The following is a 141,696-nucleotide window of genomic DNA, read 5'->3' as shown; positions in this document are numbered from 1 at the left end:
TATAAATAAACAAGAATTGCTCGTTTAAAGGTATTAGATTCATAACCCTTCCCATAGTGTGGATAAAATAAAATGCTCAACTAATTAATGTTTTCTGATTGTACTCGTTAATACTATGGAAATTTATAGCTAAATTATAATAATACAAAACTCAGCCACGTTAGTACTTTTCCTGTTCCATGAATGAATAAATGTTATTATAGGTACTCGCCATTTTTTCTTTAGCTTTATTATTATATTTTTTTGTGTTCATGGTTTTAAGTTTATAACTACTCGTACATACCTAATATATGTGGAAGGTAGAACCGTCTCGGGTATGATACCTACCTTAAATATTTTTATTAATGAGTGCTATAATATTGTTTAAGATATAAATTATTATTAAACGTATAATTATTAAGTTTACAAAACGGTAAAATCAATGCAAAATGTTTTATTTTTTTCAGATAAAAAGATTACTTAAGAATCTGAAGCAGAATTGATTCCCTGATTGAGGATTAAGTTGTTTATATCGGCAGAATGAGTTGTTAATTTTTGAATTGAGTGAGGATATCAAACGATTGTATGTGCCGAGTCCATATTATGGTAACATTTTAATTTGGGTACCATTCAATTTTCATACCAATAAAATGCATACTTCATTTCAACTAGCAGAACATTCGGAATAACATAATGCACGTATTTATTGGTCATAATTTTAGAATAAAACCTTACTTATCTATTATAACAACATTTACTGCAACGTTACGGTTTTAAAAACTCATAGCTAGTTTTTGGAGTTATGACATGACTATAATACCGATTGTTCACTATGAAATAAAATTTATACTAATTGATAAATATAGGTACATTATGAAACATTGGAACAAGTCTTCTTATACATTTTTGTATTAATGCAAATTGTTTACTTTGAAAATGTGCAACCCGTTTTAATGCATAATAAAATTATGTGTTGTAAAATGCATCACACAGCCAGATTTTATTTAAAAGTAATAATGTAAACAAATATTTTTAATGGATTTGTATTTTTTTGCTGATTGAATAAATTCTTGTAAGAAATACCACCTCTAACTTTTTAATCTTTATAGAACCGGTGCCTGCCAGCCTATTATGGATAGCTTTATCCATCTTTATCCACGTGATAAAATAACTGTCACTGTTTAACACCGTGGGAAAGAAAGTGACGGACACCGTTTTATCACGCTGTCACGTAGACAAGAACGACCATCATATCCGTACTGATTCCCAAGCCATCTGTGATAGTGATAACATTTCATAAACTGCATTTATTTTAGTTTCGGTAGCTAGGGAAACTAAATACTAAATTGCAAGTTACAATATTTGATCGCATTTACAATGGCACTTGTAAAGTTCCTTTGAAATTCGTCGTATGTTTGCCATTGTAAGAAGTATTAAAGGAACACGTTTCATATATTAAATGAAAATTTTAGTTATATTTAAGAACTTAGCGAAAGAAAATGTCAAATAATAATAACTTTTGCAATACCTACTGTAAATGTTTGTTTAGGTGTGGTATGATTGAACACAATTGACAAAACCAATATATTTTATAATTACAATACAGCTACTTTTATTATGGTTACAAGGACATTTTATTACCTACGTTATGTACCTACGATTATTATTAAAATACAAAAATATTAAATAATCGTATACCTTATGGTAGCAAGTTTCGCAAAACACCTTTTTTTTCACCCCTTCACCCTGTGTGCAAAACGACGTTATTTTTATGTCACCCGCACTAAAAGTTCCCTGGATTGATAATTCGCATTTAAAAACATGGAATTGAACTGAACTTACCTAAGTTATAATAATATGTCTCAAAATTACATATTTATTGAAAATTTTATTATTTTACACAGCATACAATTAAAATAAATATATTAAGATTTAAAATATTTTTTCTACTCCCGTACTTTTATTTGTCATTTAAAGGGTCGTGCACACACCTTTAAACCCTTATCTTATAGTTGTCAAGACAAGTCCTTAGTCTATTCCCCAAAAAAGTATTTGTGCATACACGCAGTATCTTTTTGGCACTTTTACGATACTTCGTGTAATCACCACTTAAAAAATATTGTATGAAATACATTGTTGCCAACCTAATCTTAACTGTCATCTCTGACAGATGAGTGAACCATAGACTTGTTTTTTTTTTATTTCATTCATTCTTTTCCCGCCCGTACGGCATTCTTTGCTACTTCTTGAATGAAAAATATTTGATAATGTACAACTTTATTTCAAAGTAAGTGCTTGGTCGTAGAAAAAGTATTGTATGCAACGTTGTTTAACTGAGTCAAAAAATACTCGTGGCGTCTTTATTAACAATTTTCGGCTTCGCCTCAAATTGTTACTCACGCCACTCGCCTTTTTTGACCTCTTTTAAACAACGATTTCATAAAATACTATTATGGGTTAAAACAGGGCCCTGTAGCGCCCCCCCCCCCGCAGGTTGCTCACCTTGTCGTGGTGGAGGAGCTTAGTAACCTTGGCTTGGACACCCACGGTGAAGCGAAGACGTAACCAGGGCCGGCCTGTTTGAGGTGCGGGTTGGCCCGAGGAGGACGCTCCAAGTGGACTTGTTAAGCCCGCTTGTGACGCGTTGGAGGTGGACCGTCGAGGAAGAGGAGTGTCGGTATTGCGGTGAGCCGTTCTCCCTATCTTCGGCGGCCGAGGTGGGATCGCAGGGGAAGAGGCGTGATGGTATTACGATACGCCACTCTCCCTATCCCCTGCGAACTTGGCGGGGCCGTTCCGCTGTAGCGGCGTTGGTGGGGCTGCAGAGGAAGAGGAGTGTCGGTGTTACGATGTGCCGTTCTCCCTATCCTCTGCAGCCGAGTTGTGGTTTTGTGGCAGAACCATAGACCTGATCAGTCGCCGAGCGCCGGGGAATTTTCTGGCGTCCGTGGCTTCCTTGTGGCGGGCTCGGGGGGATCCGCTACAGTGCAGAACGGAGGCCGAGGAGGAAGGCGCGTCGAACCATCTGGCGTACCTAACGTGAAGGGACTTCGGGCATTCGCGAAGAAGCCGCTCGTAGGCGGCTGCCACCGGTGGAGTCGCGGATGAGTACGCAAGCGTTCCCGTAACCCCACCAACAGGGCGGCGAGGCGGCATATGGGGGGTTTTTAGTGGGTATACCGTGGGCCTCATTAGCCTAGACGGGAGTCCCACATAACCACTCGGGTCACCCCTTGCACCCGTGTGGTATGCGGAATGCATTTTCCCCCCTAAAAAAAAGGGCCCTGTAGCGCATTAAAAACGTTGGATGTGTTTTTTTTTTGTGTAACATAGGTAATAAACAGGGGAACCGTAATGAACACACGGTGCGACCTAATACGCATACACGTTCAGTTCCGTGTGTCTTACGCTTTTCAAAACTGTTATCGTCGAAACGTTTTTCAACAAACAAAAGAACAATCGAAGCCAGAGTTTTGCCAGTCTATTTATTAGACACACAACGACGAGTCCACTATTACGGCTATAATGAACATCTTCGGAGGTACAACGGTAGTTCTACTAATCATAATTGAAGCAGGGGCTCAAAAAACATATATTGCTGAGTTTCCGCCACAACCTAAGAGAGATTATAGACCTCACAAATGGTTAACATCCACTGCAACGGATATGTGGTTTGGAAAGCACACTTTGGCAGATATTCTGGGAAGAGATTTTAAGGAACTGGTCAAACGGACTGTTAGAATAGGTACTTATTATTAATTAAAATAAGTAAAATATGTTAAATTAAGTAGTTTATATTTCTGTATATTTTATTCTGTATAAATTATTACAGGTCGGTCAACTACCAACCACATCTTGAAATATAAGCAGCTCAACAGTACCATTAATTCAGCGCCAAAGGAGCTTATAAGTCAGATTTTGCAAAAAATGCGAGTGAATAATACGCAATTTTAAAACATTCTGATTTTACAGTTTTTTTTTCTTGTACGTCCGAGTATTGTAAAATGATTTCGATTGAAGCTATTGAACGTATTTTGTATACATTTATTTAGGTCCAATTACAATAAAGTTATTTATCCTAAAAAAACATTATTTTTATTTGTAAACCTTTGCTTTGCATCTAAGGTAAGGTACTAAATTACCATCATACTGCGACAATTCTCCTTTTAATGCTTTATTCATTCATTTCTGATACTCACTTTGTCAGAGTCCTCAGTTTCACTTAAGATTCAGTATTGAATGAATGTTTAATCTTCAATATTTCGACTTCAAATCTTCAAAGGGATTACAATGAGCTAGGACTTGATGAGAATTCTTTAGTTCCCTTTTTGGTAACTAATAAATAATTTTCGGATCCCTCTCGAGAACGTCCCCTATATTGCAGCCCTGGGTGTCCCGTTTGATGTTTTAAAAGCTACTTCATAAGTGTTTGCTCCAACCGCATGATTAGAAGGCAGTTAGGGGGTGACGTGACAGCAATCTAATAGGAGATGAATTTTAAATGACGTTATTGGACCTAATGACGTCTGGGATTTGCAAAATGAAATTTTTGCGCATTTTGGTGGTGTACCTTTTGGCATAAAATTGTACGATTACCTACATTATAAAAAGTTTTCACCACGTACTGTCTGGCGTGGGTATTGTGTATTAGTGTGAATTTTATGAGATGATTTATTTGACTCGGGCCCTAATTTGTTAAACAAAAGCCTTCGTTTCTTTTATGGAGAGATATTTTAGGCGCGGACCAATGCAACCATAATGTTAATAAGCAACTGCCGTGATAGTATTAAATTTATGTAACAGCCCATTCTGAGACAACTCATTGGGTAATGTAGGACGATCGGTCGACTGCGCGTGGCCTGAGCTGTTACATCAATTTGAACCATAATATATAAGAGGGTAAAATTGTTTTTTAAACGAGTTTGTTCCCGTTCAGTCAGTTGCGGTATAGCGGTGCGGTATAGCGGTGGTAATAGCAGTGGATATAGCAGTGGTCACTGCTGTATAATAGAACCGAAAAGATTATTTCATTACATCATGTAGTAGGAAAAATACCTAATACTTCAATCTCAAAAATACATACAATTATGTTTTATATGTAATAATAACATCTCCTACAAAATCGTACAATTCTACTATGACTGAATAATTACGTGCGCCATGCCAAATTACCTTTGAAATAAACTTCATTTTGACCGGAGCCTGAGTGGGGCGGCGCTTTGAGAATTTTTCGTGCAAAGCGAGGGTAGTCCTTAATGAGCGCACTTGAAAACAAAGCTTCAGGTACCTACAGCAGTTTGGTTCATATGGTAGGGTGACAGTAATTTAACAAACTCAGGAAACGACTTCAAACGGTTACGAAGTAAAATTTATTTCCTATGATTATGAAATATACTAGCTGTTGCCCGCGACTTCGTACGCGTGGATTTGTATATTGGTGGTGCAGCAAAAGATAGCAGTAGGGACGGTTAATCATTTGTGAATTATTATACAACGAATGAGATTTGTCTTTCACAACTTGGCCACGAAGTTTCAAGCCCCAAACTGAATAAAATTGTTCTCGATATAATCCAACCTCTCAACCCCCAGAAGATTTTCAAGTCCACTATTTAATATAACCTACTACCTAACTACCTATTTACGAAGTTTGATGTTTCTAGCTTTAAATAAAATTGGAACCCTCTACCAACTTTCAACCCCTTTTTAAACCTTTTAGGGGATGAATTATTAAAAACGCTGAAATTACTTTTCTTGTATGCTAATAATATGGCTTTAAACAAATATTCAAGTCCCGCACTCTCAAAAATATTTGATCTCCAATTCTTCATACAAACTTTCAACCCCTTTTTCACCACCTCGGGGGATTAATTATCAAAAACTCGGAAATTAGGTTTCTTTTCTTTTAATAAAATACCTTTTTACGAAGTTTCAAGTTCTAGCTTTAAATAAAATTTGACCCTATACAAACTTACAACCCCTTTTTAACCCTTTTAATTGATAAATTTTTAAAAACGCTGAATTTACTTTTTTTCTTGAAGCGCTGGTGGCCTAGCGGTAAGAGCGTGCGACTTGCAATCCGGAGGTCGCGGGTTCGAACCCCGGCTCGTACCAATGAGTTTTTCTGAACTTATGTACGAAATATCATTTGATATTTACCAGTCGCTTTTCGGTGAAGGAAAACATCGTGAGGAAACCGGACTAATCCCAATACGGGCCTAGTTTACCCTCTGGGTTGGAAGGTCAGATGGCAGTCGCTTTCGTAAAAACTAGTGTCCACGCCAATTACTGGGATTAGTTGCCAAGCGGACCCCAGGCTCCAATGAGCCGTGGCAAAATGCCGGGACAACGCGAGGAAGATGATGATGATGCTGAATTTACTTTTCTTGTATTCTAATATTATGTCATTATACAAAGATTCGAGTCCCGCACTTAAAAAAAGTTTGACCTCCATACAAATTTTCAACCCCTTTTTCACCACCTTTAAGGATGAATTTTGAAAGACGCTGAAATCAGTTTTCTTCTCTTTTAATGAAATAACTTTATACGAAGTTACAAATTCCTAGCTTAATATAAAATTAATACCCTCTACAATCACAACACCATCTCTACAATCTTTCAATCCCTTTTTAACCCTTTTAAGGGATGAATTTTTAAAAACGCTGAAATTACTTTTCTTAGGTTCTGATAATATGACTTTATACAAAGATTTAAGTCCCGGATTTTCAAAAATATTTTATCTCCGTACAAACTTTCAACCCCTTTTTCACTACCACGGGAGATGAATTTTTAAAAACGCTGAAATTAGTTTTCTTGTTTTTTAATTTAATACCTTCTGCGAAGTTTCAAGGTCCTAGCTTAAAATAAAATTTTCACCTCAAGACAAACTTTCATCCCTCTTTTAAGCCCCTTAGGGGTTGAATTTCCTAAAACGTTGCAATTACTTTTTTTTGTAATCGGCTATTATGCCTTTTTAAGAAGTTTCAAAGCATTTGTAATGGATTCAAAGTTTCAACCCCTTTGTAACCCTGTTAGGGGATGAAATTTCTAAAACGCTGAAATTACTTTTCTTTTCGTCTAATAATATCCCCATAGGCCCATATACAAAGTTTCAAGTCCCGCGCTCGAATTTTTTTTTAATTTTTATACAAACTTTCATCCCCTTTTTAACCCCCTTAGGGGTTGAATTTTACAAAAAGTGCTTCTTAGTGTGCAAATATCAACTTTCTAGCTTTTGTAGTTTCGGCTCTGCGTTGATGAATCAGTCAGTCAGTCAGGACACGTGCATTTATATATATAGATTCATACATTTTTAATTTAGTAGCTCAAAAAATTTACTTTAAGGGATTGCATTCTCAAAAGTCTGGATCACGTGTGGCTGTAAATCAGCGTGTATGTTACAACCATCTACGCTATCTTCGTATTTAGCATTCCCCACCAGGGGCCAAAGTTATCGTCGCCTACGTTATATTTTAATTTTGATCCCATTTTTGTAATTAGCGTCCCACAAAACCATGGAAACGATACCCATATTGATATTTTGAGATTTCAACCCCATTGCACCCCCACCAGGGGGATGATTGTTCACTTCGTCTACGTTATATTTTAATTTTGATGCCATTTTTGTAATTAGTGTCTCAAAATACTATGAAAACGATACCCATATTGATATTTTGAGATATCAACCCCATTTGGGGACTTTTCTCCCTCTTAGGGGTTGAATTTTCAAAAAACCTAAAACACGTGTTTACTCATTTATATTTAGGAATACTCCTGTGAAACTTGGAATAAAATAGTCTAACTAATCTTATTTATCCATACAAACTTTGGACTCCCATTTCACCCCTTTAGGGGATGAATTTTGAAAAATCCTTTCTTACGCTACGGCTTACGTAGGCGGACAACGCGCGAACGCGGCGCGGCGCGGCGCGGCGAGGTTGAAACAAACCGTTGATACTTGATACGTATAGGTATGTCCTACTCGTACATGAGCGATTAAGACGCGAAGCGGCGCGGCGGCCGCGCGGCGTTCGCGCGTTGTTCGCCTACGTAAGACGTAGCGTTAGTGGACCTCTAGACCTTATAAGGAACCTACTTGCCAAATTTGGACTTTCTAGTCCCATCGGTTTGGGCTGTGCGTTGATTTAAGTCAGTCAGTCAGTCAGTCAGTCAGGTCTTTCACGTTTATATATATAGAAGAATATCTGGAATATCGGGCAGATTATCGATTCGCCGACGATTCGCCGAACATCGTTTCACAGAGTAATTTATTTGTAAATGTAACTTTTGGTCGACTAACGTTACGTAGACTCTTGGTTCACATACCGTTCAGTTCGCTTCCGTGTAAATTGGCAGAACCATTATTGGACGATTTCCATTTGGCAGAGTAATCGTTTCGTTTAAGCAATGTTTAGTCGAATAACGTTTCACATTTTACATATACAATATCTGGGAAACCGAGCTTTGCTCGGAAAACATATATAAAAACTCAAAGCGTTTTCCCAGAGATAAGACTAGGTCTAGATCGATTTTTTGCCCCCGAAAACCCACATATACCAAATTTCATCAAAATCGTTAGAGCCGTTTCCGAGATCCCCGAAATATATATACATATAAATAAATAAATAAATAAACAAACAAGAATTGCTCGTTTAAAGGTATAAGATAAGATAAGTCGTTATTTTCGAAACAAAAGTATGAAATAAAATATTATTATCATTTTTTAAGTAAATGCGTTAAGTATATGTATATAAAGTAAGTTACGAAGAAGTTAGCGAATATGTAGTGTCAAACTCGTGGTAAGGCTACAATTCAATTCAACACCTTCCTATTCATTTTTAATGTATGTTTTTTGGGATAAACACTATCCTTTGTTCTTCCCCGGAATCCCCGGGACTCAAACTATCGTCTCTATACCAAATTTTATCTAAATCGATTCAGCGGTTATTGAATCCTCATACAAATGTTCACCTCCCTTTTCACACCCTAAGGAGATGATTTTTGAGATTAAAAGTATCCTATGTTGTTCCCTGGGAGGCTGGGACTCGAACCACCTATATACCAAATTTTAACTAATTTGGTTCAGCGGTTTAAGCGTGTAGAGGAATTAAAAGATAAGATTTTTTATATTTTTTTTACGGTACCTATGGATCCTAAGGACCAATCCTGCCAACGGAAATCTCTTGTTCACGCAACGCCGTATTTTAGGCCCAGCACCTTCTGCTATGTAAGTTAGTCATGTCCTAGTCTCCTAAATAAGAGAGAAGTTCTGCTAGTCAATATTAATGCCAAATGAACATTCGACCTATTGTGTTTCGACCAATGGTTTCTCGGGCAATTATGACAGTTACTAAATGATTATTCTACGAATAGTAAATATGCGTATCAATGTTCTGCTTATTGACTACTCTCGCAAACAACTATTATGCGTAATGAGATTCGGCCAATCGTTACTCTGCCAAACAACCCGTCGGCGAATCGTTGTCGGCGAAACAAAAATCGGCGTAATTTTTCTCGGAATATCAATAGGGCACCATCTGGGAGACCGAGCTTTGCTCGGTAAACATATAAAAACTCAAAAATGAGCGTTTTCCCAGAGATAAGACCTAGCTAGATCGATTTTTTGCCCCCGAAAACCCCCATATACCAAATTTTATCGAAATCGTTAGAGCCGTTTCTGAGATCGCCGAAATATATATATAAATAAATAAATAAATAAATAAACAAACAAGAATTGCTCGTTTAAAGGTATAAGATTTTCAAGGTTTCATTTGTTTTTAATGAACCGTAAAACTTTCGTTTGTTTTATTCGTGTTTTCTGTATTTGTATTAATATTACGTATCAGGAAAACGACGAACGAAACCCTATTACTAAGTCTTCTCGGGACTCTATCAAGAATCGTAATAAGAGAACAGTTGGAATTGTCCCAAAGTTTATTTTTTTATAGCCGCTACAAGTGCTTGAACTAGGTACAATAATAAAAATGGAACAAAAACTACAATTTAAGCCATGAAACGCGCTGTTCGTAAGCGAGCCTTATTTATAATAGTATATAAGTAGTTGCCATCTCGTAATACGGTAATTATACAAAATGTAACTAAAATTAAATAAAAAACGATGACTCTTAACGGTTAAACATATAAAAATACCTAAACCTCCAAATCAGTGTGATAAATACAATGAAAATTATACAGAGTATAACTAAAATTAAATAATAAACAGACTCATAACGGCTGAACATACCTAACCCTCCAAATCAGTGTGTTAAATAACTATAATTTAAGAACTACCTAATTTATATTGACAATAATTTCTGTTAAAACTCAGTCACATTTCAAGCGAATCTTACACAAGTAAAAAATAAGTACATACTTAAGTAAATAAATAAAGCTATATAAAGGTGGTCTCACTCTTTGGCTCTCTTCAACTAACCCCTAACATTAGTATTCAATTTGATTTCACTTGTTTAATTATTATATCCTTTATGTGATCATTATTACTCTTATTCCACGTGAAAGGTGACGAATCCCATATTTTTGTAAACGCATTTCTCACCACATTTGAAACAGTAATCTTTCCATGCCACAAATCGATGATACTATCCCAAACAGTCTGGTCTGAATGTTTTTTAGGATCAAGTACTTGAAATTGCTCTGTTCCAACGCCAAAAATTACTAGAAACACTATGATTGTTATTTCAATAAGTTTCATGATGTTTAGCTTGTTTTGTTATTTTTATTCAAGCAATCACAAAGCAGCGGTTGTTTCGTATTTTACGTTTATTTTAAGATCGCAATTACTATTTAGATCACTAGTAAACAGACCTTAGTATTTACTTATAGCCTTGAAATTTTCTCAAGAAAGTGCTCTAAATAATGCTGGAGTGACCAAATTACCAAGCTGTATGAACTGGCAAAATGCATGTTTTGGTGCCGAGTAAAATAGTTCCGTATTGAGGATGCTCAAGGCAAATATTATTGCGGAAACGTTATTTTGAAACAAGCAAGGAAATAATGCTTAAAACACAGTGACTATATTTAAGAACTACTCAAGTGTTGACCGAAGTGCTGGCTGAGTGTGTGTTGAAGCATTTATAAGCTAAGGTAAAATGAACCCAGTTGGAGTAAATGTCATTATTTTTCTTGTAGTAGTAACTCAAGTGAAAACTGGTTCTAGAGAACCATTACGGAAAATAATCACCAATGAAGCATTAGACATAATATACAAAGACAAATCTTTGACAGACATCATAATGTCAGAGTTCCAAGTATTGTGGAATGGATTTTTGAAAAGACGAGGTAAGCACCTACTTACACATCGCTTTACTTCAATAGGTACTTTATTTTAATTCAACATACCTACATTTACCTAACTAATATAATGTCGGTAAGATTTTGCTCAGTACATATGCAATAATATCGATAAAAAAATTAAGTTTACGTCATTACATATTTGACTATCTTTGATTAAAAAAATATTATAGTGCGATATTTTTTTTATATATATTTTTATTTACAGATCGATCGACATCTGAAAATGTAACTAAAAAAATACCAAACAGGTATATTATGCATGCAACTCCAAATAAACGTGTGACACAAAAAATAAATTGACATAAATAGAAAATGTACGCATTTCTGTCCCAAATGACCCAAATACAATCCCAAAATAAACTTATCAGTACCACAGCGCTACCCTCTCACCGTAAATCCAGGGCAACAACAAGACTCAGACCAAGTCAACTCTGCATAGCGTTTGGAATTACAAAGTGTGACACTGTTATTAATATTCCTTGTTGTACATATTCTTTTCGTAAAAATATGACGTTCATAATGACATTCCCTCGCTTTGGTATATTAAAGTCGGTGCAACGTTAGCAAAGACGGACTCTAGCCAGCCAGCCAGTTTAACAAGGCTAGTGACCTTGGAGGATACAACTAAACGGAGTAGCCATTAACAGGCTTTCCCCTCTGTCGAAAATAGGCGGCCAACGGTCATACACAATGTATGGACTGACGTTTATCTGACATGGCTATTTTTACGTTACGCATACATTTGACGTTCCCCTCCCCCGCAAAAATCGGCAGACTGTTTTGTACAGAAAATTACAGACATGGCGTCTCCGTTTGATTATATCCTCCAAGCTAGTGACTATTAAATATTAAATATATTCTACAAGGGCACCTATTAAAGGAAATATAGCAAAATGCTGCTCCCGGCAAGACTCGAACTTGCGACCATACGGCAACTGTTACGGTTGTTGATGTAATAAGAGACTGTCCTATCAGTAAGTAAACACATGGTCGACCTATACGCCGCTCTTGTTGTCTTTGATATTTGAAGCGCACTCTATGAGGCTCACAGAGATCTTGATGTACGATGCTTTAAACTCAGCGTTATTTTTACGGATAGACAATCTTTTAGCAATTAATCTATTCATAATATTTGCGACAAGTTAAAACGAAAACAAAATAAAAACTTTCAAATGATATGCAGGAGCTTCGAAATAAATTAAATTAAAAGTGGAAAAATTCACTGTCTTGGGTCTTCAATATGATTTGGAACTCTGGTAGCCGTTTAAGAAGTGTAGGACTCTTACGGTAGATGTCGCTAAGAGCTTCCGTAGGGCTCATATATGGTGGAAATATTCGCTGAATTGGGTACGGTCTTGGTAGCTCAAATGGCAGAGCACTGTACTAGTGATCCAGTGGTCGTCGGTTCAAGTCCCACCCAAGACAGTGAATTTTTCCACTTTTAATTTATTTCGAAGCTTAATAGCATCGTTCACAGACGTTTCTGCTTAATACAAAATTAATTTGATATGCAGGAGTATGCAGTTTAACATAATTAAACCTTTCAGTAACAAGAAGACCGACTTCAAATAAATATATAAAATAAAATATTGTCCCTTTTATATACGCCGGCGACTGATATGGTTTCAGAAGTCCGTGCCAAGGCCAAATCGGTTTTCTAGTCAGTACCGGGAGTGTCCACAGAACTCGATTTCCACCGACTTGCCTTAAAACCGTGTTAATGCGTGATAAAATCATAGTACGTTTCTAATGTAACACTGGCAATATTGTGATAATATTACATTTGAGATTCGTGCTACGCCAAAAACTTCACGGCAACGAGGAGTCTTCGTCTTATAGAGGTTACGGCTTAGGTTTTTATAGGAGTTTGTTCATTTTAAAGAGGTTCCGAGTTACAGAGGTAAACTAAAAGAAAACTTCGTATTAGAGAGGTAATTATACAAACGCGTAAAGCACAGTGTTATTGTTTTATTTTTGTTACAAAGGTTTTTTTAGGTTAATATTAAGACACATAAACTATTTCGAAAGAGGTTTATGTCTAATTTTCGAGTTATGGAGGTAAAAATCCCATAAAGATTCTTTGAAGGAAACCTGACGAGGTTCAAGTCATCGACATTCCACTGTGTAAAAATTGTCCTAGTAATCAATTCACTGTGACTCTCGTAATAATTATATACAGTGAAACTTCGATATGGCGAAATTCTCGTTAACACGACATAAAATGCTTATTCCCTTCCCTTCTAAGCCCGAACTTCCATAACTTGAAATATTTAACATCAAAATTACCAACGATTTCCTTCACGGTTATCCAGTAAATTTTATACCTCCATAACTCCAATAATGGAATTTGATCTCTATAACTCGTATAAATACATGCGTTATTTTATCACTCGCTATATTCGTAAAGTTATTTACCAAAGAATCTCTGTAACTCGAGTACTGTGCTTTATGCGTTTGTATATAATGGTCCTATACCTCTACCTCTGTAACTCGAAAGCTCTTTAAGGCGAACCAAAACCTCTCTTAAACTGATACCCTCTGTAAGACGAAAACTCGATAATACGAACTTTTTAACGATTCCCTTAAGATTCGTGCGAGGTTCTACTGTTTTTCTGCTTCTATCTCTTTTTGGTTCTTGTGGACATCCTTGAACCTTGAAAAGAGAAACAAGTAGGAAACATTATATCGTTATATATAAAGCGTAGAAAATACAATAAGAAACACGAGCGAACAACAGTGGGCGAACTAGGCGCAATGAAATCAGTGTCTGGTGTTGCAATAGCTTACTTTTATTTTAGTGTTATTGCGGTATCATCCGAGCTGCACGGCACCTGCTTCTGATAGGGTTAAATACACACGGCTTCTTATGGCAGCGAACATTATTTATTCAGTTTGTGGCAAAAACGGTACACACCTTTAACTTGAAGGCATTATGTTCACAAGGAGCAAGATGGTTGTGCAAGCGCTCCATATTACTTGTGCGTTACAAAAGGAGCGACAGAGATGAAATAATATGTATAATAGTTAAGTAAAGTTATGCAGGAGAGACCTGTATCTTATAGTAAACTGAAATTGACAACGACTGAGTTGATATATTATATTAAAAACTCAACCCATCTCTCTTGCACTAATATAAAATATGACTAGAACATTTACCACCTTTAGGTACCTAGATACTTAAAAGGCATGCATAGGCATGGATGAGAAATTTAAAAAAAAAATAGTTTTCTCCGTAGAGTGGAAATAACGATTTCCGACCGGGCGCGAAGAAAAAATTGTGACGAATAAATAGCAATAGATAGTATGGCTTACTCGTATATTACTAACATTTCATTCATTCCTTCATTTTCATTTTATTTTTCGTCTTAAGTTAGGTTATTTATAATATGAATATAAAAGTAAAATATAAAACACTTACAAAACAATAAAAAATACATATAAACACATTATAAAAAACCTAACCTAGTGTGCCGCCAGCAGCGGGGCAAGGCCCAAGCTACCGATGGTCAGGGCTGCAGAGAGAGGAATCCGCGGAAGACTATCCGCGCCATGTCCAATATCACCGCCTTCTGCATCTGACCCTTGATCCAACCGCCTAGCGAGAGTCTCTCAAGATGTTGGTCGAGACTCTTCGCTATTAGACCGTTCACTGAAACGACTATCGGGACAATGATCGTTGAATCAACATCCCACATGGCGGTTATCTCGTGAGCCAAGTCTAGGTACTTACTGGACTTGTCCTTCTCGGCCTTCACGAGATTCTCATCATGGGGGATGGTGATGTCAATGAGCACGGCCCGACGTTGCGATCGATCTATTATCACAATTACTATATATTATCACAATAATATCAACATTATAAATATAATTTTATTGGTAACCTGGTGAACTGGATTTTTCACCTGATATACCACCTACTCCACGTCCTGCGCTCGGAGCTTTCCATTTCGATCCCCTGTGTTTCCCGCAAAGCCGACTGTAGCATGTCCCATTGCAGCTTTGTCCTACGCACTGTAACATAAACCTACGATGAACCTGGATTTTTGCGGACTCTTGGTTGTAATGTTGTCGGTTTCAGATGCTTAGATATTCTTTATGTTCTACGTCTAAACTTACTTTCAAAATATATGGCGGTACACAGCACCTCCTAGATTTGTGTAAGAAACAGAATTCTACTCATAGGTTTCACATCACTCAAATTATTTACTTAGTGAGCGTAGCGACTAAATAATTTGGTTCGATTAACTAATGCGAGCATTCGAAGCAAAATGTGGCGGTCTGTTAAATTTCTAAGCATTCCTAGTCAACGTAATTTAATGATTACTTACTGATAACAATACATATGAATTGTAACTCAATATTATAATTCCTTTGATTTATACTTAGACAATTAAGTACTATTCAATTCAGACATAATTGGTGATACCTACGTAATGCTTCATATTATTTTAAGCGGAATCACGGTATGAGCAAACACAGACGATTATTTGCTCAACAATGGTATATTGTCTTTTACAATGTTTCAAGTCCTATTGTTGGGAATATTCGTACTTTAGAAAGCGACAATGATCTTTGTGATTCAATTTGTTAATTAAATGAATGCCTGTATGAAAACTAGCTTTAACTGGGAATTTTCAGGCATCTGACTATATTTCTTTTTTAACTAAGTATGTATATTTTTAAGAGCCTGATAAAAACTGCACGCTCAATTCTGTGGAGTTCTATCTAATGCTAAAAATTGCCTATTTTCGAGAAATCGATTAGTGCGTACTGAGGTTCGAACCTAAATCAGCGCATATCTATGTATGATAACCATTTTGTAAATTTAAATTTATGTATGTTTGTAAATTTATGTATTTTTGGGTTTTGTTTTATATGTGAATTTGTTCTTTTGTTTTATATCTGAGAAACAAAAACAATTTAGGAACTAACATTTCCTCGCTAAGCGAGAGTGGTCATACGGAGCGCCATATATTACGTGTAGGGAAGACGTAAAGGGTGCAATGCCGTAATATTTCTTCATTATCCGACCCAGAGACCAGAGACTCAGCACTCAGGCACTAAGAACTGCAATTACGGGAGTGCTTGAAGACACTATTTTCTAAGCTTAGTCAAATACGAAAATAGTAGCTAATATTTTACTGCTGACATTTTGCAGTGCAAGTTTGCAAGAACAAAGTGCAGATATTTTTAGCGCCATTATTTGGTCTTTTTATAAAAAAAATACATTAATGACAAAGAGTAAAGTAGGAATAAAACCGTCCAAGAGCATATCAGGCTATGCTCAGAGTAGGGTTCCTAGTTACTGATAAAATAGGCTGCGTAGGACAGGGTCTAATAATTAGTGTGTATGTCACGTTCGCTATAGTTTTCATTTCAATTATTTACTAAGGTTTACTTACATCCCGACAACGTGTGCTACCCTTAAAAATATTTTCTAGTTTTATTTATTTTTTCGGTGTGATTGATTTACTTATACCAAATTTCAGCTTTCTAGCACTACTAACGGTCAGTAACTAGATCGCAGACGGACAGACTGACAAACAAACAGAAAGACAGACGGAAATGGCGAAACTATCAGGGTTATTATTTGACTACGAAACCCTCAAAATAAGGACTAGCTACGGTTTGAGTAAAAATCTAGTTTTAAGGGTTCAGAGAATATTGGCGATTTTAATTTTTTTAGCTCCTTACTTAGTAGGGGAAGTACCTAAGTGCAGAAATGTACCGAACAGACCTATGCGCTTTTTTCTCACGCTCATACTAAGCTGATCGAATGCCTGAGCCACGATATTAACATCTGGCTACAACCCAAAAAGGGAGGAGGGAAAGGCGGCTCCGGCCGTCCAGTTTGCGCTCTGTTTCTATTTGTAACACTCAGGTCAAGTATGGTATCATTTTTGTATAAATTTAACGAAGAATAAATTTTTAGGAAACTTTTTTTCAAGCTTCAGTTCTGATGATCGGTTCTAAGAGGAATTGAGGGAACTCCGTACACCTGTCGTACCGTAAAAATATTTCTTAATCGTGTAGATTGATAAATTACTTACTAACAGTTCAGGCCTTCCAGTACGATCACTGAGTAATGCTGCGGACCGATAAAGGACAGACAAAGGATGAATCACGCTAGACCGGGCCGTAACCGGGCCGGAGCTTCGTTTTCTATGGAAAGCATCACGTGATCACCGGGGCCCGGGAGTGGCACGGTGCGGGCCCGGGCCGGTCATGTCTCGGAGCCTCCTGACAACCCGGAGAGTCAATTTTTCTCTTCGGGTGGTATTCTACTTGTTCTTCAAATTCAGACTTAAAAGACTCGAGTTCCTACAAACAGTAGAGACTCGGTCAGCAAACTCTGATAGCGCTAGTGTTAATGTACCTAATATACTAGAGTATGGGTGGCCCTGACGCCCCGGCCCCGGAACGGCCCGGTGAAGGTGGCGCTCCGGCCCGACCCGGTCCGGCCACGGCCCGATCTAGCGTGAGTCATCCTTAAAGGGATAATAATTATATGGCGAAACTTTAAAGCGTTTATAGTTGCCTATGAAACTCAAGGTAAGACACTTTAATATTTACTTTTTCCATTAGTTAGTACCTATATATATTAATAATAAGGTACCTACAAGTAATGCGTCAAATATAGCATTTGTCGTTTTTCTGAAAGCTCAGGCATCACTTGAAAACATTCACGTCCGTTTAAATCCGGGCTCGAAATGAAGTTTGCCATCGAAACTAGATGTCGAGCAAACATGAGAGACAAACAGGGCAGAATTGGACGGTCGAGATTGATAGTTCTGTCCCATGCCACCAGTTTACTTTTTTTAACTCTCATTTCACCCTATCACAAAGTTTTACAATGGACCTTGTTTTGTAATGTATAAAGTCCATATTTCAAGACATCATAAATGAATTATACAAGTCTTCGAATATTACGAGTCGATACGTTGAAGTCTAGACTGGAAAATTAAAAGTTCGGATGAAAGGATTGACATAAACCGTTTTGGTTATTTTGACCCAGATGTTATTTTTGACTACAAGTCCTAAATGAATGAAACGTAAGTTAGTTAAAAGTATGAACCTAACCCGTTTTAATTATAAATCTCCCGTGAGACTAGAACATATTAAGATATTACACACGTTGTGTACGATAAGGCTTCAAGATCTATAAAAGCGCCACGATTTTTCAATAAACTAAGTTACGAATACTATTACTATCCATGATATTATTTATTTGATGACTGGCGACTACCAAACTGCTTATAAAAAAAACGAAGTATATTATTATCAGTCGACAATTTGTTAGACCCGGCTTGCTTACGGATATTATGATTCGGCGCCACTGCTACATGTTATGTATAACATTTATAACTATTTAATGCTGCGGATGTATTGAGTTCAAGCCGGAAGGCTTGAAAATTAGTAATATACTATTATGTAATATATTTTTAGGGTTCCGTAGCCAAATGGCAAAAAACGGAACCCTTATAGATTCGTCATGTCTGTCTGTCTGTCTGTCTGTCTGTCTGTCCGTCTGTCCGTCTGTCCGTCTGTCTGTCCGTCCGTATGTCACAGCCACTTTTCTCCGAAACTATAAGAACTATACTGTTGAAACTTGGTAAGTAGATGTATTCTGTGAACCGCATTAAGATTTTCATACAAAAATAGAAAAAAAACAATAAATTTTTGGGGTTCCCCATACTTCGAACTGAAACTCAAAATTTTTTTTTTCATCAAACCCATACGTGTGGGGTATCTATGGATAGGTCTTTAAAAATGATATTGAGGTTTCTAATATCATTTTTTTCTAAACTGAATAGTTTGCGCGAGAGACACTTCCAAAGTGGTAAAATGTGTGTCCCCCCCCTGTAACTTCTAAAATAAGAGAATGATAAAACTAAAAAAAATATATGATGTACATTACCATGTAAACTTCCACCGAAAATTGGTTTGAACGAGATCTAGTAAGTAGTTTTTTTTTATACGTCATAAATCGCCTAAATACGGAACCCTTCATGGGCGAGTCCGACTCGCACTTGGCCGCTTTTTAATTACTGGTTGCTCTTTGGCAAAGGAAAAAATCAAGAAGTAACTAGACTTATCTAAATCAGGTTTAGTTTACACTCTCAGGAAGGTCAGAGGGCAGTCGCTTTCTCAATAACAAATGGGATTTGGATTGGTGAGATTATGTTGCCCAAAGCGTACGTAAAACTTTGAACCCTATACATAGGAGACCCTATACATCTCTAAGGATAATTTGATAAACTATGTTATTTTTTAGTTCTGACACTTAGAGACATTTACACCTCTAAATACGTTTAGATTTTTTTCCATGTATCTGTTTTGTTTTTATTTTAATATTATTATTATAGTTTTTTTATGTAATTCGACATTAAGAGACCTTATACATCTCTAAGTAATTGTATTACGTTAGTTTGATTTGGTAGTTGTAGTTGTATTTAATAATTGTTGATGTAAAAATTATTTTGCTTGTATGTAAATTCAATGTTGACGTGTAAAAGTGCCCTTGTGGCCTATTTGCTGAATAAATGTTGAAGTTGAAGTTGAAAATTTTAATAATATTATGTATCTATTTCTATCAATAAACCGAAATTTTAAGGCAGCACATTCGTGCCAACATTTGACAAGCCGACTTTCACTTTGCTTCACCAAACCCCTCACGCTGGAGACACTTTTGATAAATTATTCACACACAATGTATTAGGAACTTTCGTCCGAATTCCGCCGGCGAGCGGACGAGTTTATAGGACACCTTCTGTTTCAATTTGCAGCCGAGTGGATTGTTGGGGACCTAAACAAAAAAGGACGTAACTGTTCATCAACTACCTACATACATACTGACTAATCGTAAAACAAATCAAAGTTTTTAATATTAATCATTCAAGATAAAGATAAAGGTCAATTCTACCAGCCAACATGAAGAAACAACTTAAAATGATAGTGAAGCTCTGGACACAGCTCTTATTGAAATTTAAAACAAAACATTGACAAATACAGTGACCATATTTTTAATTAATGCTTTAAGTAATCTGCTAACAATGCGACTAAATAAATACTTACATTCAATCAATCAATCAATCAACATCATTTATTTGCAAGAATACTTAACAAAATTACAGGATGTTTTTGTTTTTGATGCATAACTTTGTTTGTTCAAAACATAAGAGTTTGATGCGCCAGGGCACTATTAGGGTTTCAGCACTATTATAGTAAATTATACTTTTTAGACTAGCTAAACTCTTTTTGAAATCATTGGTGTACCGAGATCCACGGAGTAAACAAATAAATACCGTACATCCAAGTTATCTTTTTAATTTTGCTAATGGAGGCTGAACGTTTCATAATTATTAACCAACTAACGCAAACTTTGTAGACGTTAATCATAGTTAACTGGCTCATAATTTCATATAACACCGTGTTAATAATCTCACACACATTATACGAAATGAATGACCTACCTACTATTCGTTTTAACTACCGTTGGACTGCGAATCTACCCATTATTCATAGAACTTACGCTTCCATATTTCACCAATTCTATCCGTAAGAAACATACTGATTCTTGCTACATTTATATTTCTTTCACTAAGGAATTTCAAGAAGAGAATGCTTAATTCCGCCTGGCATTGCGAATCGTTAGTCGTGCCAACAAATTGGATTAAATTTATTTAGTCCCCCCTCAAATTGAACTAATTGGTTAGTTGATGGTCGACGATTAATTTTAAATAACTGAAAGGGTCGATTTAACACTTTCAGCGATTCCTAATTAACTTGGAGCGTTAGTGTAACGGCTCTTTAAATGATTATTTACTTTCTAAAGTTTATCTCCTAAAATCTAGCAACGTCTTTTTGACTTTCATATATTAGTCTTAGCTATTGTTTAATAACCAATAAGTAGTACATTTGTTTATTATGACCATCCTAGCACATTTTTCAAAATCACCTAGTATTATTCATCGCAACATTTGATGCATTGTACCTACAAACCACCGTGCTTATCTATGGAGCACATTCTGCATTGTTAAAACACTGTATCTGAAAAATAAGGTTTTTTCTGATAGTGTCTTGACAAAAATATGTAGCTGTTTTTATAAGCTTAATACGTTATATAATCATGAATTTTGAATTGTTTAACATTGAATGAGTGAAAATTATTATATGAATTGCAAGACGTAATAGACACAAAAACATAATTATTGGTAGAGAATACAGTAAATGAATGAGAAATCGTATATTTTTTATGGCTCTGATGAATTCGAAATATTTTTTTCTGTTTTTTTTTTAACCTAATATGTATTTATTTTATTATTTTATAGGAGCCTTACAACAGGTAATTACATGGTCTTATTAATAGTTTCGATTCGGCTGGAATGTTGGTCTTGGTACCTATACCTACTTACATTGTAATTGACCAGATAATTAAAATAAGAAATAATTAAAAAATATCATATTTTTTTAAGAACGAAATTGATGGTAATTTTAATGCCTTTTATCATATTTTTCCGCCGATTTTAAATTATAATTTAAGCCGGATATTGTACATGATTTTTCTTTTTCAAATTATCTGAAAAAAAAATGTAGGGTTAACAGTATTTAGTGAAATAACAAGACAAATATTCCAGCAAAGGGAAAACCAGTTTTTAACACCGCGCCGAATGCAGTTTCACCGTGTAAGTAAGTATAGTTTTTGTAGGTTTCCCAACTTTTTTCGATGCTTTTTGTTTATTTAATTAACACGTTAACATGATATAACAAAGTATAACTGACTGATTAAAAACAGCTTTTTCTATAAATAATCATGAATCATATCGATTACGAATGCAAATTGGTGGCAATACTAAAATTACTAAAAACAGGAATAAGTATTAATTATATAAATATGAGCCTATACGATGAACTCTGAACTAAATATTGAGTTACAGTATTGGGCCATAGCGTGGCAGCATTAGCCGTCATATTTCACCACAGGCACCTAACGCGAAATCAAAGCGTACCTAACCCGGCCAGTGATAAATGTCGCGTATGAATGGCCGGCACGGTATAATAATTTATCGGACTATCTCACGAGTCCACTCCACCCGCTGATCCGGGTGACGTATCACTGGTGCGATACCGTATGACTCGTTTAGTAGTGGCTTTTCGACTTTTAGTGAAGGTTTGGTCAAAATACAATTAAGAAAACTTTTGTCATTTTTGAAGATAATGAAGAGGTCTGTCTTTAAATTGTTTTGTAATGATATTTTTCCACAATCAAGGATGAATGAAGAGTTTTATTTGTGAACACAGAAAATAGACGTAGGTAGGTCGGTAGGTAGGGAATTTAACACATAATTTTTTTATGTCTCACCTAATAGACACGCATTTTTACAATAAACAAGCAATATAATTTTTAAATGGCTTATCTAATCTCATTATTATAGTTAGCTTAAATTTTAACCAACTGCAAAGTGTTATATATAGTACTATATAACACTTTGCAGTTGTATAGTACTATATATAACTAGTAACTAGATTTTTTTAAATCTCTTGCAATCTACGTTGGTACTTGATGTGTATAATTGCTACGTAGCAATAGATACATATATGTTAGTACTATCAACGCGTTTTCCGCGAGAACGATCACCATTAATCTAATTTCCGGTGTCCAGGGAAGATTTATCGTCGCGCAAAGTTTGCACTTAGCGCCATTTGGTGCTAAAGTTATTATTAACAATTACTTTGATCACCGCGCGAATATAATAATGGTGGCGGCTTTGCTCCTGTTGTTTATGAAGCATGAGGGAAAATTTTATTAAAAGCAAAGTTAATTGCATACAGTCCGACAATAAATTGTAGAAATTTGTTGAGGCCGCCATTACCTCCAAACATTCATACCTACATCCATTTCCTTCGGCCGCCTAAGTGCGTATTTTAAGTTTATTAATTAACCGACTTCAAAAAGGAGGAGATTATCAGTTAGACCACCTAATTACCAAAAATTCATAAGCATTCTTTAGTTATAAAAGCTTTATATATCCCACAACTCAAACTATCTCCATAAACAATTCCAACTAAATCGGATTAACTGTTTAAGCGTGAAGTGGTAACAGACAGACACTCATTTTTGCATTTATAATATTAGAATTGATGTATAAGGTCAATATTAAGGTAAGGTATGGTTTTATCTTCGTGTAGTCGATGTAGGTTAGTTACGTGAACTTCATGTGAAAATCACAGCTTTTGTCAAAGGAATAAGTTATTCCAAGTTATAATTGGGACACCGGGTTTCATACAAATGATACTTCGTTACAAGACATGCATTATATATACATTGTTAATGTTTGCTTTGTTTTAGTTTTAATTTGATACCTATGTACTTAACTTAAGTACTTTACAATTCGGGTACTGCGTATTTTTTTCCGGGCAGGTACCTCCCCTACAGGTAAAGTGGTGTTGTTTTTTTCCACTTTAACCCTATGATGTGTAGTGTCGTTGTAGGTACATTATATGTCTTTTAAAACGAATAGGTACCTACTATTTGTGCCGGACAGGTAACTAAAGTTACGGATCCTATACTGGCAAGACATGCCCTTAGGCTTAGTCGGTTTTTCTTCTTTCAATATATCTTTTTAGGGTTCCGTAGCCAAATGGCAAAAAACGGAACCCTTATGGATTCGTCATGTCTGTCTGTCTGTCCGTCCGTCTGTCCGTCTGTCTGTCCGTCCGTATGTCACAGCCACTTTTTCCGAAACTATAAGAACTATACTATTGAAACTTGGTAAGTAGATGTATTCTGTGAACCGCATTAAGATTTTCACACAAAAAAAAAAAAAAAAACAATAAATTTTGGGGGTTCCCCATACTTAGATTAGAACTGAAACTCAAAAAAAATTTTTTCATCAAACCCATACGTGTGGGGTATCTATGGATAGGTGAAGACCCTATTTTGAAGAAAAATGATATTGAGGTTTCTAATATCATTTTTTTCTAAACTGAATAGTTTGCGCGAGAGACACTTCCAAAGTGGTAAAATGTGTGTCCCCCCCCCCCTGTAACTTCTAAAATAAGAGAATGATAAAACTAAATAAATATATGATGTACATTACCATGCAAACTTCCGTCATAAATCCCCTAAATACGGAACCCTTCATGGGCGAGTCCGACTCGCACTTGGCCGCTTTTTTTTATTATCAGTTGCCGCGTTTTATATTCTATAGGCGGCATTCTAAAATACCTATAACTTTGATTTCCACATTAATGCAGCATTATAATAATTGGCTTTGCTTATCACGTTTTCTATTATTTTCTAAATAAAATGGTTATTTGTAAAGCCATAGAGAAAAAATACATAGAGTGCTCACTCCATACATCAGTTTTAGTACCAAAAAGACTACTTATTAGCATCTAGCATCGAGTAGCGGAAGTATCAGTACTGCTACTTGACAATAGATGTAGCACCGACCGGAAAGTCTTATGCTGTTGAGATAAGACTTTCCGGTTGGTGCTAGATCTATAGTTAAGTAGCAGTACTGATAGTTCCGCTACTCGATGCTAGATGTAGACACTGAAATTAATAGTCTGAACTGATGTATGGAGTGAGCACTCTTGTCTTACTATATTTCTCTATGGTAAAGCTAAGTAGAACATGTCAGTATTTAGATTATGAACCCAACAAACGCGTACCTGTAATTCAACATAACCGAGGCTGAAGACTCTGAAGAGGCTTATGAATGAAAATATTTCATTCCGAGTGTGATACATCCTGGCCCGTAATTTGAGCAAGGAAGTCACTACTACGTGAGTGAAGTTTACACACTCACCTTGTTGCTAATGTAGAGAGCTGGAAGCGTCATCTTATTGCAAAAGTAAAGCTTACCATTTGACCGGGAAGACTTAGTTTGGGCACAGTATACTAAGAACAGTAGTGAATCTAAGGCCGCTCGGCAAGTTATTTACCTACTCTTGCGTTGGCGCTTAGGGTCGTCACTTTTATTTTTAGTTAAATATTATTTGCGTATTATGAGTAGCACTAGGTTTCTATTTATATAATATAATGAAATGTTCTATCAATTCATAAATGAGGTATAAATTAAGGCCGGTAAGAGCAGGTAAATGCGAGCGTACTCGAATGCGCGCGATCACAGTCGCGGTACGGCCCACACTGCCGCCACCGTATTCCCCCGTATATTATGCGAATGTGTGCGTGGCAGCGCGTGCGTACCTACACGGCGCCCGGCGCGCACGCACACATTCAAGCCGGCAGCGGCACATTTATATGAAGATTCACTACTGTTCTTGTACTGTGGTTTGGGGCTAATTTGACCTGTGTAAGATCGTCTTTGTATATTTATTTATATATTAATCTAATTTGCTTTATGAATAAACGACCTATTAAAAAAAGTATAGTCGGTAGTGTTCCTCCCTACGAAGCTGGAGGTCGTGCATGTTTAGCAAATCTTGTCAAAAGTTGCGATTCGACATGCTACAAACAGGGTTCGAATCCCAGGTGAAAAATAGTTATGTAGAAACATGTAAACATTAAACTTTCTGAACGCAAAAAAGTAACAAACTGGATAACATATTTAGGGAAGTGGGTATAAAATTTAAACGTCAACTGCTGTTTGATGTCTTTGTCCTATTTGACCTACCATAATTTCTACAGGCCAGTTGTAGCTCAAAACTGGGACGAGTGAAAGAAGAGGGGGGAGGCCTTTGCCCAGCTAGCAGTAGGACACAATAGGCTCGTAATAATATCCTACTGGTTACTTGTTTTACGACAATTACTGCAATGCTCACCGTCAGTTCAAACAGTGTGTTCGTGTTGAATAAATGCAATACTTACTTATTCCATTTCTTTTCATTTTTGAACCACGTACCTACTAATAATTGAGCCAATTTTTTATATCTTCGGCAATTTTATTTTTTTGGTAGATTTTGATACAATCAGCTCCTCATTCTGATCGGAACAAATACGAAATCCCAATTTGGGTAAAAAAAAAGATTTTATAGGATAAGGCTGAAATTGCGCGTATGTGGTGCGAAATAATCTATACACAAAATTATATCAAAATCTGACTAAAATTAAAAACCGCCCACAAAATAAAAATCAGCCCTATTAAGTATGATCGCCCCGTCATTGTAGGCGTTTAGTTAAACAAAACCTGAAACGTAAAAGTCACATCTAGCAATTATAATATGTCCATGTAAGGCCGTCTCATTTGTTTTGTACGACGCACGTAATAACACGATCAAACCTACGAGAATTTTGACATGCCTACGTGACGGGAAAGCTTAAAATGGAAAATAAATTTATTTGCTCGATAAAATTATGAGTATAACCTCAGTGTCTGGTGCTATTATTATATGTACTATAACTGTGTTTAAATACTATATATACCGTAAGGTCGGGGTATTTTAGCTCCACAAGGTTACTTTGTTCACCCATGAAGACCTATTTTATTGATATGATAAATTCTTAAAAACGACATTATGTACTTGGCTTCTTCCACGCCTTATATAAACCTTCGTTGAACTACCGTATCCAAATCGGCCAAATGATAAATGATAAAAATAATTTATGTAGGTACAAAAATGATTGAATTGATAGGTAATACAAAGTTTGTATTACAAACAAACGCACTAACTTATTACAACTTTAATATTCGGTCTATTCACTCTCATTGCCAACACACTGTTACATTAAATTCCAATAAACTAAAGCACTCGCACTCTCAGCAGCCAGTTAAATTACTATTAACCATTTAGTTATCGACATAAATGTTCGTTAAAACAGTGTTATAAGCTTTTATTGCCGAACGATTTATAGGCCGTTTCCATCGGATTATTACGCAATATACACCAAACGCGTTCGATTTTGTTAAGCCAGTAATTTCCGATTAAGTTGCCTTTTGAGTACGTTATAACGGCCAGTTTACGAGATTTAGAGAAAGAAAATTATAGCTTTAGAGTGGAAACACAAGGAAGCGTGTATTATTATACCTATACTAGTAGTTCACCTCAAGTGGTGAACTCGCGATTCGTTAAAGAAGTGTAATTGCAACAGATAATCTTTTTACTACGGATTAATATACATTTAGGATCCTCAGGTATCAATTTTCAACATGATCAGGTTTTTTCGAAGACGATGATGAAGAAGAAATTAATGATAGTGGCCGTTTTTTACAATATTGTCTTTGTAGCAACCTTTGAACCCTCCGATATAAATTTTCAACATAATCACTAAGAATAATAGTCTAATACTGAAGAAATTTAAAACGGCAAACTGTTTCTTAAGTTCTTAAGACTAAGACCCTAAGACTCTCGTTTTTTAAGTTCTTCCGCACCCTCAGATCTCAATTACCTAAAACGCCCAATTTCCTACGTACCCAGATAACGTTACGGTCCACCTACCCTACCTATGTACCTACGTTATGACCACCTTTTAATTAAATATAAATACTTTTAAATATACAAATAACTTTCCAAAACGGTTAAGAAATGTGCTGAATTAACAAATATACACAATAGGACCGAATTGATAACCTGCTCCTTTTCCTGAAGTCGGATAGAAATTACATTTAAAGTCAAGTAATGTCAGAAACCATAAAATTATTTAAATTCAAATTTTGATATGGTGCCCATTATTCTACTCGTACTAGGTAATTAAGAAGATCAACTTCTAATAATCATACATGGTTACAACCATTTATTACAATATATAAATATATAAAGGCCACTTATTGTTTAGCGCAAATGGACGAAAAACGGGAAAAGAATACTCAAGTACCTAACAGCTCAATCGTTTCTCGGAGTTCCCTTCTTGCTTCGTAGCTAACAAGTCAAATAAGGAGTGCGATTTATTTCCAACACCGGCGGTCAGAGGTGCTCAATAATTTAGCTCAGTAATTCGTTCAAGAGCGTATCCAGAACATCTATTATTCAGTACTAATGCCGAAATTTTCTAGAGCTGGGAAGCTTCAGGGAGTAAATACTAGGTAAAATATACGAACGAAAGTGTGCGTGCGCCTGTCTTAAGGCCAGCATAAAAATAAAGTTAAACATAATTATTTTGAAATATTTATAAAACTGGTTAATTATTCCCATTATCAGTATCGGGTCGAGAAAAATAAATATTTATAACTAAAAAAAAACAATACGTTTTTTTTAAGATTTGTCTCAATCAAATAACTGAGGAGAGTAGAAATCCATGCTACATCGTTTCTAATATAATAATATATTGTAGGTATGTATTGAATTGATGATATAGTCGTAACAATAATAGGGATGATGACACATGTTGAATTTTATAACATCTTGTAAAATAGATAGCAAATGAGCAATTTATCAGAATAATGTAGATTAAAAAAAATATGGAAATGATACAAAAATACAGGACTTGAAAGTTTCATAATTTAAGTTTTTTTTTTAACTTCCAAAAACTATAAAAGTACTTTACCATTCGATTTCTTACATTTAATCCAAAAAAATATTGTATAGTAACTATAATACATAAACGCAATATTTCACGGACAAAAACGCAATTTTCTTATTTTGTTAATTTTGTCCATACTTCAAGATCTCAGTGACCTTGACGACACGTTCACTTGTCAAATTGTAAGGGGCGTTTCGCGAGTGAAGTGCGACTGTCGGACTTTGACTAAAATTTCTGACTTTTGTGTTGCTTTAATGCAATGGGTCCCATATAGACATTTAATCCTAAAAACAAACCCGATCGATTGATACCATAAATGAAAATTAGTCATGTAGCCTATTATACTTGCACTGAAGTGAATAAGAAAGAAAATTAAAATAAAATAAATAAAGCTGAACTACGCTTCTGAGAAATAATTCCAACACCCCTCTAGTCTTTTCAAATACTTACACCATTCACTAAATACACCTGTTACTCGACAAATTAACTCCCGATCGCCCCATCCCTACCGTTCGGTCTAATGCACGCGAAAGTGTTTTCTAATTTAGTAGCAACACGGTCGCTGTTTGATTGATTGCCTTTGTACACAGGGGGTTGAATTGTTTATTCCATTTCGTTACGTTTCGGAGTGTTTGATGCATTATGAATTTGGATCACTAATGGAAACAACTAACATTAGATCAAGCAATAAAAATGTCAAAACACATCTAAATTTAGGAGTTCAATCAGTAGGTAGTAAATTTATATATAAAACAGATATTTTAAAATGTAGTATAGGTATAACGTCTGGCGTACCATATATTCGCGCGTATTGGATTTACACACTGTATTTCCATAGCCCGCCCTCTGAATTTCTTAAAACCACAGTCTCTTGAACATTCTAAATGTGGAAATTGCAGCAAACCAAGTTATCTCACTCGCGAATCTTTCCCATTTTCATGCCTGAATTTGCATTAGAAAGTTAACGTTTGTAGATACGGAAGTCATCTGAAATGCTAATATTAAAACATTGAGCATTTAATGAAGATACAAATCTGGAAAATCAAAGTTGGAATACATTACTTAAAGGTAGCTGCAACCAAGATTCAAGTGTCGGTTAATAATTAATTCTCGTAGAAAAGCGAACGCGACGTTAGGAATAAAAATACATACTGAAACTTATGTCTACTAAACTCGAATACTGATAATGTTGTGGTTAGTTAGTGATAGCGTCGGCGTCTAATCAACTCTATGGCTGCTGCTCGACACAATGTTGGCGCAACTCTGCGCAGCACGCCACTTTCCATGGCGCTATTTCTAGGCCGACTCAAACGACGCTCGTGCGGGATGGCCCTTAAGGTTACTAATATTTGTAACCTTAAGGGTTGTATTGAAGAAGTGTAAAGTTGTGTTACTTTGGTTTTAGGTATATTTTTCGCGTTAAATTTTATAACATACTTAATCCAAAATGAGCATATTAGGTTTTTGGTTAGTGATTATTAAAACAAAGGAATACACAACGAATCTTTTATTTTAATTAAGAAATCTCACAATAAAAGTCTTGAGTGGATCTTATCCATAAACGGCAATATGCACAGCAAATGTATTATTATTATTTCCTTACTCAAAAAAACTTACATATATTTATTATACATACAAATTCCATACAAATAATTATTTACAAGCCCTTATCCATGAACTTCAAATTCACAATTGATTTTATAATTGGTCTTAAATTGCATCGAGAATTAAAAATAAATATCGTTCACGAATAAGAGCGAAAACACTTGAATTTATGTTTAATATTGTCCATAATTCATAATGATGTCCAAAATTAATGTAATAATAAAAAACAAAACAATCTTGATAGGTACCCTGTGTCAAAAGGGGTCGGCCCTCAAATCGAAACACTTTAAACTAAACATTATTTGTACCGAAATACGTATATTGTGATTTCTATTTTATTAAAAATAAATACATTTTCGTGTACTACATACTTACTTTATTTATTCTTCTATAATACGAACTCTTAACTAAAGCAGATATTTTTTTACATTTTCACTTTATGAGTACTAAGTAAATTAAATCACGCATAGTTGCATTTCTGAAATCACTATTTTAGCGCTTTTTATGAACTGTTACATTTTAAAAGTAAAATATAATTAACTAAATATGTTTGACACATTTAGTACTAACTCTTTTTTTTTAAAGCAATGCAGCTTCTTTATTTAATATGGAATAAGATACGAACTGTGCATAAAATGTGCACAAAAAAACGTGTTTTTATTTCAGTCACGCAAGCGCATTAACAAGATTTGCGTTATTTTTACGCTGTTTAACAATTATTCTAACGCTTGATTGACTAAGTGCCTTAAACATCCATATTTAAATCCATATTTAGTAAATGCATACCTATACAACTGGGTCACTTCGATGCAGAAGATACTTTTTTGAACACTAATACAGCGATCTTACAATTTACGAATGTCAATGTGTATTATTCTAAAAAATTGACGGGGTCTTATCAAAACAAATGAAGCCATAATATTAGCTAACAACTACTTTGAAAATACATGACAGATACATAAAAACACGAGCTTCGGCATTTAGGCCCGTGTTCAGAAACTGTACATTTTTTTAATTCAAACGGTATATTATTTACATACCTACTCTAATGTTGTTTAAATAATAAGAATTCATAGAAAACAGAGCTGTACAATTAAATATCTACTTTTATATAATAATGAATTTTAGCTGTCAATACGCAAATCATTTATTTAAGTTGATCTTTCTCCATAAAAGAAACCTTGGTAAATGAATTGCTCATTTTTTGAAGGTAAAGTATTAGTCTATGATAGTTCTCATTATCTTTAAAGTAACGCGTTATTTCGGCCTATTTTCTTTTTTTGGCTTGAGTTTCTTAAAACTATAATTGTAATAGTTGACCTACTTAAATATTACCACAAACAACAAATTTGAAAGATAACTTATTGCTAAATATATTTGTAGACATTAATGGCGTTATTATTTAACGTCTGTCCAATCTAACAAATCGTTTGTCCATATCTGTCATCAGACAAAAACATACAAGTTTGTAAGAGATTGCTAAGTTTTATGAATATGGGGGTAAATTTATTACGACATTGTAAATGCCAGTCCGCGTAGCCAAAATGCCAATCGCTTACGAGTGTAGCGATCGAAACGCAACTGTCACTGTCGCACTAATATGGCAGAGTAAAGGCCTGCGCAAACCGGCAGAGCGCAGCGCAGATCACCTAGGAGGATTTACGCCGCGCAGCGCACACCGGCGAGGTAAAATTCCCCGCGATACCGCGAGCGCCATCCAGCCCCGGCGCTGGCGGCCGGCGCACCAGGGAGCACTTCGGCGCAGGCCGGGGGATGCCGCGGCATGCCGCCGCTTGTACTCTATCACAACAAGGGATTAGTGACTAGTGTGTACGAGTTCTCCCCCGTCGACCCGGCGCTACTCCGGCGCACTCGGGAGGCCTCGGCGCATACCGGGGATGCCGGCGCCTACTGCCGCGGTATCCTCTAGCGTGCTCCTCGATGCCGCGGAGTAACAATCCTCCGTGATGCTCCGAGGTCGGTATCAAAGCATTTAAATTTATGCCTGAATGTAATTGAAATAGGGAAGAAAATACGTGGATAATTTTAAAGTGATCTGCGCTGCGCTCCGCCGGTTTGCGCAGGCGTTAATAGAGAGACACAAAGTGTTTCATCGTCGAAGCGATAGCGATTGTCACCTTGGCTAGGCCGGCAGGCAGGAAAACTTATTTTTATTAGTGTCCCGTAACTTAATTGGTAAAAATGAGACACTGAGATCACATTTATGTCTGTTCGTCAAACACGATTTCATTATTATTATGTCATAATAACATTGTAAAGTTAAAACTGTTCTATTTGTAAATCCAAAATATGAAATCGTAAATGTTTTTAAATGTCTTGCTTGTTAGTTAATGTCAATGAGGATAAGTGTGGCTGCCTGTTTAAGTGTGGCTGGCTTTCAAATTGGGGCCTGTTTACACAGTGATTATATTATATTTATTGCGTGTTCGTTGGCAAATGTATAAATGAACTCGAAATAAACACTAATCAACGTGTAACCAGCCCTAATGTGAAGGCCAGCCACACTTGTCCCGCAGCCAAACTTATCTGTATTTATCTTACAAATTTTAAATTAAGACTTTTTTTTAAACTTTGTCGTTATAGCTTAAAAAATAATCAGTATAAAATTAAATATACAACAAAGAGAGCTGTGAACTATTTTTATAAATTTTGGTAGTTAGTGACACTTTGGATTATGACTAGAGATCATAATATGTTTATCTTAGAATGCCTTCAGTACAAAATATGAACCATTTTATTTACTGGACCTAACCTGCAACAATTAAACAAATGTTAGATGCAACAATAACAATAGTTACTTATCTAATTAAAACAGTAAAACATTTAGATCAGTATATATGTATAGTACGAGCAAATGTTTGAACGTTTACAATTTGTTTTTATAATGTCAATATATAAGATAGGGTAATGAATCACGTCCCGGCTCGTCCCTATCACGCTTGCCACTTTGTGTTAACGCATATAGACATAAAGGTTTAAACAAAATCTAAATTTCATTTTAGAAATATTATTTTTAAAACTTATTTTTCATTCAAAATTGCTCATGGTATGAATTTTTAAACTTGATAAATTAAAGCATCAGGAACGATCTCAAAGGAAGATTATTTTATAATTAAAGGATTTAGTGTAAACATGGACCACCTCTTATATTTTGTTTAGTACAAATATAAATTTACAGAGAGGGTCGTGAATGTGGATCAAATATATATGGAAAATAAAATACACACATGAAACGTAAATTTAATTTTCTTGCTCATAAACAAATAATTATATAAGCATATGAAATGAACGCATTTTAAATTATTCTCCTACCGAAACTATAACTAGCATGTTTAATTTATGAACTAACTAATCTAAAATATACTTACGCATAAATGCCGTAGTAGAAGTAATACTAAGAGATCTACATTTCGAGTTATGTAATAGTATTTGGAAATTAAATACTCCTAAAAATACCTGATAAGTTACTAACATGTCTAAAAAACAGGACAACGAATACAATATGTTACGGACATGACGATATTAACAACAACTGGTTAAATATTACCATGGTCCACATCACAAGTTTAGTCCATATTTACACAATTTCCACTAACTGCGCATAATCATCTATTCTGGACAATATTGAAATTTAAGTAATTTAACTGTTCTTAAGACGGTATACGATTTCTTTCACAATGAGGAAAATGTTGTACCTTTTGTATTCTCTCAGTTGACTTATAATACTAACATTTGAGCTAGAACTGGCAGCGCCACCATGGTGATCGCGGTGTACAAATTTGCCCCTGTGAACAAAATAAATATCAATCAGGTGGTGTATTATCACAGAACAAGTAGAATGGCGATGCGAGCAGGGTACGTGGCGCCGCGGGGTTTTGGGCAAACGCTCGCATGCTACTCGCCCGCGCTGACCGAAAATGAAGTAAACATGCCTTTTTGCGCCACAATAACGTTCAGATTAAGAAGCCAGACGTCAAATCTGTTTAATGGAGGCGTATCCATTCACCACGCACACAAGTTTTACTACTGTTGCGCGAGTGTTAGTAAATGTGGAGAGGAACGAACGGCGATACCGGTTCCGATACTAACTGCGCGCGATAGCCATTCTAACCTCTTTAATATGTTCTGTGTGTATTATGGTGGCATTTTGAGCGCTTCAACGTCGAGTAAAGGATGACTTCACGTTACACTGGGCCGTGTCCGGGCCGGAGCTTCCGGAGCTGCGTTTTCTATGGAAAGCATCACGTGATACATGTCATCTGTCATAGAAAAGTAAGCGCTGGAAGCTCCGGCCTGGACACGGCCCGGTCTAACGTGAGTCATCCTAAGGGTAACATTCCATTTCTGACCGCAGCTGCACTACTGGTACTGAACGCGTCGCTGTTACTGTCAATTTCCATACTAAAATGAACAGTAGTGCAGCTGTCGTTGGAAATGGACTGTCACCTTTAAAATGCACTTATTATCAAGCTGGGTCAAAAAGTGACATTTGCGTTATCGTGTCAAAGAGTGAAGTTTGCTTAATTAGTGAGATAGATACTATTATCAGGTTGTTTTGCTGCTGTTGTTGTCTTTCTGTATTGGAAACAGTATTATATTATATATATATTGTATGAGAAGTAACAAATTTGAATGACTGACTGACATGCAAGGGGAATCACTACTCAATGTCACGTACAATATTTTGTTTATCAGCTTAAGCTGCGTTGCTTAGGCAAGCAAGTACATAAATTATTCAATCACGATGAGTATCATATAATTCATATGATAATCCCAATATACTCATAAACGTCTGTCAAATGCCGTTGATAATCGTTTGAACCCAATCCATCATTTTGACATTTCTATTCAAAATTCAACAGACGTTTGCAAGTAGTTGCTAATTTTTATAAATAAGGGAGTTAATAATTTTTATAAGTAAGAGTATAATGAAAATAATGACGAATAGTTTGAATGTTTATCGTAACCTAGTTATATTCGATATTAGGTTTTTATTTTAATCAAATTTTCAATATTTTTTACGTTAATCAAACGGGCTTTTATTGACCGAAGCGTTAGCGAATGTCTCCGCTTTAACTCGGGCATTCGTATGTCCGGATGTTCTCCTCTACAGGTCGCAATTCTTAATATATTTTCGTGAAATTTTGTGACCAGATTATATGATTAAATAATATTTTTTGACGATCCCGTTTTTGGAAAAATAACAAAATTCGGAAACTGGCGTAAAGGACTTAAGCGCCAAAAGCGTCTATGGCGCTTAATACCATTGTGAGTTCACTGTGACAACGACTCAATGAACGAAGTATTTTTCACTTTTGCATTTTCGCGAGGTCTCACAGAGCCACTAGTTCAGTTTATACATATATACTTTCGTTTTAAAATCGTAACCGTCAACAAGTTCTTTAGGCATAAGTACTTTGAAATGCCCAAAAAATTACTCAATATTCATTATTTGCGAATTTTGCGATGGTCTTTTGCTATTTAAATATTATATGATTTATATGACACAGCGCTCAAATAAATGTCCATCAAGTCTGTATCTGTCTGGTGGAATATTCGTATTTTAGCCATATTACATATGTAACCGGTAATGTACCTATATTAACAGTTCACAAAGCTGTAATAAATCAAGTTTCTTTAGACGATAATAAAATTAATCTGTGTTTTATTGTCTCAATCTTCTAATTGGATGAACGAGATTTACACTACTTCGTTGAACATTAATTAAAGGTACCTATTAAATTTCTTAGCAGATATCAATTTACACTCTGAACAATTAGTCGTCTCTTTCCTTCTCGAGTAAGGCTTAGTGTAAAAGAACTTGTTATAGAAGATAATGATTTACGGTTTCCGGGAATTTATCGCTGTTATATAAGTTTTATATAATATGTACATATATACAAATATGTTTCACTAACTAGGTTTATCAAATCATCATTACTCGCAGACGAAGTTGCGGGCCGAAGCTTAGAATTAACATTAATAAGTTGCTGGTAAATTATAGACCTAATAGTCATACGTCACACCAGTGCTGCAACGTAGTTTATACCCATTTATAATATACACATTTTAAGTTTGTTTCTATTACGAATACAATCGCAAACAAACATTACCTATGTCATAATATAATATGTACCTATACGGGCCCTATTCTATTCGACTGAATACATCGTGTTTTTATTTCGTACGCACACATCAGTATGTGCCGGGACACGTGTTATCGAGATAAGCTAGTACTTATTTGAAGGCCGATTTTGATTGAACAATTTTTTATGGTTTTGATCTTATTTTGACACGAACTCGGCGATCGTCTTGGTAATGTGTGCGCATCTCACGAACGCCTTTCATTTCAGTACTTAAGTACCTATCAGCGAGATCATTCTCAAGTTCGTATCATACAAGTTAAATGCTGTAACAAATCATTAGGTTAGAAACTTTCCCGCTTGTCCCGGGTCACGCGTACCTAAGTACAAGAAAATTGTCGTGCAATATATCAATTTTTATCTTAGCGATTACATTTTTTAACTCTGTGGTTAATAAAGGTCCGAGCTATCAAAAACCATACCACAAGTGACGTCAAAGTGAATATTATGAAGTATTGCTAATTTTCAATACTTAATTGAAATGCTTGATGTTGTTTTCCTTGTGTGCCACATATTCATGTTTGGTGAATTTTAATCCTATAAAACAATGATTTCGAGTGCCTTTTAGCGACGAGAAAAAATTTATCGACCCAAATGATGAATTAGACATAGCTAAGGTAGGTACATCACTATATGGATACACATCAACCCTTTAATTGTAAAATGAAATATAGTACTTACAAAGATTTGATCGTAGAAAAAGAAAAGGTCTTAGTCTTTAAAAAATCGTGCCCCTTAGTTTAATAAATGACATAGACGAGGGAGATATATATGTTTTGTGGTCACTGGATTGGGCAAAATTAACTTTTGATAACCAGAATTACCGCATAATGAACAGCGCCATCTACACCATCGTTCATATTTCAAGCCCGAATATAATACAACCAATTAATTATAAAAACCTATAGTAGTTTTCTAAAAGAACATTTACCTTTTGAACCAACCGCTGCAGCCAATTGCATATCCGCTGCCGTAGGCATCTCAGGAGTTGTGCTTATAGGTCCTGCAACAAAACAGCTGTTACAACCACCAACATTGTCAGGTGGGATTTGGCTTGAACGATTGTCCACAGCTATATTTTCAATGTATTTTCCCCAAACCAATTGACATTGTAAGTATTATTTGCTAAAAGTAAATTAGTCTAATACCTCGGGGATACTATCGAAAAATGTGTAATTGAAAAAGTTGATCCATCATATTAATCTTTCTTTCAAACAGACCCAACATTACGTCACTGAAACCAATCGACGTAGAAGTATATGCCTTGTTGACTTTTAATTTAGGATCGGCAGAGTGCCTAAAAAAATGTTTTTCTGTCCGACCCACCGATATTATGTTTAAAGAATTTTTCGTACTACAATGGACTTAACGAAGCATAAAATTATTCACGAGGACTGCCTGCAGGAAATGTTTCATCTCAACTTTATACAGTAAGATAGCTGTGTACACAAACTTTCTGCTGATAAAAAGCTTAAATGGCCCCTCTCGCAAATTATTCCGCAAAATTGTTATTTTCATGCCTACGTTCAAAAAAATATTTCCATCCCCTATTCTTGCCGGGCTCGGCCTTTAATGACGTTCGTCGACTTAGAAAACGGTTAAATTGCTTGTTTTAAATAAATAAACAGCGTTGTGTTTATGTCGTCCTGTATTATTCTTTTTGCAACCGTTTTAATATTTTGCTTGCTATTAAGTATTTAGTAACTATATTATTAAAGAAATTTCATAAAATCTCTGGTAGATATAAATATTATTCTACCTACTTTTATTTTTCCCTTGATCCATTATCTCATTAGCACTCTTGTTACTAAACCACACATTTCAAAGGGGCATAAATTTAATTCATTCTTTATTGTCACTGGAGCCCCAAAGGTAGTTCCTAGTTTCTTACAGCCATTAGCAGGTAACTGTCTGGTTGTGGGCGGGACTTAATTTGCACAAGGCATTAGCATGTCAATCCTGGGACTCCGGCAATACCCTGTCGACACGGGTACAATAATGAGGCATCTTTTTCCTTCCAATTATTTTATGTAGGTAGTAGGTACCTACTCTTGTTAAAGTTTTTTTTAACCGATTTTTTATTAAGTAGCTAAAGGTATAATCAAATTGTTTTATTAATGTGAGCAATACCTACCTATGTTTTATCAAATTACCTGGGTAATAAATGGCTTCCTTCCGTACCGCGTATTTTGCTTGCGGTATCCTCAGGGTACAGATGAACTCAGCGGGCGATGGCAGATCCTCATCGCGTAGCGTCACTGATGCCACGGCCGAATACCTCCCGTTCACAAGTTTAAGGTTTCTAGTTACGCCATCTAGTAACCTATAACAAAAATATTTTGTCAAACATGATACCTATATATATTTTGGGGATCTCAGAAACGGCTCCAACGATTTCGATGAAATTTGCTATATATATGGGGGTTTTCGGGGACGAAAAATCGATCCAGCTAGGTCTTATCTGTGGGCAAATGTGCATTTTTGAGTTTTTATATGTTTTCCGAGCAAAGCTTGGTCTCTCAGATATTATCATCATTATATTCGCAATTGTTGTAGTCATTTGTAGTAATGATATTACATTAAAGCAAAGCAAGCTGAATATTGGTGTCAAATTGAATTACAGTCCCGGTAGTTATTTGAGCTTCACTACAACCCTAAAAAAATTTACTCAGTGAAAAAGATCTCTCAATACAGTAAAAACATTTTTTTTTACCATCTCATTATTTGGTAGTCCAAATTTGTATTCCATGGGACCGGTCTATTAATTACTAACCTACCGATGTATCTTCGACCTACACAAATTAACATACTTCCCAATTTGCAGGACTGTTCTCAAGATTTCGATCTTTGTCATGTAGTTAGATTGTCCTAAATAATTGTGCAGCGATTTAAACATTTTGCAGTCAAAATCAGTGCAATCTCAAACATAGCGTATGACCAGATTGACCGGTCGTTCGGGAATATCAGGTGCAAACCGCAATGCGGCTAGTATATGCATTGATGGCTTCTAACACGGGAAAACGACTACTAAACTCAGGCATGTCCAATTCAATTCAAAATCCCCTCTCCAACCGCATGTTAAACGTCGGAGGCGGACAGGGCAGGTCAGCATAATTTTGACGGTTACAGCGTTTGGTAGGAATTAGAGAGAAATCGCGAAACGGAAACTTTAGTGTTTGAGGTTAAGCGGACTAGATGGAACAGCTCAGAATTGAACAGAATTTATAATACCTGATTACAGCAGAGTGCACTTTCTAATTTCAAGACACGTGCGATTGGTATTGATAACCATCCTCCTCTAAACTATTTAAGTTTACTTTTAAGATTAATGTTTTTAAGTTTATTATGATGCCAATAGGCAGTGTGATAAAAATATACTAATGCGTCAATCAATATTTTTTTGTCTTTTGATCCAAGATGCTACAGTATAGAAGCTACATTAAAAATGTGTAAGTAACTAAGTACCAGTCTTAGAAATTGTAAAATATATAAGGAACTTAAGTGACTCCAATTTACTGATATTGAGTATCCTTATCATTATTAGAGAGCTATAATACCTACTAGTATTGCCCAATAGAACAAGAAAATACTATATTTACTAAAAACCCGTACAACAATGTAAGTATAGAAATGATAGAAATTATCTTTAAAATATTCAATTAAGTAAGTACTGATGTCTGATTACATGCGACATTTTAGTAGGTTAAAGAGAAGATTTAATAGTTTTAGTAAAATACCACGTAGGTATCTGAAAGTATTTGTGACCACAGCAGTATGTCCACTTGTCCAGTGTAGGTCATTCTAAATGATCTATGTCGAGCTAGCCTTAGAGAAGTTGTACAATTTGTAGAGCAACGTTAGATAACGAGTGATATTTTCCTTATTATCTGACTCAGATGCATTACAGCTATTGATCGATGGAGGTCAAAGAGATGTATAATATTGTTCTAAGCAAAGGTAGGTATTTGCTTAATTGCGAATAAACAAATCAGTGCAACATAAATGGTTCCGCTTCTGCAGCGTTGACGTGGATGACGTCACTATCAATCTCTTTAGGTGACACTCGCGGCGATACTGCTGCGGCGTTAACGCGGGCGATGGCAACAGCAGTTGCATAACATTGTCGCAAGTGGCTTTATAATTATTTACGATACAAGTGCGGAAAAGAGGAAATTCGAAACGAGTGGCGATAAAGTAAAACACGACCGAAGAGAGTGTCTTAAATCGACACGAGTTGCGAATTACCTATTCGCACGTGTATCGTACAACCTTTTACAGTACATATGGCCCTTTAAACTTTCGACATAGGCACGGAAAGTGCTCATTTCGGCACTAGTGCGGAAAAGTAGCACCATATAAGTGTAAATACCTCTCAGGCGTTGCTAGCGTTAGATTGGGTGCTGGGTACGCTCCCTCTGCAGCGCAAATGACGTTCACTGTATCGTCATCAGTCTTGTTCTGGATTAGGCGGAAATTTGTCTCGGGAACTGAAAGAGAAGATAACAAATTAAAACGTACAATAAGTCCCAAAAAAACACATTAAATACGTCATGAAATTCAAATATTTAAATGTCGGTATTAAAGTATGGTATAATAGGTATACAGTTTATGCTACAAGTCCCAAAAAACACATGATGAAATTCAAATATATTAAAAACGGTATTATAAGTATGGTATAATAGGTATTTTATGCTACTGTAATAGTTTTGCGGGCTAATAGTTTTCCTAAGAACTTCATTATTAGCTCTACTAATTTGGTTTACCAGTCCCGAACCGCAAATAGTAAACTATTGTATTATGTTTTATGATCACAAGTTACTTAATTCACTATGACGCAAAACTTTTGACTACCCCCTTGACGTTGAAAGTTTACCGTGACTTAACATAATGAAGACGTAAACCCCAACTTAGAAATACCACAGAAGCGTAGATGCATTGTTTTTTTTTCAAGCACTTTATTTTATTCTAATAAATTATAATATTCTCAACTAGGTACCTACTCTTCATTCACTGCAATACAATATTCAATATTCTACCACATGGTCGGATTTAGAACCACATGCTTACTTAAGTGGATTTCTTTTTAATTTTAAAATAAGATACAAAGTAGTTACCTTCACTACATAGTATATAAAACAAAGTCGCTTCCCGCTGTCTGTCTGTCCCTATGTATGCTCTTTCTAGATCTTTAAAACTACGCAACGGATTTTGATGCGTTTTTTTTAATAGATAGAGTGATTTAAGAGGAAGGTTTATGTATATTTGTTAACCCGTGCGAAGCCAGGGCGAGTCGCTAGATATAAATAAAGAAAGAAAAGATTTTGTTTGTCCACCATGGCGTACAGTACATGCGGAGCTGGCACGAAACAAATCCGAAGCTTTTAAAAATGTTTATCTTTGGACGTGGAATTGTAGTTGAAATTCTTATAAGACATGCCATGGATGCAGAGATTGCAGAGGCCTTTTGGTCTCGAATAGTGCTTAGTATAATATAATTCTAGTGTAAGGTTTAATGGCGTTATTCATAAACCCGCTTCAGACCTGAATTAGCTAATAATCACTTAATCTGTCATTTTGACTTAAGGTGACATTCCATTTCCAACTGCAGCTGCACTACTGCTCCGGCATTACTGCGGCGGCCTGAACGCGTCGGTGTGATTGTCAATTTCCATAGTAAATTGAATGACAATACCGACTACATGTAATATGGTCAATTTAACGTATTTCCGACCGCAGCTGCACTACTGCTCCGACACTACTGCGGCGGCCTGAACGCGTCGGTGTGATTGTCAATTTCCATAGTAAATTGAATGACAATACCGACTGCATGTAATATGGTCATTTTAACGTATTTCCGACCGCAGCTGCACTACTGCTCCGACACTACTGCAGCGGCCTGAACGCGTCGGTCTAACTGTCAAATTCCATAGTAAAATGAATGACAAGCCGGACTGCACGCAGCATGGTGATTTTCGCGCATTTGGTGTATTCTTGCAACTGCGGCAGCAGACCGCACGTCAAATCTGTCACTGCACTGAAATGTCTTGGTCACAGATATCAGTAGTTATAAGCAAAGAGGATATAACCAACTACGTTCTAAGGAGTTTATAACACCCAAGGATAAACAATCCCGATAGTAGAGTCTGTTCGAAAAGAGAAGAGTCGTGGAATGTATTGGGCGACATACATTTCACGACTTCTCTTTCCGCACAGATTCTACCTACTGTTAATTTTTTGCTAATCTATTTTGAGCCATATCACAAAGCAAGGTAGGAAACCAGAAAGAGAGCGTCAAATCCGGAGAGTTAACTATAGTCTGGCAAACCCAATTTGCCAGTAAATATGAACAAAGAAAACTCTACTCATCGATTTCTTTTGGGTGTTAGTACTAGCCAGACAAATATATTATGCTTCTCTCTGTCTATGTTTGAAATGAGACAGTCCCTGGCCAAACTATATTTTCCTAGGTATTAGGGGCAAAGCTTTGTTTAAAACCAAATTGATTCACGAGAGAAGCAAATGGTTGAAAAAAAATTAAATATTAACAGTTGCGGTGGTTTCAAGGCTTGAAGGTTAAATAAACTTTGCAGAGTACCTACAACACGGATCATCCAGTGAACGCATATAAACCATGGAAGTATTCTGTCCGCTCAATTATGACCCAACGTAAAGTATTCGATTGTAGGCGGTGCTTACAGACTGTTCGATTGGCAACTTCAGTGCGGCCGAGATGACAGTCAGTGACGGATGGCTAAATTGGTTTATAAAAACTACGTTTTTTTGTAATTAAAAATGTCTTCATGTGTCGTGAAGTGGTGCAGAAGTTGTTTTAGTTCATATCAAGGACAGTGGAATCACTTTTCACTTGTAGTAAACAGATAACTTCAGTAAAATTTGGAATAAACATGACGACATTTTTTCAATACTACCGTGCTAAGCTAAAACGTAACAACTGCATACGACTTTCATAACAACATACGACTTTTTAAATTGCGAGGATAATAGGGATGGTTTTATGCCAAATGAAGAAGACTATTTTATTAACTTATGTTTGGTTTAGGCATTTTCTATATACAGTAGAACCCGCTTATAATGACATTGAAGGGAAGTAACAAACATACTAAGCGGATGTCATACAAAGCATAGTTGATAAACTTCAAACTATTTTGTGAGAGATGAGTTTTATTAACCTTATACCAATTATCAACTTTCACCGAGAGTAAAAACTAAAACAATTTAAACGCCACAGACGTCCTCGCAGGGAAAGATGTGGGGCCGGCCACGAAAACCAACGAATTTGTCAGTATAACCGGACATAATTCCATAAAAATAGTATTTATAGGTCGAAGTTATCTTTGTCACAAAGAATTTCATATGAAAACTAAACTTCGCACAGTAATTGCGTCATAGTAAGCGGTTGGTCAGTATAAGCGGAGTCATAATAAACGGATTCCACTGTAATTATAAATGTAGTAATAAATTCCTTCTTACAGATTTGTATTTTCCTTTTTTATTTCATGAGATGGAGCTATAAAAAAACTACCTAGTTATTTCAAATTAATAATCAAATTTGGTATTGTCATTTTTCATTACTTTCCATTCAGATTCCCACAAGATGCTATTCGCAGAGAACTATGGAAAAAAGCTGTCCAATTAGAGAGACATGAAATTGAGTGGATGCCTGGCAAGATATATAATGTTCTATTCATGAGATTACCTGTGAGATAATCATACCAGGTCTCCTATATGTTGATACATTTTTTTCTATCACGCTTTCACTGAATTAATTTAACAAATACACACATTATCTCAAAATGTTGATCATTTTAATCCACCCTCTACTGTCAATATATGTAGGTTCTCTCTCAAACCATTTCCGTCAGTAGAAAAGAGCGGCGAATTTAGAAAATGTAAGCGCGCGAACGGTTATGGTCCCATACAAAATTGTAATTATGCGCCTTTTTCTACTGACAAACTTGCTTGACCGGCTATATACATATAAAATATTTCCATTGGAACTGAAAGTGGGGATTTATTGTGACTCCGCCTGTTCAAATGTTTTTGACCCGATTCGTGTACCTACCCATGTAAACTTTGCAGGCTGTATAGCCTGTCCGATTTCTAAGATCAAGTTCGCCATACATTTACTATGGCGTACTTGATCTTAGAAAAACGGACAGACTATACCAGTACGGCTACCATCAGTTTGGCACTGACAAACGCCGTCGAGAACGTAATTTACTTTCTATACATCTCGTTCGTACTCGCATATTAGTGCAAACGAGATGTATAGAAAGTAAATTACGTTCTCGATAGCGTAAATGTCAGTTTTGACACTGTCAGTGACTCATGGTACGGGCTCTGAACGTGACTTCGCACTGCCATACATATTGATAATAAAATATACAAAATACTTATTATAGCGGAATACATTTATACCTACAACAATGAATATTTAATTATGTTGAGTTAGTCTGTCATTTAATTTCATAACAACATTTTAACTAGTTATTTTTTAATCTGCATTAAATTATTATACGTGAATTATTTGACTGGTTCTTCAATGTATGGCATAAACCTATCCCTGTCCAAGTCATATTCTAATCAAATATGAACCGCGAACTCTCAGCGGCCAGTACGTACAGCAAGAAGGTTATTAGCGGATTAATGTCGCTGATTGGTAGTTATTGACATTATATGCATTTCATCTACACTTAGCTGTGTACGTTAGTGTAATAGAGACAGGCTCTGTAAATGTATCGTCTTATTTAAATGTAGGCGTAATTGTGTATGTGTGCTAATTTGGCCCGAGAATTTGAACGGTTATGTTCCCAAAGGCGGTTTCCAGTTATATGCTTTCACTGGGATCATCACACCAACACGAGGAAAATATTTATTATTCAGATTAATTTATTAAAAGTTATTTATATCAGCCAAAGTCAACGAAATAGCTTTCTTCATAAAGGATTTCTTGTCTGGCCCGTCAAGTTTTACATGGTCTGGTCATTAACTGTTACTGTCAAGAGCGCCATCTCCCATGGTCACCTGCAACACAAGAGCAATTATAAGATTTCAATTTGCGACTGGACTATAAAATATGAAGTGTAAATTGCTCAACTATAGCACTTACAAATGCATTTATTAATTTATACCTTTATAACTTTAGGTACCTGAAGAAAGTAAAATTGCTTTAATATTGAACCTCAGAAAGATAAATCTGTAATATTTGGCTAATACCGAACGTCGTGTCACATCGCCTTCTCCGGAATCCACCAATCACTTTGCTGATAAAAGAACCTACCTGGGGACGTTTATCGCAGACTTCTAAATCCAGCCGGCAGTGCCCGCACGTTTCTGACGGCCGAGTACCTACCTACTCTCCACTGACTGACACTGCCAGCTGGATTTGGCTGGATCACGTACCTACGTGATTGTGGATCAAGTGCACACCCCGTATACTTCACAAGCTACATGAGTCTCGCTCACGTCGGATTGCTGTGTGCTGTTGCGGTCGTCACGCATTTAGCCAAGAAGATGGGGAAGATAATTTCAAAATGTTAGCTTACCTTAAGTAATTTTTCCTCTGCACTAATTTCATTTGGGTACTTAATTTGGGTGTATTTAGTAAATTATTAAGCCTCAAACACCGTTGAATTGCTTTTCATTTAATCGGTAATATTCCCTGAAGCACAACGATAATTCAATATCAGATTTTATTGGTGACTGCCTCTGACTCCCGTAGAAAGGCAATCTGGTCTTCTTTTTCGTTAGCATGTAGCATTATTGTAACTTGCTTTTTCTTGTAAAATATACGAAAGTAAATTAGTATTTTTATTTATACGTCTGACACTGACATTGATTGACAAGCAACACGAACGCTGCTGCGACTGCACGACGCAACAGCAGCAGTCGCCGCCGCTATCGCCGCTGCAGTAATGTCGCACCAGTAACGCCGCAGCAGTAGTGCAGCTGCAGTTGGAAATGGACTGTCACCTTTATGTAATTTCTCAGAAAGAAATAATATAAAACATTTTTGTTTTAACTTACCAGTATATATTAATTATTTAATAAAACAGACATTAAAAAACAAAATAAATAAATTATAAATCTAGCCCTAAATTTGCCTGAGGCATTGTTCCCAGGACGCTAGCCGCGTTCCCCCTATGCACAGTGAGGCTGAGTTGTGTGCAAAAAATGTGCCAGCTCGTAGGTCGCCAGACACCCAGACTAGTTTGGTAGAAATTTCTTTTACTAGTTTTTTGGTGTCTGACGACCAAGGACCAAGAGATTCAATTGCAAGTGACGCAAATACATATTTCGTTTTCAAGAATGCATATTTGCGACACTTGGTAATTTTGGCGTCGTCTGCTGCCGTCCCTGAGGGCCTACCGCGAACCACGTTCGACGTGTTGCCTCCCTGTCACACTTACGTACGAATTTACAAGTGCGACAGAGAGGCAACACGTCGAACGTGGTTCGCGGTAGGCCTTCTGGCCTCCTGGCAGAGCCCCGGACGTGGGATGGGGCCAGCGTATCAACACAAGTTATATCCCACGCCAGGGGCCGCCCCAGGAAACAAGGTAGCCAAACATAAATTAACTAAACGAGGCATGGATAGTTTTATGAGTACGAGTAATATAGTAAACTGTTTAGAAGTATTTCGGCCATATTCGAACTTTAAGATACGTCAAATACTAGAGATTGAAACGATATGGATTGGATATGTCAGTGCCAAACAAGTGTCAAAAGTGACGCGTTTGTTTGAAGTAACGTCACTTTTGACACTTGTTTGACACTAACATATCCATTCCATATCGTTTCAATCTCTAGTATTTGACGTATCTTAAAGTTCGAATATGGCCGTTTATCACGCAGGTAACTATATTATGGTACTACGTAAATATCAAACTTCACTTTCGAACATATTCAAATATATCCCAATTTTAAAATAGAACTAGAACTGTAGAGTATGCATGGATTGATAACGTATCTGCAAAACAGGTATTGGTACATATTTCATTGCCATAATACGTAAGGTATACTAACATACATTTTTATCTTAGTCACATTATCTTCTTTAATATAATTTAATATTTAGGGAGAAAAGGTCATTGGCCTCCTACTTCACCACTATACATACATAGATATTGCAAAGTTTGCAAATTCTCGTTCTTCATTTATATTCCATAGTACTTAGGTAAGTACAGCAACTTGGAACATCAGAAAACGAGATCATTGAACCCACCCGTCGTACAGCTGTTGCTAACTTGAGGTATTTCGGAGGTACCTACAACATTTTAATTCAGTAGTGGGAAATAACCCACCTGTACTAATAAGGGTTAGCAATTAAAAATATAATTACCTGAACATAAAACTAGTTACAAATTAAATTACAACTAATCACTATCATAAAACGAAGTTCCCCGCCGAGTCTGTCTATATGTTCGTGCGATGAACTCAAATTAAGGATTTTCGGGTGGTTGTCTTCTACCAATGGAGTGATTCTTAAGGAAGGTTTAGATACCATAAAACGTTCTCATAGTAAGTCATAGTAATTTTACTTTAAAAACAATATAATGCCAATGACGTAGTAAATGTGAAAAGATTTCACATTGGGTCAGGAATCAAGTTGTTTGATAGTAAGGACCTACGTTGTCTGTTTAAGCCATTATCCGTGTTTTATAAATTATAAGCATTTAAATCTCACACGACCTTACACCATAAATATATCAGCAAACAATTACCTACTGACATTTTACGAACAAAGCTTTTTATGCAGACCAGAAGGCATTGGATAAAAAGAGATTGGAGGCGGACACAGATGCCGACATAGGGTAGACTGGGGTCAATTCAACCACTTTTGAAATCAGCATTTAACGATAGAGTCTGTGCGGAAAGAGAAGAGTCGTGGAATATATGGAGCCCAATACATTCCACGACTCTTCTCTTTCCGCACATACTATACTAAGTTAAAATCATATACGAGGGGCGTTCAAAATATTCTCGGTATTGATATCTTACAACCTCTTCTAAAATTTCTTTCGTTACTGGCCGCTAAGGTTTATTCATTGACATTAAAAAAAAGTATAATTCGAAGCGAGATGTTCTTTTGTTTTTCTGCAATTGCTGAACAAACATGAACATCATGTGGGAATTGACAATGTTAACTAAATTAGAACATCGATGCGTGATAAAATTCTTGACAAAACAGGGTAAAAATCAAAAAACCATAAAAGAGGAAATGGATTGTGTTTACCGTGAGTCTGCTCCTTCTTTATCTACCATTCAAAAGTGGTCAAGCGAGTTTAAACGTGGAAGGGAGAGTGTTGAAGACGACCCTAGACCTGGCCGGCCTGTAGTAGCTACTTCACAAGAAAATATTGATAAAGTGGAAAAACTTATATTGGAAGATGGTCGAGTGAAGGTAAAATCTATAGCACAAGTAACCAATCTCTCTATTGGTACCGTACATGATATTATCCATGACCATCTTAATATGTCAAAAGTAAGTGCAAGATGGGTTCCGCGAATGCTGACTCGGCTTCAAAAAGACATGCGTGTAGCTTGTTGTTCCGATTTTATTGACCTGTGCGGTGAAAATCCTGATGAGGTGCTGCAAAGAATAGTTACTGGAGATGAAACCTGGGTTCATCATTATGACCCAGAGAGTAAACAAGAGTCCATGCAGTGGCACATTAAGGGTTCAGCTCATCCCAAGAAGTTCAAGGTCATCCCTTCAGCTGGCAAGGTCATGGCCACGATATTTTGGGATTGTGAAGGAGTATTACTGATCGATTATAAAGAAAAAGGTGTAAATATCACAGGACAGTACTACGCTAACATTCTACGTCAATTAAAGGATGCAATCAAAGAAAAGAGGCGAGTAAAGTTAACCAAAGGTGTTATGCTTCTGCATGACAACGCCCCCGTCCATACTGCTCATATTGCCAAGGCAGCTATTGTTGAATGTGGGTTTGAAACTGTTACTCACCCACCGTATAGTCCGGACTTAGCCCCCAGCGACTTCTTTTTGTTCCCCAATCTTAAAAAGGATCTGCGTGGAAATAAATTTTCCGATGATGAAGCATTGAAGGCGGCAGTGGAGGAGCATTTTTACACGAAAGATAAAAAATATTTTTATGCAGGATTACAAAAAAAAAATTGATCGATCTTTTAAGTGTATGAACATAGGGGGGGAGTATATTGAAAAATAAAAATATCAAACTTTTCGTACTTGTTTGTTTTCATTCTCATACCGAGAATATTTTGAACACCCCTCGTAGGATCCAAATACAAGGTTAATGTTCTAGCAATTCTTATTAAGTTTTAAGTACCTACGTTTTTTGTTCTAATTTAGTTCTTATATTACAATTGACCCCGTCGGGCGCCAGATATTATAAACTCAATATTACCCTATAGGTGTCGTAGAAAGCAAACCGGGACTTGAACCTCAGGTGGCATGAGCTTATATAATATACTCTGCCAAAAATGTGGGAGGTCGTGCCGCTCACGCATCGGCTTCCACAGTCACCAAACCCGTTGTCACAACCGCAATGCATAAATCATCTGCAATAGACGCAAAGGCCTGTGATGATGATGATGATATCTTAATTAAAAAGCATTTATTTTCAATTGCTTTAAACAGACATGGTAAGCTACATAGCCATTTATGAATATGTATTGAAACTAGAATAGATTTGAGTTACAAGCGACTTAATTAATTTTACTTTTAACCACTGTTTAACAACTGGTGCTACGTAAACGCTGAGCAGTGATAGTGATATTGACTTATCAGATCATCAAAAATATCTGTATGTAGGTGAAATTGTAGCTATGTAGTTCATACTGAAAAACTTTTACTATGGCGCCAACCCCGAATTCGCGAAATAAACAGCTTTTCTATAGAAAACATTGATTCGGATTCACCGAAATGTGAGCCGGCAGAGTTTTGTTGGTCTATTGTAAAAGTTGTTAAGTATGACATGTCAAGGTCAAGAGACACTCTTGGATACAAATTAATGCATATACAGGGTGTCCCAAGAAGTAGTGATATACTGAATCTGGGATGTTGAGGACCTAGAGGGCTATCTGAATCACCCCCATGTATGTTCCGCGATTTTTCGTATTTTCGGAGTTATGATTTTTTTTAATGTTTTATTTTTCTAAGCGCCCTTGAAGTTGTGAACATACTGGGTAATTTAATCTTTCTTGGCATTAATTTTTTTTTTAATTCCATTCAAAGATCTAACGATAGTAAATGTTACCATACTGAATTGGCCTATCTATCAGCGTAGCACACAAAAAAATCAAGCATCTACCGCAATAATTTACGTCACCATAAATAAAAATCTCATCGTACTCGGCGATAGGTGAAATTAAAAAAAATCATAACTCCGAAAATACGAAAAATCGCGGAACATACATGGGGGTGATTCAGATAGCCCTCTAGGTCCTCTACCTCCCAGCTTCAGTATATCACTACTTCTTGGGACACCCTGTATATTATATACACGTATTATTATTTATTTTGTTGTTCTTACCAAAACATGAAAAAGGGTTCACTTGACCTCGTCCTACCCAATATAAAACTGCTAAGCCCTACAAAAAACACAATAGTAGGGAGGAAGGATAAGAGGAGGTATAGTAGGTAGGGGGGTAGGTATTTTGTTATATACTGGAATGGCCTCTCTCAATTTTGACTTGGGTGTTTGTAAATAGTTGTCGAATCATGTATCTTACAGGTGCAGCTGGTTCAGCCAGCAAATATTTAGAAAAAACGTAGCACTTTATTACATCTCTATACCTACGGTTGCCAAAAAAAATAGCAATCTTTAGGCCTTTTTCTTATAACTTCGTAAATTCGGAACCTGATTTCTTGACTTTAGCTTCATAGAAAAAAAATCACGAACATAGATTATAGGTCTACACCGCATTTAAAAAAAAAATAAGATTAGATTTTTGAAAAAGATAGGTAGTTTAAAAACATATTTTAACGAATAGGTAGAGTTATAAATGTTATAATATCTAATAACTTTAAACGAGCAATTCTTGTTTATATATATATATATATATATGTATATATATATATATATATATATATTTCGGGGATCTCGGAAACGGCTCTAACGATTTAGATGAAATTTGCTATATGGGGGTTTTCGGGGGCGAAAAATCGATCTAGCTAGGTCTTATCTCTGGGAAAACGCGCATTTTCGAGTTTTTATATGTTTTCCGAGCGAAGCTCGGTCACCCAGATATTAATAATATAACAGTCATAAAATAAAACGTTAATTGTATGTCATAAATTATTTCAAACAAATATTTTATAAGTAGGTACCTTTATTTTTATTTTTTAGCCATAGACTAGGAATCCTCTAGGCGGAGTTTAGAGCAATTATTTCATGAAACCGATGCTGCCAAAAATACTGGGGTGCGGGGGACGAGGTGAGCGAGTCCCGTGCCGTGATTGGTCCGTTTAAAGACACGGACGTCACACATAGACACTTTGACTCGAAAATAGAGTAAAACTACCGTATATTTGTGGCAGAGGGGGTAGCGCTACTATGCTCAGTCTGGAGGATGTCTTGTCTGTGTTTTTAGCTAACGCGTAAGTACGGGACAGGCAGTGTAGAAAAATATTACCACTATTTTTGTAACATTAATAGATCATTGATCACTCTAAGAAAAAAAAAATCATGGGCACATCATTGTTTATCGTTTCAAAATTTTATTGACATTTAAATCATCTTAGATTGAAGAAAGTTCCGGTTTAAAAAAACCTTAATATTTACATCTATGTTATTTTTGTGAAAGTATGTAATGTTCCAATAGAAAGTTTTCGAACGTTCCCTAGCTTTCAAGGCGAGTGATAAATATTTTGCACATAAGTTGGCGAATGTGTAGGACCGTACTTTGGTCGAATGCTCGAGGTCGGTACCGAACGAGTTATCGTTATTTTCGACCTAACCTTATTTGAAGAGCGAGGGCCCAATTTTACAAGATATACATTTGTATGATATGTAAAAGTTAATAAGATTGTTTCCAGTTCTAAATCCTTTTCTTTAGAGATGTTTGTAGGTAGATCTGGGGTATCAACCGAGATTTTTGTTGCGTATAAAGATTCACGCAGATTTTTTTTTTTTACTCATGTAATATGCAATTCTTCTGTCTTTCTCAGTTATTAACCAAACAGTTTTGATTTTAACTTATGGCCATATAACCAATTATGGCCAAAAAAAACAGCAAATGAGGTAACAACTTACCGAAAACAATCATCTGCTTTGTTCTCTGATCTTCCGCCATAAAGGTGGACACCACACACGTGTAGTCTCCAGAAATGTCCGTATTTGGTTTCACTATCCTTAGTGCCCGGTGCATCTTCAGCGGATCATTCGAGGCCTTATAAGTCAAGTCTACTCTACTCCTTAAAATACCCAAGTCCTGGGGTTTCTGTGACGGTATCCACTGGTACACTGGTCGCGTTTTATTCCTAAAGAACCACTTCACCACTAGTCCCGAAGTATCATTCCCATATGTGTAATCACAATCTAGTATAACTGCGTCCTGAACGCCATATTGGATTATTTCTGGCACCACCACTTTCACTATTTTTATTGCGTGTAAATCTGAAACAAAGAAAAAAATATTATATTTTTTTTTACACAAGTTAGACCAAAGTTTTCAGGAAAGTATTAAAATTATAATTACAAAGCTTGTCTGGAGGTCTGTTCTGGCAGGTAAGATCTGTCAGCTGTCAACAATGAAATTTCTTCAACGTAAGATTCATAAAAAAACCGTAACAAATTTAAAAATCTGAATACCGCTCTTGATGCAAGCCAAATTTTCTGAATATTTCCTTGTCATAAATCTTTATTGTTATTATTTTACAAAGCAGTAGGCATTCCATGCATTTTCGTATTCTTAAAATAAAGAGGAAATGTTACATTGATGGATGGAATTCTTTCTGTACATTATATGGGACATTGAGGCAGACTGACGTACCCTCCGACTGGCATAAACGGAGGCAGCGTTACATTAACTTTAATATAATATCACATATTATGTAAATGTATGTAAAACAGCAATAAATTGCCAAAGAAAACCAATTCAATGAGGACCTGCGTAAATAACCAGTAAAGTTACATTGAATAATAACGATCTTCCTTTAATTTGTAATATGCTATTAGTATGTACATTTTTACAAATATTAAAATAACGAATCCATTAATCGCAATACCTACTTTATAAAATATATGTATGAAGTAATTGTATCGAGTATCGTAACTAAGCAATGTCCAAATTGTAAAAAAAAAATAGTACTCGTACCTATAACTCACTAATGAACACGAATACTTTAACTGCTTGAAGATAAATTATTTAGACAAAGTAAAAACATTATTACAACTGTATATGTATGAAACACTTTTCATTTTGTACGTATTCATTAGGTATACTTCGTAATGCGTAAACCATTAGGTAATATTAATCTTAATTTCAAGTCAATGCTGTTGAAAGCTTGTTAGAATTCATCATCGGCGTTAGAAGGGCAGTCACGACTTGAAAATTTATTGAAACTCAAGGATTTTCATACTGACTGCAGGTTTTTTTAGAGTAATTAGGAGACATTTTCGTATTTATTTTTTGTTCAATTTAGTGAATCATGGTACTTTATTCATTTTGAAATATTAAAGCTACAAAAACTTACTTTAAGGAAAATCGCGCGCACACTCTCAACATTTTCTTTAACAAGCGCATTTTATACAAAAATAATGTGTCTTACCTACTTATTATTTGGAATTTAAAGTGTCACCAACTCACCATAGTCTTAATTAATAAAAAAATACTATGTTTGGGAACGAATGGTTTAAATAATGCATATCGGTTAAATAAGGAAATAACACCTGGAAAAAGCAAAGAAACCGTATAAAGTATAACCGTAAAGTGCGTATACGGGATAAGTTCGTCTTTTTACTAATGACAAATGTTATTTTTCCTATTTTGTTCTGATTTTTATACAAAAAAGTGTTTTACTACTACTACTACTACTACTATAAATGTTTCCATACGAATGGCAACTGCGGCGCTACATCGCCACCAACTGCATTGTTGCCGTAAATGTTGTTACTCGGATTTTTGACATTTGCGGCAGCAATGTCGCGACGCGTTAATGCACCAGTAATGCTGGGTTATCCCAGTATCCAAGCGGTACTTTTACTAATATAATAGCGTTGGTACGGTCGTTGTCAAACTTGATAGCAAGATGTCAAACGTGACAGCAATGCTAAAATGACAGTAAGTATTATTGTCAATTTCCCCGACAAATTGTATTTACAAGTAGTACACTTGTACTTTTATTTCTGCAAGGATATTAAGCGGATACAGAGATACGACGAAAGTTTTCATAGACACCCAGTAGTAATCATCTTATCCTATCTCAAATGGTAGTAGTAACAATGAATTACTGGTGTAAGAACCTAAGTTGTAGTAATAAAAACATCCCAAGAGCGCAATCAGAAAATAATTCTAACGAATACCTAACGTGGTTAGAAGATTGTAGACTCAGCAAGTTTCAAGACGTCTTCTTAATAGTCAAACACTCTCGGGGATATCCATAAGACGTCAAAATTTCACTAACGAGGGAGATTCCAGGAGTCAGCAATGCTCGACCTGAACAAAGGCAGATAGCTGCGGTTTTATCTCCAGAGGGCATTGCGGCGACGCGATAACGTCAGCTAGAAATTTAATTCCATGAAAAGAAGAATCACGTGTAATATTAAAAATCGTTGAAACAAATTTATACAATTAGGTATCTAACTATAAAAGATAGGTAATTCTTAAGAATTATAAAGATAAAAGGTTAGGTTAGGTTTTTTATAATGTGTTTATAGGTATGTATTTTTAATTGTTTTTTTCTACTCCAGCACTTAAATGTGTCAATTAAATGACTGACAGTGATATCTAAAGCAATGTCATTTGAATGCTTTGTCTATAGGCTCATAAGATGACTGCTAGCAGTCATCTTATGAGTATAATACAACTGCTTTATTGTTTTTAAAGATACAAGTTCCGATCATCTTGATTGAAAGAGGTATGTTTTCATTTACAATAATAACTCTTTTTTTTTTTAAATAATAACTCTTTTTTTTTTAAATAATAACCCATTTTTTTTTTAAATTATAACTCTTTTTTTTTAATAATCTCTTTGTTTTTAATAATCTCTTTTTTTTTTTTTTTTTTCTTTTTTTCTTTTTTTTTTTTGCTGCAGCTGTCATAGAAAAAGTAATGTATGCAACAGCTCATAATTGGTTCTTAAAATTCTCGGGTCTTTTTTTACAAAACTCGACTACGTCTCGTTTTGTAACTTCGACCCTTGAATTTTAAGAACCCTTATTATATCACTGTTGCATAAACTACTATTGTAAGTGTTTTTATATTTGACTTTTATATTCATATTATAAAATAACCTAACTTAAGCTTGAAGACAAATAAAGATAATATATAATTTAAGAGTGATCATTTGTGTATCTTTTGAACAGGATATGGCTTACTTTTTTTCTATCTGTATTTACTTATTATAAATTAAAATCGCAATTTACATGTTTTTGTAATGCATAACTAAATAGGTATTTATTTAAAGAGATTATATTCACTAGGCATTTTTCTGTAAAATGTATGGTTTCTCCCACAGGACTACTTCTCTCAGTATATTTTTATTATGTTTTTAACTAAAAATTCTCTGTTTTTGGATACATGTCTACATAAGCTGTGATTAAAATAATTCACTGTGGAAGCTCGTTGTATATGATTAAAAGAATAAGATTCCAATCTGAAAAAGGCATGGCGTTCCTTCGGATACGTTCAGATAAAAGTTTATCTTAAGTTGAACACCGCAGTCATCACAAGTCACTCTATTTTTAATTTAATTTGGCGACCCTTCTACTCCCCGTGTTATTTATATTTAATTCGGTTCGCTAACCACCTCGGGCTATACACAGGACACACAACCCTGATTTTGAGATCCTCGACTAAGAATAGGCAAGCGTAACAAGATCGTTGGGTATGCGGACAATTTTATATCTTGGAGGATTCTGTTTGCACATCGTTATAGAGGAACGGGGTGCAATTAAATCTAAAAGAAGTTATATGTAAACAAGCTTTACTTTTCACTATAAATGTATGGTCGTTAAGGAAAACGAATTTTAGATACCACGGCATTAGATTTTATGTGCTGTACCTATAGAACTTGGTAATTTATGTTTTATGTCTTGGCTTGGGCGTTTGAATAACGTAACCGAAAACATTATAATTATATGATTTTGTCACCGCGATAATCGTATAAATGTAATCCAAATTAATGCCTTTGGTAAGTAATATTCTGCTATTCAAAGTCATGGAAAAATCCTATCTACCAGTAAATATGAAAGAACAGCTCAATACGAATAGGTATGTGTGTCGAAGTTAACTAAAAGCGTAACTTTTGACCTGAGCAGTGAGAACATAAAATATTATTTGAAGGACAAAATACAAACAGAAAAAGTCGAATCATTTTTTATCACTCTGTTTTCCTAAGGTATTCTAACGATTGAATTTTCAATTAAAAACATTTCAATTTAATAGTACGCATGGAAATAACAAACATAAATTGACACTTCAATGGAAAACTATTTTTCTGAAAAAAAAAAAAATATTAAGATACGTTTGGAATTGCGGAAAAAGCGCTGGTGGCCTAGCGGTAAGAGCGTGCGACTTGCAATCCGGAGGTCGCGGGTTCGAACCCCGGCTCGTACCAATGAGTTTTTCGGAACTTATGTACGAAATATCATTTGATATTTACCAGTCGCTTTTCGGTGAAGGAAAACATCGTGAGAAAACCGGACTAATCCCAATACGGGCCTAGTTTACCCTCTGGGTTAGAAGGGCAGATGGCAGTCGCTTTCGTAAAAACTAGTGCCCACGCCAATTACTGGGATTAGTTGCCAAGCGGACCCCAGGATCCCATGAGCCGTGGCAAAATGCCGGGACAACGCGAGGAAGATGATGATGATGATGTTTGGAATTGCGGAACTACTGTTTGGCCACTATAATGGAGATCATTAAAAATAGAATGAAGGATTTATATTGCGTATACTTTTAACATAAAATATAGTATGTATAAAAATTTAACCTATTTTTCTTAATTAATTATTTTTAAATCATATACCTGTACTTTGAAACTGCTTCAATCCCAAGAAGGAGGGTCCTGGTTTATAATATTTCCGAGAATAATAATTCCGAGACACGCAGTCGGATTTGAAATTCCAGAAAAACCATTTCAGTTTTATTAACCGCTGTGAAAGAATCCTTTCAACCGTTCAAAACAAATATGTTTGGATCGAAACGCCCCGTTTACACTGCGTGGTCCCAGCTCCACGTTAATTCTCCTATTTTCGAGGTTCCCGGACCAAAATGTCATATATTATTCCCTAACGGAAACCGGTGGGCTGGCTGGCTATTAATAATGGGTTTCCTTTGCCAGCGCTACATGCATCTGACAGTAACGATCGCACTTTTACTTCGTCATTTTTATCGTGTCGCTTTTAGGTATTTAATATTTTGAGATTGCTTTATCTTTGAGATACGCTTTTTTGGGTTTTTGAATAATTTATCTAATTTTTTTTTAAGTATAATTTTTTTTAATCACTGGTGAATAAATACCTATGGTTGGAAGGAACTTGACAGAAACATCACCCGCGTCAACGTTGCAGCAGTAACGATGCAAAAGCAACGTTGCAGTCTCCATCCGAATCTAACCTTAAGCTTAACCTTAGGCTCACTACCTAATAGTGACACGTCTCAAAACAAACAAACAAGCATTGTTGCTGTTTGTTTGTTTTGAGATTTGTATTTTATGTAATTGTTCTCATAGTTTTTCGTTTCTATTTAGTTTAATTGTAATTTTAAGTTGTTTTTATTTATTGTTTTTTTTTGTCATGTTTTTGTACCATATATATGTATGAATAAAATTTGAATAAAGTTAATAATATTTTTTCTCATTAAGCGAAATGTAAATTTCTTTGAGAAATAAAGTTCTTTAAACCTAAATATTTAAAATGCAGTGAGCGCTATTCCTTTCCATTCATATCACAAAACCTCTATAACTTGAAATACTAGACTTCATTTTTTGAGGCTAACTGACAACAATTAATGGCATACCTACGCATCGAGTACTAATAAAAAAAATAGGGTTCGAAATTTATTTGATGACTACAAATTGGTTTCATGATCTTATAGCTACGAGTATTACTATTATAGTTCTTCATGGTTACCCTTTCTGAGATACCGCTACTTTTCTAGTTTATGGCTTATTTTTACCGTGTTTTCCGTTTTAGGTTGCCTTTTTCCTTAATGTAAGTATCTAAAATTTTATTGGAAAATTCGTCTCAAAAGTGCCCAGAGGTCGCAAATATACTTATAAGAAAACTTTTTTAACCGACTTTCCACTAGCTGGTGGACAGTCGTAGCCCGAACATAAACTTGGTCGAGAGAACTTTTTTATTTACTTTTACTTCTAAGAAACTCAGAAAATACTTATTATAAAATTTCGTTACCAAGGGCAAGTATTTGGAACTATTTCGTTACAAAATACAGGACAATAATAAATAATTAACGTACGTAACGCTCCAATTAATAATCGAGTAAAAGTTTGTGATAAAAACTGTTTTAGAAGCAATAAGGCAACCTTCAAGAAATCAGAAACAAAACTTGAACCTAACCACAGCCGGATATCTCATCTAAGCACCACCTATTAAGACGTAGAATGGTTTGAGCTATTAATCGCAAGTTAAACGACTGTTAACAACTCACGATATCGAAATCAAGAGCACTTCTGCTACAGGCAATCGAGAAAGTTTGGCTTTGCGATAATGGCATTGAGCGGCTCTTACAGTGGCTAGAGCAAAGTTTTTATTGCAACAAAGATAAAATATGGTTTGTTTTATGGGGTTAGATATTGCAGAGGAGAGTTTTATTTTTGTTGTTTAACATTAGCAATTGAACATAACGCTACAAAACAATGTTGTTAATTTAAGATCATTTACACAAGACTAAACAGAACAAGACACTTCACTGAGCTGAGAAATTAAGCGATTATTTTGAAAGAGTTTTATTTAAATTAATATACGAAATTTTGAATATGACGAAATAAATTAAGTGACAACAATCTCGCAACGCAGTAAACAGCTCTTCAACTACAAACATGTTTTGAGCTGTACCTATTTAATGTTATTTATGTTTAATGCTTATTCTTATGCAGCCGTGCAATGGCCAAGTCAGTATCTATTTAAAAAAAAAAAACAAACAAATACGAGTCGGACTCGCCCACCGAGGGTTCCATACAAAAACTTTTTTTTAAACAAAAAAGTTTTCAGATATTTGAAGTACAAAATGGTATTACTTGCCAAATTTTATAGTTCTCAACGGAAAGTACCCCATAGGTAAGTTTTGATTCCCGTGAAAGTGTTGAAATTTACGTTTTTCTGCAACCTAAACGGCCGGATCTTATTTTCACGTTAACTTAGAAGATTGATTTTTTCACAGCTTCAAAAGTGAGAAATCAGCAAGCAGGTGTCTTAATTCTTGCCTAATGTGAAGAAGTTTAAACCATGCTTCATCGTCTACAATCTACAACTACTCATTCTCCCAGAGTCTTCTTCAGTCAAATGGTCATGGTATTCAGCCTCTTATTCCTAGTTGATGGGATCGAACCGGAAGGACAACATGTGCACTATCCTTAAAACGAAGCATATATTAATGCTATTTACCTAGCTAAATATAATTTTACATTTAATAAGCAGTTTAATGCCGGAAATGATCTAAAAAGCCTCAATAAAACCATTATCCGCCATGTAGCCACCAGCAAAAACCACAAAACGTAGTTTTATTAGCAGCTACAATATTTCATATTGTTACAATTAGTTTGAATCCAATAAGCGTGGCTGGAGTTGGGAACTTCGTTGCTGGGGTGTTATTCTAACGCCTAGACAATTCTAAGCCCAGACTCACCAGTGTAACTGTAACCTGGTGATCTGTTCAGCTGCGCAGAATTCGAGAGCACATGTATGGTTATCCTGAATCTTCGAATCGCCTGCGCTCTTTAAAATACTGGAATAACACCCCTGACCGTAAAGCTCCACTCGATCGTTTTCGATTAACTGAAATTTAATGTTGCTTCGTAGTTTTGAATTGAGTTATTCAAGGAGATGGAGCCCGATATTGAGATTTAAATGATATAATATAAAGTTAAATCGAAAGTTAATTGGAATATTCATTGTGATATTACTTAGCTATTTTATTCGTAACACGTGCAATAATGGGGAGTTCAATGATAAACTAAAGCAAGTAAACGAAAGTTATGACCTACCAACCTACAGGGCAAAACAAGCTTGGTATTAATACTAATTAACGTTCTATTATGTGTAGAGATGATAATAATTTAATTTGCTAAAAGTATGCCCTAAAAATATAAGTTAAATTTTAAATTGTAATTCCATTTTTTAATTAAATTAAAGCTATACATGCAAGAATGCACAAAGTAGCGTTAAGCGAAACAAAAATATCCTTGTTCCGCTGAGATGGAAACGTTACGAATGTAGGTCAGCCGTCCCGAAGCAAACTAACAAATATTTTAAGAGACGGGACAATTCACAGGAAAACAGCTTTTTGGTAGAAGTTTGGTAGGCAATGTTGACTAAATTTACGATACTGTTGCGAGGAGAATTCAGCTACTTTTAAGGATATAGATGGGACAAAATTCGATTCACGTAGTCTATTGGGAAGAAAATATGCCGAGTGTATTTGTGCATTTTCGCAGTTTTATACTTGGTTTCTAATATTCTCTTTCTTTTGTCTTTCTACTCTTTTAATTTTATGTATATTATGTCTTACTCTAAAAATCATTAGTAAATTTTCGAAATTCTTATACTTTAATATAGGCATTAACTTGTGTTCATGCTAATGTACCGGTCTACTGAATGAATATAAAATGTTTAATGATTTTACAAGGTTTTATTTAATTCATTTATATGTAAATCGTTTTCCCAATATTATAATGCCCGCTGCTTCCTATAGGTTTGCACCCGACGATGAAAGTTACTGGGCGTATAATTTCTTGTGATCTCGGAGCGCCCACGGTCTCGCACGGCTTTGTTAATATGTATTCGCACTTGCTGAATTAAATTTACTCGTTTCATAAACGGGGGTGGTTCATTTGTAGTAGCAGCTTTTGAACAATATATTGTTCTAAGCAGTTGCATTTAGTTGAGAATTTTTTCTAGACGAAAGTAGGAACGTGGGATATTAAAATTCGTTAAACGTACCCCGATGTTACGCACGGGGACGACAAATCTATTTTAAACATCTGTTTTACGAGAAAATTACACAACGAAATTAATTTACACATTTATTGCGATTACATATTATGAAAAAGAAATATTCAAAATTGAATACGTTGCGAAATCACTAAACTCGATGTTATAGGCAACAAAAGTGATTATTACCTATAATAATAATACAATGTAGGGTACCTATAATGATTATTTTAAAATGCAGTCCTCGTTCTCAATTTTTTATAAAACAATACCAAGTTCAAAATTAGTGCCCACTCCAATTACTGGGAGCTCCCATGGCCCAGGCTCCCCAGGCTCCCATGAGCCGTGGTAAAATGCCGGGACAGCGCGAGGAAGATGTAGACCAAGTTCATAGCTACAGGTAGGTTATTTCTCCTTCCCTTTTGGGGAGGTAGCCAGGGGTTAATCTACTACTATATTACTAGATCAGCATAGTTTTCTGACACAAAATGCAGACTGCTCCATATATTTCTGACACAGTATGTACCTATACTCCGATATCATATCTCCATCGTGTTGCATAAACACTTAGGTATTATTACTTAGGACGAGAAGAATACGCGATACACTTAACGATACTAATAATGTGGACCCAACTTTACCCTACTGCCTACTAATATAGCACAACACACTATCGGCCTTGACGGCCGTATCAAATGTCAGTAACATGCTTTCAAGGAAATTGGTGTCTCCCTACTGTGACATTTATTCATAAACTAACAGCTATCTCTTTTAACGTGCAGAGCTGTATTTATCAGCAGAACATTACCTATGTTATGTTTATAAGAATACCAATGTGTTATGAAAGTACTTACATTAATGTTTAATGCGTAGATATTGACAATAGGTTAAACGTATATAAAAAACCTATACCTCTTTTTACAATGTTGGTTATTTTTTCTTATAGCTATTAATAAAAGTTTATTATGTTTATAATAGCTTATGTTTATAATAGCTTATGTTTACCTACCTAATCTTTTTAACATCCCTAATATGTCGCTCAAATTGTGGCGCCGATTTGTCCGCCATACATCTGTAAAAAACCGGCCAAGTGCGAGTCGGACTCGCACACGGAGGGTTCCGCAAAATCAACAAAAAATCGTGTTTGTTGTATGGGAGCCACCCTTAAATATTTATTTTATTTTATTTTTAGTATTTATTGTTATAGCGGCAACAGAGGTACATCATTTGTGAAAATTTCAATTGTCTAGCTATCGCGGTTCATGAGATACAGCCTGGTGACAGACGGACGGACGGACAGCGAAGTCTTAGTAATAGGGTCCCGTTTTTTACCCTTTGGGTACGGAACCCTAAATAAGGAGGGTGGGAGCGGCTTCTACATGGCCCAGGCTTTATAATTTCACCATGTTTGTCCGTCCGCGGCTTATCTCCAAAGTGGATGTTTTTTTAGTGTAACTCCCCTACGCTTAAACGGGGGATGTTTTATGCAAATGCATATGTAATATATACTTTAACTAAGTTGAACTATTTTTAGATTGAGCGAACTGTTTACAGAATATTAAATTGCTAATATACTTTTGAGGTAAGCTAAATAACTAAATAGTTATTAGGGTACCTATATGGGAAAATTCACGCCAGTAGGTAGTATACTATTCATAAATACTTATATAATAAAGTTAAAGCAAATTGTCACGAGTAACTTCATTAGGTCTCGACTTTAGTTGGTTAGGTAAGCACAGGAGTAAATACTCGCCCCGGGTATTAACTCGGTAGTTTTCACATGACGTATTACCCCAAGGCTCAGTCATACCCAGATTCTTTCCAACCTTCATCACTTTTAGAACTTAAGAAACAAAAACAGCGTTTATAATATTTGTGACAGTTTTACCAACCCACGTCAAATTTGACACGAAACGGCAACTGACGGCAGGCTTATTATCATCTTAAAATATAAATTACCCGAACACAAGAACACCATTAAGCACTCTCAAAATCTAGATAGCCAGAGAGTCACGAAACCTATTAAAACTTTTTCATAGACGTGAAAAATGAAATTACTTTTCATTTCCTCTTGAACTCGTTTAACTTCATAATGCACATGACTTGCGGAACTTGGGATATGGTTATTGGCTTTAACTCACTCGTTCTCTAACTAATGACTGTTTAGTTCCTTGTTACCTGCTTATCGATTATTTTATCACAATGTGCAAGCTAAATACAAATTTATGAGTATGAGTACTAAAGTTAATATACTTGATAGTTTATACGATGTTTCATCCAAAACAAGTTAATAAAAATTTCATAGGTACCTAATTTGCGAATAACTAAACAGCTATAAAGCAGAAAGCATAGGAATAAGGTCAGTGTGTCAACGCCCTAAAAATCTGCTTTAGTCTGATCGCCAACAAGATAGCGAGTAAAATACGGTTTGTATTTACTTCGGATGTCTCGAATTAAATGCAGCCAGCGATCCATTTCCATGGGATGGGAAAATGGTGTAAAAAAATAGCTCAAAGTTCTAATATAAATAGAGCCTGAGTTTCACAGACAAAATAGGTGGCACTGCACGGCACGAGTATAGAGTCAATCAAATAAATAAAAAATATTTTTTGGCATCTATGGCTTTTGAGCCATGCAGAATCACGCCTTACAGAATCACGTAAACAAAATATGCCGTACATTTATAACTAACCGCTACCTATTACTACTTTACTAGTCAAATTAAAAACCTCGTGACAAAACTTGTGAACTAAGTACAAGTACCTAGTAGGTAGTAGATTACCCTAGAACTATACCAATTATATCTGTACAATTTTGGACTCTGGTTTCGAAGGGAAAGCGTCAAATCAAACACCTCGTTTATTAGAAACAGTAGTATGTTTAATCGGGCTGAACTAAACTCCACACAAATCCTCTCAAAGTACAAAAATAAATTTAAATATCTTATGAAGTCCACGATAGACCACCGTTCGCTAGTTGTAGAAATCAAAAGTGACATCTACCGGGAAATTGAGTAAACCACATTAACTAGGCGTTTTATACATACCGCCCACCAAGGACAACATGTCCTTCATCATAACCGCCCACCATGAAGTAACCAAGGAATCAAAATTGAACTGAACACAAATCTAAAGTGGTGGGTTCAGTTTTCTTTAACACACTAGTTTGCATAAACACAACATAAAACACAATACTCATCTTCACAGACATAACATAAACTCTTAGTAAGTATGTAACAATAATAATGCACCTACATGTAAATTATCTAATAACTCCTTAGAATAGGTTAATGTAACTGTTAAGACACAGCTTTGAACTAAAGTTACTTAACTGACAAAAGAACTCATAACAATACTCGTATTGTATTTTAACAAAACACAGAACTATTAATGAGTGTTGTTGAGTAATTCTGCCGAAAATCACACTTCATAAAAGACAAAAGAAGATTGAGGTAGATTACTTTAAGTTCCATGTTCTTCAAAAGATATCCTCAACTTCAGACTTTTCTAGAAATTTGTACAGTAAATAACGGGAACTAAAATTGTAAATATTGCCCGTTGTAAGTGATGAACTGTACTTATTCACTTTACATTTGTATGTTTTTGACAACTACGTTGTGATCTAATTTAAAGTGAAGATACGACCATCTGGATTTCAAGATTCTACAAGAATAAATAACTAATCAAGGTAAGTAAGACATTATTAAATTGTAAATAAATCATGCTTCAAATATACCAAAATAATTATGCTTTTCTTTATATATCTCGTTGCTGTTTTAAAACGTGATATACAATATACATTTTGAATACTAATTTCTCTTATGTTTCAGGTAGCGACAGCATCAGTAGTGCCATCGAGTGCTGTGATTTCTCTTTTTATTAACTCCAGGTAAGTATTAAAATTATATATTCTATTATACATGTTTATTTTCAGGTTGTTCGTCTGTCGATAACTGCGCTATAAGGTAAGTAAGATTCTGTTTTGTTCTTTAAAAGCTTCCTTTCTAAATCGTGTGACCTTTTAACTTTTATATTATTGGATTGTTGCAGGTTTGATCGGCAAGGAGAGGCGATTTCACCATGTTCCTGTTCTTCTTTTCTCTCTTTGACTTGGATTTGGATACAATACGATCCTTGCACTCTCGTATTCCTGTATTCAGCTGTTTGGAGTGAACTAAAGGTTCTTTTTTTATCTTGGAGAAATACTTCTTCTCTTCAAGTACCTGCGTGTGTAAGACGGTGACATTTTCATTTACATTTGCTGAATCTAGTGGGCCAGATAAAATCCACCCGAGCGTGGTGCGCTGAGCTAGTGGAAATCCATTTGGACCTTTCAGCAGTCCATCCATAATGATATGGCAATAAACCTTGCCTCTCAACAGAACATCTACTTCGTTGGGTGAACTATACGTTGGATCGGCCAACTTGATCTGCTTTAACACAGCCCACTCTGGAGCTACTACCTTCTCGCTTGGGAGGTAAGTAGTGATCTTCTTTACAACATACGCCTTCACTACAATACTGAAGGTTGGATCGGTGAGCGATTGAACTTTCAACTCAACTGCATATTTAGGGACCTCAGAGGTCTGTTCGCCACCTAATCCTGTGAGTGAACTCTCTATGGGAAATTTCTTTATCCCTAATGCTTTCACAACAGCTTCAGTGACACATGAAGCCTGTGAGCATTGATCTACTAACGCGCGTCTCACCTGATAATCACCTGTCTGCGACTCAGCCTTTACCAGGGCTGTGGGTAATAAAGTTTCTTCTTTAGCAATCTCTGTCGCAAGGCAGTTGACTATCGGTGTGGTCTCTTTTTGTTTGATCTCTGGAGAGATGTGTGTGGCTTCCTCCGAAACACCTTCAGTTACCTGACCTATTTTCTCTAAATTGGCAGCTGAAGTTGGAACCTCCCTTGAATGAAGCAAGGAATGGTGCTTTCTGTGACAAATTCGACAACTAGTTGTTTTTTGGCAAAATCTAACAGTGTGATTACTCCCTAAACAATTGTAACACATTCTATTTTTTGTTACAAACTCGTGTCGTTTGAACAAATCTTGTTTTGCAAACTTCTTGCAAAAACACAGTTTGTGATGCTCTTTACAAAATTCGCACGCTAACACAGGTGCGCTAGCAATATGAAACACATTTTGTTTGGTTGAACTACTCGAAGGTTTCTCGTAAGCAGTGGTGATTTTATTCATGTTCGGCTCAATAAATTCTAGAGCTCTGTACCGGCTGGTCAAGAACTCTTTGAACTGATCAAAGGTAGGCAAAGCATCTGAAGCCGAGTTGGTTGCCACATGAAGCTCCCATTGCTTACGTGATTCTGGATCTAATTTTAATGTCAACAGATGTATAACTATGACGTCCCATGTGGAAACGTCAATGCCTATGTTAGACAGTGCACTCAAACAATCTGTTGATGTATCTAGAAGATCTTTAAGAAAAGCAGGAGATTCAGAAGCTGCGTTCTTTTGACTTAGTAACCGGGTGAGAATGCAATGCGATAGATATTTTTTGTTATTGTATCGTTGTTCTAACAAACTCCAGCATCGATTATAGTTAGAGTCTGATACGGGTATGTTGCGCAGCAACTGCTCTGCTTCTCCTGTTAAATAACTTTTTAGATATTGTAATTTTTGCACGCTATCTAAAGAGTTGTTGTTGTGGATCATTGATACGAATAAATCCCTAAATGTTGTCCACTCTTGATATTTCCCAGAAAAGTTAGGGATTGTTAATTTAGGCAGTTTTACAGAATTTGACCTAGTGAAAGAATTTTCTTCATTGTTGACCTTTGACTGACGTGAATTAAAACTTACAAATTCAGCCAATCCATCTTTTAGTTTACATCTATAATCTGTGTATTCATCCTCTGTTTTGTCATAAGTGTCCTCAATAATATAACTTTTTGTTTTCATAAGTGCTAGATCATATGTACGCATCAACTCTTTGTGTCCTTGTCTAAATTCAGACCATAGCTGCTCTAGGGTGTCTAGTCGACTCTCTATGTAATGCTCCGTTATGCGTGCCTTGGGAAATTTTTCGAAATTAACTCGTGTCTTGAATATACGACTAGACAAGTCATTTTGAAAGTTTAACAATAGATCCATGATGTTTACAAATGACTATATTTAAGCAAAACAGAGTTTGAATTGAACTTTATAGCACTGTAAAAATACTATAAAATAAAGTTTAAAAAAACCATAAAATATATTTGAAAATTTTACAAGTGTTTGAGTTTTGATACACTCTGAGCAAAATCGGGCATGGATTCCCCGTTCCAACAGGATTTTGCGAATTATTCTAAGTCTACTCTACTAAATTATTCTAAGTTAATATTCCATACAAACTAGTACCAAATATTTTCTATGTCCATGTAAACAATTGAATTCTTCAAAGTAAATATCTTCTTGTAAATAAAGTTCAAAATTCCATAGCAAAATAAACATTGTTCACAAGGTTGAAAATCTCTTGAGAAATAATTTTAAAAGTACTCACGATTCACACTTGACACACTCACTGAACTGACGCGTTGTGACGTCACACTTCGCTGATCTCCTTTTCCAGTTGCTGGTACTAGATGGCGCCACTTGACCTCTCGAACTGCTGCCACTCGTATCCGCTTCCGTTTTTAGCTTCGGCTACTCGTCGCTAGATGGCGCTAGCAACCTCAGCTAGCTGGAAACTCTACCCGGCCTTTGAAGCAGCGATCCACTGCTAAGCACGGGACGAAGTGCAATCCGCACTGAACTCTCAAAAAAGCCACTGGCTTATCCGGCTCGAAGGACCATGTACAATTTTGGACTCTGGTTTCGAAGGGAAACCGTCAAATCAAACACCTCGGTTATTAGAAACAGTAGTATGTTTAATCGGGCTGAACTAAACTCCACACAAATCCTCTCAAAGTACAAAAATAAATTTAAATATCTTATGAAGTCCACGATAGACCACCGTTCGCTAGTTGTAGAAATCAAAAGTGACATCTACCGGGAAATTGAGTAAACCACATTAACTAGGCGTTTTATACAATATCAATATACCTATAGGTGAAAATTAAACAGTCGCGTATTAAATTGATTGCAACATTATATTCCACACAACCCTCAATTTAAGCATTCCCATCTCCGCGCGATTCTATCTCTGTGGTGTTTGTATACAACGCCATTTAGCTTGACATGTAATAGGCCGTTAAGGGTAAGTGGTGTCCAATATTTTGCCGCATCTTGTGTCATGCGAGATGACAAATTTTCCCGAGTTAGAGACTATTTGGCCCTTGTGAAATTGAGTACTAAACAATACAAACTTTTACGTAATAACAATACATTTTTGAGTGTTTTATGTAAATATACTTATTACAGTACTGTTATATGTACATATGGTGCTACTTTTCCGCACTAGTGCGTAAAATAGCACTTTTCGTGCGATGTCGAAACTTTAAGTGCCATATATACTGTAAAACGTTGTTCGATACACGTGCGAATAGGTAATTCGCAACTCGTGTCGATTTAAAACACTCCTTTCGGTCGTGTTTTAATTTATCGCCACTCGTTTCGAATTTCCTCTTTTTCGCACTTGTATCGAAAATAACTATTTTGATGGTTATGATGTACCGACATTATACAAACTAGACTACATTATAGTAACTAGATACATAGTTTTGACAAATATTTACAAAAAATCCATGTAGTTACCTATTAACTACCGACTATTTTCAAATAATACTCGTGTAATCTTCTATTATAGGTAGGTAATGGTAATAGTGTAAAATTGACAAAAAGTTAAACTAGACTAAACCGTGTGATTATCAAGAACTTGGCATGATAAATTTTATACTCGCATTCAAACTTCTTATTACATATATTGTACACTAACTGTGCCCGCGGCTCCGCCCGCGTGGAATTCGGTCTGTGTCAGTAAGTAAGCTAATTCATCCCTAATTTCTCTTTCTCTCCTTTGGAGGCGGAACTTGAAGTAAAGTTGACAGATGGATAAGTACGATTAGCGGACTGAACCAACTGAAGTCCAGATAAAATATTTTACAATTAGGTAGGTACCACTAAACAAAACTACACCCCAAAACCAATAGTTTTTTCGCCCTTATTCCAATATTAGACGTGATTTAGACGACACAGAGTAGTAGGTGTATAACGGACAATACAGTACTACTTTTGTATTTTTACGTTTTTGACTGTACCTATCCAAATCATGTCCATGGCAAATATGTATGTATGTATGTATGTATGTCACTTTATTGCATATAAACAGGTTTACATAAAACGGACAAAAACAAAACAAAAATAAGAATGTTATGTACAAAGGCGAACTTATCCCTAAAAGGGATCTCTTCCAGCTAACCTTTGAGAAAATGCGAAAGGATCAAACACTAACAGGTGAAAGACAATTTAATATGGACAAATAGCAATATGAGAATTTTGGATACACATAAAGGAAGACGAGAGCAATAAATAAAGAGAAAACCAGTACTACCTACTCATAAATACGCATAAACTATAAACATACTTATATATTACACATATACATATACGTATACATAAATACGTAAATATCCTCCAATTCTGTCCCCAGTCAAATCATTCTGAGCATGAAAAATTAAGAATTATACACATAGAAATCTATACTTCCTAACAAACTTTCGAATTTAGGTCTAATATTATATTAGTTAGAAGTAAGATTAGAGGAAAGGAGAATATTATAGATATCAAAACATGAGGCCGAGTATTTACACTTTATTTATTGTTATCTTTATGTATGCACAACTAAATATCTACATATATGTATGTACAGGGGATTACTTTTAATAGTGTAAAAAAATGTTTAATTATAAGTTTTTAATTTAAGTGTTATTTATTAAATAACACTTAAATTAAAAAAAAAATGGCCTAAGTCGTAGTCGCTTGGTAGGGTGCGCAGAATGCCATCTTTATTAAAGTAGGCTTAACCCTTAAAATCGTATTAAAAACGCGAGCGTAGCGAGCGCGAAATCTTTTTGATAGAAAAAAAATTGAGAGAAGCTATGTCAGGGACACAGCCGCAATGGTTACGTGAAACGTTGGTGTGGATATCTAATGCGAAAGCCGAAGGCCGAGCTCAAAGTAGGGCCGAAGGCCCGAAGCGTCCAGGATGTCAGTGCTTAATCACAGAACAATGGTATCAGTGTCTAAATGCGAAAGCCGAAGGCCGAGCTCCATGTAGGGCCGAAGGCCCGAAGCGTCCAGGATGTCAGTGCTTAATCACAGAACAATGGTATCAGTGTCTAAATGCGAAAGCCGAAGGCCGAGTTCCGCTTAGGGCCGAAGGCCCGAAGTATCCAGTTTGTCAGTGCTTAAACACAGAACAATAGTATAAGTGTCTTAATGCGAAGGCCGAAGGCCGAGCTCCGCGTAGGACCGGGCCGGAGGCCCGAAGCGTCCTGGATTGACATTGTTACTGACGTGCTTAATCACAGAACAATGGTATAAGTGTCTAAATGCGAAGGCCGAAGGCCGAGCTCCGCGTAGGGCCGAATTTTTTTGATAGAAAAAAATTGTCAGAGGCTATGTCAGGGACACAGCCGCAATGGTTTACGTGAAATTTTGGTGTGGATATCTAATGCGAAAGCCGAAGGCCGAGCTCCATGTAGGGCCGAAGGCCCGAAGCGTCCATCAGGCTGTCAGTGCTTAAACACAGAACAATAATATAAGTGTCTAAATGCGAAGGCCGAGCTCTGCGTAGGGCCGAAGGCCCGAAGCGTCCAGGATGTCAGTACCTAATCACAGAACATGAACAGTATACCTAAGTGTAGAACAGTACATTTATAGACGGGCCTATCTCGAAATTTATTTTATTACCTTTATTTACCGACGTTTCGACACAGGTTTCACTTGTCGTGGTCGTTTAATTTAGTACAAACCATTATAGCCCAGTTATAATAAGTGTTAACTGCATTTAAAATCAAATGAAGAAATATTTATAATACTTCATTCAGCAAGCAAGTTAAATCATCATCATCTTCCTCGCGTTGTCCCGGCATTTTGCCACGGCTCATGGGAGCCTGGAGTCCGCTTGGCAACTAATCCCAGTAATTGGCGTGGGCACTAGTTTTACGAAAGCGACTGCCATCTGACCTTCCAACCCAGAGGGTAAACTAGGCCCGTATTAGGATTAGTCCGGTTTCCTCACGATGTTTTCCTTCACCGAAAAGCGACTGGTAAATATCAAATGATATTTCGTTTCGTACATAAGTTCCGAAAAACTCATTGGTACGAGCCGGGGTTAGAACCCGCGACCTCCGGATTTCAAGTCGTACGCTCTTACCGCTAGGCCACCAGCGCTTCACAGCAAGCAAGTTAAATGTTTTGTCGAATTTAAAGTAAATAGAATATGTTATTTTGTTATTATTATGCTGCTAAATAAAGAGAAGAATTGAAAGCACCTTTTTGTGGGAGTTGTGGGGCTATAGATATTTTAAGAGAAAAAGAATATTTTAATTTGAGAGACTGATTATTGCAATAAGACTTAGTGGTTACGTAATAAAAACGTTTATTTTTGAAACCTCAAAATGTCGTTTTATTAACCCATTACAATAATATCCGCATATAACGCTAAAAACATAATAAAATACGTGACTGGACGAATTTTTCATCCGCAACACCAATCCGGCCGGATCCGGCCGGATCCCCGGATTGAGGCCAAAATCCGGCCGGATCCGGCCGGATTCAAAACCAGACCGGATTGCAATCCCTAGCAACTACCCGACGAAAAGTGTATGAAAAAGTTTGTTATCATATTTTCAAACCACCCACTTCACATAATGTTTATTATTGTCAATAGACCCGTCTATAAATGTGATTTAATATGTATTTGCAAAGACGTTACACATTGACTAAAAATATTGTTTTTTTTTACAAAGTACCTACACAAAAAAAGAGTTTGCACCACTTTCTTAAGTTGGCACCATAAGATTCAGGTGCAAACATAACTTAATTGAGTGTAGGGGCCACCCCCCCTTTTAGGGGTTGAATTTTTCTAGCCTAAAATATGGCCAGGGATTTTCTTGACAGATTAGTAAAGTTTTCATCAAAATCCGTTCAGCCGTTTTCACGTGATGCGCGATCAAATAAACAGATAAACTGACAAACAGATAAACAGACAAACAGACAAAAAATCTAAAAACTGTTGGAACGTGTTCTGTTATCGATTCTAAGTATCTCCAACCAACTTTTTTTCGAATATCTTCCATGTACAGACTTTCGACCCTCTTCAGCTTTATTATATGTATAGATGTGATATTTCAACCTACGACGTGTGCTCTTTCAATTCGACTAGGTCATTTATGGTTCTACAAAAGTACTTAGGTAGGTGCTTAGTTAACTAATAATAAATCACAAAAAACTGTTAATTTAAATGTCAATTTATTAATTTAATTAAATCTGCGTCACGTAAAGTAAAGATTACAATGTAATTACTCTTCAAAAACGCAAAATTGACGTTTTTACGAAACATTTCACTAATTGCAATTTGTTTAATTAAATAAACTTGGTTGGTAAATGTATGTTGCTACGTATCCTATTCAGGCCAGCCAAGCTCATGAAGGGTTTCAGGCCTTTATAAGGGCTTTTGGGACTCGGAAGGTTATGCAGACTCGAAACTCTTTCAGGTACCTACATAAAAAAAGTAGCTTAGGTTTTTGTAACCTTTAGCCTTATATAACTCAGCGCCGAAGATGCCAATCATAGTCGCGTCTCGATACTCTCGATTTGAAATTTGAATCTCGACATTCAATGCAGAAACGTTTACGTGTAACTACTTTAGGAGCCGGTTTGTCATAGAAACTGTATTTCGGGCACTAGGCGTTAAGCGATGTTAAGGAAAATGACAAGGCATGAGTCGGCGCTCTGTTAAGTAATTACATACACGTCATATTGTAGCTCTCTCCACTGCCGGCCATGTTTTGTGGCGAAAATTACGTTGCTTTAATCATGATTGCACGTTTTTGAAGTAAGTGACAGATTCCAGTGCGCTATGTATAATGTTGCTAGAGTCGGACCAAAAAAAGTCTGCAGTGGATTTGATAGCCCACGCAGTGCAAGTGTCATTTATACGTCATAATTTCATAGAAGTTTGACGTTTAAAATAACACTTGCACTGCGTGGGCTATCAAATCCGCTGCAGACTATTCTTGGTCTGACTCTACGGTAGTTGCGGTATGAACATTGCTAGAAGAGAAATTTCAATTTTAATGAAAGTCCAATTAAAACATTTTTTTTTTAATCCATCATCGCAAAACTTGTCTCCTGCTTTATTTAGCTAGGCTTTTTTTCACTATTTACAACTTTTTAATTATTTTGCTGTAAGTACGTAATGTTTACCCAGTCATGAGATGATGATGCCTTGCAGAATAAATGTTTGAATTCCAGTGGAATAATTAGTAGTATTGACTAAGCGCCTTTATTTCAAATCAATAAATATATTTGAACGCGTGATACAACTTATATTTCTGGTATGTTTAAGTACAGGATCTTTATAAAAAATGAAGATAGCCTTGTTCGCAAAAGGAGAAAAAAATTCCCTAAAAGGGAAATGTTTACGCGAAAAGAGCCACCCCAATCAATGTTGCCAGTTTAATTATAAAGCAACTTGATTTTCCCCGCGTTGTACATACTGAAAATGTAGCTTATCGTTCACGAAATGAACACATTATGCTGGTGCGTCATATGAGTAAAGAGATGAGATGATCTGAAGCTTTACAAATATAATATATATATTTTTATTTTTAAATTTGTCTTAACTTATGATTAAACAAAAGTGTTTTTAGTATTCCCCATTCCATTAATATACGGGACAACCTATTAATTAGTACCCATATTTAACGGTTACACAGCAGCAATTAAAGGCAAAGTTGATATCGGGATCCTTAAATTTTCCAAAATTAAAAAATAATTTTATAAGGTAGGTTCCGAGAGCGGAGTTTTTGAAAAATTATACCACTTTATTAGATAACAATACGGTTGCCAAAAATTTAACTACCAATCTTGAGGATTTTCTCCAGGGATTTCAGCGATTCCAACCCTCATTTTTTGTACTGTCACTCATAGAAAAAAAAAGACGAACGTATGTCTAAAACGGACTTAAATTTGTAACAATTTCTGCTCAAAAGCTAAAAATACATATGAATAAAAATGAGCAATTTTATGTTTGAGGGAACTCAGCAATTATATTTTTTATATTTTTAAATAATTACAACAAATTAAAATCCAAAAACATGATATCTGCGGTCCCGAGCAATCTCGATCACACTTACGCTCAGTAAAAGTGAGCGAAGAACCTACGGGGCCTTAAAGTATGTATACATATGTGCTTGAAAAGGGTACCATAAGTCTGGCGCTAGCAGAATAAATAACAACATCACATCACTTACAAAATAAGTCAAATGAAGACCGTAATAAAATGTGCGAGAGAAATCTGAAGAGATTTTAAATAAGTGCGTTAAATATAACACTTTACTTTGCGTTAAGTAATTAGGTTCCGTAAATTGAATAAGGGCTCGCAATTTGCGTTTATGGGAGTTCCTGGGCGTGCTTTTTCAATATGTCTTGAAGGATTTTCAAAGAGTTTTCAGAGCACATATGCCGTTTTTAAACGGAGATAGTCCTTAAATTTCTGATTGGGAGGCGATATTTAGTATAAATTATACCCGATGCCCTTTTATTTAATTCCAAATTGTTTTTATAATTATGTTTATGTTTGTAAATAATAATTGGCTTTTAATAATTCCAAACTTGATATTATGGTAAAATTATGTGTGGGTTATGATATAAGATTATTGTTGGAACTGTTTATAGATAAGGCAATAATGGAATTCTCTTTTATTATTTACGTTATTTACCTTACGACAGTTAAAAGCAAAAAAGGGTTACATGATTTTTAGCGGTATACCATACAAATACTTATGTATAGGCATATTCCTCTGTTTCCACGTAATTTTAAAACAACTAACACTAACAAGGAAGGGTATTAAACTGTTACTCTATAACATAAATATAAAAATAAATCAAATCGGAGCCGGACAGTTGTTAGTTAATATTCAGATTGCAAAAAAAAGATGTCTTATTAATATGTGTACTTATCGTATTTAATATCGGGTCAGCAAAATTTTTCGTTGACAAATTCGATATGAAATTGCATTTGTTCCTCATTTTATTCAGGTATTAAATTTAATATTTACGTAGGCAGGTATTCATAATTAAAACTTATACCCATACATTTTCAGAACCCCCAAATAGCTTAGTAGCTATGCCGTAGTAAGCATCAACAAATTAAGACGCCCTAACACAAAACAATAACAAAATAATTTACCTTCATAACAAAAACAAAGTAACTTATAGACATTTCGACAATTAACGTCAGACTGAAATACATTCACAGTAGGTACTTTACTAAGTCGAATAAATGGGACTAATCATCTATCACAAAGCCCGTCACTTTGATGAATTACACAATATTACCCCTTGTGATCATCAATTGTCGATTATAAATTTGACATGTTTATTGCCAGTGGCTTTGTCCGGGTAAGTGGGCGGTGTATTGTGGTTAGGAATAGTAAATTGTGCGGTCACTGCGTTCGCGACATGTGAGGAAGGTTGACTAATGCTTTTGAACGTTTTCTTTATTACCATTGAAGGAAAATGTAAGAATTAAACGAATGGTACGTAACGTAACTGACAGGAATTGCTTACCATATATTCGTAGTTCGTTCTAATGATGTTGATTGATCGGGCTCTATTCAATTTATATATTAGGTACTAAAAATTGGTCAGGTGCGAGTTCGTTTAACGCGGACTTCGGAGATAAGGGGGAGGCTGATTTTTTTTAACAAGCTTTTTTTAGGTCGACCTGTATGTACTCGTAACTAACTTTGTAATGGAATCTTGTAAGTTAAATTTGATCCACTTCCCGGTTTCCGATTGAGCTGAAATTTTGCATACACATGTAAGTCGGGTGACAATGCAATATTATGGTACCATCGAGCTGATCTGATGATGGAGACAGAAGGTGGCCATAGGAACTCTGTGATGAAACAACGCAACCTAATTGTGTTAGGGGTTTTTAGAATTGTCTCGATGAGTATTAGTTGTCTGTCGTAAGAAAAGTACAGTCAGCGATAAAAGCTTGTACCAAAAATGAAATTATTGCCAAAAACTTATTATTCATTTTCCTTCATAAATCTATATTATTTCGAAATTACTATACTAAAAATTGTTTTGAAATGTACAATTTCAGGTCTTTCAAACGACCTAGTAACTAAACTTTGAAATGTTGCCCCCTCTTGATATGGGACATTTTTCATAATTATTATACATATAATAAAGCTGAAGAGGGTCGAAAGTCTGTACATGGAAGATATTCGAAAAAAAGTTGGTTGGGGATACTTAGAATCGATAACAGAACACGTTCCAACAGTTTTTAGAATTTTTGTCTGTTTGTCTGTTTATCTGTTTGTCTGTTTATCTGTTTATTTGACCGCGCATCACGTGAAAACGGCTGAATGGATTTTGATGAAAACTTTACTAATCTGTCAAGAAAATCCCTGGCCATATTTTAGGCTAGAAAAATTCAACCCCTAAAAGGGGGGGTGGCCACTACACTCAATTAAGTTATGTTTGCACCTGAATCTTATGGTGCCAACTTAAGAAAGTGGTGCAAACTCTTTTTTTGTGTAGGTACTTTGTAAAAAAAAACAATATTTTTAGTCAATGTGTAACGTCTTTGCAAATACATATTAAATCACATTTATAGACGGGTCTATTGACAATAATAAACATTATGTGAAGTGGGTGGTTTGAAAATATGATGTCTACCCCAAACTTTTTCATACACTTTTCGTCGGGTAGTTGCTAGGGATTGCAATCCGGTCTGGTTTTGAATCCGGCCGGATCCGGCCGGATTTTGGCCTCAATCCGGGGATCCGGCCGGATCCGGCCGGATTGGTATTGCGGATGAAAAATTCGTCCAGTCACGTATTTTATTATGTTTTTAGCGTTATATGCGGATATTATTGTAATGGGTTAATAAAACGACATTTTGAGGTTTCAAAAATAAACGTTTTTATTACGTAACCATTAAGTCTTATTGCAATAATCAGTCTCTCAAATTAAAATATTCTTTTTCTCTTAAAATATCTATAGCCCCACAACTCCCACAAAAAGGTGCTTTCAATTCTTCTCTTTATTTAGCAGCATAATAATAACAAAATAACATATTCTATTTACTTTAAATTCGACAAAACATTTAACTTGCTTGCTGTGAAGCGCTGGTGGCCTAGCGGTAAGAGCGTACGACTTGCAATCCGGAGGTCGCGGGTTCTAACCCCGGCTCGTACCAATGAGTTTTTCGGAATTTATGTACGAAACGAAATATTATTTGATATTTACCAGTCGCTTTTCGGTGAAGGAAAACATCGTGAGGAAACCGGACTAATCCTAATACGGGCCTAGTTTACCCTCTGGGTTGGAAGGTCAGATGGCAGTCGCTTTCGTAAAACTAGTGCCCACGCCAATTACTGGGATTAGTTGCCAAGCGGACCCCAGGCTCCCATGAGCCGTGGCAAAATGCCGGGACAACGCGAGGAAGATGATGATGATTTAACTTGCTTGCTGAATGAAGTATTATAAATATTTCTTCATTTGATTTTAAATGCAGTTAACACTTATTATAACTGGGCTATAATGGTTTGTACTAAATTAAACGAAACAACATGTACGTTATATTATCATGTAACAACACAATTAATTAAATATTAAACAATTCAGTACTTACTTACGGTGCACGGGAATCTCAATTCTCAACCAACATTTCGACGACACATATTTCGTCGGTAGAAGACTGGCTTCAACTAACAAACAAGTTGCGTTGCTGTTTGCGAGCGGAAACGCGGGGAGGGGAGCATTAAAATAGAATTACGTTCGAATATTGGCGAGAACTTTTAAATTTTAGCAGTGTTTTAAGCTGTTATTTTATATTTTAGAGCTTTTATTCCTTTTACCGGATCCGGGACCGGACCCGGTAAAATTTGCCGGATCCGGTAGCTTGAAATATGTACCGGATCCGGCCGGATTACCGGATCCGCCGGACCGGATTGCAATCCCTAGTAGTTGCACAAATCTCTGTTTTGACATTTTGTTAGGACATCAGTTAGCCGCGACCACGACAAGTGAAACCTGTGTCGAAACGTCGGTAAATAAAGGTAATAAAATAAATTTCGAGATAGTCTATAAATGTACTGTTCTACACTTAGGTATACTGTTCATGTTCTGTGTTTAAGCACTGACAGCCTGGACGCTTCGGACCGCGGCCCTACGTGGAGCTCGGCCTTCGGCCTTCGCACTTAGGCACTTATACTATTGTTCTGTGATTAGGTACTGACATCCTGGACGCTTCGGGCCTTCGGCCCTACGCAGAGCTCGGCCTTCGCATTTAGACACTTATATTATTGTTCTGTGTTTAAGCACTGACAGCCTGATGGACGCTTCGGGCCTTCGGCCCTACATGGAGCTCAGCCTTCGGCTTTCGCATTAGATATCCACACCAAAATTTCACGTAAACCATTGCGGCTGTGTCCCTGACATAGCCTCTGACAATTTTTTTCTATCAAAAAAATTCGCGCTCGCTACGCTCGCGTTTTTAACTTTTAAGACTAAGCCTACTTTGATAAAGGTGGCATTCTGGGCACCCTACCGAGCGACTACTACTACGACTTAAGCACTGACATCCTGGACGCTTCGGTCCTTCGGCCCTACGCGGAGCTCGGCCTTCGGCCTTCGCATTTAGACACTTATACCATTGTTCTGTGATTAAGCACGTCAGTAACAATGTCAATCCAGGACGCTTCGGGCCTCCGGCCCGGTCCTACGCGGAGCTCGGCCTTCGGCCTTCGCATTAAGACACTTATACTATTGTTCTGTGTTTAAGCACTGACAAACTGGATACTTCAGGCCTTCGGCCCTAAGCGGAGCTCGGCCTTCGGCTTTCGCATTTAGACCCTGATACCATTGTTCTGTGATTAAGCACTGACATCCTGGACGCTTCGGGCCTTCGGCCCTACATGGAGCTCGGCCTTCGGCTTTCGCATTAGATATCCACACCAAAATTTCACGTAAACTACTGCTGCTATGTCCCTGACATAGCCTCTCTACATTTTTTTATCTACCAAAAAAATTTCGCGCTCGCTACGCTCGAGTTTTTAATACGATTTTAAAGGTTAAGCCTAATTTGATAAAGGTGGCATTCTGGGCACCCTACCGAGCGACTACTACTACGACTTAAGCACTGACATCCTGGACGCTTCGGGCCTACGGCCCTACGCGGAGCTCGGCCTTCGGCCTTCGCATTTAGACACTGATACCATTGTTCTGTGATTAAGCACTGACATTCTGGACGCTTCGGGCCTTCAACCCTACACGAAGCTCGGCCTTCGGCCTTCGTATTTAGGCACTTATACTATTGTTCTGTGCTTAAGCACTGACAGCCTGGACGCTTCGGGCCTTCGGCCCTACTTTGAGCTCGGCCTTCGGCTTTCGCATTAGATATCCACACCAACGTTTCACGTAACCATTGCGGCTGTGTCCCTGACATAGCTTCTCTCAATTTTTTTTCTATCAAAAAGATTTCGCGCTCGCTACGCTCGCGTTTTTAATACGATTTAGAGGGTTAAGCCTACTTTAATAAAGATGGCATTCTGGGCACCCTACCAAGCGACTACGACTTAGGCCATTTTTTTTTTAATTTAAGTGTTATTTAATAAATAACACTTAAATTAAAAACTTATAATTAAACATTTTTTTACACTATTAAAAGTAATCCCCGGTACATACATATATGTAGATATTTAGTTGTGCATACATAAACATAACAATAAATAAAGTGTAAATACTCGGCCTCATGTTTTGATATCTATAATATTCTCCTTTCCTCTAATCTTACTTCTAACTAATATAATATTAGACCTAAATTCGAAAGTTTGTTAGGAAGTATAGATTTCTATGTGTATAATTCTTAATTTTTCATGCTCAGAATGATTTGACTGGGGGACAGAATTGGAGGATATTTACGTATTTATGTATACGTATATGTATATGTGTAATATATAAGTATGTTTATAGTTTATGCGTATTTATGAGTAGGTAGTACTGGTTTTCTCTTTATTTATTGCTCTCGTCTTCCTTTATGTGTATCCAAAATTCTCATATTGCTATTTGTCCATATTAAATTGTCTTTCACCTGTTAGTGTTTGATCCTTTCGCATTTTCTCAAAGGTTAGCTGGAAGAGATCCCTTTTAGGGATAAGTTCGCCTTTGTACATAACATTCTTATTTTTGTTTTGTTTTTGTCCGTTTTATGTAAACCTGTTTATATGCAATAAAGTGACATACATACATACATATTTGCCATGGACATGATTTGGATAGGTACAGTCAAAAACGTAAAATACAAAAGTAGTACTGTATTGTCCGTTATACAACTACTACTCTGTGTCGTCTAAATCACGTCTAATATTGGAATAAGGGCGAAAAAACTATTGGTTTTGGGTTGTAGTTTTGTTTAGTGGTACCTACCTAATTGTAAAATATTTTATCTGGACTTCAGTCGGTTCAGTCCGCTAATCGTACCTATCCATCTGTCAACTTTACTTCAAGTTCCGCGTCCAGAGGAGAGAAAGAGAAATTAGGGATGAATTAGCTTACTTACTGACACAGACCGAATTCCACGCGGGCGGAGCCGCGGGCACAGCTAGTATTTAATAATATGCAATAACAAAAATAACACTTTCAATTACCTATTTGGATTAGCGTTGTTCATGACAATTAGAAATTTCACATCGATAGCTTAAGTAGCTGTCGAGATATTTAGCGATGTGACAGGCGGACGGACAGAGTCGCACCATGTGGGTTCCTTTTGTACCTGTTTGGTACGAAACCCTAAAAACGATCGCACAGAAATTTTGTTTGAATTTTGATTATTTTTGGTAGGTATAAGTTTTGCAATCTTATTTAATATTCTGTCGATGTATGCAAAAAACGATCGCGCTGAAGTTCGGAAGCTTCACGGGAAATTGAGTTCAAGTCGTTTATTGTTACTCTACTGCGTCACATTGAATACGGGAACGGTTGTATTAATAATTCTGTTTGAAAATTTTATACAGAATATCGATAAGCTTACGAATATAAAAAGCCAGTAAGAGTACTTATTTATAAAACTTTAATATGTCTCATTACAATTTTTAAAGAATTAGTAGGTAGGTAATATAGTTAATCTAACTTTGTAGGTAGGTATATTGGTAGTGTTATTAGAAGACAACATTAAAGCACATGATTGATTGTAAAATCAATAATTACTATGCTATGAATAATTAATTGTAAAAAATGCATTTTCTCACATATATTCAATTATTTATCTAGACACGCGGTAGCGTGTCCAGCCAAGTTCAAAGAAAAAGGAACTGGCGACGCAGCAACCGTGTGTAATATATAGATTCTCTATTTTAAAGGGGAATACTGTTATTGCTATACAGTCGACACAATGCAAACATTTCACACAAAACGTAGCACAATGGGGACTGAAAGGGAAGATAAACGCAACAGCTTTAATGTCGCGCTCGCAATGGACATGTCCGGTATGTCGGCGGGTATTTTTTCGGACTTTTTTAATAAACGAGTTAATGACTTAGTTAAATTACGTGTCTGCGACGTTTTTATAAGCGTTCGCCGATGCAAACGGGGCAGTTAGAACGGTAGAGATAAACGTTGGTTTTATGTGGAGTGGATACACTTAGCATATAATTGTTGTGGTAATTTGCTCGTGTTACTTTGTTTTGTAAAATAATTATCATTTGTTCAAATTAGAAATTAGTAGGCCAATTTGAACTGTTCTATTAGGTAATATAAGTATTTTGAAACCCTTGTAAATTTTACTAAGTATAATATATATATCGCTCTAGATGCGTTTAAAAGTCTTCGATTTGTATTTTTATTCCCCAAGTCAATACTGTATAACATTAACTAATCAAAACAATAAGTATTTAATAAAGTTTTTATAAAAATAACAATACTAAACAAATAATTAAGTCCAGTGCCGCTTAATATCAGCCATTTTCCTCTAGAGGACCCTTAATAACTTCGGACACGTGGCCAGACGGGAGCCAGATAACTTCGGAAAGCGCATTATGGATAGGTAGTGGACATCCACCGACACGTTGGGTATATAGATATACTTACTAAAGAAGGCCTGCCAGGGATCTACACAAGCGCCTATTATTAAGAGGGTGGAAAATCGATTTGAGAGCCTTCTTGCACAAAACAACGACCTGGTCCAGAGGCTGGGGCAGAGACTCAGTCATGAAACGAAACATACACGCGTTATTATTCTTCTTTTGGACAAAGACCCTTTCGGCATAATATCAGATAATTTGATAGGCAATTACAATAAGTTATTTACTAAGTAGTATTATGTTCTTCGTCGTGAACTGAGACACAATCACTTATTTTTATTAAGTCTACAATTCTACATACTTCAGGTTTTCTATCAGTTTATTTATGCAACTCAAACCAATGGAAATGGCAGTTAATAATAATATAGTCGGTAAAATCACCCCGTTTTAATGTCGCATCGGACATATCCACTTTACTGGCATTACAGAGCGATGAGCTTGCAAAACTGGGAATTATACAGCGCTGCGACATCCCGGGCATACAAATAAGTTGACAGATATTGCTACGTCCGAAAATAGTAACAAATACGACCCTGGTTTATTATTAATGGTAACATACGCGTGACATTTTCAGTGAGAAAACAACATTATAAATTTAAACAGAGGTGCAATTTAAAAATGCCTGAGAAATACAAAATGTATGGGGTATCATTTGTCGATAAAATGTATCGTATTATAAGTACGTGGTTAGCGGCTCCACTGCGGCATGGCCAAACATAGATTTTTCATTTTAGGGTTCCGTACCTCAAAAGCTAAAAAACAGAACCCTTATAGAATCATTTTGTTGTCCGTCCGTCTATCTGTACACTATCGAGGGAATCAAAATGTATAAGGCGTTGACCAAGAACTATGAAATTTGGCAAGTAATATCGTCTTACACTACAAATGCTTATAGCAAAAGATCTGAAAACTGTAAAAAAGAAAAATTGTTAAATTGGTACGGAATCATCGGTGGGCGAGTCCGACTCGTACTTGGCAGGTTTTAAATTTTCAATAAATTGAGTCAATTGCAAGAGTTAAGTATAACACATAATTTAAGTATGACATTTTGAATAATTTTCGCTATTGCGCTAGTTTCCGTCCATGCTCTAGTTTTCGTCCACTTGACATATTCGCAAATAATATTCTTGATATTTAATTCGCTACTTGCGAAACATCATTTTTATGTAGATAGATATATTGTTTCGCTATTAAGGATTGCAATAAGTCCACCTTTGTGCAGCAATGTAGGTTTATATTCAAATTTCGTCAAGTAGACGAAAACTAGAGCTGGACGAAAACTAACGCACCTACCCTATATTATATCGATTCCGAAATTGACTATAGAAATACATAATTTGTCAATCATGAATACACATGCATTGGTAGCTTACGGCCAAACTGAATAACTTGTAACAACTAAGTTTACCCCTAACTTCACCCCACAATTCGAATGCATTTGCCTGGCTTAACAAGGGTATCCTGGTGTAAAGCTGCTAACCAAACAAGAATTACTAGTGTCACTACGGTGAACTGACCTCATTACCGCAACGCAGTATACTAAAACAACAGTAATAAACTGCTCGTCGAAAATACGCACAGTTACTTTTTTTTAAACAAGATATGTATTACTAAAAGAAATTAAAAACTAGCTTAAATCTAAAATAGGCCCTTGAGGCATTTTACCAAGGATGCTGGCGACATTTCCTAGGTGTATCGCAATGCTGATACGTTGTGCGAGGTAGCCGCCAGCTCTTCGGTCACCAGTTACGTCAACTAGACGCTTCGCGATTTCTGCAAACAACTTATGCGCGCTGGGACCCCATGGACCTAGAGTTTCAACTCCAAATGGTACAAAATGGTACTGTCTACCGAGGCTCTTATATTTGTTACGTTTTAAAATTTCGGCGCTTTCCGCCGCCCCGCCCGCTTTTAGTGTTACTTTAGATTTTCTTATTTTATTACAGTTATATTAATCATTTTATATTTAAGTCTCAATGTGGCATTTGGCCACAACATTTAACTGAAGCAGCGTTACTATTGCAACGTTACTGCTGCAGCATTGACGCGGCCAACGACACTGTCAATTTATTTGAAACAATGCGTTTATGCCGTTGCCGCACTCACAGTAACACCACACCGCCCACGCCAATGCTGCAACAAAAATGTTGCAAAAGTAATGCAATTGTCATCCGAATGTCATTAGGTTTAATTTGCCAAAAATATCAACAATTTTATTGAGACAAATATGAGTATCCTCGTATTTTAACATAAATTTGTCCCAAGTTTCAGCTTTGTCTTATGTTCATAGCGTTATTATTGCTGACTATTATCTTAAGCGAATATGACGATAAATTATTATTATGCTATGATACGAAAAAAGTTTAACGAATATGTAGACCAGAGACCGTACTCGATAAAATGGCCATCGCTGGTGGACATTGGATAGCGTTAAAAATGTGTTTTATGGCTGGGTCATGTTGTGCTTGACAGTAATGGCCGTTTGTGAAAAATAGGCTTTTCAAAAATGTGTGTCAGAGTAATTTTGAACAGATCGTGCGTGCGTGTAACTATCGCTTATGCAAAATGTGTTTGATATTTCGTAGGTGGTTCCAGCATTTGGGTAGCTATAATAATGATGACACCGCCTTAATGTTAATTTGATGAAGTAAACTGAAATGAATACGTATAGTCAGCATCGAATATCGGAGACACGTTCATAATTATAAGGTAACAAAAGTATGTTACGAAATATTTGGCCACTTTGGCCGTCACTATCTTTTTCGCTTAATATTTAGAAACAAGAGGATCACATTTATTGTATATTTTGGATCTTAAATAGTTACATATCTAATTATAAATAACCCTACAAACGTAATGTCATCATTTGCCTTTAAATACTCGTAATCCGCAAATAAAAAGTATTTCCACGCTCGGTTATATTGTCATACTATTTATTTTGTACCTTTATTTCCACATGGCTGTGTTTCTACGACGTTGGCCAAAATTGTAACAAACACTGTCCCTCCGGACCAAATCCGTTTTCGTCTCCTCCACTGAGCAATCGAACCACTGGATTCTTACAAGTCCACGTACGTATTTTAATATTCATGAGCGTGGGATATCATTTTGGAAGGAACAAAGCGATCGCGTAAAAAATGCATGACTTGGAAACGATCCATATTTTGTGACTTAGTAACATTGTGCACAGTAGTTCGGTTTCAGCCCATGGACCGACGATGTTTTTTGGTAGAAATGTAAAAGTTATAATAACAGTTTGCTATTGATAATTTAACACTCGCAGCACATATCGCTCGCACTCTCATTATACCTTTAATTAAGAACGAAATGCACGTACGAGTGAATGATGTCAAAAAGATATGAAATTAACAATGCAACTAAATGTAACTCTGAAACGTTTGACTAATTTGAGAAATATGTCTGAGAAATATTGATATAATTAAGCTTAAATCCTCAATACCATACTAAATAAATGTCTTGAGTACAAAACGGGCATACCAAACAACATAATTCACAATGGGACATTCTTTGTAGAATGGCACTTTCCCTTCAAGGTTTGATACGAGGTTTGATGTGTCAGAAATATTATTTCGGGACCACCGCAGGTAAGACCAGAACCTCTTAAAATTAAGGCAATTGGGGTCATTTCGCTGATAAGTATAACGCTTCTATTGTTTTTGCCTTAGGACTACTTAATTCAGTTTTATATGTATGATTTGTGAAAATATAAATGCCATCAAAAACATGACATGTAAAAAGGTGCAAGTCTCGCAACGCTTCTACTATAAAAAAGTTTTGAGATATAAGTAATGTGAAACCAAGTCGGTTATTTTAATCAGTGCCAGGGTGTGTTAAAACCGGATCAATAAGATATCTTTAATTTGTAATACATATAATGACTTGGCAATCGCACATAATGCTCTACTCGTACCGTACTCGTAAATATGTGTAATGATCAAACTGCAATTACCGCTAGCGTTATGTTCAATTAGAATTATTTTTAATAAGATGACGATGATCCTTATATCATTATGCAGCCGTGCGATGGCCAAGTCGACCGACTTGGTTTCACATTACATCTCAAAACTTTTTTGTAGTAAAAGCGTTGCGAGACTTGCACCTTTTTACATGTAATGTTTTTGATGGGATTAAAATTTACTATTCATCACGATTAATACATGCTAATACGATCTCTGAAAAAAAAACAGTGTATTATATCACTGTGTGTTCGGAGCTCCTACTGCTTTTTATCTATTCTTAGAATTATAATGGAGTCAGCGGGAGTCGAGAGGTGGAATAAAAACTTTACAGCCTGCAAATATATCGTGAAGTAGTTGCGATAAACCTGAGCCTCTTTATGCCTTCCTGAAGTCCATAAAACTGTACTTATTTTATAAATTATGGTTTGCCCAAGCGTTAATAGTCCGATTTTCTTTTAGTACTTGTTTGATTTTTCAATTTACACGAAGTATGTTATTGAGAGTGCTCAGTAATACACTATATTCCAAGTTCAACGACGTTGAACTTAGCATATAGTATATTATTACAAAGGACTGAAATAGCAACTTCTGTGTAATAAATTAAAAGTGAAAAATTCACTGTCTTGGGAGGGACTTGAACCCACGACCACTGGATCACTAGTACAGTGCTCTGCCATCGTTTAAGAAGTGTAGGACTCTTACGGTAGATGACGCTAAGAGCCTCCGTAGGGCTCATATGTGGTGGAAATATTCGCTGAATTGGGTACGGTCTTGGTAGCTCAGATGGCAGAGCACTGTACTAGTGATCCAGTGGTCGTGGGTTCAAGGCCCACCCAAGACAGTGAATTTTTGCACTTTTAATTCATTTCGAAGCTTAATAGCATCGTTCGTAGACGTTTCTGCTTAATACAAAATTAATTTCTGTGTAATAGGCAAGAAGAACTACTTATTATCTATATTTTATTTTGACACGTTAGTTTCGTAGATAACGTGGGGGATTAGTAAATTTCCGCTTATTTTCTGCTACACATTTAAAATTCTTAATCTTGACAGAATAATAAAATGAGTAGTTTGCCAAGCATTCGTTTTTAATTATGTAATTAATTATAGTCTTCTCTAGTTATCAAATCGTCTGTGACCTGTGATAGACGGAGGGACAATAGACAGTCCACTGATGATTTTAATACTGGAACTTCCTCTTATAACATGGCGTTCTATAAAGGACGAAATTGTTATAACTCAAACCTAGCAATTTAATCGCCTGCTTTAATGCAATTTTCTAAAAAATATTGTAAAATAGATTTTTTAAAACGAAAAAGCACAGTACGTAATTTGCGTTAGGTACTGGAGTACCAAAATAATGGGGAAAAGATTCAAATTGTAACTTATATATAACAGCTGAAAGTAAAAATATCAATAAAACAAAGAAAACATTTTTTAGATGCACTTGTAGAATGTAGCCAGGAAAATCTGTAGAAAAACAAAATTAGAGAAGCCGAAAAAGTTTTATTACAAACAAATTCTATAAATGTTAGTCCATAGGCTTTATCCAAAATTTGTGCAACATACATAGGTACAATATTCAGGTAGGTAACCTACTTCGATCAGTTTTATGCGATACGGCTCGGATGGTATCATTCGCTTTGATAAATACGGCCTATCACTCGGTAACCAAAAACAGAATCTACGTTATTTATGACTGGTTATAAACTCTCACGCCTGTTACCATAAATTTCCACTAGCTTTGTGCTTTAGCTGCGTTTTTACGTGTTATACTTACTTAGCTTTAGTTATTTAGCTTCGAGCTGCACATTTGTAGGTAACTTAGGTAGGTATATTGTTTCTGATTCAAATCTTGGAACTTAAATACCACCTCAGTTTTCTGATTGAAATAAAAGGTATCCGTAATTTTGGTTACAATGCAATAATGGAAGTTAACTGCAAACTGAGCTCATTATTTCATCCACATCCACAACGAAAAAGCGCAACAGCATCAAGTTTGGCCTTAAAAGAAAAGTTAATAGACATGTTCAAGACAGGAGGTACAGACTGATACTCCTAATAATACAATCGTAGATCATAAAAAAACAACGGGTTGCACTCAGCGAGTGCCGGTAGAAGTGGAAGTTCTCAATCACTATTGCAAAATGTCTGCAGCACTATGTATAATTGACGTTAACGCCATCTAGCCTTATTTCGTCGCATTACTTGAGACCCCTAAGCACATCACTGTTAGAACTCGAGTTATATTAATACCAGTTAGATGGAAACTCACTAGATTGCATTTAAATCAATAAAGAAAAACTCAATGACATTGAAGTAAGTAGGTAACAGTTTTTCGATCAGGTCACGTGTCCGTCTTACGGCCACGTGACACCTGTTACGAGTTTAACATTTTTTCCCCGTCACAAAAAGTGCACAGCGCCGCTAAAGAAGTTTTCACTTCAAAAGTATATCAGTTGCTTATGAAGGTAGGTACTTTACGAAGCTTTAGAGTGCGCCAATATCGTTAATTGCTAACGTGAGTTTTCCTTTTCTAATTTTCTAATTAATTTCTGTCCGTCATTATCGGGAATCCTTATTCAGGGTTAAGGTTATAAAGTTAAACAAATGGTTTTTGAGTGTAATATATATAAAATTCATTAGCTTCTTTTTGACAAGAGCTTGAGTAAGGTATGAATAAATTCTAAAAAGACGACGAAAACAGCCGAGGGGCCCGAGAGTTTTGCATTTAGGAAGTACATATTATTTTTATCCAGCTGTGTAGACCTGTGTTTATTTACTCATGACAGTGTAATATGTAAGTATGTAATTGCACTAACAGTTGTGCCCCGGAGATAGCCACCATGGTAGGACAATTGTTTTATATACTCACAACTATTTATTACGATTCGCTCTGTCAAAAGGTAAACCTCGCAAACCCCCATCCATAGGCCCTTTAAATTTATGATTTTTGGATAAGAAGTTTCGATTACTTTAATGTTGTATTAAAGTGTTACATATAAGATCATATTTTGAAGTCGTGATGCATCAATTAAATTTTTATAATTTTGTGGTTGAAGTTCCCACGAGATAAAACAAATATTGAAATATTAATGTTTCATTTGGTTCGGTCAGTACCTATTGAAACAAAAGTTTTATTTGAAATTAAAATATATTTTCATTTCTTCAATTTTCAACAGATTTCCTTTTTATTTATCGCTGAAATAACCGTTGTTTTTTAAGTAATGCGAATAAACCGAACAGTAAGCCACTGTATCTCGGAGCCCCGCTGTGCTTCTATGTATATTTAGCCACAAATGCGTAGTCAACTACACTCTACGGATTAATAATTGATTAATTATGTATTACGGTAAAAAAAGTCAGGGTGTTAGGAACACTTTTGAGGTGTCTATTTAATAACATTTTACACAATGTTTATTTGGCGCACTGTAAAAAACTTCGTAAAGTACCTACCTTCATAAGCAACTGTATATATTTTTTTATATAAATTTTGTATGATTTAGACGAACCGTATAGTACTGGTACGGTACTATCAAGAATGGTCTAATGGAGTTCCAAATTTCACATTTCTAATAATAATCAATACACCTTATAAAACAAATCCCCCGCCGCGTCTGTCTGTTTGTGTGTTTATGAGTTTGTATGTTCACAATAAACTCAAAAACGACTGAACGGATTTTCATGCGGCTTTCACCTATCAATAGAATGATTCCTAAGGAAGGTTTAGGTGTATAATTTGTTAACCCGTGCGAAGCCAGGGCGGGTCGCTAGTATATTAACTATCCCGTGGAGCGCCCCAAAATTACCGTAGTATGGAACTCCTATACTAGTTACTGGCACACGTGTCTTGTTAGGGTGCTCCACGGGCTATATGTTATAATAGCTAACCTCAAAGTACGAGATGGATTATTACTCCAGCGAAACCCCAAAATCATTATAACTCAAGATACGTAAGTAATCTACTTCTTTATATGAAACGTAATCCTTTGATATTGAGCTCCTTGCTTCATTGAAAGCATTATGTTATAAAATAACCGTTATCTCGGTTTATTGTGATCTTCAGATATTCAATCTCAAGTACCTACTACGTGTAACAATGTACCTATATAAAACCCGAATATAAAATGAGATTAATAAAATTAATACTACATAATTTAGAACAAATTAAATTATTTTCAGAAAATATTTTATGCTGTTGTTATTTCAAGTAGAAACACTAGGTACTATATAAATTATAAACTGAAATAAATGTCATATACTAAGAAAAAGTGACCCAAGCCTCCAGTGCCCCAGGCTGGAACACTGCCTGGGCACTGGGAGGCTTGGGTCACTTTTTCTTAGTAAGTATATGACATTTATTTCAGTTTATAAATTAATACTTATAGATTCGACCTCCAGCTCAGTTTAGTATTAAATACTTTAGCATTATTATTGTCAAAAACCTTTTTCGGTAGGGTCGCTTAGCCGGTTGTGTCCGTGCTAGGGTTTGCACGACGGATCTCAAATGTATGGGAAGATCCGTGGATCCGGATCCAGATCCGGATAATTTCATACATTTCAGATCCGGATTGCAAACCCTGGTCCGTGCATACAGGAGGTCCTGTTTTTAAATCAGTAAGGGCAATTTATTTGTGTTTCTGTCACAAATATGTGTCCCTGATTTTTGGATGTTTTGTTTAAATATTTATGTATGTAGGTAAATGTTTTTGGCGGTTTTTTTTAATTTAGTTGTAGATTTACAAATTTGTTGTTTTTTTTTAATTTGTTGTGTATTATAAAAAATAAAAAAGCATAATTTTAATGGCAGAAAGTCGTCCATTAAAATTATGTTTCCTCTTTACTTATGTTTAATCTTATTTTGTATTTGTAACACCAAAACAATAAAATGTTAAATGAAACTCTAAATAATGGGGTTTCTGGGGGTTAGAACGTAATATAGTCATAAATTTAATGTTAAATTAGAAATTATCGAAGTTGCCCAGAGAACTGAATAAATTTTCTGATAATATTTACTCACATTATTTTAATAAATGCAAAAAGTAAATTTCATGAAGCAATAATATAGAGATTAAATCAATTAAATGTACCTACTCCTTAGGCTTAAAATCCCGCCCAAATCGCCAAAATAAACTAAAATATATTGACCCGTTCTAATTGGAAATTAAGCAGGAATAAATACCTATTTTCATTGTTCCTAGAATAATTATGGACGGATATCATCAGTAAATGAGTGAAACGTGTGTCGTTTTTCAATTTAATTGGAGTTAGGTGCTTAGAATAAATTTATGTGTTTAAAATATTGCACAAGTATTTTAATGAGAGGAAGCGTAGCCTTTTCCAGATACCCAGCTACCCAGCATGGGATGTATTGGGTGATAAGGATAATGATACTTTAAAAGCTTTTAAGGTAGATTATTTATCAATGTAAATTTGATGGTTCATAAATATGTATTGTATGTGTTATGGGTATTATATAATGTTGCTCCTGAAAGTTATATTAAAATAATTAAACAATTTTAAGTTACCATGTTATTATAAATTAGACAACTCAATTAATAATTCCCTTTCCCTGTTAGATTAAAAGATAACAACACTGATCCAACCTATCTCCCGCTCATTCCTTTGCAACTTGGTAATTACCTATCTTACTAACAACCAAATCATTCGAGTATAACAAAACACTCCAAACTTAACGGTCTCGTGCACCGAAGCGTGTCAAGTTCCGTAGGGCTTTCATACCCAATTTTACCCTTCTAACTTACCATTAAAACAGGTAAGGAACCACAAAAGTGTGGTGCAAAATCTGGTGAACGCGGAGCGCCTGTAATCCCGCCGTCGCACCATTTTCAACAACACCATCGAACCACCATACCACTTATCCAGTACGGTTGCACTTGTTATTCACGAGTGACGCAACCGAAGTTGATTGTGAAGCACAGACGAGCGCTCACCACGACGAGAGGCAACAGACTGAGGCGCGATGGGACTGCTTGCCTGTCGGCGGGGGGTGTATCAACTCTGCATCCACACTTCCCTCTAAACCACGTGCCGCGTTAGTCAATTTTCGTTTGAATTGCCGGCTACTTTGTATTTTTATTGTGGCCGTTAAACGAAACATCATTAGGAACGATCGGAGTTTATTGTTGCTTGCCACTGTTAATATAATTGAATAGTTCCTGTTTTGCGTTTTTCGGTTACAATTGGTTGTAAAAGCCGTTATATATTTGAATGACGGAATTAAAGAAAAACCTATTTAACGACTGAAACAAATAGAAGCTAGGATCCTAATAGAAGTGGTATACGCGTGCCTCCGTGAGGGACAAAACATAGGCAATGCGACACTATGATTGGTTGAATTTATTTGTTGCCCACCATAATACATACTAAATTTACGGTGGGGAATAAAAAAATGTGAGACTGTGACAAGGACAAACAATAATAGCGCTTTCGCTGCTACTCCTACTGAAAGATACATAAGACTATCCCGTTCGGTCATTTCCCCCACCCCTCATGCCAGATCCAGTTATATACTAGATTCATGCTGAAACACGAAGAAGTTAGGGTAATGTTTTATACATTTATAATTTGAGTACAATTCGACTAGTTCCTTATAAATCTATATTTCAGATCCCATATTGTATTTATTACCATAATTCGTAAACTCCATGTACTTACATAAAAGTACAAATATACACAGCAATCCGGCCCGGGCCTCTTGGTTTTCTGATAAAACTGAGGGCCTAGCACGGCACCGCAAACTTCGCCCATTGCGACCAACTTTGACGAGAGTTTCGAGGGCGCTGTCGTTATAAAATCGCCGTTATGTTATTCTTTTGGACCAGATAGCGGGCTATGGGATGATTTCGTATAAGTTAGCGAAAAGGTGCTGTCTTTCGCTGCCAACTGTAAAGGGGCGTGGCTTTTTCTTTCGACAGTTTAAAAAGGTATATGAGTAGGTAGGGGTATTTTTATCAAAATAAAACTAGATCATATTGAAATACTTAGGTACCTAACAAATCATACATAGAATAATAAAAAAATAACACTTAAAAAATACCTTTATTAAAACAAGAAAAACCCGACTTACAAAGGATAACATAAAATACCTATTAAACATGAAAAAGGTACCTACCTAATTAATTTTGGTCAGAAAAGCTTGGTCAACTGCTTGCCCGAGCAAGGATTTCCCAACTCATCCAAATTTTCAAAGGAGCTAGGACGACGTCATGTGCCAAATTTCAGTGGATTCCCTCCTAATCCGTAGTACAGGCCGTGAACGGGCTCGACTACTGGCTTCGGCGTCCAAGGAGTCCGGGGAGTGGCTCTGGGCATATCCTTCTCCAAACACCGGAACCTTCCTCACGCCGGACACCCTCCGCATCGCGACCTGTCTTCAGCTTGGAGTTCGCGTCTGTGCTCCACACAGGTGTCCCTGCGGCAGTGAGGTCGATGAATTAGGACACCACGGGTTATCCTGCCAAAAAAGTGGTGGCCGCTTTTCAAGACACGCTGCTCTGAATGACATAATCCGCCGGTCTCTTGCATCCGTCAACGTGCCAGCTCTACTGGAACCAACTGGCATAGCCAGAGACGACGGCAAGAGACCGGACGGTATGTCCTTGGTTCCTTGGGGTTTGGGAAGGGTGCTAGTGTGGGACGCTACCTGTGTAGACACACTGGCCCCTTCCCACCTCACCGGAACCAGTAACCAAGATGGTGCGGCGGCTAAAGCGGCCGAAAAGCTTAAAATGCATAAGTACAGGGGTCTCGGCCCCGAGTATATTTTTATGCCATTTGGGGTTGAGACCCTTGGCCCGTGGGGTCCTAGTGCCCTACAACTTTTTAAAGAGCTGGCAAAAAGATTGACCGACCTCACTGGTGACCGAAGAGCTGGCAGCTTTCTCGCGCAGCGTATTGGCCTCGCTATACAGCGGGGAAATGCTGCCAGCGTCTTCGGCACCATGCCAAAGGGGTCCAACTTTTTAGATTTATTTTAATTTTATTTAGTATTAGTTTTTAGTTTTAATTTAGTTTTATTAATGTTTAGATTAACTAAGAACATAAATGGATTCTTAAAAAAAAATAAACATAGTAATATTAAACAACATAAAGTAACCTAAATAAAATTAAAACTACCTACAAAACTAAAACTACTACTTAAAAAAGGAAAACTAAAAATCTATATCTAAAGAGGTCCCCTGGGGCATAGTACCAATTAATTGACTCTGAAAACCCACTAGCCTGCACTATCCCGGGTTGCGCTATGCGCATGCTCCACAATCTGGAAGGTTTCCATTCCGAGCTGAGGATCCTGGACCACAGTGCGGAGCCTTCTTAGAATACTCTGGACCTGCGACTGCGATGCCTGCTTTGTTCAGCGGAGCCATCTACAACTGCCCGCTTGCGAAGTAGAGTCCCAGGAAAGTGCCTCCTATTAAAGACTTGTTTCATTATTTCATTCTTGCCGGCTCAGTTATAAGGACTCACGGCCCTAGCTAACTTATTGTAATTTTAAATACCTAATATTAATTAACTTTTCTAAATTAAACTTTCATTCCCTTCCTACCTCTTTCCAACTTTCATTTCCTTCCTACCTCTTTCCAACATTCATTTCCTTCCTACCTCTTTCCAACCCTAACTGCGACGCAAAACGTCACATTGTGAAGTTTAATTTAGAAAAGTTAATTCATATTAGGTATAAAATTACCATAAGTTAGCTAGGGCCGTGAGTCCCTATAACTGAGCCGGCAATAATGAAATAATGAAACAAGTCTTTAATAGGAGGCACTTTCCTGGAACTCTACTTCGCAGGCGGGCAGTTGTTGAAATTAACTAATTATTACTGTAAATTTTTTTTTTCATAGAAAATGTGAGGAGACAACTCGCACGAGCACACTAAGAAATTATCAGCGGTTTTGGAAAATTCTTCATCAAAGGGGGTTGACAGGGATTATATCGAGAACAAAGTTTGTTCCTTTCAGTTATTCGTAGGGGTTTGAAACTTCGCAGGTTGTGTGACAAACAAATTTATTAACAAATTATGAATGAATGAATGAATGAAATCTTCATTTCAGGCAACTAGTGGCCCATACATACATACCTACCTTAAAACTAGCATATACATATTATAAAAATATAAACTAAACACTACAAGTCACATTATGATTGCGATGCAAGTCAGGTCAGGGAGCCGGCCGCAGAACCGCCGAAACTTGACACCCTTCGGCCAAAACTCCTCCAATTAACAAATTATGAACACATTGTTCTATAATGTTCTATTATGCTCATGTAGAGGTAGGATATATAACAACTAACATACAAATCCACACGCACTAAGTCGCAGGCAACAGCTCAGCTAGTATTAAATATTAAGTACTATCCTACCTACTACAATGAGTTTATAGGTAGGTATGTTAATAAAGTGACGTCTGTGTTAAATTAAAAAATAACAAAACTATAAGCAAATGGAGCCCTATTAAAAATCCTCTTATAAATGCACGTTTAACGAAGCACTTTGCGCAAATTACACTTTTCCACTTGCATCAATGCGCGGAGATTATGTATCTCTATTCATGCTTCACCTACCAATCGCTGTTGCATCTAGATAAGGATACAGATTTCTTTTTATTATACGTAGTACAAACGAGAGCTTTCAACATTTTATTTTTTAAATCTAATACCGCACAAGAAATTCTATAAAAGGTGGACGTAATGCCAGAAGGCTTATGTATTTGTAGATTCTTTGTTTTTAATTCATTCAAATTACATATCAGTTATTTGACCTGCATTTATTGACGATTATTTGTGAAAAAAAACAACAGGTTGCACTCAGGGAGTGCCGGCAGAAGTGAAAACTCAATCACTATTGCAAAATGTCTGCAGCACTATGTATAATTGAGGTTAACGCCATCTAGCGTTATTTCGTCGCATTACTTGAAACCCCTAAGCACATCACTGTTAGTACTCGAGTTGTATTAATACCAGTTAAAGGGAAACTCACTAGATGGCATTTAAATGAGTACCTAAAGAAAAACTCAATGACATTGAAGTAACAGTTTTTCGATCAGGTCATGTGTCCGTCTTACGGTCACGTGATCTGTCGCGATTTAACATTTTTTCCCCACCTCAAAAAGTGCACAGCGCCGCTAAAGAAGTTTTCACTTCAAAAATTGTAGTTTTCGCTGCTCTTCGTGCTTGCTTGCGTGCATATGCTGGACGTACGTACACTCATAAGCTGAAAATGACTTACTTACCGAAGTTTAGAAAAACAAGTCGAAGCCCCAGAACTTTAATTTAGATATGAATATTTTTTATTAATGCATCATTGAGTAGATTGATGTTTGGGTACATACCGAGTCACCATATCACAAGGCAATGAAGTTATATGCATTATTATATACCATTTTGTTTTTCTACGAAAAATATGACAATAATTCGCGTATAAAAATCCAGTAGAATCCTCAAATCGGATTAATTAATCCCACATTATACCGATTCCGTGCATTAATCTGTATATGTTCGTATTTTAAAACGCGGCCTAGGCCGTAATCCAGGCTGAGCCAGGCTCTTTATTGTACATTCCACAGCAAAGTGGCCAGCGCCTGAAAGCCGAGTGAACGTTCATTTGCATGAAATGTAACATAATGCGGCTTTTAACTCTCTATAAGTAAGGCCTTGTTTGAGGAACAATCGGCAACGGAGTTTCGTGGGTAAATTTGGATTCCAGTTAGATCTCACTTATTTTATTAGCGAAACCGTAAACGCACTTTACGTTCTTTCACATTAATGTTTTTAGTGGGATATCATAATTTTTTGTCAAGTAGGTAAAACATATTCAAAATGTCAAAATATACCTACTGTTTTCCGTTGTTTTCTTTTGTCTACACACAATTATCTAGCAGGATGCGAAATTTCCAGGTCATCTCGAAGTAGTTGTAGCAGGTAGATGAGTAAGTGAGTGAGTCAATCAGTGGTAGAAATAGTGATATTGTATGTGTACTTAGGTTAAATAGATATTAAGTTATGACTCCCCCCATAACTTTTTACTTTTTTGACCTCAAAAGTGGTCCGTGGTTCATATAATAACACTACCCACGGTCGGTGTATCGCCTTTTTTGCTTGGCGAACTTGGGTTCAAATATAATTTGACATACCTATTCATCACGATAATTATAGTTTTTATAACTGCATTGGTGAGTGAATAAAATTAGGTGTAATTATAAATTACTATAATTTTTTTAAATCTACGGAACACTCTTCTTTCTACATCCTTTATCCAGCGCTTACTGGTTTCAATTTCTGATTGATACTTATGAAATTAGGTCAGGGAACAAAGATCCTTTAAATTGCCTACATAATGTCTAGGAGAGAGGCAGTTAACCGGGAAAAATGCAAAACACTTTTAACGCCTCAGAGGCTGTGCTGAATAAGTAATTTATGTTTTGAATTAAGACGTTGTTATGTTTTTCCAGTAGCCATCTTGATTTTTCTTACGCAATATTTATTCTGTAGTCCATAAATTGAATTACTTAGATGTTTTCATGAGTCCATTTTTTTAATAAGACCGGATATTATATTGATGTTGTTTACTGAATTAATTATTAAATTAATTCAGTAAACAATATCAATTATTTATTAAATTAAATGTAATTATCATTTAATCTAATAATTCATAAGTAGTTATAGCAAAGTTAGGCTGTATTTTTTTTTAATGTATAATTAGGTAACCCGTCTGTCCGTTTTTAATTACGCCGAGAAAAATAACTAACTTACCTAACCAAAATCAACTGCCTTCCGTGAACTAAATTAGGAGCACAAACATTCCCTTAAGCAAACCGTATGACTTCGAATAAGGTGTCGGACCACCAGGCGGCGAAATTGCCGTCCACTTTATTTATTGCGTGACCCTAAACTTTCTTAGATCTGTTAACATTGTTTTTATTTGGTAGATAAAGTCGTTCGTGGCTGCGTGACGAATGAAATGTGTGTTGATTTTTATTTTAATATAGTTTTTTATAGGTTAATATTGATCTGTTTTTTAGGGTTCCGTACCCAAAGGGTAAAAACGGGACCCTATTACTAAGACTCCGCTATCCGCCCGTCCGTCCGTCCGTCCGTCCGTCCGTCTGTCACCAGGCTGTATCTCACGAACCGTGATAGCTAGACAGTTGAAATTTTCACAGATGATGTATTTCTGTTGCCGCTATAACAACAAATACTAAAAACAGAATAAAATAAAGATTTAAGTGGGGCTCCCATACAACAAACGTGATTTTTGACCGAAGTTAAGCAACGTCGGGCGGGGTCAGTACTTGGATGGGTGACCATTTTTTTGCTTGTTTTGCTCTATTTTTTAGGGTTCCGTACCCAAAGGGTAAAAACGGGACCCTATTACTAGGACTCCGCTGTCCGTCCGTCCGTCCGTCCGTCCGTCTGTCACCAGGCTGTATCTCACGAACCGTGATAGCTAGACAGTTGAAATTTTCACAGATGATGTATTTCTGTTGCCGCTATAACAACAAATACTAAAAACAGAATAAAATAAAGATTTAAGTGGGGCTCCCATACAACAAACGTGATTTTTGACCGAAGTTAAGCAACGTCGGGCGGGGTCAGTACTTGGATGGGTGACCGTTTTTTGCTTGTTTGCTCTATTTTTTGTTGATGGTGCGGAACCCTCCGTGCGCGAGTCCGACTCGCACTTGGCCGGTTTTTGTTCATGGTGCGGAACCCTCCGTGCGCGAGTCCGACTCGCACTTGGCCGGTTTTGTTTTGGCTATTTTTTATATGCCCTTTAATTAATATAACGTCGTATGCCTAATTGTAATCACATGATTACAATTATACATAACGTTATACGTTGACATCCACTAAACATGAAAGTGTTTGTACAAAGATAACCCTAGCTGAGTAAATATTATGTCGTGTCAGCAAAAACAACTTCAACATTAGTTATGTGTTAACAGTTAACACGCAAAACTAAATAGTAACACTTACCTACTAGATTAGAATAGAAGCGTAAACAAAAAAATAGTGACTTCTTCAAAATAAATTTTGTCTTATTTAGGTATAGCTTTTCCCCTAAATATGTCAATTCAGGGTCTCGTACGAGAATAGTAAAAGGACCTATTATGGTGGCACTATGCCTGTCACATTTCTAAATATCTCGGGAGCTACTTAAGCATACATACTTACGTTATCGATTTTAAATTTGAAATAGATATAAAAAGGCAAACTTACATCTCGAAAACTGAAATTCTCTTCTATCTCATATATCCCCCACTTTACTGAGAGACTACCTATTAAGTGAGCTCAAAAAGTGTCTCGATTATATTTAGAAGAATTCTAAAAATTGTCTTCAAAATGGGCTATGGTAGTAAATAGAGCTTTTGAAAATCTATTGCCGCGGTTGCAGCTACCATGTAAAAAAGTACTATACGATTTATACCACCACCGCAGGCTAGTACACATATAACCAGTAAGGGCCTCCATATATTTATCATAGCAGGCAATTGCGACCAGTGCTGCGGATGTCTATCTAGATTTACATTTAGATCAAGTCATATATAGGTCACAGAATAACTTTATTATCAGTATAGATCAATAGTTATTTGTTTGTTTTTTTACTTAAGGGGCAAAGTTGTTGTTTAAGCCCTCGTGTATTGACCCGAGCAAGCGAAAGACTCCAAAATTTAAACACGCGTAGCTAATGGCTCAAGACATGGAATCTGGAACGTTGTTAGGGTTTCAAGACACGAAGGAGGAATAGAGCGTTTACGTGTACTTAAGTAACAACATTTCATACAAGACTTAAAGTTATCCACACGTGACAATATCTTCGCTAACAGATAAGAACTTGTTTTTCGGTGTATTGCACAATGCTTTTATCCAGTATTTTTTTAAATTCAATATGACCCACGGGGGCATGACGGGGTACCATAGATAGGGGCGAGACGGGGTAGGTATCCGCAGAGAATACTGTTTTAAAATAACTCATATCAGACAAATAAAAATGCTTTACCTTGTTCTAGCATGATGAGAAATTATAAAAAAAAACTAGTAGAGGTGATTCGTCCGATGAAAGCATGAAAAATGCGATGGAAGCTGAGGTGAAAGGAAAAATATGGGCTATATGTTAGCAGCCAAAACATTTTCAGTCCCACAGACATCATTGGAACGAGTGAGAGTTCAGATAAAAACCAATTGATAGATAAAATAAAATAAAACCAAGCAATAAGTCGTCTTGCTATGTACCCCATCTTGTCCCCAAAATATGTATGTATGTATGTATGTATGTCACTTTATTGCACATAAACAGGTTTATATAAAACGGACAAAAAAAATAAGAATGTTATGTACAAAGGCGAGCTTATCCCTAAAAGGGATCTCTTCCAGCTAACCTTTGAGAAAATGCGAAAGGATCAAACACTAACAGGTGAAAGACAATTTAATATGGACAAATAGCAATATGAGAATTTTGGATACACATAAAGGAAGACGAGAGCAATAAATAAAGAGAAAACCAGTACTACCTACTCATAAATACGCATAAACTATAAACATACTTATATATAAACCTATATACACATATACATATACGTACCTATACATAAACATACCGCTGTTTACTAACTACATAAACATATAATCTATATATAAATAATAAATATATGGTACCCCATCTTGCCCATAAGGGGTGCACCATCTTGTCCCATGCATGGGACAAGATGGGGAGCATGGGGCAAGATGGAGAGAAGGGACTTTTTCTAGTTTTTCATTTTTAGAAATTTTAATATGTTAATTAGATTCATAAAAAAACTTTAATAATGAAGACTGATTACCAAAGATGATTGTTAAAATAAAACGGGATCCTTAAAATACAATAAGGTCAGTTTTATAGTGCATCAAACCTTAAGTACCCGGTCTTGTCCCGCCTTCCCTAAACGATGCAAATGCAACTATCTCATCCGTTTTTAGGGTTCCGTACCCAAAGGGTAAAAACGGGACCCTATTACTAAGACTCCGCTGTCCGTCCGTCCGTCCGTCCGTCCGTCTGTCACCCGGCTGTATCTCACGAACCGTGATAGCTAGACAGTTGAAATTGTCACAGATGATGTATTTCTGTTGCCGCTATAACAACAAATACTAAAAACAGAATAAAATAAAGATTTAAGTGGGGCTCCCATACAACAAACGTGATTTTTGACCGAAGTTAAGCAACGTCGGGCGGGGTCAGTAATTGGAGGGGTGACCGTTTTTTTGCTTTTTTTGCTCTATTTTTTGTTGATGGTGCGGAACCCTCCGTGCGCGAGTCCGACTCGCACTTGGCCGGTTTTTTGAAGAATAAAGAGATCCTTTACGAGCTGGAGTGATGAAAATATTTTTTTTAAATTTCACTCGTGAAGAATAAAATGCAAAGAATATGGTGTGATATGTTTTCTGTTCATAGTTATATTATGGTACCAAGCAGCAAAGAAAGTCGTTCCGAAGATATATTAACGTAGAACATTCTAGAGAGGCGAACCTAGTCTTAGTTTATGCATTACGAGAATACTGATTTAGGGTTATTAAAAATGCAACGTCATTATTTAACAGATATTTGCTAACATTATACCGCCATTCTGACTCGGAGGCCGATTCTGTTTTAATACTTTCTTATGGTTTTTATTTTATTTTATAACGAACTTGACCGTGAGCACCATACCACCATATGCGCTACGCCACGCTTTATTAAATATACTTAGGTTTGTAAAGGACTGACTGGTATATAACAACTGTACTAAACTTACTCTCTTTTTATGAAACCGCCAAATTAGCCTTCTCCATTCAAACCCCGGCCAGAGAGTAAAAAAAAAAAATTCAAAGATATTTAATATTATCCGCCCATCCATCTTATTGCTATGCTACAGATCCCAAACAAAACCAAAACAACAGGCCAATTAAATTTATACACACAATTAAGACAGTATGTCACATCCGTACATCACCAGATAAGCAACGATGTAATTGCGAGCACGGCACGAATACATGATGCTTATTACCCTTGTTGTACTGTTGTATACGAGAAATTTAGTGTTGCTGTGTTTGTGAACCCTGTTGTAAATCTTCCTGCCGAGTTTCATATTTAGGTACCTGCATATTGGTAAAAATGTGACGCAATTTCTGTAAACGTTTTGCAATAACACTTCATACTTTATACCAAACTGAATGGTGATGACTGGTTTGGCCTAGTGGGTAGTGACCCTGCCTGTGAAGCCGCGGTCCTGGGTTCGAATCCCAGTAAGGACACTTATAAATTTGTGTGATGAGCACAGATATTTGTTCCTAAGTCTTGGGTGTTTTCTATGTATTTGTATATTATATATATCGTTGTCTAAGTACCCACAACACAAGCCTTCTTGAGCTTACTGTGGGACTTAGTCAATCTGTGTAAGAATGTCCTATAATATTCATTTATTTAAGTATACTTAGATCCGCACAAATTGTTATTATTGTATTTACCAACAGGTTCTCGTTATAAAGGAAACATAAATAAATTTGAAAATGTATGGGGTCGTTAAGATATAAAAAATATTTTCCATCTGTTGAAATACTGCCCAATTAACATTAAAAAAAAAACCGGCCAAGTGCGAGTCGGACTCGCGTTTTAAGGGTTCCGTCCATTAAGTCCAACTCCCGCTTGACTGCACATTTGCACGGACCTATGTGCATTTTTTGTCAGACATATCCTAACTAAATATGTTAATTTTATCACAATTATAATAACTCTACTGGCGAAAGTGTTCCCAACATCTTTATTTATATGAATATAAAAGTGGAAAAATTACTCTCTTGGGTGAGACTTGAACTCCCGGCGTCTGGAGTTCAAGTGTCACCCAAGACAGTATTTTTTTCCAATTTTTAATTTATTCTGAGCATAATAGCATCGGTCGCAGACATTTCTGCTTCTTAAAAAATAATTAAATTGTATGTGTATATATATCAAGTCCAGAAGTAATTTATTAATGTTATCTACAACCAGAGCCCGTACCATGAGTCACTGACAGTGTCAAAACTGACATATACGCTATCCAGAACGTAATTTACTTTCTATAATACATCTCGTTCGCACTAATATGCGAGTACGAGCGAGATGCATAGAAAGTAAATTACGTTCTCGATGGCGTTTATGTCAGTGCCAAACTAATGGTAGCCGTACAGAAGCATAACAACTTATCAGAAATCATCTAAACATACTTAAAAATCCTAAAAGCTGCTTACCGCTCTTACAATGCAGGTACGCCGTGAGACACAAAACATTTTTTTAAGAGGGTTATAAAAGAAAAATGTTTGATAAGTTTACTATTATATATAGTAGGATAACTGGGCTATTCACAGGTATTTTTTTTTTCTAGAGCAAATCCCCATACTTTTAATTCTGTAGAGGAGTTTCGTAAAAAAAGTGTGAAGATTTTTTATGAATTATGAATTTCTCGTATTTTTTGTATAGGTGAGTGAAAATTTTGTCACAGAAACGAATTCCTTATCCTCTGATTACACGAAAAAGACACCAAACTTGATATAGTTGCTAGATGTTTGCTAAAATTTATAGTGAGGCGCGCCGGAGGCATTTCCCCGACTCACGCTTGACTGCACATTTCTAATAGGTTTTCCTGTCATCTATAGGTAAAGAACTATTTTGTGTATATTTTTCAAAATTTTAGACCCAGTAGTTTCGGAGATAAGGGGGAAAATGGTAATTTTTTGCCTATTTTCTTGAATAACTGCTAAACTATTTATCCTAAAATTTCCGAAAAAAATTTTTGAGTTACTCACAATGAGCTCTTTCATTTGAATTGTAACAAGATATATATAGTTTGAAAAACTTTATTTTTTAAGTTTCCCATTTACACCCCAAAAGTGGCTCCCATGTTTAAAATTCATTTGTTTGCGTTACATGGCCGTCTTTGAGTCACAAACTTGCATGTGTGTACCAATTTTCACCTTAATTGGTCCAGTAGTTTCGGAGAAAACATAAAAAAAAACCCGTAGGGGTAGGGTCAAAGACTAAGTAATTAAGTACGACTCACGCTTGACTGCACATTTCTAATAGGTTTTCCTGTCATATATAGGTAAAGAACTATTTTGTGTATTTTTTTCAAAATTTTAGACCCAGTAGTTTCGGAGATAAGGGGAGGGGGGGTGGAATGGTAATTTTTTGCCTATTTTCTTGAATAACCGCTAAACTAATTTATTTTAAAATCATAAAAAAATACATTTGAGATTCTTACAATGAGCCCTTTCATTTGATATGTAACACGATATAGTTAGAAAAACTTTATTTTTTAATTTTCTCATTTACCCCCCAAAAATGGCCTCCATATTTAAAATTCATTTATTTACGTTACACGTCCATCTTTGGGTCACAAACTTACATATGTGTACCAAATTTCAACTTAATTGGTCCAGTAGTTTCGGAGAAAATAGGCTGTGACAGACGGACGGACGGACAGACAGACAGACAGACGAGTGATCCTATTAGGGTTCCGTTTTTTTCCTTTTGAGGTACGGAACCCTAAAAACAAGTAAATTTTACTTTTCTTAAACTTTTTAATTAAGTTACTTCGAATATTAAAAAAAAGTTGAGTTAGTTAAACAGGAAATTCTAACTTAGTGCAATATTATATTCGTTATTAGGTGAAGTAGAAAATATACATTTTCTTTTTCATTATTTGAAGCAGAATAGAATAAAGCTAACATTATTTTTTTTTTCGTGATAAAAGTCTCAATCGAGCGTGACTTGGCTTGAAAAAGCAAAGATGGTAGATTTGATGTTGCTGAGTTTCAAGATGTAACAAATAAAAACAAACGTAGGTACAGTTATAGAAAATATGAAGTAATATTTTACTATAATAGGTACTACTTAAAGTGATCACTTATCAGTTATCTTTATACTATGCATATTTGAAAAAAGCACGAAATGTCTAGAACTTATGAGAGTTATGAGTGTTACATGATTTGGTATAAAGTAGGTTGTTTTATTGGCACTAATTTAAGATGCAGATATTTAAAACCGAAACTGTCTAAAGGGAAAGGCAACTGTCAAAGTTACATATTCATTAAAAATGGCTTATTTTCCATCCCAAATAGTTCCGAAATTGGAATCCGCCGCTTTCTCCCAAATAGTATAATTATAAGGTTGTTGATTAAAGCTGGCGAAGCTTTTTACTCAACTGTATAAACGGTTTTTGTATATGGTTAAAGACCATCCATCGTCACACACACACACTCAAACATACTCTACCTTCGTCTGTCATTGTACCTATGCAAGAAGAAAAGCACCATATACAATTACTGAGTGTCTAGATTAGGTACTGTAGGTAGGAAGTAAAATCTTTCTCCAAGTTTTTACTTCCTGATGTGGTTACGTTTTACTTTTACTTTCATAAAAGAAGGTTATAGGTATAGAGTTAATCGTGCTTAAACATGTACGTTTCATTCAAAACAAAAATGGTTATAAAGAAAAATACCAAACTAAAATACCTATAATAAAACTATACCCATATAAGCTTTTAAACCATCACAGAACCATTACCTTATTTTACAAAACTACGTTGGAGTGGGCTGTTTTCACATCATGACTGACAGCTTTGTAGTCAACATTGATAATTTCTTAAGAACTACGTACTTAGTCTTTTAATATTCACTCCTCCTTTTCATTATTAACTCCAGTTTTACGCTTAACCTAAGCAGTAATGTATGATGCAGTTCATGATATACTAGTTAATTTTCCGGTTTACGCAAGGTTCGTGGTAGGGGCACAGACATGCTGCGGTATAGTTAAGCGCTGAACGCTTGACACGTATGCATAGTTTAGGGGCTTTAAACTTTGCTATTCTAACTAAACTATCGTGGTTATCTAGTTGGAAAATAACTTAGTCATTACGCTTGTGTATTGGGATTATTCAATGACTTTAATACGACTATGCACTCTTTAATAATTTCAGATCTTGAATGAATAGCAACAGCATACAAGGCACTAGTTAATAGCATTAATGCCGGCGAGTTTACCTTATCTCTTAATTGAGTTTCCTTGTAGACATTTAAAAATTGGAATAATAGCCCGAGGATACACGCAAGACTTGTTTGTTTCGTAATAAGTATTTGCTAAACCTGGTAAAAGTTGTAAGGTTTTAAATCCGTAACATTTTTCAAACTCGTTGAGTAGACTGATAGATTTCAATTTAATAAAATTTTGCGAGATTTGCGTTTTTAGGTTATACTCGTAAATTATATGGAGATGATACCCGTTACCTTACCCGTCGAGCTTGAAAAACACTATAATCCCCGATAGTATTATCATCTTATACTTTTAAACGAGCAATTCTTGTATATTTATTTATTTATTTATATATGTTCGGGGATCTCGGAAACGGCTCGGCTCGGTTCGGTTTCGGGGGCGATAAATCGATCTAGCTAGGTCTTTTCTCTGGGAAAACGCGTTTTTTTGAGTTTTTATATGTTTTCTCCCAGATATTATTATAAATATTACACTTATATAGTGTTAAAATGCTGCAGGTTTGCAATTTATTATGAGCTCTCGCTCAGTTTATCTCGGTAGCACCCGTTTAATTAATTCGCTCGAAGATCTTGGCGCTAAACGCCACCTTCAAAAATCTCGACTAAATAAAAGCCCTCCCCTCCTACACATACACTTACGACACAAATGGTGAGTTTTACTGTGTGACTAGCTGGCGGAGATTAAACACAGAACTCGGTTTCTCAAGTCACGTTCGAGCCCATGCACGAAAAAAGTTACCGTACCTACACCTGGTTTGTCGGCGGATACGTCTGAGAAGGTATCATCATTATCAGAACAATTTCCTATTAAGGTAAATGCTCGGTGGAGTTATTCAAGATAAAATGAAATTGACCTTCATATTTCTGTTGGTTTGTTTTTAAGCAATTCGCTTCAAATGACTATGTAGTAACTAACTTCATACTGTACGGCACTATAAATTAAGGAACCTCATCACGATCTCTCGCATAATCTTAGCCTACATCAAAATACATATGAGGCGCGGCTCATTAAAACTTTAATTAAGTTTGGGCGTGGAATGAATAACCGTTAGGAGTGTTACTGAGATCTTGGCGCCGAATACTGTTCCATTAAATGTCATTTTGCTCTGTCATTCGCATTAAAAGTTAGATCTTCGTAAAAGGCCAGTTACCTAATTCAAGAGAAAAAAAACGGAACCATTGTCAGAACACTCGTCCGTCTGACTGTCTGTCCGTCTTTCACAGGCAATTTGGTCCAAAAGTAGGTAGGTACTCGTAAATACTAGACCGATTAATTTGTTTAATACTTACATAAATTAGCAAATCGGTGACCTAAAGATGGATAAGTACTTTAGTGGATAACGTAAATAAATGAATTTCAATTTTAGTGGCCTTTTTTGGGCGTATACTCGAAAATCAGCAAATAATACGTTTGCAAACTATATCGAGGTACGAATCAAATTAAAAGGCCTGTTACGAGAATTTACAAAATATGTTTTAATATATCTATGGTAGGTACCTTTGAAGTCAACGAAGAAAATAAGCGATAATTAATCGCTCGTCGCCGACTTATCTCTGTACATTATTACTACAGGAAAACCTATAAAAAAGTCAAGCGTGAGTCGATCGTATGAAAAAAAATATTCTTACTAAAGAGTGATTTCGGGGCGCGGGTCCAATTCTCATTTGTCCCTATTTAGCTGCAGTGATGATCACAGAACATATTAAAAAGGTTAGAATGGCTATCGCGCGCAGTTAGTATCGGAACCGGTGTCGCCGCTCGTTCCTCTCCACATTTACTAACACTCGCGCAACGGTAGTAAAAACTTACGTGGTGAATGGATACGCCTCCTTTAGATAGATTTGATGTCTGGCTTCTTAATCTGAAGGTTATTGTGGCGCAAAAATGTTTACTTCGTTTTTCGGTCAGCGCGGGCGAGTAGTATGCGAGGGTTTGCTCAAAACCGGCGGCGACACGTGCCCTGCAGCTCGTATCGCCATTCTAACTTGTGTGATGTTACATCAAACTACGTAAAAATAATTTCTATAACGTTAATATTTAGAGAGTAAAATGGGGGCTAAGATTGTATGGAGAAGCGGTCACATAAAGTCATCTCCTTTCCAAGGAAAGGTTCAACTTTCTTGTTACCCATTTCGCATGTCAAAATATAAACTTGTACAAAGAGAAACAATTGAAGTGTACCGCTGGGAAATTCCGTAAAATATTATTTGGTTGAAAGCTAAACGTCAAATTGGAACCGTAACGTGAGCGAAAAGCGACATCCCCTAGGATCGAGTGCTCTTCAGTGATTAGTTACGCAAATGACCCTTAACGTGAAATTAAATTATGGCTCCCATTGCGTGTACTGGCGCAAGCAAAAGTGCTATGAAGTATTTCACATTACGCGTGAAATAAGTAAATAGTCTTAGTGTAAGGCCTGAGTGGACGCTCGAGTTGGGCGTGCAGCGGGGCGGGGCGTGCGGCGTGCATGTTAAACAAATGCAAGCGTATAGGAGCGGCCTTAGTGCACGCTGCTCAAATTACTCCTGACCCCGACGCCACGCTGCACGCCCCGCCGAACGCTCCGCTCCGAGCGTCCACTCAGGCTTTACACTTAGATTAAGCTCGATTTCTAATAGCTACTAACTACACTTGACTGTACCATATTTTTTTTTTACATATGTTGTTAATTTAATTACACTTTCCGGCCAATTTGAACGTCTATGCGTTCGATATCTATGCGTTCTGCTGTCAGCGTAAGTTCAAATTGGCCTGTTTAGTGATGAGTACAACACAAATAACTTACGATTTATTCGAGAATAATAAGTTAAACTATTAAGGGCTAATACCAAACAAAACAGAAGTAACTATGAAAAATAAACGAGAAGCAAACTAACAGTGTGTCTGTTGTTAAATTTGTTTCGAACTTATTTACTACATACAACAATATGCCCCAGATATTACCTATAAGCTTGTCGTCGAAATATTTACAGAAATAAGTACTTAAATAAATTGACTACAAATAACAGGTAGCTCGGTTACAGCGGAGCTAGCCTATGTTTTGGCAGCTTAAGCTGTTTGTGCACCATGCTGTTTACCTATTTGCTATTTCAGAAAATAAACGTGTTTGGTGTTATTTTCGCTCGTTGGGAAAAACAAAATAAAAATAAATATGTGTTTGCAAAATATAGCTGGTCAACCAAATCTTGTCAGTAAAAAAAGGCGCGAAATTCAAATTTTCTATGGGACGATATCCCTTCGCGCCTACATTTTCAAATTTGCCGCCTTTTTCTACTGTCAAGATCTGGTTGACCAAGTATATTACACAGGGAATACGCAAAACTAGTTTTATATAATGAAGCGCAGTCATGATAAGTACCTTAACAACTTGCGTATCATGACTCACGTGACTAAGCTTCTACGAATATCGTAGCACCGCTACGAGAATTAGGCGATGAACGTTTTAATAATTTGCCATTGTTTATTATTCAAACATTACTTAATACTTCTCTAATCTTTCATTCTCGATTATTTAAATCTCAAGCACGTCATTACCGTTCCAGGACGATATTAAATGCCCTGTCGTTACCGGATTATTTATTTACCCGGCAGGTAGCTGGCGTCATTCCAACGCCAGCTGCCAGGGGTTCAAACGGTAATTACAATCATATACTCTCTTATGATATTGCAGAAAGAGCGTGTTGATAAAAATAAAGATCGTTTATTAAACTTTTACTTGCATAACTTTAGCTTCGTTTTTTGTTTTGTCGAAGCCAAAAATATAATAAGTCATTTTCCGTACCACGTTCTACCTACAACGTTTATTGTACAGTTTGCCGCATGTTATATTTATGGAAAAAGTGGGTTATTTATAATTTCAAAGAACTGTTACGTCTTTTTATAAAAGTAAAAATTGTATAACCGCTTGTGTAACCGACAGTCCCTGGCGTAAGGACTTGAGTCAAATCAGCGTCTAGTTAGCGATTTGTGTACTGAAGAATCGATTTGCAATACAAAATTTGGGAGAACGACGAATAATATATACTGTAGAGGTATTATAGGCATAGGTACATGAGCAATATCTGTTTGTTGTTGAAATTATATAGGATGAAATAAAAGGTTATATTTTATTTTATGCTGAGGGTTGGAGATGTAGGTTACACTGAACAACTTTTACTATGGACCCACCCCGAAATCGCGAAAAAAAAACTGCCGTCGTAGAGTCTGTGCGGAAAGAGAAGAGTCGTGGAATGTATTGGGCCCCATATATTCCACGACTCTAACTACTCTTTCCGCACAGACTTCATACATATGTAGATAGGTATTGAAATGTAATTTTTAAAGCGTACTGCATGTATTAACTCTTTTCAAACCCAAAATATTCAATCGACATATTTAAATGCTGTTACAAGGCTAAAAAACACAGTACATTCTATGGAAATGTAGGTACCTAAATTATTCGCTTCGAAACCAGAACAAAAGCCTTCATGGATACCGCATTGCACCTAAGTTTAGTTTTTGGGTTCCTTCAAATGGAAACCCTATTGTTCATTGTTCAACTTTAACTGCATTTTAGTCGGCGGAGTAAAGTTGAATGGAAAAGAAGTTTGTTACAAATGTTTGAATCCGAACTGATGCTTTTAACGTATATTTAGTAGCAAATAATTTGAAAAACAATATAAAATTATCAAATACAAAAGCCTTGCCTGAGTGGATTTCTAAGCCCGAGATTAAATTAACAATAGTATTGGCAAAATTTTGCTATCGGTTATTTTATTATTTGTAATATATTGTGGATAAAAAATTTAAGAACGCCCATAAATGTTGTAGAAATTTATTTAGTAGGTATGCAACGTAAGAAATGTATATATGTATAATACGTAGGTATAGATTTTATTTTGTTGATTTTATGTCATAAGTACAAAATCCGACTTCACAAAACAATTTCAAATGCCATTAAAAACATTAACGACCATCATAACAATTACTTGGCCCCAAGGTGTAGGATACGTATCGTGGACGGGTTCCATTCTGGTCTTAATAAGCAGTTCCGTTTGACCAAATTATAGGTATTGTTTAAATGCGAATGCTTGGGTTTAGATCAAAATAAAAAATTGCTATAGGTAGCTCATAATAATTGAAGCATTCCCTCAATTCTTCATGGAATCTATCATCAGAACTGGACCTATAAACCTTACTTACTGTACAAACTTAACGAAGAAGACCTATCGCCAAATATGAAGTATGTTTCGTTGGGATGTTCTATTTTGGTGTTCATCAGCAGTTTCATTTCATCAAAAGTCACTTTTTGAATGTAAATGCTTGATTTCTAATGAAAATACATAAATCAATTCATATATGCCTTTAAGATAAGTGTGGTTTCCTCGATTCCTCGTGAATTTTATCAGCAGAACTTAATTTTTCCAAAAGTTACACCAAATTTTTAATGATGTACTTTCTATTTTTTGGAAGTCAGTTATAGATAGTTTATTTTGTATTTATTTACTTCATAGTTGCCTTATAATATTCACTACAGGTATCCGGTATAAATTAGCCATGTACACGTTCCATTCAAACATGATAACCGCAGCATGGCAGGAGCAGAATCAGTGCAACTTGGCGCTTTGCCACGACACCGAACACCTTACCAATGGAATATGCGGGGGCCCATTGCATTGAAATACGGAGCGGGTTTAGAGACTGATAGACTAAGTACATGCTTTTCAGAAAAAAAATGTTGATCTTGGCGCGCAAACTTGCTGGGTTTGAATGAATTCAAACTTCAACATTTATTCAACAAATAGGCCACAAGGGCACTTTTACACGTCAACATTGAATTTACATACAAGCAAAAAAATAATAATAATATATAAATACTTAATAATAATTATAAAATACTACTGCAACTACCTAATCAAACTAACGTAATACATTTACTTAGAGATGTATAAGGTCTCTTAATGTCGAATTACGTACAAAAAACTATAATAATAATATTAAAATAAAATTAAAATGAAATTGAATGTGTATATTCATAGGTAAGAGTCACAACGACTAGTTGTAATAATTAAATGGAATATTATGCGGGGGCACATTGCATTGAAATACGGAGCGGGTTTAGAGATAGACTAAGTAAATGCTTTTCAGAAAAAAAATGTTGAACTTGGCGCGCAAACATGCTGGGTTTGAATGAATGAAATTGAATGTGTATATTCATAGGTAAGAGTCAATACGACTAGTTGTAATAATTAAATGGAATATGCGGGAGCCCATTGCATTGAAATACGGAGCGGGTTTAGAGATAGACTAAGTACATGCTTTTCAGAAAAAAAATGTTGATCTTGGCGCGCAAAATTGCTGGGTTTGAATGAATGAAATTGAATGTGTATATTCATAGGTACGAGTCACAACGACTAGTTGTAATAATTAATTAATCCTTTTGTTGTACTACATAAATGATTTTACTGTCAAAGAGAAAAAAAATGTGTAGTTATTTCAACATGACCTGTGGCCTGTTTATCAAAAGCTTGTAACTTGTAATACAAGTGGAAGTCCCTTTTTAACAAAAGCTGTCAAAAAGGGCCCTTATCTATTCGTAAAACTTAGCAAACCTTTGTAAAATTTTGTCTCTTTCTAACAAATGTTCTGGATATGGCAATTGCCGCAATGTTAAATAGTTTAGTTTAATTTTTATGTTTTATGTATAGTTATAGTTCTAATTCATTTAGTTATGCATAGCCGCCTCGTCGTCGAACGGCGTACGCCTGGGTCACAACGGAAGAACAGCGCTGGCTTTGCCAGCTACATGCTGAGTTGTGACCCTTTTATGGCAAAATACTCTTAATGTTATATATACATTGTATATTTGTCAACAAGTTTTTGTCATCTGTGTTTGTCATAAATAAATGTATTTTCTTTCTTTCTTTCTTTCTTTCTTTCAAATACAAATATCAAAATGATAGATAAGGACAAACGATTATCAAGGGTTTTTTAGACTTGACAGGCGTTTATGGGTAATGCCGATAGCTATAAGTACATTAAGTACTTATATACTTTGGTTGTTCCTTGTTAATCACGGTCGTATAAAGAACTAAGAATTAATTACCTATATTAACGTGTAGAACGTCTTTTAGTAAATCGTCCCGTGTGTTTTCATTGTGAGAGCGTCACGTTACGTCGCCTATTAGAAACTATGTCCAAGGCACCCGACACCGGGGACTTCATGATTGAAATTTTTCAACTCCGCCTTGAAACAGAAAACCTCTACCATTTTAGCTAAGTAGTTGTAAATGATTGGATTTTAACGTGTTAGCGTTTTAAACGCAAATTTCTGCTCAAAATTAAACTTTAGTGAGACATATTTTAAACTGTTTAGACGACAACGGTTTCACTCACTTAGATTTTTAGTCACTATTGGCGACATGTTTCGGGCACTTCGGGGGTCCTTCCTCAGGCTCAGGCTCGAAGTGCAGCGACCGCGAGCACTCGAGCCTGAGGAAGGACCCCCGAAGGGCCCGAAATATGTCGCCAATAGCCACTAAAAATCTAAGTGAGTGAAACCGTTGTCGTCTAAACAACATTCTGTTGTTGCAGTAAAGTTTAAATATAAACATAAATATAAACACAATTTAATAATTGTATATAAAATAAACTAACCTCCCTCAGCTTGGTTTTCGGCCTCGCGTGTATGCGCTCACCTGTGGGAAGCTCTGGGCCTCTTGACCTTCGGCCCTACGCGGAGCTCGGCCTAATATTTGAGGACAATCTTGCACAGATCATCCATAACCCAAGACCTCGTGATAACTAAACTAAACTAAACAAACTAACTATTACGGCTCAGCGACCCAAAGAGGATCTTGGCCTCCGAAACGAGAGCATACCATTTTTCCCGATCCTGCGCCGTTTCCTGCCAAATATCGGCTTGAAGCTGACGCAGATCCGCTTCCACACTGTCTCCCCAGCGGTATCTGGGCCGACCTACCGGGCGGCCACCAGTCGGTCTTCCCAAGTACGCCCTCTTGGCAGCTCGGTCCTCTCCCATTCTCAATAGGTGCCCGAACCAGCGAAGTCTGTGGGATTTCGTTTCGCCGATGATATTGGGTCCGGCCACCAACTCCTCGATTTCGGCATTCCTCCTTATCCTCCAGGTGCCGTTGTCTCTCTTGATAGGTCCCAGGATCTTCCGAAAAATTTTCCTTTCTGCTACCAGGAGCTGACTTTCCTCTTTTTGTGTTAGTGTCCAGGCCTCACAACCGTACATAAGGATTGGTCGGATAACGGTCTTATATATCTTTAACTTAGTATTTCTGCTGAGAATCCTAGACACCAACACTTTATGGAGGGCTGCACTGCATCGCAGGGCATTTTGGATGCGAATATTGATCTCCTCCTCCCTGGTGTTTGTATCGGTAATGGTGCATCCAAGATACCGGAACTTGTCAACTCCACGGTAGACGGTACCCCCAACATGGAGACTTTCGCGCTGAACTCGTGTATTTTTGTAGCGCTTCATGTGGAGGTATTCAGTTTTTGACTCGTTAATCCTGAGACCTATCTTAGAGGCCTCTCGCTCCTTGGAGCGACACAGTGTCTTGACACTGGCTGCCTGCGCTACTTCTTCACGACTTTCCCCTAATAAAGCAAGGTCGTCCGCGTACCCTATCACTTTGTGCTTGCCGCTCAGCTCCAGCCCTGTGTCCAGCTCTAAGACTTTCCGGACAACGTGTTCAAGGGCTAAGTTGAAGAGCACGGGCGATAAGGCATCTCCTTGCTTTAGACCGGTCATCACCTTGAATTCCTCGGTCAGCTCTCCGCCTACCCTAACACGCATCCTACTCTCTTTTGTTGCTGTAGTGATCATGGCTACTAGTTTTCTAGGGATGTTAAAATTTACCAGAATGGCATGCAAAGCGTCTCTATCTATGCTGTCATAGGCCTTAGTGAAGTCCACAAACAAAGAGTGAACGCTTTGGGCGTACTCCCACTTCTTCTGCATAATCTCTTGGAGCAAGAAAATTTGGTCCGTCGTGCTGCGGTTTCTACGGAAACCACATTGGTAATCCCCAAGGATTCTTTCAGAATATGGTTCCAGCCTCTTGAGCAGTACGTTGGACAACACTTTGTACACTGTAGTGAGTAAAGCGATCCCTCGATAGTTTGAGCATCTCTTTTTCGAACCTTTTTTGTGGACTGGACAAATGACACCGACGTTCCATTCCTGTGGCTGTTCCTCTAGCTCCCATATTTTCAGCAATAGCTCGTAAATTTTAGAGTGGACAGTGCCACCACTACTTTTCCAGATTTCGGATGATAGTCCATCAATGCCAGGAGCCTTGTTGTTTTTGAGCCGCATGATGGCTTGGTAAACCTCCTCAAAAGTTGGCGGGGTGACTACACATTCATCGATGCTGTTGTTATTGGAAGGGGCTGGTGTATCTAGAGGGGGACAGTTGAGCAGATGTGTGAAGTACTCTTTCCACATGCTCTTTATTTCAACTTTGGATGTGATGAGATTTCCACTGTCGTCTTCCAGGAATTGTGTGACAGGTTGATAGCCTTTTTTGAAGTTACTTAGCTCTTTATAAAACATCCGGGATTGGTTTCCTCTTATTAACGTTTCCATCCCCCTTACTAGCTCACCTAGGTGTTCTCTCTTCGCCCGTTTTATCACTCTTCTAGCTTCCATCTGCAGATGTTTATGCGTTGCCTCCCATTGTGCATCTTGATCAGCGAGGATTTTATATCTCCTTCTTACCTCTACGATCCTTTCGCATTCACCATTCCACCATCTTTTTCTTTTCTTTCTTTTCCTGCCACCTATCACCTTACGCGCCACGTCAGAGCCTTTATCGGGATTCGAACCCGAAACCTCCTGTTTCGTAGGCAGACTCACTGCCGACTAGGTTAGGAGGCAATTTAATTATTATTTACATTATTAAGTATCATCTTTCTGGCGTAAATGGCGTAATACAGGCAAATGCCAAAATATAGCCAGCTTGCTAACTATAAAGGAGCATGGGGTTTGCTCGGTAACCTAATTCCTTGAATTGGCGTAGGTAAATAGTTTATATACGAAAGCGACTACCACCTGACCTTCTAACTCGGAGGGAAACCCAAGACTAATTGGGACTCAAAAATGTCCGACAACGTTGACTTTGCTGGTTAATATGTAGGTGGCGATAGTTTATGTCAGTCAAAAATTAAATAGTTTGCAGTCTCTTTTTACGCGGCAACAAGGCTTTATACAAATTCCATTATTTATTTTGTCTGTGGTTTGGTACCTTCAAGGTTGTCTGTTTAAATTTAATAATCAGCTAGCAAATGACTCAACAGTCATGTCCTCCTCCTAGCGCTTTCAATGTCTTTCATTATGACTGTGTTGAATCCATTTAAGACAAATTATTCAGTTGTGCTTATTGCCATACGTTTTCGCTGTCAACAACACCCAAAAATCAATCAGAGTTGCTCGGACGCGCAGTGTCACCAAACCGAACTCCGAAAAATAAAACTTGTTTGCCCAGTTCCTGGCGCAGCGCCAGAGGCCTTCGTAGCCAACACCTGGGTCCTAATTGCACAGCATATTTTGGTCGGCCTTAAAATTGATGTATTGGAAAGATGTGGTTTTTGGAATATTGCAGCACGTAACGTAAATTTCTTATTTTTCTTGAAGTTTATTCAAATAGGTAGAACACACAGGCCAGTTCGAATGTAGGTACACTTGACGTCAAAGCGATATCTGAATGGTGTCAGTTAATTTTATTATCATTCGCCCGTGCGTCTCGTTTGTGTTAATACATGTAATTATGTATATGTATGAATATGTATATATGAAGCGGCAAGTATTGTTATTATTGTTTGTTTGTTATGTACGGAAAAGTCAGAGCGAAATGAATGCGCGAATGATATCTAACAACCCAATTCGAATGTACACTGACATCAAAATGATATCTGAATCATGATATTTTGCTATGCTAGGTATTGTGCGTCTGACGTCAAAATAGAAATAATTAATATGAATTAACCCAGTTAATGGATAGCCTACATATGTAGGTCCTAGTAGATAATTTAATACTTTAACTATGGAGGAAACGCCTAAGGGATATGTTAACAGGATCTATATCTGAATCCCTAAAGTCTTTTCTCCTATCTTTGCATTCCCTAATATTGTTTGTCATAACGATCAGTTGTCCTAACACTAAAAACCCTAATTTTGGTTTCCCTAATTATTGATTACTTATCCTAATGTTATTAAGCATATTTTCTTTTTTGCGAGGGTCGCAGTTCTAACCCTAACCTAACCCACTATTGTGGCAGCAAGTTCTAAAGCCTAACCATTTTTCAGAACCTTACATTATGAAAAATAATCGTTATGACAATTGATCGTTAGGGCATGTGCCCAATAGGACAAACCAGTTAGGGCAAGTGACTTTAGGACAAATGTTGTTAGGGATTCAGAATGACACCCATGTCAACATGGGTTTAAACAACAGTTTTGACCAGTGATATGTGTATCCACTTTGGGCCTTTAATGATGAACATAAAAGTACGAATATATTATATTATTTTATCCTCAATTAACTACAATGAAAAGCTTTAATATCAAAACATACAAACCACGCAAACGCCGAAGTATAAAGAAACTTTCACATATTATACGATACTGATTCAACAAACGCAAAAGTCTATATTTGTAGTCTGCTCTCTCATGACAGCTTTAAATGGCAGCTCGATCAATTGATAATGACCTTTATTAGCATTACAAAAAGTCCACATGAAAGGAAATGAAGGGTGGTTGTGGTATAACTTTGTGCGCATTCATTACTCGGCTTGACCCGGACGTGACAGCGCATAATGTTTGGTCCTAGTCAACGATCATTTATTACTTTCGAAGCTGGGGTAGCGCAGTTAGCGGCAAGTTAGAGGAGGATATTGTAATTGTAACCAGCCACTAATTTAGCTGTTTTATTTTATAGGCTGAATTTAGATTCGGTAAAAACGGAGGTGACGTTTTAGTACTTATATCATTCGAAATATCACATTAAGTTGACATTTGTATAAGGACCGCGGGAGCATTGCTGTTGCAACGTTACCGTAAAATGGGGTGAGTAGGTGCAAAACTGACATTCAAACCTCTATAACATTTTATTTTTACATATGCAAACTGAATGGTGTATGTATTAAGTGTTCCGGAAGTTTGTATTTTAGTTTTTATTTTATTTTGGGTAGTTCCATTTCATAACTTTGACGATAAACAGGAAATTCCACCTCACCCCATAGTCCCTCGTATTTGGGGTGATTTGGGTTTTCATACAAAGGTGATTTTGGAAGATTGTTGGATCGATTTTTTTTATTATGAGTATTACTATAGCTCCATTTTAAATTGGAATACATTATTTTTGTAGCAGTAGCCTTAAAAACCCATCTCACCCCCCTTTCGTCCCTTCTCTCCCCATTCATAACCCAACTCTCCCCGCGAACCCTACTCACCCCATTTTCCGGTACTGCTGCAACTTTTACGCGGAAGATGTCACTGTCAATAATTATAATAAGATGAGGGTTGTTTAGCCATTGTCACAATTTTAGTATATTTCGTGGCCATACAAGTGATACTTATGTAGCGAGGTGGAGAGAATAGATTCGAGGGACCAAAGTAAAATATTTAATGAACGTATTTTTGTCCCTAACATTCGGTGGAGTGAATAAACATCTTCAAAATAATATTACCTATCTGAGCTATAAAGTTTGCGTCAGATTATTAATTTTGAATATTAAGCGTAGTTTACCTATGGCTAACTGTGCTGCTCAGTTTCTGCTTGGATAAAATTAATGTACTAAAATATGGCCGTGGCTCTTTTAGTATTAGCAGAAACGTTTAGTTCCTCTTTAGGGAAAATGTCTGATGTTTAGCCTAACTACTACTTGTTTATAATGAATACTATTATATTGTTAGGCTAGTTAACTAGGACTTTTAATACACTCTTTTAGGCAAATTAGACTTACTAAAAACAATTATAGAGACATTAGTGTCATACAAAAAATATTTTAGGAACCTACAATTTTACATTACCGTTTCAAAAACTTACACTGGTTCCTAACATAAAACAATTCAACTATTGTATATACCTTTAATCTCATTGGTGAATAAATGAAGCATAGTTTATAATTAAAAAAAAAACAACTACATATACATTACAAAACTGGAAAAATAATATTCGAACCGAATCCGATAAGATCTCTATTTAAGTTCTAATGCTGAATTCACGATGTGCCAGTTGATTAACCAATTAGCTTTAATTTAACAATCACAATTCATAAAGTTAAAACAAAACGTCATGGGCCATAAAAGTTAATCGAGGTTGAAAAACAGCAAAAATAAAGTCGTATATGACATTGCTAAAACACTGGCCTTTCCAGCGAAAATTAAATGGCGTCCGCCGGATGATAATAAAAATGTGTGTTTGGAACCCAATGGGAAGGCCTTCAATTTAGCTCGACCCTCATGGAATGACCACTGTCCCCTTCTCTCATTATCACTAAACGTGAGTGGTGCATTTTTGTCTGTCATGTAGTAGACAATGTACCTACTCACACAACGAAGTATTCGACACATTTAATGTTATTTAATATTAAATTGTACGTGTACCTAGAACAATGTTTTTGCATGGCACAAGCTGGTCTACCAGTTTTTTTAATTAATTCTGATGTGTTGTTTGTTTTTGTATATGCTCCAAAGGGTTTATTAAATAAATGTTTCGCTTTAAGATCAGTGCCGTTATTATTTCGAAAAAGTGTATAGGTAGGTACATTTTAAATGTGTGTGTCTTAATAGAATGGCAAGAAGACACCATTAAAATGCCTGTGTAAAAACTCATTTATTTTAATTGGCTAGATTTTTGCTAATTGAAAAACTAGTTACTAAACACACTAGCTAATAGGTACTAGATGTTCTAACTGCGTTTTTAGTCAAGATTAGGTTTCCTGAATGCGCCGTGATTAAAACGAGTTTTAACCGTTTTTTATGGTTCAGTTCTTTTCTTTTTTCGTTTCACTTTTTTTCTGTGTTTAATTTTAACTAGCGTAACTAGGGTTGGAATTTAAGTACGGTAAGTGTAAACTAGTTTTGGCTAATTGTTCAAAAACTAGGTTCGGTTTATATTCAATAATATACTCTTTAAAAATACTTTGTCTATATTGTTTGGTCACAATTAGCCTAACACTAACTCTCGCAGATTTATTAGTTTCAACTTAATGCACAAATTGAGCAATACTTTCTCTATCTAATATTCTGTTTTTTTTTACTGAGGTGTGCCAATAAAGAGTATTATATCTATCTATCTATCTATCTATATCCGTTTATTTAAATCTTCAAATAAGTGCTTGATGACAATAAAAATTTAAAATCTACTAAACTCGTGATCGATATTGAAATTGGATCCGAAGCCATGCGCGTGAAACGATCCGATTAGCCACGAATGACACCCAGTCCGGCATTGATGCCTTTGGATTAAGCATCAGGGACTTTTTAACGCCAACAGGGGATTTAGGTTATTGGTTTATCTCATCCAAAAATAAAAAATACCTATGTAAAAAACGGGCTTAATCTACGCTGTACAAATATTTGATCAGGTGAGTAGAACCTGAACACGCAACATGTACCTATGTTAGAACTCAAAATGCATTAAGTAGAAAGTAAGAAATACCGGGAGTATTTAGTATAATATGGCGAGAATCGGAAATTCCAGGTTTCTGGGCTGATTTAGTATAAAACATAAGTACCAAGAGTACACCCTAGTGACAAGATAATGGTTTAAGAGGAATTTTCCTCTCCAAAAGATTTCCTCCAAAACAATTGTCAATTTCTCAATGTCTCTAAAGAGGGATATAAATACCGGAACGTATTTTTTAAAAGTCGAGGTCCTTGACCTCCCTGAGATAGACATAATATGTATTAACAACATTATTATTTAAGTCGTATGTAAATGTGGATGCAACTGAAATTAACGTTGACACTTAGGTATCTTGGTAAATTAATATGAGAGCGCTAGTGAGTTACCTGTGTACAGTCAGAACAACTATTAGCTTAGCATTAGCACCCCTGCATACAAATATGTATACAGGGGTGCTAAGCTCATATATTTGTGCTGAGTGTACCTATGTAGGCTCCATCTAGGCGATTTATTGGTAATGCGTAGGTCAACTCTGAGGAATACCTTAAGTAGGTACCTACTTATATATTTTTTTAAATGCCTGGGTTTTTTTAAACCGATCTTATTCCAAGAAGTAAGCCAGGTAATAAACTCCTGGGTACTTACTCCAAACAGATTTGTATTAACGGTCATGATAAATACCGGCACTATTGATTTCTCTACGAGGCTGTAGTTAGAAAAAGGCTCAAGTATCGAGCGTCGAGCGGCCACTCACGGAAGTGGGCGTAAGTTAGTGGAAGCAAAGTGACTCTCACGATCTAAGCCGGAGGGCTAAGAAAAGCAGAGCGGTTCAAAAACTAATTATTTTAGGGCGGCATGGGCGGTAAGTGCAGAATGTGGAATGACTTGCCTCCTGAGGTATTTCCTTTGCGCTACGACATGGGACTCTTCAAGAAGCGGGTATTTAGGGTTCTCAAGGGTCGGCAACGCTTAAGTGGCTCCTGTGATGTTGCTTATGTCCATGGGCGACGATGACCGCTTCCCATCAGGCGGCTCGTCTGCTCGTTTGCTGACTATCACATAAAAAAAAAAGTACCTATGTCTATTAAACTTTTAGGTTATTAATTGTCAACATCATATCCTTATCTGACTTCGCCTAGCTGAGGGTAGAGGCCTTTTCCTTGGCCGCAAATAAATTTTTCATTTCGTCTGTAGTATAGTTTGTAGCTTTCTAATAGACCCCGAAGGCTAATCCTATTGTCTATTGTTAAGAAAAACCGCTCGTGCCACGTGCCACAACCACCTGCATAAAAAATCGGTACTTCGGTTACTGAGTGCCGGCGAGTCGAACGCTACAGAACCAGTCTAAAATGTGTCATCGAGATGCGTAACAAAGGCGCGTTATCGGAGAGCGCACCTACACTGGTTTTTTGAGCGTTGGACTAGCCCGCGCTCAGGTGCCAATTAGAATAAACAAGACCCTTTTTTGCAGGTAAGTAGCAAGTGCGGTTTTACTGAACAATAGACAATAGGATTAGCCTTCGGGGTCTATTAGAAAGCTACAAACTATACCTAATGTAAATTTTCAACCTAGGGCTTGTGCTGGACTGCTTTACTGGTTGAATAAGTTCTTGAGAAATTGAACAAACTTAACAGTCGACCAAATCCATATAGAAAACTGGCTTTGGCTTTTTTAATGTCTCTATACCGTATATAATATTTGTACATTTTAAATTTTTTTACTGTATTTTATATTTCGCTTTTTGATCCGAGCCCCTCTACGGGTTTTTAAAGACGTTCACCTACGTTTGATAATACCAATATAATAAAAGGTGTAAAAGTAAATTTATAAATTAAGAAAAATAGACGGGATACGATATGCTGCAAATGTTTAATTGGCCACAAACTACCTAGTATTTTTAAAAAACATTGACAAAAGGAATGGGTCACATTACACTCACAGTAGTTATAAATACCGCTTCGCTAATCACTAAAACAGCACCCGCCTCACTAGAAGTCACGCAACTACTAGCTTTTTTACCAGCGATTATTTTTAATAATATTATTCTTGCCACAATAAATTTACATGTGAATCGGTCCTGTGTTGAGTAGAAAATAAATTGCGTTTCGTTACCTTTCCACTTTGTTTTAATTAACTGGTCTTAGCATTTAATTGAGACGTATTTAGTTAATATTAGATTGCTGTTTACTATTAATCTGGAAAATAGACTTAATTTAGAAATCTCAACGAGAATTGTTGTTTTCTTATGAGTTATACATTACTAAACATTAAAAAAAGCTTTGCTTTTAAGTAATTACTTCAACTATATTTTTGCTCCCTTGTGAGTAGGCAACTAGGCACTGCTCGCATAATAAAGTTCTTTTAAACCATAATTATCGTAGTTAATTTTTATAGTAGGTACCTACAATTCTTAAAATAAATTTTAACGTTGTCAAATTGCTGACAACCAGAGTAACCGCATAATGCACGCCAGCGTCATTTATTTATTATTTATTCTCTTTATTTATTTATCATCTTAAGTTAGGTTAATTTATAATATGGATATAAAAATAAAATACAAAAACACTTACAAAAACAATACAAAATACTTATAAACATATTATAAAAAAAACCTAACCTAGGGTGCCGCCAGCAGCGGGGCAAGGCCCAAGCTGCCGGTGGTCAGGGCTGCAGAGAGAGGAACCGGCGGACTATCCGCGCCGTCTCCAAGATCACCGCCTTCTGCATCTGACCCTTGATCCAACCACCTAGCGAGAGTCTCTCAAGATGTTGGTCGAGACTCTTCGCTATTAGACCGTTCGCTGATACAACTATCGGGACAATGATCGTCGAATCAACATCCCACATGGCGGTTATCTCGTGAGCCAAGTCTAGGTACTTACTGGACTTGTCCTTCTCGGCTTTCACGAGATTCTCATCATGGGGGATGGTGATGTCAACGAGCACGGCCCGGCGTTGCGCTCGATCTATTATCAGAATGTCAGGCTTATTGGCTTATTATTTATTATTTTTACCTTTTTCGAAGGACGAATTTGTCTTAGTTTACACATCGAAATACAAATAGGCTTATTTTTATATTTATTAAGCCTTATCTCGATATGCTTACACCACCGCAACCTATAAAGTGTATTTGTCCCCATTCAAATATGTTTTTTTCTTTCAATGCTATAATCTATTTCTAGATATAATCTATTTTTCGTATTTAGACTGAAGTTATTAATGATTTATTGTAGCTTGCCGCCTAACAACACTGAAGGTCGTAGGTGCGGTTTAAAAACCTTAACCTATTTTGAAACTGCGCTGCGGCATGCTACGGCGCAATGCCTGAAGCGTGACTTAATAATTGACTTTAGAAAAGTCTTTATTTATTTTCGTCTCGTAATTATTTGCATTATTGCCAATTAAACCAATTAAGCCAATTACTGGGATAAGTTTCCAAGCGGACCCCAGGCTCCCATGAGCCGTGGCAAAATGCCGGGACAACGCTAGGAAGATGATGAATTATTTGCATTATTGACATAAAATTGCTCGCGCTCATCAATTTTAACCCGATGCACCCATGGGTCAGCAGAAGGGCAGATTTATGCGCGTGCAATAGACATAGAGATAGCAACAGGTGGGTCAATGTACGAAAATCTATCTAGAAAGCGTTTCTTCTTTAGTGATAAACTGATAAAGTATCAAAGAAAGACCAAAGACTGAGGGCATGACAGATGCAATGCCGGTTTGCGTCGGGGCCTAACTAAAGTGCAGCGACGCTGTTAGTGGGTGTTGTGCCGTCGGTGAGTGAACATTTAAAAAAAAATACGACCAGGATGTCTTTGTGCGTTCACTTAATTGCTGCAGAAAAAAAAATCACGAGGCCAAATTGTTTTTCTTAATTTACAATTAGTTCTGGACAAACTTTATTAAAGTAAGTAGTTAAGGACTAGATAGGAGAAAAGTACACAATACACTGCCATTTATCAGCCGACAGTCGGCACCTAAAAAGAATTCCCGCAATACTAACAAGAAACGAAAACTTCAAGAAACAAAAACTGTATTGCCATGCCATGCGTTATCAACACATTAAATCTAAAACGGAGTAAGCGCCACCACACTTCCATACCAAATAAAAGCATAAGTAAGGTTTGGAATCCTCAACTCTTTCTACTCAAAGAAACTAAAGAAAGTAGCTTTCATGTGAATTTGAAATAACCAGTCAGTTATCGCCTTTCGCATCTGAAGCGTGGATGTGTGTCGCGTGACTAAGAAAATCGGGCGTATAATGAAAGGGATTTGGTTCATTTCGTTTTTCATAACTTACGCTATTTGGTTTTAGCATGGTGTAGGTTTTCCGTGGCTCACTTGACCTATCGGCCTCGTATGCTATGATGCTTTAATTTAACTTGATTTTAATAGGTGTGACTTTTTACGCAAGGTTAGTAGGGGAGCCCTAAGTGGTAACTAAATCTTTAGTGGTAGCGAATAGTGGTATTGGTGGTTATTAGTTTGATGATGATGATGATGCATTCCTGTTATCCCTCATTAAGGACATAGGGCTCGCGGAAGAATCTTCCATTTGTCGCGATCTTGAGCGACAACTTCCAGCTCTGTCCAGCTGAGTCCAGTTGAGCCAGCCTTCTTCTCAACTGATCGCCACCATGTAGTACAAGACCTCTGCAGAAAGCACACTGTATAATAACCCGGCTTTCGCTGTACGGATGGCTAGATAAAACTAGCCAGCATAAGCTAGATCGTGATCGGTACATCAAAATAAATTGGGTATAGATCGTTTTGTTTAGCATTAGAAATAAGGTAAACAATCTTGATGTGTCTTTTATATTGAAAAACACGTTTTAAAAATAAGTCACGGAAACTATGTAACAATTATGAATCTAATACGATCATTTATATTCTTCTGCTTTCATAAGTAATAGTTACTGATTTTTAAAAAGCGTTTTTCAATTAAAAGACATGTCATGATCGCTTACATTCTTTCTAATGCTAAAAAAACGAACTATAGGTACAAACTCCATAAATCTATCTATCTATCTATCTATCTAATACCTTTAAACGAGCAATTCTTGTTTATTTATATATATATTTCGGGGATCTCGGAAACGGCTCTAACGATTTTGATGAAATTTGCTATATGGGGGGTTTGGGGGCGAAAAATCGATCTAGCTAGGTCTTATCTCTGGGAAAATACGCATTTTCGAGTTTTTTTATGTTTTCCGAGCGAAGCTCGGTCACCCAGATATTCAGTATTCTAAATACGTTATTGATATCATATTTCCCTTGGACCAGCCCTCGGCTTTGATGTGTTCGAGAATACAGTGGTTTGGCCGTTTTTGATTTATTTAAAATTCCGTTTGATGTCCAATTGTTGTTTGATAATTGTTCATCAAAGGGATGAACTTAGTTTCAATCGTTTACTGCGGTTATGTTAATTGTGTAACGGAATTATTTGTGGATTGTGGCGTATTATAATTATCACAAAGTTGGCCAGAAAATTGAAAATGTTTAGCAATAGTTGAACTATGCCCGAATTATTACAAATTACAACCGGGAGGGGTTGTAATTCCTCCCTTATCACTCCTCTCCCTCGCATCACTTCTAAAACAAAAACTATCCTATGTCTTTTCCCGGAACCCAAACTAACTAGGTATCTAACTACCAAACTTTATCTAAATCGGTGCCGAGGTTTAAGCGTGAAGTGGTAACAGACAGCCAGAATAGGTAAGTAGGTATAGGTATTTCTAGTCCTTTTTTTTTAAAGCGTTAAACGTATTATTTGGGTATAAAGCTTTATAAATACCATCGCACATTGTGAAATTAGAAAGCAAATTGCGATAGAGATCAAAATATTTCCTTCTATTTTTGTCTTAAGAAATAAATGATAGATAATATTTACATTGGCATTATTTTAAACAAGATTTTTTTGTTATTTAATCGTATATTATAACAAATGCGGGCCGCGAGCCTCCCTGGCTATTTTGTATGTAATATTGACAAATGACAATGTCTGATAAAGTCATAAATATTAACAAAATACGGCCCGCGTCAACTTCGATAACTACTATGTGGCCCTAGGCTGCTAAAAGGTTGCCGACCGCTGCGCTAAACTATAGCGAACATGATCTGTAAAGCCGTTTTTGAGTTAATCGAGCTACAAAAAGTCTTCCCTTATTTAGTAAAAAGACGTACAATGCGCAGCGAGGGTTCTCCTTCTGCTTGTCATGTAAGTACAACATGATACTTACCAATAGTGCCCCGTTCAAGGCATTCTATTGTACGGAACCCTACACCGAGCATGGCCCGACATGCTCTTGGCTGGTTTTCGATTTTCGCGGTTACAGCCCATATATACTTTTTACCCTCTAACATTATTTTTTCAGATTATTGTTTTTGCTCTTTACGCAACAGTGAATAAGTAAATATTAAAAATACACCGTATCAGAAAGTACTTATTACGTATGTATTACCTATAAAAATATTATTATTACGTATGATTCAAATGCTTTTGTTACGGCAATACCGTACCTAACTTAATGGTTTTTAATAGCACTAGACTTTATGGCCTTATAGAAATTCAACGATCGTATAAATGCCTATATATACGTACTTGAGTAGGGAATAATACCGATATTTTCTGGGTCGCCCTGAATATTTACAACTCAATTAAGCTTATTTGGACCTGTGATTGACAGAGGTCACTACCTGAATAAAGTAGGGAGCCCACAATGTTGTGTCGATAACGTTGGTAAATATATAAATAGATTTTACAGTAGGTACATATGGTGCTACTTTCCCACACTAGTGCGTAAATAAGCACTTTTCGTTGCTATGTCAAATATTTAAAGGGGCATATGCACTGTAAAACGTTGTACGATACACGTGCGAATAGGTAATTCGCAACTCGTGTCGATTTATCGCCACTCGTTTCGAATTTCCTCTTTTCCGCATTTGTATCGTAAATAACTATAATAATCTACACACGAAACTTTATGGGAGTATCAAATATAGTTCGTTTCGTTTTGATTTTATTTTCTAAGTAACAACAAAAGCAAGATTAGCTTATGTATAATATAATATAATATATCACTACTTACTACGTCATGAGTTAAAATTTTGAACGTACCTATCATGGAGGATTTACGAGTATGATACGTGTTTAGATTAAACTAGTTTAGTACCTGACGAGTAGGTATAAAGGTAGGTTAGATACTCGTACTAACTAGATCATTGTAAAATCTTGGTATTGACAAAAAAACTGATTTCTGTGAACTTTGACCTTGAATAATTTTACACTCGCAAACGAGATTTTCTGTGACTTTTAAATCACGATAATTATGTAAGCTGTATAAGAACTTCCAGCTTTAATAAGCTCATCCAATAAATGAGATCATTCTCTCATTCCGTGGTTGACCCCTATTTTTATTTAGGCTTAGACGACTGAGCTACATGTTTATTATTTATAGCCTGATTTCCAAGTCAAAATGGCATTCATAGTAGCCCAATAAAGACCTTAATTAAACATTCGTATGATGTAAGACATTAAATTTTAATATTATACCCGATTACCACATTCTAGGGGCCAGAGTCACGCTTTACCCGCTTACCACCTCCTTGACACACGCGATACATAAATAAAGTTAACCAGAACATTTATAGTGCGAGATTAGGCACGGAATTAAATAAATAGTTAACTATTCGAGAAGTTAGGATCGGGTCATGGGTAACGTGACCTACACTGGTCTAGTAGCGTAATGTCTAGTCTACCTACCCAATTTCGGCAGCGGCGAAGATACTTATATACAAGTCCGGATTTAGAAGACGCTTGGCCGTCTTGCAGAAATTGTTACCCTATTCATAAAACTCGACTAGCCCCGATTAATTTATGTTTTATCCTTTTCTTACAAAAACATGAGTCAAAATTACAGATTTAGACAAACTATGAAATGAACGTGTAGCTAATTGACGCTTGTATTGCGTTAATATATAATTTTAGCGCCATTAGTGTACAGTACAAGCTGCTGACGACCAAAAGTTCGAAACTCCGTTTATGAAAAACCAGAAAGCTATTTCTTTAGGCAAAGCATGAGCACTAACACTAAAAGAAGAGCATGCCCTGCTCGTAGCTGAGCAGAATATAGAGATTCTGAAGTAAGGGGTACGTATTCTGATGGAAGACGCATCCCGGCTACCGCTAGAGAGACAATGTATAAAAAGAGCTTAGCGAATTCGGCGCTGCTGACTGGGATGAGAAGCTAAATTAAGATCCTTAGTGTAAGGCCTAAGTGGACGCTCGAGTTGGGCTTGCAGCGGGGCGGGGGGGCGTGCGGTGTGCATGTTAAACAAATGCAAGCGTATAGGAGCGGCCTTAGTGCACGCTGCTCAAATTACTTGTGAGCCCGACGCCACGCTGCACGCCCCGCCGAACGCTCCGCTTCGAGCGTCCACTCAGGCTTTACACTTAGTGTCAGAGGCGAAGATCTTCTGGGTCGTTGCGCCACGGCAGAAAGAAAGCCTACTATAATAAAAGTTAGGGTTTATTTAATCAACTTAAAAACACGCATTGCAGTTGTGAATTTGGAACTTCACATGGTCAGTAATTTATGATCGACTGTAGGGAAACCAATTAGGTTTCAACAAGACAGATAATCATATAGAATAATTTAGATGAGAATTAATTTGAGCTAAATACAATATAAGCCATCATACTAGCGCCTAAATACATCGTCAAATTTTCGAAAAGAACGCTTTTGCCTCAAACCGAGAGCTCCCAATTCATCTCATTTTAATTAGTTTCATTTTGCGTATTCGAGTTGCCGAACTTATAAATCTTTGTGGTTGAACAATTTTAATAGAACGGCTTGCGTCGAAGGCTGTTGTTTAATTTGAGATCTAAATTATATCCGGCGTGGTACTTAGGAGTTAATTCGAAGAATGTTCCGCCATGTAGATAAGCCGAGATTTTTTTAATTAAACTTATTTTCGTCTTAAACTTTTTTTTACGAATTTAGGGTTTCTTAGTAGGTATGATTTGATAGAAACTAGGTATTTATAGTACCTAGAAATTGTAGTAAAGTAACTATGAAATAAAAGCTTCTGTGCAAACAAGCACTCTTTGCAAGAAAATCAATTGGTTCCTTCGATTGCGCCGACCGGCACTGCCGGGAATGTGCTAGTAATCGTTTTCAATATCCCTAATTCATACTTTATACCAATATTATAAAAACTAAAAATATTATATGTGTATGTATTTCTATCTTCATATTAGCTATACTGTTAGATACAGTGCCAGCCACTTGAATAGCCTCACTCACCAAAATTAATATTTCTCATAGTAATATAAAAAGGAGATATACATTAAACATTAAATATGAAATAAAACATGAAGCCTTGTAGTAGTAAATAAAATATTTATTGTTATCTAATCAAAGTTTTAAGAAATAACGTCAAACAAATAATTGACCCTTCCACTTGAATAGCCTCACATGCTAAAAGATACTGTTTAGTTATTAAAACTCTTTCGTTTAATATTTCGTATACCTTCCATTAGACCTTATTAATTCGAAAATACGTTTAGGTAGTGATTCATATAAAGAATGTATGTCATTAACGTCCACAGAATCCCAAACAGTGTAAATAGCTTGAATCAGTTCTTCTTTATTACTAAACTGTCTTCCGTTGTAATAAACTTGCCGAGAAAGCCAACCCCAGGCATTTTCCATGATGTTCAGATCAGGGGACAAGGATGGCCAATCTAGAACTTCAATCTGGTTTTCTTCATACCACTTTGTAACTATGGCTGACGTGCGTATGGGAGCATTATCATGCTGAAAAAACATTTTTTTTTCTACCTATTACTTTACTGATCTTACTTTTTGTTTCTTTTAATAAATTTAAATACTTTTCAGCATTTAGTCTTCCGTCTACCACAATTAAATCAACAGTACCATAGTAAGAAATTGCTCCCCAAACCATCACCGATCCGAGAGTTGAATGATGACGTGATAGTACTTTCGGTTCTTTCCTTAGGTCATGAAAATAATATTTAAATCCATCTGGACCATCTAGATTAAACTTTTTCTCATCACTAAAAATCACATTTCGCCACTCGGTTTTCCAGCACATGTACTTTTTAGCAAAAGACAATCGACCCGCCACATGTTGTTCGCGCAAAGGAGGTTTACTCATGATTTTTTTTCGTTTGAGGTGGGATGATGTTCTAATAATCCGTCGAACTGTAGAGAGAGATGCTCTAGTATTTATTTCACTAGCTATTTGCCTGGCGGTCTTGGTGGAATTTGGAGCAGTGCGTAAAATAAGTCGACGTTCACGATCCGTAGTGGCTTTTGTGCGTCCTTTATACTGGTGGCCGTAATTTTCCTTATTTTTAACATAATTATTAATAACTTTAGGGCTGCGACCTATTTTTTTAGCTATCTCACGATGGGATAATTTTAGAGTTAAATAAAAATTAACCTTTTCAATTTCTAAACTTGTAAGTTTTTACCACGTCCCATAGTCACAAAAACACTGTGTTTCTCGCGTTACTGCAGGTACTTAATATAATGCCATCTGTATTATCTAATCATAATAAAATAAATTTGAAAGCGAAACTTAAATGCACGGTTTGGACGATTATGTTACACTGAGGCTATTCATGTGGACGTCCCGTATTAGCTCTTGCGTCCACAACGTTTCGCGCGCAGACAAGTTCGTACTTGTTAATGTGTCGTTCGATAAACGTCAGGGCGTACAATTCAAATTTAAGATATATTGATAAAAATAATCACGTATAATTATAATACTCACAATATATAGGTGAGGCTATTTAAGTGGTTGGCACTGTATATTTCGATGAAATATAAAATTAAGGAAGCATGGGGACTTACATAATATATAGGTAGTCATTTAGTTACAAAAACCAAGTTATTTATTTATTTCGTTAATTGAAACTTCTATCATAAAATACAAAGATGTACAAGTATCGGGCTTAAAGCCAAACGGCATTCTCTACTAGTCAACAATAGGAGCAAAGTTAGTTTTTTAAAGAACTAGGAACCTTTTAGATCCCTAACGGCTTTCACATTGATTATACTGCGACAATTTAGGAAGAAACAAAACATAGAAATTAAATTCCTTTACTGTTGAGATTCTTTTAAATCAATTTAAAAAAAATGCTGTTACTACGCTGCTAAGAACTATAGGTACTACGTTTCATTTAACAAAACTGATATTAACTAGCAAACAAAACTTTACAGGCGAAAACATCAAAAAAATCAGCTTAACTCACGCTGCCCCTAACGAGATAAAACAACGGACGATCGCTCCATGAATATAAACAGTTGAATTAAGATCACACTGGACTCTAATATGATATACAACATGTGGTTAATTTAATCGCCCTCCTAAATTTAGTGGTGTCCGCTGAGGGTTCATTTTTCTGACGCTTTTTGCTTTTGGGTAATCGTGTGTTAATTTACATTTTAGTCTGCAAACAGGTTGGGTATAGCTATGACTAAAGTACATAAAATTCTGTATAAATATTTTCCAAAAAGTCGATATCCAGGGACGAAAATGAGGACTAGAACGTACTTAGGTCCTAATAATGACGCTAAATTCTTTAGTGTTGGACTGTCAAAACAAAAGTACAGCTAGCGACAACAACTTCGTGATAAAAGATATTTTGAGTTTTATTTGTCCCGCTTGTGTGATATTCGGATCAACAACGGACTTTAAAATAAAATCAACGAAAGTCAATAACGATTCGCGCTAGAAAATTAAATTCAACTGTGACACAAAGAAGATAGATTAACGTGGAAACGTCCGAGTAATTGTGAAAAATGCGAATCGCTTCCGAACAAAAATAAGACTTCAAACAAGCGAGCTAAACTTGTCGATAAATCGGAAACCGAGCTTTAAAACAATAGCAGTTAAATGTTATTTCGCGTAACCAGCGGCGGTGTTAGGATTTGAATTCGTGTGGAATCAGTGGATAAAAGAGTGCTCTAATTCCTTTCACTGTGAAACTGTAATCAAGTCAGCGGATAAAAATGCCTGAAAATGGGTACACCGAGTAAGCATTGGGTCAAGTGGTAAAGAGTTTTAAAAGCTTTACCAGGCAAGGCAAAAGTCGAATTAGATTGGAGTAGGTACGCACCTTTTTTTAGACAGATCACATATGTATTCAAGATCAGGACCAAGTAAACTTTTATTTAAATTAGTACAATTAAACAAATATTTCTTCTTCCAAACCATAGTCCATCCAAACTCTACAATCAATAGTCATTTATTGTTCGTCAAATATATTCGTCGATCCGTTAAAACATAGATTTATATATTATGATAACCCATTTCAACCAGTCGTTTGTATCAAAATGTACATAAAATATTGCTTTAAATTAAGACCTGAAGTTGCTTTATATAAATTGCTGTGTAATGTGGAAGTCTGTAAAACAACATAAAACATCATACTCATAGTCTGTACCATAAGAGAGAACAAATCAAATCTGTCAAACTTCTCATATAAAATCCGTTTAGCGTCCGAAATGTAGCGCTTCGTGAAACAACCAATATAGAGATAATAAAATTAATAAAGCTTGTGTAAAAATGAATATGACCAGAAAGTGACAAATTCTCTTAAGGTTAATAAATATTTATACAATAATATACAAATCTATTCAAATTGAAATTGTATTCTGAAGACTTTAGGTCCAAATTTGTCTTCTAGTTGAGTATCGTATTTTCGGCAAACAAGAAATTGAGGTCGAGAAATTTTGAGGCTAGACCAACAATTTACTTTATCTTCTACAGTTTCGAATTTCCCCTCCATACCCACTTAAAAAAAACAGCCTATAAGTCGGATAACTCGAATATAAAAGCTACTGTAGCTCGTGCAAGTATACGGTTACATTGTACTATGTCAGATAAAATCTCATTCTGAGTTCGAGACATTCTGAACTCAGTCCTTAGAAATTGACATCGTCAGAAAGTGACCTACCCCGAAAGTGACGTCCTCAGAATGTGGTCTACCTCAAAAGTTACCTAAACCGCCGAAATGCCCGACCTACATGTTCTTATAAAAAAATCTAAATAAAAACCCAAAACTCTTTCATCTTACCTCCCCTCCCTGACCGCCCATTATCAAACTCAGATTCAAAGTAACAACACCCGCTATTAGAAGCATTTTTCACTAATTTGCAAAACGTCTAGAATTTCAGAAGGCCGTTCGTTTGTCTGAGCCAACTCTAAATGTTTGAAAAGGGAGCCCATTTGAACCGAAATGCAGCTTAATTAAAGTTTAGCCGTGCTGTTGAGAGGGAATGGGCCCGGTCTCATAATTTATTCCTGCGGGATATAATTCGGTTGGATTTAGTAACAACCGGGCGAAGATGTTAGGATTTATGGACGAATATCGATTCGGTTGTTGTTTCATAACCATTTTCTGTTCACTTTAAATGAGGGATTTCGTTTGATATAAAGGGATAAATCACAAGACGGGCTAACAATCTAGGTAAAATTATCAAAAAATACAAATGTAACTTTTACCCGTAAAACTTCTATATTACTTACCCTTTTAAGTTTCATTTCTTCGAATCACGTGCTAAGGACAATGCTGACAAAAAAACTATATTTAAGTGGAAGTGGAAAAAGAACTTTCCAGAATTTCTGGACTGCAAATGGCGCATGCAAAAATTCCGGCAAACATTTTGCCGACACAAATGACTTCATTTTTCCTACTAATAACGCACTAAAAGTACCTACCAACGTTCAAAGCGTTTAAGCTTTTTTAGGGTTCCGTACCCAAAGGGTAAGAACGGGGCCCTATTACTAAGACTACGCTGTCCGTCCGTCCGTCCGTCCGTCTGTCACCAGGCTGTATCTCACGAACCGTGATAGCTAGACAGTTGAAATTTTCACAGATGATGTATTTCTGTTGCCGCTATAACAACAAATACTAAAAACAGAATAAAATAAAGATTTAAGTGGGGCTCCCATACAACAAACGTGGTTTTTGACCGAAGTTAAGCAACGTCGGGCGGGGTCAGTACTTGGATGGGTGACCGTTTTTTTGCTTGTTTTGCTCTAGTTTTTGTTGATGGTGCGGAACCCTCCGTGCGCGAGTCCGACTCGCACTTGGCCGGTTTTTATTTTTGACGTCAAATATCCGAAACTGAAGTAGTGCCTTTCATCCAAGTTAAACACTACCGCGAATACGAGGAAACCAAACAAAAAGTGGCTGATTTGCAAAATCAGTAATTTTTTATAATGTGTAGGTATTTAATTTAGAAAGCATCCGTTTTTAGGGTTCCGTAGCCAAATGGCAAAAAACGGAAACCTTATAGATTCGTCATGTCTGTCTGTCTGTCCGTCTGTCTGTCCGTCTGTCTGTCCGTCTGTCTGTCCGTCCGTATGTCACAGCCACTTTACTCCGAAACTATAAGAACTATACTGTTGAAACTTGGTAAGTAGATGTATTCTGTGAACCGCATTAAGATTTTCACACAAAAATAGAAAAAAAACAATAAATTTTTGGGGTTCCCCATACTTCGAACTGAAACTCAAAAATTTTATTTTCATCAAACCCGTGTGGTGAAACACTCCTAGCCCCCTCTAAATAACTTGACGATCACGGCCCAATATTCTAAAGATTACCCCATCTAAATTCAATGAACTTACTTAACCCTTTAATAAAAACAATTGAAAGTTAACCTAGCATTTACCATATACTTACCAATTACTGAATACTTACCATAACTGAAGATCCTAATAGCTTATTAAACATAACCCTATGAAGTCCAGAGCTCCATGCATGTGTGGCTTATCTTACAAACTAATTTGGCCAGGCTTGTGATCAAGTGGTAGGACCCAACATTGTGACAAATAGTAACTCAGGTACTTTAAAGAGAGAGAGGCATATTATTAAAGCAAACAACAGAATAACGTTTAAGGCATTTATTAACTAAAAAAATTGATTTTATGTTATTTGAGTTTTGGTTTTGAGTGTATTTATTTTAACCCTAACCTTACCTGCCTATCAATTACCCTATCAAGTCTTTACCATGGGTTCGTAACTTACAGGACTGGCAGAAAGAACCCACAAGAAAACTGCCAGTGTGACTGGAACTAAAATCTAAAGCTCAAACTAAAAATTTATAACTCTCTGTTTAGAATCAAAAGCTAAGCACATAGAAATCGCTATTGCTTCAAATCTGTGAGTCCCTATTTAGATTGAATATAAAATAAAATCATATAATTTGAGTTTCTTTGATGAGAGGTCTCATAGGAGCGGAGATACCATGATGACACAGACCCTGTAAATTATTAATCCGGTAGTAATCTAATAGAGAACTCCTAATCCATAAATTTATGCTTCTACATGCTTCTATTTATAATTATACCTATCAAACATGAATCAGAGTAAAGCCCACATATAAATACATTACAATTTCTTATATTCAGTTCAAGATTCATTTCCTTTTATTTGGTTTTGAACACAGAGTACAGATGAGGTTTCATTACATCTGTAAACTTTCGGAATCGCTCAGCTATCCGATGTTCACCAAATATGAAAACTGAACAGAATTTTGGTATACTTTTCTATACCTAGCCTTATCATTTAGTCTAGGCTTCACCCTAAATTTTATTCATATTTCATAAGTCACTCAAATTCTTAGTGCACAAGCATTTTATTCTCATTTAATTCAGTTTCAATATATTTGAATGCAAGGTTTCTTTGTACCTTATCAATACATTGCTCATAAATTCATAATGCCAAAGCTGAGGATTATTTATTTAATTATCTCTTTATTTAAACAGTCCCTAGATATCAATAAATAATTCGCATTGCCAAGATCTTATTTTCTTATTCTAAAAAGTTCGTATTCTATATTCATCTTATTCCCTGTAATTATCTCATTCAGCTTTTCAGTACATGAAAGGTACTAAGTTTTCCCAAACGATCTAGAATAAAAATCACATAATAACACAATTCATATGAATAAATAAGCACTCACCCGGAGACTAGAAGGCTTTGAAGAGTTCAGGAATCTCTGCTACCCGCTCCGACGCTCTGCAACCTGCTCCCGGAGCTCTGCAACCAGCTCCCGTCGCTTGAAGTTGTTCGGAGAATGCCCGCTTAGGGCTCGCAGTCTTCCCCGGAGTCCGTAGGGCTTCGTGTTCGGAGAATGCCCGCTTAGGGCTCCGCAGTCTTCCTCGGTGTCCGCAGGGCCGCCGGAGTCCGTAGGGCTTCGTGTTCGGAGAATGCCCGCTTAGGGCTCCGCAGTCTTCCTCGGTGTCCGCAGGCCGCCGGAGTCCGTAGGGCTTCGCTCTTCTGCTTCCTGGATCCTCTTCTTCGTTCTTCTTAGGAGGTCTTCTCTGGTCCGCTTCCGTAGACTGAATGTCCCCACCCTGGCTCTCACGCTCCTTTTATACCCAATATTTTGTGGTTCTCTCTATGCGAGAATGCTTACTTCGAATTTTTAGTCACTTTAGTCAACTAAAACAATTGCCACCCTTTGTTTGTTACGTCAAACCATTTTTTAGGCTAAGGTGCAAACGATTTTGAACCTTTTGTATATGAACTTAAGGTCCATTTTCCAATGAACTTGTATACTGAAAATTTTCTTATGGAAAATGTTTTTTCTAAATTTTGAGTAAAATACTTGTTTTTGTTTGTCCTTTCATACAAAAATGGGTGTATTTATTTTTTATCTACATATTCCAATAAGCTTCTTTCGTCCAAACTCTATATTTTCGAAGTTTTGATCATAAATAACCTAACATTTTTATTTACAAATTTCTTCGATTTTTCCAATGTTTTCACTATTAAAACTGGCCAAAATTATCTTTTAAACATATATTCTAATTTTCTACAGCATCAATCAATATCAAAACATAACTTTCTTGGTTTTTACGTACTTTTGATTTCGTCAAATACGAAGTTTACCTAACAAATTATTTTCTATCATTTCCCAAGTTTTCGAACATTTCCACTATCAATCATGGCTAAAACTATTCCTTAAACATCTTATTTACCTTGTTATAACATTCAGTGATAACAATAACCCTAACTTTACCTTAATTTTTAGTGTCTAAACTTTTATTGTTCAAATTTTTACTAATAAGGACAAATGATTTTTCCTTAATTAAACGTCTAAATTTATATACATTATATTAAATAAATTGATTGAAATATTCTCCCCTTAAGCCTTAAAGTCCCTAATCTCTCAATTGCAATCTAAATCAGACTTTTTCCAGGTGCATACTCTTGCATACAATCAACAGATTTTCCTTTGTAAATTTTAGCCTATAATCATATCATAAAGTTTCATTACCTTACTTAAATACATTCTACATAATCAATACATAATTTGTTTCTCTAATTTTACAGTTTTCTTACTAGATGGATTGTCATTTTACATTTTATTTGCTTATCCTACTTATGTATAAATAGGTACCTGAATGTTTATAATGAAAACAATTATTTTACATTAAATAATTGATTGACTAAATCTTGCATAAAGAGTACATACAGGGACTCGTTTTATAAAATAATGTATATTGGTACTCTAGTTTTGTAGTAATTAACAAAATTAAGTTTTTATTTATTAAGCGAGCTTCTATATGTTATATAATTTTTTGACATACAAAGTTCCTTACATCTGAGTAGTAATACATCAAATTCCTCTTATTTCCTTTTACAGTAAATTATTCTTAATGAATATTCTTGTTTTGCTTACATACATAATTTTATTTTACATAATTCTACAACGCTTAATGTGAAACATTTGTCTTCCTATCAAGTTATTTATTCTTTCAATCCATGTAAAACAACTCTGCATATAATCAAGCATATATAATTAATTAATCTAATAAAGTCAGAGAACATTTTTGTGATTAAATTTATTTTCCCAACAAATCCAATTTATGTAAAACATTCCTATATGTAATTATATGCCCATAACTTTAATGAACGATGACAGAGAACATCGGTATCGTTTCAGTGGGGTATCTATGGATAGGTCTTCAAAAATGATATTGAGGTTTCTAATATCATTTTTTTCTAAACTGAATAGTTTGCGCGAGAGACACTTCCAAAGTGATAAAATGTGTGTCCCCCCCCCCCCCGTAACTTCTAAAATAAGAGAATGATAAAACTAAAAAAAATATATGATGTACATTACCATGTAAACTTCCACCGAAAATTGGTTTGAACGAGATCTAGTAAGTAGTTTTTTTTTTATACGTCTTAAATCGCCTAAATACGGAACCCTTCATGGGCGAGTCCGACTCGCACTTGGCCGCTTTTTAAGAGTTATTAATAGATATTAGCTAAACGTGCAGCTTTCTAAGGGTTGACGATACGATGAGAGTATTATACGGTGGTCTATATTATCTACCAATTCTCTATACTACCAAAAAATACCAATATTGAACCTTATTAGAACGCTCAAGAACCTAACGAACAATGATAAAATATAATCCCTTTATAAAGCAATTGATTTTCGTCTAGGAAGGTACCTTTGATTATTCAATTATTTTATTGTCTACCCCACTTCCCATACCTATCGAATATCATGATAATGGACATGGGATTTAATTGCTTAATAACAGTTATTATATTGGTGGCCCAGTCAATAATTACTTTAGTACTTACTGCCTGAGTGTTTATATGTCCATAAAAGCTGAATTAAATTGTGTATACAGGTTGTTCATCGCTTATGTTCGTTTCATTTGTGTATGCATTATTTGCTACCACAAAGATACTGAATATGTTTAATTGATATTTTTCCGATTTAAACAAGATATTGCTAGTCAAATAATATATAAACATTAAGTATTTAAATGTTTTTTATTTTTGCTTTATTTTAACCTACAAGTTTTCCTAATCATTTGCATAATCATATGTGTAGTGGCTGTTGTGTGTAAAAAGAGCTTAAATGATATACATTTTTGAGATTGCATACACTACAGATTTTTTTTTTGTAATTAATTTATTAAATTTAATTTTTCACATATTATTACATATATCAAAAGTACATACAAAAAGCAATTTTTTGATTCATATGGTCAAGCTCAATACCCTCAGGAAAGGTAAATAAAATGAGTACATAACCACGGCTGTGACAAAGTGTCCCTCAGTCGTGACAAATCGGCATTTTGATGGCCAACTCGGCTATTTTGATTTATATAGTTATTTTAACATAGCCTAAGTCACTCCCTTGACTACGACAAACCTAATGACAGCTTAGACCTTGAAATCCGTCAAACTATAAAGGCTGTAGAGCGTGACAAAGAATTCGATAAACATCATACATACATACAAGCGAAAAACATTTTTTTTGCTTTGGCAGTCGGGCAATAATAGCAAATGATTTGTAGCTAATAAAAATGCACTTCTGAAGAGTGCATGTGCCTCTAAATTAATCAAACGAATTAAGAATGATACGACCACGTGTCTATATGTCACGAACGTGGACTCAAAAGTCCGTGGTGGTGACAGATTTTTGAGGCCACGGTCGTGATAATTTGGAACATGTTCGATATTACATAAACATTTCCTTTGATTTTGCAAATGTTAAATAATTAGCTTAATCTGCAATGTATGAGGTATATCTTATGTTACAAACAATAACGTGAAACTGCAACTTACTTTTAAAACTCTAACACGGCGGTGACGCGTTAAGGTTGACCGTTTTTTCAAATGAACACAAATAAATAATTTTCGACAAAACTTCTCCCTTTAGCCATTTTGCAAACCTGACAACAACAAAGTTATACTAATTTTAGTATTATCATACAGAACGGACACGCACCGCCCCGCCCCGATTCGGATTACCTCGCCCGCGAGCCCGCGACAGGCCGCGACATGAATGTGTGCGTAAGTCGCTCTACTGAGAGCATGTCAGGATTCCGTCAG

The 141,696-nt window shown here is 36.2% G+C and overlaps 1 protein-coding gene across 1 annotated transcript; it reads right to left on the bottom strand.

The window, feature by feature from the left end:
* Nucleotides 1-32,955: 32,955 nt before the first annotated feature.
* LOC134662518 (uncharacterized) lies at nucleotides 32,956-93,286 on the bottom strand. The gene is made up of 7 exons (XM_063518773.1): nucleotides 92,839-93,286; nucleotides 52,746-53,108; nucleotides 40,853-40,970; nucleotides 38,637-38,806; nucleotides 37,415-37,486; nucleotides 34,036-34,125; nucleotides 32,956-33,092 (listed from the first exon to the last, which is right to left on the bottom strand). Exons 1-6 carry the CDS (start codon nucleotides 92,933-92,935, stop codon nucleotides 34,058-34,060), a joined length of 888 nt encoding a protein of 295 aa, XP_063374843.1. The 5' UTR covers nucleotides 92,936-93,286; the 3' UTR covers nucleotides 32,956-33,092; nucleotides 34,036-34,057.
* Between the last annotated feature and the right edge of the window lie 48,410 nt (nucleotides 93,287-141,696).

The sequence above is a fragment of the Cydia amplana genome, chromosome 3, assembly GCF_948474715.1.
Source record: "Cydia amplana chromosome 3, ilCydAmpl1.1, whole genome shotgun sequence".
Taxonomy (NCBI): Eukaryota; Metazoa; Arthropoda; class Insecta; order Lepidoptera; family Tortricidae; genus Cydia; species Cydia amplana.
The sequence above is the reverse complement of the archived record's forward strand: the minus strand, read 5'-3'. Positions and strand labels throughout refer to the sequence as shown.

What these genes read in the sequence shown, in the direction of transcription:
- LOC134662518 (XM_063518773.1), bottom strand. Translation starts at nt 92,935, where the DNA reads ATGGTGTTGTTGAAAATGGTGCGACGGCGGGATTACAGGCGCTCCGCG. An exon ending in ACGCTAGCAACGCCTGAGAG is followed by an intron (nt 38,807 to 40,852) that starts GTATTTACACTT and finishes TTTTTGTTATAG; the next exon opens with GTTACTAGATGGCGTAACTA. An exon ending in TGCAGCGGTTGGTTCAAAAG is followed by an intron (nt 34,126 to 37,414) that starts GTAAATGTTCTT and finishes TTTTGTTCACAG; the next exon opens with GGGCAAATTTGTACACCGCG.